Here is a 112,635-nt window from a genome sequence, read left to right on the forward strand (position 1 = left end):
AGGAGGAGGAATGGACATGAGATAGTCTATAAACAACGAGCGCCAGGCCTGTCCACCCCCTGGACCCCAACACCCTTCATACCCTTATGCACATGCATGTTCTTCCAGAAATATACTCTACCGATGTGATACAATTTTACATGCAACCCACACTGCAAACGCACACACACACACACACACACACAGACACACCCCTGTGTGGTTCGGACCCTTGGTATGTGTGAACCCGAAAAGGCTAAGCTGTCTATATCTCAGATTCTTCCTTTGGAAAGAACAGAAACAAACAGAATAAGACTTCTTCATGGGGACTGTGGTGGGGGATTAAATAAGTTGGTGAATGTAACTTGCTTTGCCCTGCACCTGGTACCTGGCAGATTTAATATGCAGGACGTGAAACAGTGTTTGTTTATGTTTAGGGATCGATGGTTGGGAAATCAGCCTCCAATACGCAGGTTCAACTATGGGACTGGGCTTAGTTCATCTCTCAGGGACTTTCCAGAGAATTTTCCAAGGACCATTCAAGCATTCACTTCCTCTCTCATTGGCAAATGAATAACTGAATCATGCTCTGATTGCTACACTAGATTTTGAGAAATAACAAAATTCATCACTTGTTTGACAGAGGGTGGAGTGGAGAAAATGGAGAAGGGATGTGGAGGTGGTCTCTGCAGCTGATTTTCTGGGTGGTCCTGGGTAGATCCCTCCCTTCTTGGAGCTAGAGTTTCCTCAGCCTTGGAAGTTATAATCTCTCCTCAGGAAGAGATTGTGAGAATCCCGTGAGATAATGCATTGAAAGAGCTTAAAATAGTGCCAGGAAAAATAGATCCTCAGCAAATGGCAGTTCTACCTATGATTTTTGAATTCCCAGGACCAGGTTCAAGGACACCTCACCAGAGGTCAGACTTATTTGGGAGAAGGGAGCCACCTAATTTAAGCAAAATATTATGAGATTCAGGATACATTCACTTATTCAATAAATATGCATGTTTCTACTGTAAGGATGCCAACTACTTAGTACACATGTATACAACTTACCTTCACCTACCCACGAGAGACATCAAGAATCAATCATGGAACTTCCTGTTGAATCCAGAAGCAACTTCAGAATCCTCCTCAACACAGAGCACAGACAGCTGCTGCCAACCAATATGATTTCTCATGGATTCCATGTTTACATGTCATCTGAGGTCTAAGATGTATAAGGCAGACTGGCATTGAAGAAGATACAGGCTCTAAAGCAGAGCCTGGTTGTAATAATAAGCCCTTGTAATAATAAGTAGGTCCTAAGGCAGTGTCTCAGTCATGGAGAGCCCTCTTCAAGACAGGATCCATGATACATGGATGCCATCAGGATATGCGTCAGCACTTGAGCCACGGCTGCATGCTTCCTGGGCAGCCCCTATCAAGCACTGTAAATAAGAAAGGGTCTTAGTCCATTTTCTGTTGCTATAATAGAATACCTGAGACCAAGTAATTTATAGAGAAAAAGAGGTTTATTCAACTCATGATTCTGTAAGTTGGAGAGTTCAATCTGGTGAAGGCCACAGTTCAAGGGTTCCACAAGTCCTCTTAATGTGGGACTCTTCTATGAATAACCTCTGCCACTGCTCCCTGTTGGGCTTCTGGATAAGATTTTCTCAGAGCTGCGCTGCAGTCTGCAGCTCTTTCTACCCAGTCTTCCTCCTTCCCTGGCTCCTTTAACAGACCTCAGGTCTGCACCGGGGTCCAGTGGCTCTCTCTTTCTCCCTCTGCCCCATCTCCCCTTCACCATCATGGCCCTTAGCCCATTAATCTCTTGGACATCTCTGCCTCTGCCATCTGTTTCCCAGGGGGCGCGGCAGCCTGAACGCCGAGCTGCAGAAGGCTGGGTGGATGGAAGTGCGGTGGCGACTGTGAGAGTCGGGGTCAGTGAGTGACACGCAAGGGGACGGCGGGACACAGCAGAACTACCCTGGGCCCCACCCTCCCCATCCAGGACTTGACCGCCCTGATTGCAAGTGACAGAAACTCAACTCAACCTCGCTTCCGTGAAAGGGGCTCTAAGGGTCTCCTAAGTGAGACGTGGTGCCAGGTCGCGGTCCCTAGGGCAGGACAAGGGCTCAGCGCAGCAGTCCTAGCTCGAGGACGGAACTTTTTCCTGACACCAAAATGGTAACCCCCGTTGGCCTTGCTTCCGTCACGTGTCCGCTTGTGACCCGATCTCTGTGCCTAGGGTAATGAGGAAATTCTGATCGGCTAGAATAGCTTCTGTGCCCACCCCTGGGTGACCGCACAGGATGGTGTCTCCACCCGGGTCTTCCTGGACCGGGGAGGGGTTCTTCCAGGAAACTAAGGAGGGGCCTGGGTACACAGGCCAGATGCTCCTGCCTCGGCCTCCTTCAGCCTCCCGAGTAGCCCGGGTCATGGACGGTCGGTGCCACCACGCTGGCCAGTGTGGGAGAGAAAAAAGCATGAATCGGAGGGACCCAATGGAGTCCAGGAGGACCCCCCTGAGGGCTTAAGCTGAGACTCAAAGACCGGGAGCATCCACTAGTGACAGACCTGAGGGGCAGTCGGAGGAACAGCACATGCAAAATCCCTGTGGCACCAGAGCATTTCAGAAGAGGCCCCGAGTGACAGGCTCAGGGGTGACAGAGAAGAGCAGGCTGGGCGAGGCCTGCAGACCAGAGAATTCGAATTTTCCCCTTAGAGCCACAAAAAGCCATGGTGAGAGGGAATTAAAGAGGTGGTAATATGATCAGATTACCAGATTAGCCCCCAGCCCTCCCCAAAAAGATTCTTCTAGTTACTGGCTGGAAGAGATAGCAGGAGGGGGCAGGGACACAGGGACTTCTGCCAGCAAGGGACTGCCATAGGGGCTGGAGAGGGTCAGGCTCCCAGTGTATCCGAAGCCAAGAGTCGGGGTTCTAGGAGGATTGGGGGCCGGAGGCCTGGAGGCAGGGGGCACTGAGGGCCAATCAGTGTCCCGACCCACAAGTCCTTAGCCTCTGTCCCTGGGTCCTGCTGTCCCTCTTTTCCTCCCAGTCCAGCCCTTCCTTGTTTCTGTGGGACCAACTCCAGTGACTCATCCAGGACCTGGGCTTCTTGTTCAGCTGTCACTGACCCCTGGTGGCTTTGGGCTCCTGGGGCCTGTAGGTCTCCTCCCTGGTCATCTGGGGAGGGAGTCATAGCCCTGCAGCTGCTGGGGGGGGGGGGAGTCTAGAGGGGAAGGAGCTGGGACCCTGCCAGCCCTGAGCAGCGGCTTCCCTGCTTCTGGTTTTGCTCATCCTCCCCCCCACCCCCACCGGGGAATCCCCTTTTTGCCAGTCCTGAGCGTCTTTCCAGACTCCCTCTCCTTGGGGCCCAAGGTGACCTTCCTCCCTCTGCTTAGCAGCACCTCACCTCTGGTGGGGAGGCAGGGGTCACTGATGGAGTTGTAGAGACCGATATGGTAGCAGCCTCAAGGAGGAAACCAGTGCCCCCTCAAGGTCAAGCCAGAAGCGGTTTCCCAGAGGAAGGGACATTTGCACTGAAATAGAAGGAATGGAAGTTCCCTATGGGGAGAAAGATGGAAAAGTATGTCAAGCCAAAGACTCAGCCCACAGCTCGCCACTGCCATGCGTGAAAAGGGGCCCAGTGCATACAAATGTTTGTTGACCGGCTGAATGTTTGCAGGGAAGATTAAGAAATCTGGTGTGGCTGCATCACAGTTTGCCAACTGGCAGAGCACACACCAGGTTAGGCAAACAGAAGTTTAAAAAGCCTAACATGGAAAGAGTTGTCAACATCTAGAAATTGGGAGGCCTCACCTAAACTCCTCGTCCTCCTTCCAGGCACCACTATCCAGCTCTCCAGAGCCCCTGCCTGGCTCACCGGCCCATCCACACTTCTTCCTGGAGGCTGGGACTTCTGAGTTTTCACCCCTGATCTAGCGCTGCCGCTCCTTTGGGTTCAGGACTATAAACTGTTCACTGGTCTAGGCATACAGCAGGAGCTCAAGTGCTTGTCAAATAGGTGGATGGGTTCCCACAAATTTCTTAATGCTCCTTCCTTTAAAAGGTGAAGTCCCCTTCAGTGTGGCCTGGACTTTGAGACCTGTAAAGATGTGGAGGAAGTAATGGTGTCTGACTCCAGAGTCTAGGTCATTATGGCCTCTACATTGCTGTTTCTTGGATCACTTGCTATGGAGGAAGCCAGCCACCATCTTGTTAGGACACTCAAGCAGCCATGTGGAAACACCCAGGTGGTGAGGACTGGGGCCTCCTGCCATCAGCCAGCATAATTACCTGTCATGTGAGTGAGCCCAGCCCATTTAGAAGTGGATCCTTAGCCCAGCCTAGCCTTGGATGACTGCAGCCCCAGACCACAACTTGACTACAACCTCACAAGAGATCCCGAACTAGAACCACCCAGTGAAGGTGCTTCCAAACACCAGATCCACAGATACTATGGGAAACCATGAGTTTATAGCTATTTCTGGCTCTGAGTTGTGAAATAGTTTGTTAAGTATCAATAGACAACTAACAACAAATGGATAGATGGATGGATGGGTGGAAGGATGGATGGATGCACAGATAAAAGGTGTACTAGGTGGGAGTGGAGGGTCCATGGGGAAAGTTAGGGAAAATCTCAAGTGGGTTTGGTGCCCTGGAGAGCTGGAAGAAGTTTCTAATCCAGGAGTGCCATGGTCACTCTAAGTTTTAGGCTGGTCGCTGAGATAGCCAGGCAGGGGAGGATAGAGTAGATGAGCCTTGAGCCAAAGGGTCAACAAAAACATGGGCCAACCATCCTGGAAGACAGGGTGCCCTGTGTCTCAACCCCAGCTTCCCCCAACAGCAGTCCCCACTGTCCTTCCCACCCCAGGGTCCTCAGCCTGGCAGGGCCTCTGAACAGTGGAGAAGGTCAGGACTCCGGCATTTCTCAGAAGCCTCGTCACCCTCCTCACTCAGAGCCTTCTTTGTCATGGGAGCATTCCTCCCTTAGCTGGTGGGGACTCACAGCAGGGCTGGTGGCCTTCAAGAATCAGAAAGGGGAAGAGAGGAGCTGTGACCCTCTGGAGACCTCAGAGTCCCCAAAGGCATGGTGGCTACCACAGTCACCAACCACCCTCAGGGCTAGGCCCACCCTAAGGCCCACTGTGTCAGCATGGTTTGGATGACGCAGCTCACGTCCTGGAGAAACAGATGCAGAGGGACTGACCCATAGAAGGTTTAATGTCACTCAAAATTGGGTTAAAATGCCATTTCTCATCTATTATGTTCAAAGCCAGACAGCACATGTTAGGGAGGCTCTGGGCACATAGTCACAGTCGTACATTGTGGGTGGCTGCCGTGGTTTGGATCTGGAATGTCTCCCCAAGGCTCATGTGTTAAGGGCTTGGATCCCAACGTGGTGCTGTTAAGACATGGTGGAGCCTTTGGAAGGTGGGCCTAGGCAGAGGTCTTAGGTCTTAAAGTACTCAAAGAGAGTGCTGGGAATCCAGCCCCTTCCTATTTCTCTTTTTTTCACTTCCCCACCATAAGATGAACAGCTTTCCTCTACCACATACTTCCTGTCCTAATGCACTGCCTTGCCACAGGCCCCCAAAGCAACCAAACCCTCTGACTGTGGACTGAAACCAGGAGCCAAAATAAACCTTCTCTCTCTAAGTTGATTATCTCAGGTATTTTGTCACAGTAATGGAAAACTGACCAACACCTGAAGATGCCAGGTGGCCGCAGCCTTTATAAAGGGAACTGGTCCTATCCGATGAAACAATGTGTGCATTTATCTTCTGACCCAGTACTTTTACATCTAGGATATACTACACTGGCAATGTCATTCCACAGTACAAAAAAAAAAAAAAAAAAGAAAAGAACAGCAACAACCACCTCATACACAATGTTATTCATTATCAAGTTCATCAAAGCATTATTTTAATGCCAAAATGTCCATTCATATAAAACTGGATGAAAAAACTAGGATATCATACAAGCGGATGTTAAGCACATGGCCTATATAGAGGGATTTACAACATATATGGTTAAGCAAAAAAATAAAATTAACATATAAAGGATTGTATATAGTATGCCACCTTTCACTTAATAAAAATATTTTAAGAAATTCATTATGGAAAAGATATTCAGAAAGGAAAAAAAAACAGAAACTAATTGAAAATGGTAGCTCTTAGAGACTTGGTGGGAATGCAATGGAGAAAAAAAAGAGAAGGGAATGACATTTCCCTGAATATATTTTTATATGGTCCTGACTTTTTAACCATGTAAATACACGTTAAAAAATAAAATTAAATAAAAAGATAGTAGTGTAAACTCTAAACTTAAAAGAATAGAAAAAAAGATGAACTTAACTATCAAATTAATAACATAATCACACAAAGAAAATAATGAATTCAAGTAACTTTGGCCCTAGGATTCTAGTGCATTGATGTTGTAATTCTGAAATCACTATCTGTGTGTTGTACGATGGAAGGAAGGGATAGACACATCCATGTTTTAGGGATTACAGTTCTTACTATGGGGAAAGGAAGTTAAAAATACGGAAAGGGAGAAGCTGTGTGTCTTTGAATTGTAGTTGGAGAATTTGGCACAAGTAACCAGGGAACAGCAACATCCCCACAGCAGTGAGCACACTTGGCGCCAGATCTTGGTTCCTAAGTGCCATTCTCCACTCAACGAAACCATCATCCCCGGAGAAATGGTAGAGTCCAGCCTCCTGCGTCACAAAGTAAGTGAGCTCAAGGACTGATGTGGCCAAGTCAAGAGGAGCCAAGTCCAAGGGGCTCCCTCTAGCCCCAGTTCTCACAATCTGATCATCAGAAGAAGGGCTTGGGCTCTCTCTGTTTGAGCAAGAGATTACAAACAAGTAAGGAAGTAGGCTGATTCATGAGCTACAGACTAGAGTTGGAGATGGTAGAGTAATAGAGAGATAGATAGGGGTAAATTGATAGATGCATACAAAATATTTATACAGAAGTTAGCATAGACACATGTATTTCTTGCTCAGTGAGCCAAAGGGGGCTCAGAAGTCCCTGGCATCCCAGGAGCAATGAGCACACCAAGTACCCAGATCTTGGTGTCTAATCCCATTCTCCAGTAAGGGAAACCAGGACTCCTTGGGAAAACACCTGGTTCTAGGTCTGAGATAGGAAATATACAAGATGACCCTAGAGCATCCCATAGCATCAAAAGGTTAAAACAGATGTAAGAGCCTCCACAGTGGTGGAGGAATGACAAAGGGACACAGGAAACAGTTGAAAGACCTTCTAATGACCAATGCTGGAAAGATTTGAGCAAGGAAATAAAGCATTATGTTGATAGAAGTAAGTGAGTGAATGAGAACAGACAAATTGCCCATGCAGAAGAACACCCAATAATCCCTGTGGGTACCTTACCCTCAAGGAGAGGGAGCACAATTCCCTGCTCCAAAGTGTGAACTGCACTTAGTGACTTCTTCCCAAAGGCTATAGTGTAGGAAAGGGGGAAAAGAATGACTACTGACAGATACGACTTCAGCCAGGTGATCAGGGTCCATTTCAACAGTGGTAAGTCTTGTGGATAGTATGTATGCTGATATACCGTGCACCGACGGGTACAGAGGCCCTCCACTTTGACCCCTTCTGTCTTGCAAGATGCACAGAAAGGGCCACGGTCTTCTCTGAGGCCACACAGAATATCCATGGTAGAGTCAGGATTTGAATCCATGATCCTGACCTCTAGCCCAGGGATCTAGCCCCAAACTGTGGAATGCTGGGAATGGCAGGTGCCCAGGAGGCTTCTTTCCAGCTTCATCAGAGCTGCTGCTGTAGGGCACTCACTTCACTCACTTCACAGGGAAGCTGGGGTACACTGGGGGCTTGGAGGGATTGTAGAATCTGCCCACATGATCTTGCAGGAGTAGAACTGCAGAAGAATAGTCCCCAAGCCGGTGCCCTGGCACCCGCCTGTAATCCCAGCAGCTCAGGAGGTTGAGGCAGAAGGATCATGAGTTCCAAGCCAGCCTCAGCAAAAGGGAGGCGCTAAGCAACTCAGTGAGACCCTGTCTCTAGTAAAATACAAAATAGGGCTGGGGATGGGGCTCAGTGGTCGAGTGCCCCTGAGTTCAATCCTTAGTACCTCCCCACCCCAATAATAAACTTCTCTTAAAACAAAACAAAACAAAAAAAAGAAAATAGTTCCCAAGCCACCTCCCCCAAAAGCCTCAGTTTAGCCCGCCTTTCTCATTCCCCCCGGGATTCCCAGCACTGATGTCTCCCTCCCAGAATCCTCGGCTTCCAGAACCTCCTTTCCTCTCTATGGCCCCATTTCAGGGACCGGGGACACCCAAGGACATCCCAGACCTCTTCCCTCAGTGTGAAAAAACTGGGCGAGTGCTCCAGTGACGGGAGGGGGCCGGTCACGCTGGCCTCACCCCTCCAGCCAGCTGAGATCCAAGCTGCCCATGAAAGGGCTCCATTGTCCAGGGCAGCTGTGCTTGTTTTTCTTCCTGAACTCAGTCTGCAGCCCTGGTGGGGAGGGGGTGGGGGAGGCGGTCACTTTTCTTCCTGTCCCCACCCTGGAAGTCCTCCAGGACTGTCCCCTAAGGCCCTCAAGTGCTGCTTCTGCTTTCTGGTTTCTTACAAAGCAGGATCTCGGATCTGCAGAGTGGGAAGAGGCTCCAAAGCCAGAGTTCCAGGTGTTGTCACATCAGAGTGACCTGCGGGGGTTCATTGCAGTCACATATTCTGAGCTTCCCTGGGAAGCTCAGAATCCTAAGGGCCAGAACCAGAAATTGCAGTTTTAATAAACATAGCTAGTACATCAGACCCTTGTTTATAAAGACTGAAAAACAACAGGACACAGAGAGGAACGGGGACCTCTTAGGATCACAGGTATGGGTGCTTAGGTGTGGCTGGACCCAGTCTAACCAATGGACTCATTCACTCATTTATCACAACATACACTCAGCACTGACTCTACCAGGCCCTTTGCTAAGGATTTCCCAGAGAGGGGATTTGCTCATAAGATGCTCACAAGAAAGCAAACAAACAAGCCCATTCTTCAAAAGCCCAGCAATAAGTACTGCATTTGAAATGTCCTGGGCAGGAGGCCAGGAATGGGCATATGGAGGAAGTGAGAAACTAGCAGGCAAAGAGGTAGTGGTTAGGCCGGGTGCGGTGGCACACACCTGTAATCCCAGTGGCTTGGGAGGCTGAGGCAAGAGGATCGCAAGTTCAAAGCCAGCTAAGCAACTCAGTGAGACCCTGTCTGTAAATAAAATACAAAATAGGGCTGGGGACGTGGCTCAGTGGTCAAGTATCCTGAGTTCAATCCCTGGTACCCCCACCACCACCAAAATAAGAGGCAATGATGAGGGAAAGCTGCCCAGAGGAGGTGGTGACGCAAGCAGAATTTGAAAGGAGCCATAGGAGTAGACTGCAAAGGAGGAAGGGCCCAGGCAGATGGATCAGCATGAGCTAAGGCTTGAAGGTGAGAAGCAGCGTGCTGTGTGGGCGGCCAAAAGCAGATCTGAGTCTCTGGAGTCCAGTGTTGGAGGCAGGAAGAGGAAAGAAATCCACTCATTTATTATGTCCTCTAACATAATGGAGCCAATTGAGGTGCTGGGCACCATGAACAAAGCAGACCAAGTCTCTGCCGTCTGGACCCTCACATTCTAGTGGGAAAGAGAGAAAAATTCACACTGATAAGCAAACAACTGCATAAGATTCGTGATGAAATGGGTGTCAGGGGTGGGATTAGAGCTGGGTGAGGGGCTGAGGGTTCTCATTTTTTGAAAGGCAGGCAGGGAAGGCTTCTTTGAGAAACGGCCATTAGTAAAGACTTGAAGGAAGTAAAGCAGAATGGAAAAAATCAAGTGAAGGGTGTTCTAGGAAGACTGAGCAGTGTGTGCAAAGGTCCTGCAGGACAAGGGGCAGGAGGCAGGAGGGAGGTTGATGGTCTAATTCAGGAGGAACTTATGGGACATGCTAAGAATTCTTTTCTTTTTCTTCTTCCTCTTGTAAAGTGTAAGAAGCCATCAAAAAGTTTAAGCCAGGGAGGAGCATAGTCAAGTTTAGATTTCAAAGTTGCTCTGACTGCCCTGCAGGAAATGGACAGGGCAGCAACAGAACATCCAGTAAGGAGGCTGCTGTGGTGGCCCAGGCAGGAGGAGATAGTGGGTGGCACTGTGGGCAGAGGGTGGGGGGCGTGGGGGGGATGAGGAGGAGAACACAAAGGCTAAACTCACTATCCAGGAGGCTGGTAGGTGGCAGGGCCACTTCTTAGGTGGAGATGCATGCATGCCCAAGGATGAGCAGAACGGGGGAAAAGATATATTTTGTTTTGAATTCCTGAGTCTGAGGCTTTTCTGAGATCTCCCTGACCAGGGCGATGCTGATCTGGAGCTCTAGAGAGATCTGAGCTGGAGAGAGGAGGTATTGGCAGTATGGGGGACGCCTGAGGAGAGGGCTTGGCCCACTAGGCATTGGAGAGGGCTGTGACTGTTGAGTGGAGAGAGAAGGGGGCTCAGGACAGAACCTCAGACTCCAGAAAGCCCCAGGGTTTAAGGAGGGACTTAAAGCCCACAAGAGAGCCAGAGAAAGAGTTGTCTCCCCCCAAGGAAAGTGAGGAAGAGTCTTTCAAGTGGAACCAAGGAGACTTTAATGGAAGAGGGGCATGCAGTGTTAAGGCTGCTCAGAGACCTGGCAAGTCTAGAACTCAAACAGGCCCACGGAATTCTGACCTACAGTAAACAGAAAGGACTGATGTGGAACTGTCTTCAAAGTTGTGTTAGGTACCTATTCCCAATGACTCCACAGCTCAGCAGCTTAAAGCAGTCATGAACTTTTATGGCGTCTCACGGTTTCTGTGGGTCAGGAATTCAGGAATGGCTTGGCTGGGTGGTTCTGGCTCAGAGTCTCTCATGAGGTTGCAATTAAGACGTTGGCCGGGGCTACAGTCATCTGAACGTTTGATGGGCTAACAGATCTGCTTCCAAGGTGGCTCACTGACATGGCTGATGAACTGGTGCTGGCTGTTGGCAGAAGCCCTCGGTTCCTCCTGGTCTAGACCTCTGCAAGGGGCTGCCTGAGTGTCCACACAGCATGGCCACTGGCTTCCCCCCAGAGCGGATGACCCCAGAGAGAGCAAGGGGTCCACCATAATGTCTTATGGCCTGACCTTGGAAGTCACACGCTATTTCTTCAATATCCTACCAAGATCAGCCCTGTTCACTGTGGGAGGCAGAGATGGCGGGGATCATCTTGCACGCTAGTTTCCACAAAGAAAGTGTAAAAGAAGTCTGCTTGGCAAGGAATGATTTGTGGACATTTTAAAAGACCACCCATCCATGTAACATATGATAACCATTTGCTTGTATTTTCCTAGGACTGTCTTCAGAGTTGTATTAGTTGTGTCTGAAAGGTAATGCTTTTCACTGCTTACATTTTTTGTATCTCTTATGGTTTGGGTATGAGGAGTCCCCCCAAAAAGCTCATGTGTTAATGAAGGAATGTTCAGAGGTGAAATGATTCGATTATGAGAGTTGTAACCTAACCAGTGGATTAATCCATTTGACGGGTGCGTCATTTGAATGGATTACTGGGAGGTGACTATGGTCAGGTAAGGCATGGTTGGAGGAAGTAGGTCACTGGGGGTGCGCTCTTAGGGATTGTATTTTGTTCCTGGGTCCTTCTACTTTCCCCCACCCCCTTTTTTGCTTCCTGGCTGCCATGAACTGACACGTTTCCTCCACCACGCCCTTCCACATGATCTTCCTCACCTTAGGCCTTGGAGTTGGCCAACCATGAACGGAACCTGGGAAACTGTGAGCCAAAATAAACTTTTCCTCCTCTAAATCATATTTTGGTCTCAGCAACAAAAAGCGGACTAACAGTGTCTTTTACATTTTCCCCCTGCTCTGATAAATATATTTTAAATAATGACCAGATGGCCAAAAGGAGTATCCGCCGAGTTGGGAAAGGCTTTCTTTCATTTATTCGAACAACAAATATTTATTGAGCTGCTGCTGTGTGCCAAGTATTGTTTTTGGCACGGGAAATGGTGAAATGGACACAGCAAAGTTCAGCTTCCCTCCTCAGCGGGTTAGTCTGCAAAGGCTGCCGAGAGGCAACGCCGCAGATGTGTTATTTTCTCATAGTACCGAAGTCTAGACTCCAGGGGCAGCAGGGTTGGTCCCTTCTGAAGGCCACAGGGAAGGAGCTGTTCCAGGTCTCCCTCCGTGGCTGGTGGGCAGCCATGTTCATGTCCCCGCGGCCTCTTTCCTGTACACAGGCAGGTCCAGATTTCCAGCTAATAAGGCCCAGTCCTGTTGGCTTAAGGCCCATCCTAATGACCTCTCAACCCAAATGCCTTCGTAAAGGCCATTTCTTCAAATAAGGCCACATTCTGTGTACCTGGTCTGTGTGTGTGTGTGTGGGGGGGGGGACTTAAACATAAATTTGGGTTGAGCAGAGAAATAGAGAGTGACACTGAGGAGGAAATCAAGGGGAGACCTGGAATCAAGGGGCAGTCTGGTCTGACCTCACAATAGAACAACCTGTAAGCTGAGGAGAACCAAAGAAATACTAGAAAGGAAGGGCGAGTCCCCTGGGTGGCATGGCCCTCCTCCTGCACAGGGGCAGCGGACAGGGTTCGGGGTGCTGCATGTGCACGTAGTGGTGGGGAGCTGCTGAGAGCAGGTATCTTGAGGTGTTGGGAGGGAGAAGACCCAGGACTCAGTGGGGGACTCTGGAATCTGAGGGTGGGGCTCCCCGTCGTCTCTCAGCCCCTGGACTCCCTGTCTGGTCCTCCCCAGCCCTGATCTTCTGTCCTTCCTGCTCCTCCCCATCTCTCAGGCCTCTGGGACTCTCCCCCACCCCAGCTGTCCCATCCATCAACATTGCTGTGTTCTCTCTGGCTCCGCCCCTGTGTCCCTGCCTCCATGACCTGGGACCTCAAGCCCGTGGTCAAGGCAATCTTCATCTGGTCAGGGAAGTTCTGGCTCGCACCTAGGATGATATTTGAAATTCCTTAGAAACTGTGCTGTATCTCATCACATCGTTGGATCCAGCCCTGCCTTGTGAAAATCCTCCCGAGATATCCCACAGGTCAGAGAACGGAATCCGGACACTTCAGAGAGGCCACCAGGCCCTGCATGGTCCAGCATCCAAATTACTAAAACAACAACAACAGCAAAAAAAAACTTTACCTTGAATTAATTTTAGATTTCTAAAAGAATGGCAAAGATAGTATGAAGAATTCCAGTGTACTTTCCACCTGTTCCTCGACATGTTAACATATTTATCAAAACTAAGAAATTAATAATGACACATGATATATTACTTCTAGAGTGAATAAAAGGACTGTGGATCTTGTTTTCATTTTTACTGTAGAACATGCCACAGATACAAGACATTCATGTACCATTTGAAGAATGATGATTAATACCCTTGAACACAACAACGTATTTAAGAAACTGAACATTACGGGAGCTGCCACATGGGAACTGAGCGCCCCTTAGCCTTGAGCGATGAGATTGGGGAGACGTGGCAAGCCAGCCCTGGGCTGTGTGTGTGTGAATTGTGAGCATCGAGTGCACAGGGGACTGAACCCATGTTTGGGCCGGCGACATATGTTTTTTTTTTTCCCTCCCTCTGCCTATGATCCCCACACAGCACATGAGATGGGCGTGGCCTTCCTAGGTGTCAGTCAACCTGCTGACAGAGACATCAGGAAGCTACATCAGAAAAACCTGACCCCTTGCCTCATCTGAATGGCTTCTTCCCAATAAAAGGGGTCAGCATGTGCTCCTCGCTCTCTTTCTTGCCTGTCTTGCCCCCCTTATGGGAGCTGCAGCTGGGGAGCGGTCACTGAACCCAAAGAAAAGGTACTTTCTGTGTCTGTGTCTTTTTTTAGTCCCCAAATTCACCTGGAGTGACCCTGACCTGTGTAGTCATGTGATGTGACTGTCACCCTCACCGCTTCCAGAACTACTAGCTTGGAATCCTTTGGGAGGATCTGATCAGATCCTCCCATCCCAAGCATTGTATCTGGGAGTGTTTATTGAGGTAAATGGTAACAACCTGGAGAAGCTAATGCTACTGAAAGAAGCAATTATTACTTATGGTTCCCAGTAGAAGCGGACGGCATTGCCACATGGGGCCACGTGGAAAGGCATGAGGTCAGGCCAGGAAGCAGGAGCAGGAGCCAAGCCCAGAGGTTTGATTGGGGTTTCCATGGGAAAGGCAAGACAGGGCAGAGCAATCCTCCTGGGAATGGCCACTTTAAGTAATTCCAGCAGGTTTGAGGCTGTAGGGGTGGCTCTCTGGTTACCTAGTGCCAGGCTCTGGCATGACACGGGGCAGAACTACTGGCTTGGAATATGAGAGGCAGGTAAAGGGGCTGGTATAGGCTTGGGACTGGTTGGTTGGAAAATGCAAGCCAGGGGCTGGGGGTGTAGCTCAGTGGTACAGCGCTCACCTCACATGTGGAAGGCACTGAGTTCAATCCTCAGCACCACATAAAAATAAAATAAAGGTATTGTATCCATCTACCTAAAAAAAAAGAAAGAAAGAAAAGAAAAAGAAAATGGAAGCCAGGCCACTGATACAGGATAGGGGGAAAAAAAAGATAGGAAACAAAAAGAACAGGAAATGTGACTTTAATCTGAAATTCTGCATGTTTTTTGCAGGCCCATCTATCCCCAAATAAATTCTTCTTCTAGGCTTGTCTCTCCTAAATTTCTGGGAAATCTATAAATCTTAGTGTTGCCATGAATGCATCCACTTATGAAAATTAGCTTGTATAGTATTAATTGGTCCATTAATAAATAGATCAAGCAAAGAGAGATACGAATTTTAAGAAACCAATAATCTAGGGGACTTTCCAATGTTACCTATTGATCAAATAATAGAGACCATGTCAGCCTAAGGATCTTGGAAATGACCAGACACCACACACTGTCTTGTGATTACCAGATAATGTCACCCCTACATGCCTCCCTTGCCCACCCCTCACCAAATTCTCTTTGAAAGAGGAACATAAGAACCCCCAAAGCATCCCTCACTTCTAAGATGATCTTTATTCTCCCCTGAATGTGTCTCTGCTTTTCTAACTTTCCTAAATTCCCATGTCTCTAACTGATGCATCCTTAAATTTATTTCTCAGATGTTTGTCAAGAATCCCACTTGTAGGCAGGCATGCTGCTGCACGCCTGTAATCCCAGCAACTGGGGAGCCAAGGCTGAAGGATGGTAAGTTAGAGGCCAGCCTGTGGTCCCAGTGAGACTCTGTCTCAAAAATAAATAAAATAGAAAGGGCTGAGATGTGGCTCAGTGGGAAAGCACTTCTGGGTTCAATCCCCAATACCAAAGTCCCAGAACCCCACTTATTCTGAGTCAAGGTCCCCCTCTCTGGGAACTTCTCAGAACTTTTCTGGCGGCACTCCCAGACAAGCCCTTTGCTGTCTCTAAAAATTGGCTAACCCCTTCTCCCCAAGCCTCTGCCTCCCATGTCCTTACTGTTCTCTGCAATTTGTGTATTTGCATGTGTATGTGTGCGCGTGTGCGCGCTCACACACACACACACAAAAAAAAGAAAGAAAGAAAAAATCCCCAAACAAAATATTCCATTGCTTTGTCTGTTTTCAAGCTCTATATAGATGGAATTTTCTGAATATACTCCTCTGTGATTTGCCTTTCCTCTCAACAGTCTGCTTTTGGGATGGGTCCACATTGACACAAGCTTACAGCTTCATTCATTTTTGCTTCTGTCTGGTTCATTGTCTGTGTGTTACAATGTATCTATTTTCTACAGCTCATGGATACTGAGTTCCTTCCCCATGAACAGAGCTTCCTGAGTGTTTCTGTGTGATGGCTAATATTCAGTTTCAGGAGCTTCTTTTGGGCCACCTGGGAGTGGAAGCAGGTATATATGTGCACCCTAACCACAATGTAGCATCCATAGCTTTATTGACAAAAAACACAAAATTGTTTTCCAGATTTAACATGCCCATCAGCTCCTCCCAGACTCTTATCTTGCTTCGGAGCTGTTTGGCTTTTAAATTTTTGCATACTCAATGGGTAGGGCTCGGAATGATATCTCATTGGTCTTCACCTGTTCTTCCTTGGCTGACGATGAAGATGAGTGCTTCTCTGCTTCCTTTGTTAGATGCTGCCCTTTGGTTAGTTATGTGTGGCAAATACCCAATTGCAGATTGCAACTTGTGTTTTGCTTCTCTTCCTGGGAGTCTTTTGATGAACAGACATGCTCAACTTGTTCATAGTCAATCTTACCAAATGTTTCTGTTTTAAACTTTTGCTTATCATTTAAGAAAAGCTTTATTATAAAAGACCATTCCATAAAGATGCTCTCCTATATTTTATTTTAAAACTATAAAGTTTTACCACTAACATTTAAATCTCTGATCCATCTGGAATGGAGTTTTAATGTGTGGTATGGCATCAGGAGTCATTTCTATTCTCTTCTATAAGAATAGTTAACTATTCTGGCATGGCTGATTGGAAAGATCATGCTTACCTCCTAAATTTGCAATGCAAATTGTGTGGTGGATGGACTTTGCAGGTAGGCAAGAAGAAAAAAATGTGAGGAAAAAGTCCAGTGAAATAAAGCGATATGCAACTAATTCCCCTGTCTAGAAATCTAATGTGAAAAAAGATCTTGCTCAAAGCTGTTGTTTATAAGAGCCCCAAACCAGAAAGCAAACTAATTGTATATTCAATAGGAAGGAATGGTTTAAATAAATTTTTGTGCCTCCATGCATTGGAATGTTGTAATCTGTAATTATAATACAGAAATCTAAAAAAAAAAAAGTGATAAGTTTTTATGTGGTAACATGGAAATAAATATAGAAAAAAGCAGAACATAGAGCCACACACACGGTACAATCCCCTTGATGTTCACAGACACAGTACGAAGAAGGAAGGGTTTATATTAAACTGTTAGCAGTTTATCTCTGTTTTTGAATTTTCATAATGCTCTCAGACAACCATGACTAAAACACAATTTGCTTTTTCTGTGTTTAGAAAAAAATGATGTTGCATATGCTTATGATTGTACTGTTGGGTCCAACAGCCCATTCCTAAGTCTCTTCTCAAAAGAAATAAAAACTTATGTTCCCACAAAAGCCAGAATGTGAATGTTTATTACAGCTCAGCTCATAGCCAGCCAAAACTCGTGGATGGATAAACAATCTGTGGAGCTGGGTGCAATGGTGCATGCCAGTTATTCCAGTGCCTGGGGAGGCTGAGAGAGGAGTATTGCAAGTTCGAGGCCAGCCTCAGCAATTTAGCAAGGCCCTGTCTCAAAATAAATAGAGGGTTGGGGATGTGGCTCAGTGATTAAGCGCACCTGAGTTCAATCCTCAGTACAAAAAAGAAAAAGAAAAAATCAGTGGTCCATCCATGCAATAAAATGCAGCAAGATTGATAAGATGCAACACCGTGGATAGACTTCCAAGCATTATGCTAAGTGAGAGAGGCCAGACCCCAAACTCAGGACACCCCATGATCCACTTATATCCATTCCGGAAAAGGCCAACTTGTAGGAAAATAAAAACACAAAGCAGGGACTGGGTTTGTGGGAGAGTTGACCTTAAAGAGGCTCAAAGGAACATTTTCCAGGTGAAGGGATTGTTCTACATCTTGATAATGGTGAGGATCAGATGACTACGATGTGAGTTTGTCAAAAGAGAATGAGTGAATTTTTTTGAATGCAAATTACACCTCAGTAAAGATGCAAATCTGAAAGGTTTTGCAAGTAATAATACCTCTGCAAGTTAACATAAATCAACATGTGAAAGCTCGGGAAACTAATGTAGAACATTTAATAATACGGAAAAACATTCACAATATTGTCAAATGAATATCCATGTAGTATATCCATACAGCAGGCATACACACTCATGCGTGCACACGCTGGTAGAAAGGAGTCTTTCTGGGTGAAGGGATTACCACTGATCTTTGTTTTCTTTAGCTGCCTGTGTTTCCTAATTTTCCCATGATGACCACACTCCATCCTGGCTCTCTGGAGCTGTTGGAGTCCAGGGCTGGCTCAGGGAGGCTGGGAGGAGGTGGCCCCTCCACAGCTGGGAAAACATCAACCCCCAGATGAACCCTGGGCCCCATCCTGTCAACATTTTTTTCTCCCTGGGCAGATGAAGCGGAAGTCTGGAGGGATGGGCAGAAGATCAGGCTCAGAGTCCCTTTCAGATGCCTAGGCAGCCTGGCCAGCTCCAAACCTGCGGCTCCCCTTGCTCAGCCCTCCAATGCCCAGGCTCTTGTGAAGGAGTGTGAGGTCAAGAGGGCGCCCGCCAGATGGAATCCCAGGTAATCACATAACGGGGTGATCCTGGGCCAGTGGCCCAACCTCTCTGAGCCTCTGTAAGTTGAGGATAAAGATGGGGCTACCTGTTCCAGGTGCTGCATGTGCATGAGCACAGGAGCAAGGACCTGAGTGCAGTGCCTGTCCTTGTTTATCTGCTCAGCAATTGTTGGGGAGGACTGTAGTGAAGGCCAGCTGGTAGGTGAGGTCGTGGCTCAGTGGTAGAGCACTTGCCTAGCATGCATGAAGCCCTGGGTTTCATCCCCAGCATGAAATAAAAGAAAATCCAGCTGATAAATGTTTGGGGCTTCTGGTGCCATTTCAGTGCAGGTGGTGGTCGCAGGATCATGTTGGCAACAGGTCCACCTTGGCCCCTGGAGCCCTACCTCCACTAGTTTGTTCTGCATGCCAGTGTGGCCAGCTCACAAGGCCATGGCGAACTTGCGGTTTTTCTGTTCCTGCTTATCCGTCTGAGACATATGTATCCCACGGGAATGCCTTGACCTTTTCTGGTCTGATGGACTTATTGTTAAGGGAGGTTTCGGTACCTGACAATAATAGATGTTGAAACTAAATTTCTCCCCCCTCCCTCCTGCTTTTGGGTAGTTTTCCACTTCTGCTGCTTGGGGTATAAAAAAAGGTGTGTTAGCAATAAAGATTATTATTGACTCCTGGATGAAGAACCTTGGTGTCCTGTGTGTCTTTTAACCTCGCCGTCCCTCGCCGGACTCGGCTCCCTTGGCCGGACGCGGCAATTGGAGGCTCCCACCGAGATCCGGAAAGCAGGGGTAAGCGGACGGGGCTCACCTTCTAAGAAAGAAGGGGGAGGATTGGTTTAAAGATATTTTAAAGAGACAGGGTACGTACCATGGGTAACTCAACAGCGAAGGTTCGTCTGGCCAACGAACTGAAAGAGCTGTTGAATACACAAGGAACAGGAATAAAAACTAAGACTGCAACCGAATTCGTTGAAATTATTGCCCAGGCTTGTCCTTGGTTTCTGACAGGAGGATTTCTTAATAATAGTGACTGGGACCTGGTGAGGCATGACCTTCAGAAATTATTGAGGGACCGGGGCTCGGACAGTGTCCCAGTTGCCACCTTTTCCTTATGGAGGTTGGTAAAGGATGCTTTATTAACAGATAAAGTAAAGATCAAGGATCAGCTTGCTGAATGTGAACAGGCCCTTAATCAGGTGCAGGAAGAGCAAATGGCAGAATCCTTAAAGGATGAGGGTCCTCTTGAGGACTCGGGCTCAGGGGGTAGGAAACGCCTCCAGATTTCTAAGCCCAAAAAGGATCCTGAGGACCTCAGTTCTCTCTCTGAGGAAGAGGAGGGATTAGAAAGGGAGATAGAGGAACTAGAACATCGCCTTAAAAGGGCAAATGTGAGGGTGCCTGGGGCCCCCTCAATTGCCGCACCTCCTCCCTATAATCCTGATTGGAATGAGGACGCCCCTACTAGACGGGCGGGGGTCCACTGGGGTTCTAGAGCGGCTCAGGTTTTTCCAATGATTGAAAACGCCGATGCTGATGGACAGCCAGCCAGAGCCCATGTCCCCCTAGCCTTCAAGGACATAAAACAGCTTAAGGAGGCGGTCATTAATTATGGACCTCATGCCCCTTTCACATTGACCCTCTTCGAGTCTTTCTCAGCCAGTCAACTGATACCTAATGATTGGCAGCAACTTTGCAGGGCTGTGTTATCTGGAGGGGATTTCTTATTGTGGAAAAGTGAATATCATGAAAGGTGCCGCGAGCTGGCTCAGATTAACCTGAATGCGGGCCATCAACGGCGAAATGCTGAAATGTTGACAGGAACTGGGCAATATGCCACCATAGGCCAACAAATTAATTACGACCCAGGTGTTTATGCTCAAATAGCCTCAGCTGCAGTTCATGCCTGGAAAGCCCTGCCCATTTCTAAGACTGAAACAAAAATTTCCAAGATCTCTCAAGGGCCCTCTGAACCTTATTCGGACTTTATAGCCCACCTAATGCAGGCTGCTGGAAAAATATTCCCTAATCTAGAACAGGCTATGCCACTTATTAGACAACTGGCATATGAACACGCTAACACTTACTGCCAAAATGCTATTAAGTCCTCCCGGGCCAAAAGTATAGATGACATGATTCAAGCATGCAAAGATATAGATGGGCCTCATATTACTGGTCAGGTTTTGGCTGCTGCCCTTAAGACTGGAATGCAAAAAGCTGATAACAGGGGAACCCGCTCTAAGGGGTGTTTTAAGTGTGGGAAAGAGGGACATATAAAGAGAAACTGCCCGGAAAGGAGCGAGGGTGCTGGCAGAGGGATGCCTGGAATTTGTCCTAGATGTCATAAAGGAAATCATTGGAGCAGTGAGTGCAGGTCAAAATTTGACATCCAGGGTAACCCAATACCGTCGGGAAACGGGAGCAGAGGCCCGCCCCGGGCCCCGGAAGCCAAAGTGTACGGGGCAATACAGGGACAGAACAGTGCCCCAGGGAGTGGGCGTCTCCGCCGCCTCCCACTGACCAACCCCTTTCTATCTGGGAACTCCCCAGGGGAACACCAGGAAGCGCAGGACTGGACCTCAGTTCCACCTCCCGAGCGGTATTAACTCCCCAAATGGGACCTCAGACGCTGCCTACTGGGGTTTTTGGACCCCTGCCAGAGAGGACGGTAAGACTAGTGTTGGGACGAGGTAACGCAACTCAGTGGGGCTTGAAGAGTCTTACGGGGGTTGTTGATGCTAATTATCAGGGAGAGATAAAAATAATAGTAGAAGCTACCCAAGGAATTGTTATTCTTCCCCCCGGGAGCGTATAGCTCAATTGCTGCTGCTACCCTTAGCTTCCATTCCTGGGCACGCCCTCCGTGGGTCCCAGGGCGACAGCAGCTTTGGCTTCACTGGAACTCCCCAGGCCTTTTGGGTAGCTCATTTGGATTCGCGTCCCAACCTGACCATTGAGATACAGGACAAGGCTTTCAAGGGAATACTAGATACGGGGGCGGATGTCTCTGTCATTTCTGAAAAACAATGGCCACCTGCCTGGCCCCTCCAGAGTCCCTCGGCCATATTACAGGGGATAGGACAGACCCGACCAAAAAGAGAGATGGCGAAGGACATAGTGGCCATTTCCAGCCCTATGTGGTGACTGGACTCCCCACGAACCTTTGGGGGAGGGACTTACTTCATCAAATGGGGGCTATTCTCACTACCCAGACTTTGAAAGGAAATAATGACTTTGTTAATGATACAATGCTAGACATGGGATGGATCCCCAGAAGGGGACTAGGAAAGAGACATGAGGGCAGAATATCACCCGTGGATCGAGCGGAACAGGTTACCCAGCAGGGAAGAGACCGGAGAGGACTGGGAAATTTATCCTAGGGGCCACTGAAGTGCGGCCGCCTCCACTGTCCATTACTTGGTTATCAGATGACCCTGTGTGGGTAGAACAGTGGCCCTTATCAAGGACAAATTACAGGCCGCTTCCCTATTAGTTCAAGACCAGCTTAAGTTAGGACACGTGGTGCCCTCCACCTCCCCTTGGAATACCCCTATTTTTGTTATACAAAAGGGGTCTGGGAAGTGGAGGCTTCTTCAGGACCTACGGGCTATTAATAAAACTATGCAACCCATGGGACCCTTACAGCCAGGGCTACCCTTTCCTACTGCGATCCCAAAAGATTGGCACCTTATTGTCATAGATTTAAAAGATTGTTTCTTCTCTATCCCCTTAGACCCAAGAGACCAAAAGCGTTTCGCTTTTTCCTTGCCTTCAACAAACTTTAGGGAACCTTACCAATGGTATGAATGGACCGTCCTACCTCAAGGGATGACTAATAGTCCTACAATGTGCCAATATTTTATAGCTGAGGTTTTACGACCCTTTCGACAGCAGTTCCCACAGCTCTGCCTCATTCATTATATGGATGACATCTTACTGGCAGGGCCCAAGAAAGAAAGGCTTCTTCAATCTTATGAAGTCCTCCAATCCCTTCTAAAAGGGGCAGGGCTGGTCATAGTGCCCGAAAAGGTCCAGTTTCAACACCCTTACAATTATTTGGGATACATCATTAATAACAGGAATCTTTCCCCAGAGACCCCAGTTCCAGATAAATCAGCTCAAAACTTTACATCAGTGGCAGACATTCCTCGGAGAAATACAGTGGCTGCGCCTGTCCTTTCATATTCCAACTGGAGAGCTCAAACCCCTGTATGACCTCTTGCGAGGAGATCCTTCTCCTATGTCATGTAGAGTACCTACACCAGAAGCCTTACGAGCACTGAGGCTAATAGAAGAGGCTCTGCAGGACATGCAGATTACGCAGATAGATTATTCTCTGCCCTTGTCATTTATAGTTCTACCTTCTAAAATTACTCCCACTGGAGTGTTCTGGCAAACGGGTCCCATTTATTGGGTCCACTTGCCGGCTTCTAACCCCCGGGTACTGACTCCCTTTTATGAGCTAGTTATTAACTTAATTTGGAAGGCTAAATATTTGGGTGATGCATTGTTTGGAAAAACCTTTGACATACTTATTCAACCTTACACTCAAGATATGATACACAAGTTACAACAAGAACATGACCTTTGGTGTCTTTTCCTGTGCAGCTTCAAGGGTCAGATTGATAATCACTTCCCAACATAGACTTTTGGAGGGCTTTAAAAGGTGTCCCATTATCTTCCCAAAGATTATGAAAGGGGAACCTATTCCAAAGGCCCAAACTGTATATACAGATGGGGCCAAAAATGGATTTGCTGTCATTTTTGATGGATCTCAAATTCTCCGACAACCTGTGTCAGGTCAGTCGGCCCAAAAGGCGGAAGTTGAAGCTTTAATCATAGCTATCAAAGTCTATAGTTCTATTCCTCTTAATGTATATACTGACAGCTTGTATGTAGCCAATCTGGCTCTAGTCATAGAAACAGCATCATATATTGGAAAGCAATCAACCATCACAGAACAACTACAGGTAGTTCAGCTTCTCATTTGGGCTAGATGAGATCCTTTAAACATCGGCCACATCTGAAGCCATTCAGTGCTCCCTGGACCTTTGTCAGAGGGCAACGCAAAAGCAGACGCTGCTACTCATGCTGTCGGCCTTTCCTGTGTGACGACCGAATATGATAAGGCCTTACAATTCCATAACAAATTTCATTTAAATGCACAGTCTTTACGCTTCCACACAGGATGTTCATGAGACCAAGCTTTACAGATTGTCTCATTATGTCCATCCTGTGTACCATTTATTCATTCTCCTTCCCTTGGGGTTAATCCAAGAGGACTACAACCTAATGATGTCTGGCAAACTGATGTTACACACTTCCCTAGCTTTGGTAAGTTCTCCTTTATACATGTTTCCACTGACACGTATTCTGGCTTCATTTTTGCCACCTTACATACTGGAGAGAAGGCTAAGGACGTTATCAGTCATCTTCTAAAAGCCTTTTCCTCCATGGGCACCCCACGATGCCTCAAAACCGATAATGGTCCCGCATATGTAAGCCAGGCGGTTCAACGGTTTTGCACCCAATGGGAAATTAATCATAAGACTGGAATCCCTTATAATCCACAGGGACAAGCTATCGTGGAACGAGCCCATCAACATTTAAAAACTTATTTACAAAAAACAAAAGAGGGGGAGATATACCGGAATTGTCAGGGACCACAAGCACTTCTAAGCATAACCTTATTTACTTTAAATTTTTTACTCACTGACACTGGAGGGCGCAGGGCTGCACAACGCCACTTTTCCCCTCCCACTGTACAAGATGCTCAAATAAGGTGGAAAGATTTATCCACCGGAAAGTGGCAACCCCCGGCTCCACTCTTAGCTAGAGTGAGGGGAGCTGTATGTGTTTTTCCCCCAGGAACTGAGAAGCCCATTTGGATCCCGGAGCGCTGCACCAGACCGGTGAATGAAAATTCAAGACAAAATGAAGTTCCCAAGATGGCTGATCCTGCCGTTGTTGTTCTCACCCCTTCAAGTGAGTGCCGAGACACACCTCATGAGCTGGACCCCTCTTGTGGCATTCCTTCTGGACAGGTTTGCTGAAGGAGGGCTTGACCCCCCACCTGGGAATATTCATGAATATCTTTTTGGAGCCCCTTGTGAGTGTAAGGGAGGGCCCCGGCACTCGGCCCCCTCTGGTTATATCCAGAGCATTGATTGTGGGACTAAAGTAGCCTACATGGCGGCTGAACTCAATGAAAACATCGGAGGATTTAAACAACCAAAATGGGTATGTGTTAATAAGCCCGGACTTGTTGTCCCTAATCCGACCGAGACTCTTGGAAGCTGTTCCGCCACTTGTCATTACACCCCGGCAATGCACATCTCCTGTTATACATCGGCCTCAATTTGTGTTAATAATCAAGGAAAACAGTATTTTGAGGCCATCCTAACTAACACCCGTGGAGAATGGGGGACCACTTATAATTATATTCCTTTTCTTGGTGACCGGGGAGGGGAAGGCATCACGACTCGGTTAACGGAGGCGGGATGTGAGGGCGTCGTGGGTAAACCTTCCTGCTGGCCCATGCAGGCCCCTATCGGAATCTCTGACGGAGGGGGACCCACTGATGCTATTAAACACCTTCAGGTGATTAAGCTTTTAAAGCCGGAGATCCCTAAGCCTACATACCACCCCTTGATATTGCCCAAATCCCAGTTTCCTGATTTAGATGCCAATACATTAGATATCCTAGAAACCACCTTTTCTTTACTTAACAGTTCCAACCCTACCCTTGCTGGTGATTGCTGGCTCTGCATGACGGCAGGTGCAGTCATGCCATTGGCGGTTCCCATCAATTATACCATTGATGATGACAACACATGTCAATCTGGGCTGCCCTTTAAGGTGCAGCCTCTAGGTGGTTTTATGTCATGCCTTCTAGGCATGATGCAAAATAATACCTATGATGTTGATGTTGGAGTCTCTTCCTTTGGAAACTGCTCATTAGTAAAGAATTACTCCTCACCTACTCCGCCCATTTGTCCCCCTAATGGTACAGTTTTTATGTGTGGTGGAAATTTAGCTTTTCCCAGGCTCCCAGCAAATTGGACTGGTGGTTGCGTTCTGGCATTACTGCTTCCTGATATCACGATTATCTCAGGAGATGAACCCCTACCCATTCCTAGCCTAGACATCTTAGTTAGAAGACACAAGAGAGCTGTGCAGGCCTTACCACTCCTTGTTGGCCTTGGAATAACAGCTGCTGTGGGTACAGGCACGGCAGGATTGGGTACGGCTATACATTCTTACCGCCGCCTATCTCAACAGCTTATAGATGATGTGCAAACCCTGTCGGGAACCATTAAAGACTTACAAGACCAGATAGACTCCCTAGCAGAAGTAGTTCTTCAGAACAGGCGGGGTTTAGACTTGCTTACTGCCAATCAAGGGGGAATTTGTTTAGCCCTTGGGGAGAGGTGCTGTTTTTATGCTAACAAATCTGGCATAGTTCGCACAAAAATTAAACAACTCCAAGAAGACCTAGAAAAAAGGAGGAGGGAATTATTTGAGAACCCTCTCTGGACTGGACTTAATGGATTTTTGCCTTATCTTCTTCCCTTATTGGGACCATTGTTAGGCCTCCTTCTAGTAGTGGCAATAGGACCCTGCATTGTAAATAAGATAGTACAATTCATTAAGGATCAAATTAATATCTTAGCCTCTAAGCCGATACAGGTTCACTATCAACGCTTGAAGATGGATGATCGCCTCTCTGAGATATACTTCAGACCTATCCGAAGATGAGTGTCCTCCTTAAAAGAAGAACTCCTGCCATATCTTTTCTCTATGCATACCTCTCCCTCTTGCCTTCCTGTATTAGGATCTTTGCTGTCTAATCTCTCGGTCCAATCACATCTGCCATTCGGCGGTGACGGTCATGGGTCCCGTGGGTGGAGACGGTTAAGCGTTTACCGCAATAATGTCTTGATAGGTCATAACACCTTGAGCTGATCTTGTAGTACCCAGTGACGGGCAACTTTCACGCTTGCTGTGCGACCTAAGCCAGGGAATCGGGGCCTTCCCAGAGACGGGTAAGCATCGCAAGGGCTGTGAACGACCTAAGACAGGGGCTACTTGATTCCCACTGGCATGCAAAAAACAAAAGAGGGGGACTTGTTGGCAACAGGTCCACCTTGGCCCCTGGAGCCCTACCTCCACTAGTTTGTTCTGCATGCCAGTGTGGCCAGCTCACAAGGCCATGGCGAACTTGCGGTTTTTCTGTTCCTGCTTATCCGTCTGAGACATATGTATCCCACGGGAATGCCTTGACCTTTTCTGGTCTGATGGACTTATTGTTAAGGGAGGTTTCGGTACCTGACAATAATAGATGTTGAAACTAAATTTCTCCCCCCTCCCTCCTGCTTTTGGGTAGTTTTCCACTTCTGCTGCTTGGGGTATAAAAAAAGGTGTGTTAGCAATAAAGATTATTATTGACTCCTGGATGAAGAACCTTGGTGTCCTGTGTGTCTTTTAACCTCGCCGTCCCTCGCCGGACTCGGCTCCCTTGGCCGGACGCGGCAGGATCACAGTTCTGACACCCCCAAAATAATTTTTAAACGACTTAAGTGCTTTACAATTGTTTGCTTGTTTTCTGGCACTGAGAATTGAACCCAGGGGTGCTTCACCGCTGAGCCACATCCTCAGTCCTTTTTATTTTGACACAGAGCTTCACTAAGTTACTGAGGCTGGCTTTGAACTTGTGACCCTCCTGCCTCAGCCTTCCAAGTTGCTGGGATTGCAGGCCACGCCACCGAGGCTGGCTTTACTTGTGCTTTTGCGCTTTCTGAAGGGAACAGGCACAGTCTCTGGAAATGCTTCCTAATGCTTCCTTCTCATTGGCCACTTCTCTCAACTACTGCCACTCTGAGGGACTCCCTTCTCCACACTCCTTTCAGTCACTCAAGTGGTGCTTTGCTGTTGTCATTGCTGCTGTGTGGTTTTTTAAAAAGACGGTTGCTATGTTATCCAGGCTGGCCTCAAACTTGCAATCTTCCTACCTCAGTGGTGGAGAAAACTATAGGTTTGTGGCACCGTGCCCAGCAAGTAGTGTTTATTGAGCATCTACTATGAGCCAGCATCTGGTTTAGGGTCCTAGAATAGATCGGGGGGAAAAACAAGTTGAGAACTTGACTCCATGGAAATTACAGAGCAACCCCCCTCAGAGCTGGCCCCAGGTCCTTGGCCTTTCTCTTCTCTCCCCTACTCTGCCTCCTTCTGTTTTCTTAGAACCCAAGGAAACTCTGCAGCTCCCTCCTCAGGGCGGCAGGGAGGAAGGAGCTGAGTGGCAAAGCCAGGCCCTCTCCATCGGGCAGGCTCAAGAGAGGCTGGGCTCAAGAGAAGGGTCCCACTCCCAGTGGAGGGCACCAGCCCAGCGGGAGCTCAGAGATCTGGTCTCACTTTGCAGGTCATGTTAGATTGACAGCATCTTCTGGACACAGAGCCCCACAGCAGTTCACAACTGGGGATGTGCGCAGCACAGGACAAGGTACACAACAGGCTCTTGGTGGACCACAAGAGCCTGTTGTGGGCTGATCCCTGATGAGGCCTGGATGATGTGGACACAGGGTGGGGGCTAGGGTGGCATTCACCAGCCCAACTAGGGTCTCCTCTTGAAAGTCACAGGGACCTCATGGGCACAGTGCTCTATCCCTTCTGATGTCCTCTCCTGCCTCTCTCCCACCCCATCAGGTACCTCTGAGTCCCATGAGATGGGCAGTGGGTGCAGCAGGAGAAGACCAGGGTTTTGGCTTGTCCTCAGCTCCACCCCTGAGTACCTACCAGGCCTCCATGACCACCCTGACCCTCAGTGTCTTCATCTGAAACATGCAAGTGTTGGCCTCTTCCTTGGTGGGGATATTCTGCTTGGAATCCTACTGTAAATACTCATACGCTCTTTTCCTTCAGGAAGGACACTTCCACCTTCAGACTATTAATTAGGCACCTGGAAACAGACCCTGGGACGCTGTTATTTGTGGTTCTCATTACTGTGGTCGCCTCAATTAATCAAGCCACATATGCCTGCTCTTGTACACCACACAAAAATGTACCGACATTGTAGCAACCAGGCTTCCTAACTGCAAGCAACCGAAAGCCACTGTGGCGGTTTTGAGCAGAAAGGAAATTTATCAAAAAGCTCTCATTTAATTTATGGAATCACAGGAAATTCTCCTCTCCCTAAAAGGCAGGGTGAACCTTATTAAAATTAGTTGAGAAGCACACTTAGCACGGTGCTTTGCAGTAAGTGCTCAATAAATGTTCTAATAATCATACAAGCACATCTTACCATGTGACACCTTTACCCGAAACCCTTTTATAGCTCCAGGTGTCCACCAGAGCAATCGTGGCCTCTGGGCTCTAACCTCCGTGGGTGGGGTGGGTAGAGGCTCTGAATCTGAACAGCATCCACGGGCCCACAGGGTTGGCTGCAGCCCAGCGCACTCCGCCCCTTTGGGCCCTAGGAACTTGAAACCGCTGCTCTGATTGGCTGGCTCCCAGGACCTTGGTTGGGTCCTGTTCTCTGGTAGGCAGGAGGTGAAAGGTGCCCTTCCTCCCTGTTCTTCTCTGTGTACCACCTGCCCAGTCACCTGAGCCCAGCTTGCTCTCTCTTTCCCTCTCTCCCTCCACCCAGGTCCGCCCTTGCTGGGGTTTCTTGGGGTGAGGGGGTGGGGGGGCAAGCAGAGGTGAAATGTTTGCTTTAAAATTAAAATCAACTTCCAGATAACTGCTTTTCTGTATCCTGCACTTCCTCAGGCTGAGAAGGGAAACTGCCCCGGGGCCAGGCCAAGGGAGCTGCAGCATCCACACAGGTGCAGCTTCTTCTGTAGGAGCCACCAGTGGGGAGCCAGCCAGCTGCTGCTCCCCCAAACCGCAGAAAACTCATTTCTCATTTTGGTATCATCTTAGGCGGGCTGGCCCCCAGATCCGTCCAGGCAGGTTCCCTGGCCCCGGCACAGCTGCCAGCCACATCAGCCCTTGGTTTTCTGTGGGTTCAGTCCCCCAGGTAGAGTGGGGAGCAGCAGTAGGGAACTGGCGGGGCAGGTTTTGGACATTCTCCTCCTGGGTCCCTCTAGCCAAACTCTGTCAAATGCCATGAGACATGTTCCTGGGCTCCTCGTTTCAAAAATCTAGAAGCTGGGTACTTAAAAAAAAAAAAAAAAGAAAATCATAAAATTTACTGCGACTATTTTTCAATCAGTGCTTTGAAAATCTAAGTCTTCTCTGGGAAGAACTTCACACTTAAAAAACTCTGGGGCATTACTGACCTCCAGGACCAAGGCCAAAGCATGGCCCTGTGAACCAGTCCCCGCCTCCTCCTGGCTGGCAATCTCACTGCAGCCACCTGGGATGTCCAGCTGCGGTGTCTTTGCTTGAGAGTTCCCTCCACTGACCCTGCCCTTCTCCCGTGCATGTCCTAGGCCACCCTGGGGAGGCCCTAGCTCAGAGGCAGCTCCTGCTGGCCGCAGAGGTCCATGGCCTCTGGAAGTCTCCAGATCCTCAACCATCCATCTTGCACACAGCAGTCAAACAGAATTTTCCAGAACTTCACATCTGCTTACACTCTTCCTCCAGGCCCTGCCCAGCAGCCAGCTCAATGGGATTTTCCATCAAGCATCTGTTTGGCTTAGTCAGACCCTCCCCCAGGACTCTGGCCATTGGATGGTGACAGACCTTTGAGCCACAAGTTTCTGGGAATGAGGACCGGCAGTGTAGACAGGGGGAGCATTGCTGGGCCCCCCTTCCTTTCTCCTGGGTAGGAGGATCTTTCTGGGTGGTGGAGGGGTAGAGTTTGCCAACTTCCTGACCTGGAAGCTTCCCAACATGAACATAGCATTGTTCCTCAGGATCCTCCAGGGGGGATTGATTCCAGGACCCCCCACAGATGCCAAAATCTTCAGGTGCTCATTTCCCTCATATAAAATGTAACAGTGTTTGCTTATAATCTATGTGCATCCTCCTGCATACTTTAATCTCTTGATTACTTATAATACCAAATACAATGTAACTCTATGTAAATAGTTGTAAACAGTACTGTTTAGGAAACTGTGAAGAGAAAAAAATACTATGTTCAGTAGATAGGAAGCCATCGTTGCCTGCCTACCTAGACATGGGGGTGACAATATTTGGACAGTGAGGGTTGAAAGAGGCTGTGGGTGTGGGGGATATGCAAAATGGGAGAGGCTGCAGCAGGGCACCCCGATCCATCTTTGGGTGGGTTCAGCATGGTGCTCAATGTGGGGCAAATTCAAATTCTGGTTTTGGGAACTTTCTGAAATTTTGTTTCCAAATATTTTTGACCTGAAGTTGGTTGAATTCACAAATACAGAAGCTGAGACTGCGGAGCCCTGACCAAGGTCAGTCACCTGAGCCACCGAGGCAGGTTCCCACCCATCCCCATCCCCTGTATACACTGTGTGGGAAGAGCCGGAGTTCCTGGGCAGGAAGGGAGAAGAGAGCTGGGTCTCATCAGCATGTGTTCAGTGCCAGCCTGGTCACACTGACCCCTCAGTGGACCCACTGAAGCTGGCACAATCATCCCAACCTCACAGATGGGGACACCAAGGGAGTGGCTCTTCCTAGTGACTTCACATTCAGAGGGACGGTGACAAGGCTCCTGAGCTCAAGGTTATTCCTCTAAATTGGTGCTTCTTGAGAGATGGCACCAACTGGGAGAACCCCAAGCCCTCTTCTCCACCTTCTCATCGGAAAACTGGGGTGTGGGGCTTAGATCTGAAAATGTGCATGGTGAGGGGGGACTGGTAATTGAACTCAGGGGCACTTGGCCACTGAGCCACATCCAAGCCCTATTTTGTATTTTATTTAGAGACAGGGTCTCTCTGAGTTGCTTAGTGCCTTGCTTTTGCTGAGGCTGGTTTTGAACTCCCGATTCTCCTGCCTCAGCCTCCCAAGTATCTGGGATGACAAGCTTGCGCCACTACACCTGGCTGAAAATGTGCATTTTGGTACACTCCTGTGTGACTCTACTTTGGTTGCAATAGGAGAGCAGATGGGTGGCCTATTCAGGAAGCACTTGTCCCTTGCCACAGTAAGGGGTGCTCATGTGGGGCTGCAGAGAGAAGTCCGAGGCAGATATCTGTGGCTAGACCATGCCAGCACTGGAGCAGCAGAGAGGCCAGGCTGGCTGATCCTCAAGTAATCCTGAAAAAAATGCTTGAATACCTACATCTATATACATATGGGTTCATACGCATGTATGTGTGACGATGAGACAGTGTAATAAAATATCAGTAACTGAACCATCTGAGTGAAGTCTATGTAGACATTTTTTTGTACTATTTTTGGACCCAGGATATCTACTTTCAGGGTGAGGATTTAAAGAGAATGTCAGGGCTGGGGCTGGGGCTCAGTGTGAGTACACTTGCCTGGCATGTGTGAGGCACTGGGTTCGATTCTCAGCACCGCATATTAATAAATAAAATAAAGGTCTACCGACAACTAAAAAAAATAATAAAATAAACAAAATAAAAGTATTAAAAAAGTAAATAAATAAAATAAAAAGAATGTCAGCCGAGGGCTGGGCTTGGTTCCTGGTATGGATTAAACCCTTCCAAGATGGTGGCTGCTTCTCATTTATGGATGAGGACCTGGAGCCCCCAGAGAGGAGCCAAGAACGGGCCAAGTACAAACAGCCTCATGGAGGTGAGACCAGGGCTCAGCCCCAGGCTCTTCCCTGCCTGGGTCCCCAGCCTGGGCTCATACTGCACAGGGCAGAACCAGCAGGAGCTCACGGTGGGTCAAGTCCTGGGCTCTTGAGGCTCTGTGTGCACAGGCCTCTTTCCCAGTGTGGCTCCTGTGCTCACTCTGGTGTCAGAGGACAGGGACACTCGGCTACTACCTGCCTATTGCTTTCTCCCTTCTTCCTCCCTGTTTGGAGGAGGCCGGGCCTGCAGGGTGAGCCAGCACCCGACACAGGCAAGCTCCTGGGTGTCCAGAGAAGCAGCAGAAGACCCCTGCCTCCCCACCAACAAGGCACAGAGGCGGCCACTCGGGGGCCTTGCCTGGCCTCTCCCTGGAAGCCGTGAGCCTCCAACACCCACGGTCTGGAATCTGCGCCCTGAGTTCTGACCCCTCTTTCCTCTGTCCTCTGTGGAATGTTCTTTTGAACCACTCAAGTACTGAAGCAATGACAACGATGATAATGCAAAGACAGTGACGAGGATCACCTGTTCCCACCTTCCCCTCTTGGAGGCTGGTGTCCTCCTGGACCAGGGGACCTAAGGGCCCTTTTGGGAGAGCAGAATCCGGGGAGGAGGCTCTTCGCATGACCAGGTAGGGGAGTCCCTTCTGAAGAGTTTATCTCCAGAGTACAATGTCTGGTGGTGTTTTAGGTACGTGCTGTGTGCCTCTTGGGGACTGAAGAAATAAGAAGCAGGTAGAAAGAGACCTAAGGGAAAGATGAGGAAATAAGACCTTTTCCCCCACATTTTTTTTTACTGATGCCTTATAGTTGCACATACTAAGGGGGTTTGTTGCTACATGTTCGTACATGCACACAGCAGAACAACATAAACTGGCCAAAATCACTCCCCTACATCTTCTCCCTCCCTCCCTCCCCTCCTGCCTTCCCCTTCTGCTGATCTCCCTTTGATTTTTAGGAAATCCACCCCCACCTTTCTTTTCCTTTTTCCTCTCCAGCTTCCGCATATGAGAAAGAACATATGACCCTTGACCTCCTGAGTTTGACTTATTTCGCTTAACATAATGGTCTCTAGTTCCATCCATTTTCCTGCAAATACCATGATTTCATTTTTATTCATAGCTGAAAAAAAACCACTGTATACACAGACCACATTGTCTTTATCCATTCATCCATTGATGGACACCTAGGCTAGTTCCATAGCTTGGCTACTGTGAATTGTGCTGCTATAAACATGGGCGTGCATGTGTCACTGTAGTAAGATGACTTCAATTCTTCAGGATAAATACAGAGAAGTGGTAGAGCTGAGTCGTAGGGTGGTTCCATGCCTAGTCTTTTGAGGAGCCTCCATACTGATTTCCATAATGGTTGTACTAATTTGCAGACCCACCAACAGTATAAAACGATTCCTTTTTCTCCACGTTCTCTCCAGCATTTATTATTTGTATTCTTGATGACTGCCATTCTGACTGGTATAAAATGAAATCTCAGTATATTTTGACTTGCATTTCCCTAATCGCTAATGGTGTGGAACATTTTTTCCACTTTTTTCTGTATTTGCTGGCCCTTTGTATTTCTTCTTTTGAGAAGAGTCTTTAATTTGTTTGCCCACTTAATAATTGGGTTATTTGATTTTGTAGTGGTTTTTTTTTTTTTTTTGAGTTCTTTATTTATTCCAGATACTAATCCTCTGTCAATAGGGCAACTAGAAAGATTTTCTCCCATTCTGTGGGTTCTCTCTTCACATTTCTAATTGTTTCCTTTGCTGTGCAGAAGGGTTTAACTGGATACCATCCCATTTATTAACTCTTGGCATTTTTTCCTGAGCTTTGGGCATCTCATTGAAGAAGTCGCTGCCTGTGTCTACATGCTAGAGGGTTGACCCTATGCTTTCTTCTAGGAGTTGCCTGGCTTCTGGTCTAATTCCTAGGTCTTTGATCCATTTTGAGTTGGGTTTTGTGCAGGGTGAGATAAGGGTCTAGGAAATACCATTTTAATGGAGAAGTTCTACATACATTTCCAGCCCTGTCACTCCCTAAGCCTGGCTCCCTTTCCAGGTCTGGGAAATCTGTACATCTACCTATGTGCTGTTAATTAACATCCCCCATAAATAGATTAAGTAAAGAGAGATACAACATGTTGAGAAGCTCATAACGAGGGGACTTTCCAGAACCATCTACTAATCAGATAATGGAGACCACTTCAGCCTGAGGATCCTGAGATTGGCCAGACCCCACAACGTGTCTTGAGACCACCAGACTGATGTCATTCCTACATCCATCCTATACCCACCCCTCACCGGGTTTCCTTTAAAAGAAGAGTCAGGAACCCCAAGAAGCATCTCCTACTCTCCAATGGCCATGTCCCCCCTTGAAAGTGTAACTGCTTTCCTAAGGAAACCCCTCTCTGTGGCTCTGCCCGGAGCACGCTAGAATTATCTTTGTCACATACGTTGGGAACCCTGCAGCTCCTGAGCCAAGCTCTCTCTTCTCCCCGGGAACTCCTCAGACACTTCTCTGGAGACACCTCTTCACCCATGATGAGTCCAGATCCCTGTGAGGCCTGTTCCTCTCCCTACTTCACCCCAAGGATCCACCCCATCCCTCCTGCCCCTGCCTCCTCAACCCTGGGTCACAGAAGTGCCCAAGACATGCCCACAACAAGGCAGGTTTCAGAGGACTGGGTCCCAGGAGGTTGGTGGAGGGAAAGGCTGGAGAGTCAAGGGGCCCAGACAGAGGGAGAGGCCTGAGGCCTCCACAGGCCACAGGGATGGCCTCACAGAAAAGCTGAGCATGCAGGTCTGTGGAAGCAGACCTCATCTAAGCATGGAGCATGGGGACAAGGGAGAAAACGGAAGTTCAGCAAGGGTCAGCCGCAAGCTCAAAGGCACCCAGCAAGCAGGAGGCAGAAGTGAGGCTTGAGCCCAGGATGGTAAGTCCCACCACCACATCCTTAGCTGCTCTGCTACGCTGCCAGGGTCCGCTGAAGACAGGAGATGGCTGCTTCTCCTCCATCACCAAGTGGAGGGTTCACCGGGCAACACAAGCCATGGATTCCCTCTATCTCTGCACTGATTAGCCCAACCCCAGAGGCCTGAGGACGGGAGCTCACTGCAGTGCCTTGGAGTGCTTCCTGGAGGCCTGGGCCTCGCTCCCCACCCAGCTCCTGACCAAGGTTGAACCCTGATGATCAACTGCGCACCTGTCAGTGCAAATTGGTTCACACCTGTTATCTCACTTTACTGTAGGAACAACCCCATCCATGGGCAGTTTCCCCATCTTGAAATGGGCACTGGACCAGAAGGGGCAAGGAACTGGACCAGTCTCATCCAGGGAGCAGAAAACATGACTGGGGCCAAGAACCCAGGTCTACCCGACTCTCACCCCAATTTTAGCAAAAGGCAACAGAATAAGGACAGAGAGCAGGGGAGTGGACAGAAACAGCCCTGGACCAGTCAGCTGTTGACCACCCCATCCATGAGTTCCTGCTGAGACAACCAACTCTTAGTTGAGCTGGGATGGCTGGAGAGAGTTTGAGGGGATGGTGGAACTATTTTATATCCTAATTGTGGTCCCGGTTACATATATCTATACAGGTGTTAAAATCTATAGGACTAAAATGTGGAATGAATTTGACAAAATCATGCTAAGTGCATAAATAAATATGCCACAGTGAATTCTACCTTTATGTATATCTATAAATCACCAATCAAAAATAAATAGAGAGGCTGGACAGTGGCACACCACTGTAATCCCAGGGACTTGGGAGGCTGAGGCAGGAGGATTGCAAGTTCAAGGCTAAGGCTCAGCAACTGAGCTAGGCCTTAAGCAACTTAGTGAGACCCTGTCTCAAATCAGTCAGTAAGTAAGAGCTAGGGGTGAAACTCAGTGGAGAAGTCCTCTGGGTCCAATCCCCAGTGCAAAAACTAATAAAAAATTAAATTAGTTAGTTAAATAAGTGAAAAGAAGACCAGTAGAGCAGAGGAAGGAGAATAGGGGGAAGGAGGAGGGAAGGGAAAGGAGGGGGATAGAGGACTGAAATGGAGTAAATGAAATTCCATACACATATGATTTTGTCAAAATGAACCCAACTATTATATATAACTATAATACACTAATAAACTTAAAGGATCAAAAAAGAATGAAGCAAATATGGCATAATGTTAAGATTTTACAAATGTAGATATTTTATTCTTATCTAGATGTTTTATTTTTTTTTAAAGAGAGAGAGAGAGAATTTTTTAATTTTTTTTTTCTTTAGTTTTCGGTGGACACAACATCTTTGTTTGTATATGGTGCTGAGGATTGAACCCGGGCCGCATGCATGCCAGGCGAGCGCGCTACCGCTTGAGCCACATCCCCAGCCCCTTATCTAGATGTTTTAAATAGTTTATAGTAAGTTTCAAAAAGAACCAAAAAGGAAGAGGAGAAGGAGACTTAGGAAGAAGCGGTTTAGGTATGATAGTACCTCTGCAGCCATCTTGTAACCAAGAAAGAAGCCAATGAGAGGGCCAATCTGAGCCCCTGGGAAGGCAGAGCAGAGATGGAGAGATGAACTGGTGGAGTCAGTTAGGTGCTGCGTCAAGAGAGTCTCAAACCTCCCCTCCCTCGAGACAGACTTCTCTGAGATAATAAATGTGCTCATTATAGAAGCTGACGTGAGCTGGATTCTGTTGCCTGGGTTGAAGACTGAGACAGGATACAGGGTCAGATCTGGAGCAGTGAGGCGTCTCCTTGGCCAGGGCAACGCTGAGAAAGGGGACTGGAAAGGAGGGTCACTGAGGGACTTGATAGGTTTCATGGGCATGGGCAATGGGGAAGCCAGTGGAGGTGGCTTGTTCAGAATCGGTTTAAGACCCTAATGTTATAGCCACGAAAGTCATCATCCTGGGATTTCATCTTAATGCTCTTTTCCTGACTGACACCTTCACCGATTCGATATCTGCTGGGCCCTGGGGATGGGGGGTGGCACTCAGGGACTTTGGACAGTTAAGAACTGGAGAGGTTCAAAAGTGAGAGATTATGTTTCAAAAACCTATTTTATGACAAGTCACCATCTTTCTGCTCTGGTTGCTACTTGGAACGATTGTCCTTGTACAAATGCAGGCCCAGGTTGTTTGCAGGAAGGTAGAACTGGGATGGGACCCAGGGTGACAAGTGCCCCTGGCGATGGCCCCAAGGTAGGGGGGTAGGAGTTTTGGCTCCCTGAAAATCAGAGTGACCATGACAGCGACTTAATCACTCCGTGCCTTAGTTTCCTCCTCTCTGAAAGGAGGAACTGTCCCCCTATCCCTCAGTTGCTGTAAGCCCTGGAGACAGTGCAGGCCAACGCCTGGCGCACAAGCCCCGGGCCTCCAGGTGGACGGAGCTGGGAGGGAAACCCAGGTAGAACCACTGGAAGAAGAAAAAGAAAAGCACCCCTCCCGAGGTCTCTCGTCCTGGGCTCAGAAGGGTTCATTAGACTTTCATAAAATCAGAGTCGGAGAGACGGGGCGCGGGGGGCTGCTGGGGACCCAGCGGGACAGACACCGGAGACCGCGCGCTGCCCTGGGGGATCCCGCCCACCCAGCCCGGAGCTGCAGCCCTGCGAGGGCGGGGAGCTGGGGCGGGGCGCGGAGTGTCTGCCCGGATCCCTCGACCCCCTCGACCCCCACGGGCTGCGCGACTCAGGCTGGTGCCCGGTGCCACCGGGTTTGGCTCCCAACCCTGCCGAGCCGCGTGTCCACGGGAAGAACTCCTCCCCCTGCGAAGCCCGGGTTCTGCAGCTGTCCGCGGGGTGAAGGATGGAAAGCAGGGGTGAGGAAGCAACCGAATGCTGAAAGCCCGGGAGAAGCCACCTGTTCGTTGATCAAAAGAAACTTTCCGAAAGTGACCGGCGCGATCCTATGTTTGATTGTTAGAAAGACAAACAAACACAATCATCTGTGTATGCTTTCCAAAAAGAAAAGGGAGGGCGAGAGAACACGATTCTGCTTGCTTCTTTATTGGGGGGAGCGGAAATACTGGGGATTGAGCTGAGGGGCGCTCCACCACTGAGCCACATTCCCAGCCCTATTTTGTATTTTGTATTTTTTTTTTTTTTTAAGACTCACTGAATTGCTCAGCGCTTGGCTTTTGCTGAGGCTTTGAACTCGCGATCCTCCTGCCTCAGCCTCTGAGCCTCTGGGATTACCACCACGCCCAGCTGCTGCTTGCTTCTTGAAGATGGGATTCCATGTAATTTTTATTCTCTTGATCGTTCTTAAATTTTGGCCAAAGAACATGGATGACTTGAAGTCAGAGTAACATTAATAGCTGGCATTTGGCTGTTTATGATAATACCATGCTGAATGTATTATCCTGGTTTAAAGCTCATTCATTCTCTCTTCCTAGTGATCTAGAGTGGGAAGGCACTACTATGCCCCTCAGAAGAGGAAACTGAGGTTCAGAGTGGGCTAATGGGCTTGCCTATAGTCAGATTGCCAGGGAGTGGCAGAGTTCTGATTTAAAACCACAGTCAAGAAACTAATCCAAAAAAAATGAGCATTTAATCATTACCATTACAGCTTCTGAGGACACCAAGCACCAAAGAATCTGTTTTCTTCAATGTTTTAGTATGAAAAATACCCAAGAAATTGAAAGTAGAAAGAAAAATATTATGAACTCTAACGTACCCACCACCCGGCTTCGAGGAAGTCCTTAAATGTGGGAATTTGGTTGGGGGCTCAGAGCAGGGGATGGCGGGGGTCAGGGAGGAGAACCACCCAGATCTCCCAGACCCCCTTTCACACACACACAAGCACACACGCACCCGCGCACCCGCACCGCAGGCTCTCAGATTCCACTTGCGGCAGACTCAGTGGGGCACTGCAGCTGCCCTCCCTCTCTCCACCTCCAACCAGCTCCTTCCTCCTTGCTACCGACTTGCATTTCTCCGGCCGCCTCCTCTGTAGGTCTCTGGTTCTCCTCCAAGGCCTTGACATTTTGCCAGCCCTGGAGGACAAAGGAGGAATGGCCAGGGGCCCTGACAGTATGCCACAGTGGGCAATCCTGGTAGTGCTGACCACCATGGGCACAGCTGTGACAGCGGCCACCAACCCTGGCCTTCTGACCAGGATCTCCCAGAAGGGCCTGGACTACGGTAATTGGATGCCCTCCTTTCCTCCTCTCCCACCCCTGAGGAGTCCTTCCTGAGTACTTCCTGGTCCTCACCATTCTGCAGGGTAGGCCTCTCACCCTTGTTTAACCTGCAAAGAAACCGTGGCAAAGTGAGTTGCCGGAGACCCCAGGCCTGGGAAGGGGCAGGGCTGGGACTGAAACACTGGTCTAGAAGGTTCCAAGTCTAGTGCCCAAGCCCCTGAGTGTGCACAATCCCCTCCCTGACCCCACCCCAACTCAGGTTTCTAGGACCTTCCTCCTTTCCAAAGTCCATTTGCCTCTATTTGCTGAGAAGACTGGAGAGGTGTGTGGACAGGGTCCCTCCTTAGTGGTCTCCACAGTGCAGGGGCTGGCAGCCATGTTGGGCCCAACATGTCTGGGTGACCCTGAGAGGATTCCTGCAGGCCATTCATCCAGGGCCAGAAGGAGGAGAGAATAGAGTGAATGCCCTGCTCTGACGTGGGCTGGGAGCTTTGTCCATGCAGTCTCATTTATCCTCACTTCCACCGTGGGTGGGACTTGTTGTTATTTATCAATGTTTACAGGCCAACAAACCTGAGAGTCAGAGCCACGCGAGAAGCAGGCAGCCTGGTTTTGTCTAATGCCCCAGCCTGGGGCTGCTCCATGCTGCCTCCCATTGGCAAAGAGATGAACTGCAGGTGTGAGGGGGATCCCCAGTACCAGAGAAATCAGAGCAAGGGGAACACAGGTCCTCACCAGTTGTTGTACCACTGAGGAATGACAGGACAGGACCTCAGCCCAGGCAAGCCATCTCCAAGTCCCAGGGTGCCAACGGAGGCCCCACGTGAGCTAGGAGGAAGGAGGGTGGCCCTGTGCATCCCAGAGCTGGGGCGCTCCTGAAGGCTTCCGGGGAGCAGAGGCTCACCTGAGGGTATCAAAACCAGAAGTCCTTGTGCTCGGTCAGTTTCCCCTTCTACTCATGCTCCATGTGAGTTTTCTGAAATGCAGCAAATCTGATCATGTAGAGTCCTGCTCCCCCTTTCAGTGGCTCCCTAGGGTCTTCAGAAGCCACCCTGACCCTCTGGCCTGCATCTGAGAGCCTTCAAGGCCTTGGCTCCTGTGAACTTACAGACTGTGGCCACCCCATATTTTCTTTCCCTTCTGGGCTGTGACCACATATGCATTGCTTAATTCGGAGCCCCAAGAAGGCTTACCCCAGGGCTCTGTGACTAGAAGGGCTGAGTTCAAGTCCTGTCTTCTCTACTTGTCAGGCGTGTGGTCTTGAACAGAGCTCATACCTTCCTGAGCCTCCGCTTCCTCATCTATGAAATGGGAGCAGGGACAGGACTTCTTCTCCTGGGAGTGTTTCAGATGCAATAGCTCAATACGTGTGCACAGCCCAGAGTGCCTGGTACAGAGAAGAGCTTGAACACTGCGCGTTGTTGTTGTTATGGCCAAACTGGCTCTTGAGAAACAAAGGCCTGGGTAGCAAGCCTCCCTCGCCCCATCCCCTCAGGCAGCGTGTTTGTGTTAATCAGTTCTTCTCCGCTCTTAGCCACATAACAACAGATGGCAGAACCCCTACCTTGGGGCATTTATTTATCCAACAAATATTAAGTGCCAGGCCCTGTGGTAAATGTAGGAGATGCGTTAATAAATAAAATTGACATTTCCGCTAACCTGGGGGCGGGGCTTACATCTAGCACGGGAACAAGACATGAATCAGAGTCACATGAATAAATGTGTGATTACAAATGGTAATGGGGTCTCTGAAGGAGTATCATGGCATTGTGACTATGATAATGGGGAGGGGGTGTTTCTCTCTTCCACTGGGTCATAGAAGATTCTGGAAGGAAGCAATGATTGAGCTGACTAGAAGTTGGCCAGGTGAATATGGGAGAAAAAGTGTCCACGACAGCAGGAAAGGCATGTGCAAAGAGCCTGTGGAGAGAATCAGAAAGCCAGAGTCCCAGGGTCCCTAAGAGCAGAGTGCAGACCAAGGCATGGAGCGGCTGTGTACTGAATGCTGATGGCCCCCACCAGTTGCCTGGGGTGACATTGAGACCAGAGGCCAGCAAACTATAGCCTATGGGACAAATGTAGCCTGTTACAGATTTCCATCTGTCCTATGATCCAAAAATGGTTTTTATGTTTTTAAACAGTTGAAAAAGTCAAATAAGATATCACCTTAGGGGCCGGGTTGTGGCTCAGTGGCAGAGCACTTGCCTAGCAGGTGTGAGGCACGGGGTTTGATCCCCAGCACCACATAAAAATAAATGAAATAAAAGTATTAAAGGTATTGTGTGAATCTACAACTAAAAAAAAGAGAGAGAATAATATCTCACATTTTGTGTGCTCTGGTTTGGATATGAGGTGTCCCCCAAAAGCTCATGTGTGAGACAATGCAGGGACATTCAGATTGCAAAGGTTGTAACCTAATCAGTGGCTTAATCCTCAAGTATGGATTAACTGGGTGGTCACTGAAGGAGGTAGGGTGTGGCTGGAGGAGGTGGGTCACCGGGGGCCTGCCCTTGAGGTTTGTATTTTGTCCCTGGTGAGCACCACTCTCTCTGCTTCCTAGTGGCCATGTCCTGAGCGGCTTTCCTCCACCACACCCTGCCCTCCTGAGGTCCTGCCTTACCTCTGGCTGAGGGCAATGCAGTCGGCTGTCTGTGAACTGAGACCTCTAAAATCATGAGCCCCAAATACACTTTTCCTCCTCTAAATTTGTTCTCACCAGGTCTTTTGGTCACATTGGCAAACAAGCCCACTCTAGCGATGTGAAAATTGTATGAGATGCAAATTCCAGTATCCATAAGTAAAATCTGGGAGCAGAATCACATTTATTCATTTAGATACTGTCTGTGGCTGCGTCTGCTCAGTGACATTAGAGTGGCATAACTGTAACAGAGACAGTATGAACCACAAAGCTGAAACTATCCACTAACTGGCCCTTTGTAGAAAACCATCATGGACGCCTGCTCTAGACCCTTCCAGTCCTGCTGTCCTTGCTATGCTCAGGGACCAAGGGTCCAGAGCCGCCCTGATCTACCACTCCGGTTCCCAAGCTGTGCCTCTGACTGTGCCCACCCTGTTCTCTCCCCTCAGCCTGCCAGAAGGGAGTAGCCATGCTACAGAAGGAGCTGGAAAAGATCAAGATTCCTGACTTCTCTGGAAACTTTAAGATCCAACACTTGGGGAAAGGGTATTACAGCTTCTACAGGTGAGGCTTGTCCACGCCTAGCCCTCACTAGGCAGGACTCTCCTGGGGCCACCACTGCCACAAGCTCCTCAACTCCTGGAGTCTGGGATCCCAAAGCCAGTGTTGACACCATTCCCAACAGGATGCCATCCCCCCTCCCCAAGCCAATTCTGGAGGAAGCTGCAAAAGCTGCCTTTCTGGAACTCTCTGCAACTCCCAGGGGATATGTAGTAAACCCTAAAACTCTCTGTCAGGTCCATGTATTAGAATTTGGGGGAGTTTCAAAGACAAAAAGTCTAATCTTGCCAGGTGTGGTGGCGCACACCTGTAACCCAGAGGTTTGGGAGGCTGAGGCAGGAAGATCAAGAGTTGAAAGCCAGCCTCAGCAACTTAGCAAGGCCCTAAGCAAGTCAGCAAGACCCTGTCTCTAAATAAAATATTTTTTAAAAAGGGCTGGGGCTGAGGCTCAGTGGTTGAGTGCCTGAGTTCAATCCCTGGTACAAAAAAACAAAAAAACAACAACAACAAAAAAAAACTGATCTCAAATGACCCAAACCAGAAGTTAGGAACTCATATGATTGCAAAGTCTCTGGTCTTATCTGACACTTCAGGTTCGGCTTGAGCCAGGCTCAAATGTCACAGGACCCTGTTTCTCTCTTGCCATCTCAGCGCAGCATCATGTTCTCAGAGAGGACTAATTCTGGGGCACAGTGCCCTCTCCAGAGACAAGGTAGCCCCCAGTAACTCTCACTTGACCGCCTCAGCACTCTCAGTCCCTGAAGAACAGGGCCTTCTCTGAGAACTCAAGCAAAACCCCAAGGCTCGTTCTGATTGGCCTGTCTTAGGTCATGTACTTGCCCCTGAACCAATCGCTGTGGCCAGGGGAACAGACTCCACTCATTGGCTAAGCTTAAGTTACAAGCTCCACCTCCTGAATGTGGACATCAACTCTCTTCCGAGAGGCAGGGAACAGCTATGGGAGGAGGTCCCCCAAAGCAGAATGAGGCAGTTCTGTTATCACCAGAGGCTGGGGATAGTGACAGAAGACGTTGTCTACAGTGTTACACACCCCATTCATTCAATGAATAGTTTGAGCACCTACTGTGTGTCTCACACATGTCACCTGGCCAACCTCAAATCAAGAGCAGGCTCTGGGGCTATGGTGGAGACCACACATTCTACCCTTTACAGAGACACATAGTCAGTAGCTTAACATTTGGTGTCTTCATTGATAGACACACACACACACACACACACACACACCGCACAACAGAGGTGGCTGTGCCATTTTACAAATGAGGACACTAACTAAGGCTCAGGGTAACTACATGATAGACCCAGGTTCACACAACAGGACATTATAGACTGAGAGTCACATGCAGGTGTGTCTTGCCTCTGAAGCCCAAGCCACTCCTGTGCCCAGGTATCCCCAAGACTGTTCTCAGAGCTCATGGCTCCTTCTGGAACGGGTGGGGTGAAGGGCTTTGCTGCGTCCCCAGACAGGCACCCAGGAAGCTGACTGAACTTTTTTCCTTTGCAGCATGACCATCCTCGGATTCCAGCTTCCCAGTCCCCAGATAAGACTGGAGCCCCAGGTGGGCCTCAGACTCTCCATCAGCAAAGCCAATGTGAAGATCAGTGGGAAGTGGAAGGGAAAAAAGAATTTCTTGTGCGTCTTGCACCTGGGGTTTGTTGGGTGCACTCTGAGTGATTTGGGAAGGGATGAGATCCAGGGGGCAGGCAATGCCGTACTTTTGCCCAAATTACTATTTGTAGCCACAGAGTTCCTCTGCGGGAAGTTCTCACCTAAGATGATTTAACATAACGCTCCGTGGAAAGCTGAGCATTTGTCTATCTCAACGTGGAACACAGCGAGGCCCCTGGTCCTGTGGCTCAGAGTGGGAAGCCAAATGGGGCTTTTCATTCATCAGCTAGCTAATGCCCTGTAACAAAACATTCCAAGGCCAGTGGCTTAAAAAAATCATGCATCTGTGCACTAACTGGCGCTTGGCTGATCCAGGCAGGCCCTCTGAAGGCCTAGGCTGTGAAATGGCCCACAGTCACTTCTATTCATATCTCATTGGCCAAAGCATGTCACCTGGCCAACCTCAAATCAAGAGCAAGAAAACATACTGATCCCCACCACCTGACACACAGGAGCCTGCCCGATAGTCATTATGGCCCAGACCAAATGATCACTTCGAGGACATGTCCCTTCTGGGGAACCTGAGGAGGAAATGCAAGAGAAGCCACACCAGGTGAAGGGAGGACTGGTGGGTCTGCCACTCCCCTCCAGAACAGTTACCCAGTTCTTGGCCCCCCGGCTCTTTTGCATCTCTCATTTCACATATTGATTAAAATAATAATAATAATAATAATAATAATGCATCACACAAGCATTGACAGATAAGTGCACTCTTATCTAAAATCCATTCCATCCCTGAGGGAGGAGTTATTGGCCTCATTCATTCATTAATGGGGGCAGTAATTGCCTGAAGTCGGTGGCTGCAAACACTCAGAATTTTAGTGACAAAACTGAGACACATACTCTAGTGTCCGACTGCTAGAACACACCTCCAGGGCCCTCCCCACTCCAGGCCTGGTCCAGAGGCCTGGGAGGGTGAGCCACTCGGAAGGTGAAGCAGACACTGTTCCTGCCTCAAGGTCCAGGGTCTGGATGAGAAAATAGAAGCTCAGAGAAGTTAAGAGACCTGCCCAAAGTCACACAGCAAGGGCAGTGGCTGAGGGATCTGCCAGGCAGACACGGGGTCCAGAAGTTGGGTTAGAATCCTGACTACTGCTCAGAGCTATGTGACCTTGGGCAAGGTGCCTCCTCTCTGTGCCCTGTCCACTCTGCCTTGGAGTGTGGATACCAGGGAAGCCCACCTCCAACCCTGGTGTGCGTGTAAGTATGGAGGGGGAAAAACACCCTCTTCAAGCTGCTTCTCTGTTTCCCTTCAGCTCAGCCAGTGGCAAGTTTGACCTGAGCATAGAAGGCGTCTCCATTTCAGCTTTTCTGAACCTGGGCAGTGACCCCACCTCCGGCCACATCACGGTGGCCTGCTCCAGCTGCGGCAGCCACATCAGCAACACCCGCCTGCGCATCTGGGGCAGCACCATGGGGTAGGGCTTCCTGGGGCTCGGCTGGGAGGGGGGACGGGAGGAGAGCCGTCCCCTCCATCCCCGAGTCTAGGAAACACACCTCCAGGGCCCTCCCCACTCCAGGTTGGTCCAGAGGCCTGGGAGGGTGGGTCACAGGGAAGGTGAAGCAGACACTGTCCCTGCCTCAAGGCTACAGGCCCTTCCCACGCCCCGGGCCTATGCCGAGCCCCTTCTGTCTGTGCTGAAGGACCTGGCCCCAAGTGTGTGGGCACAGTGCATCGTCCATTCCACAGATATCTACTGAGAATCAGGGGTGCACCAGACCCTGACGGCACACAAGGAAACAGGGGTGCCTCATCAAAACTTGGTAACACGGAGCATCCAGTGGAGGCTTCCTGTGGGCCAGGCGCTGTTGTGGCACCTACTGTATTCAGTCAGTGCACACAGTGACTTGATGATGTGGGTCGATTATTACCCCATTTTCGGGGGGGGGGGGCGGAACCAAGGCACAGAAAGAATGGGAAGTGGCCTACTTCTGCAGCTTGTCAGTGTTCAATTCAGGACTCTCTGTCCCAGACTCAGCCACACAGCCCTGATCTCTTAATGTTCCCAGTTCAATGGAGGAGACAAACATTAATCACACCATTGCATTCATGAATGGCTCACCTGTAATTATAAAAGGAGATAAAAACTAAGAAGAAGAGTACAACACGCAGTGAACACAGAACAGGAAGAACAGACTCAGAACCCGGCTGGCTGGTTCTTCTGGATGAAATGACAGTTGAATTGAGATAAAAAGGATTAAGTAGGAGTTAATTAGGCAGATGTTAGGGATGGAGGGCGGGTGTTTTAAGCAGTGGTGAGAACAGCATGTGCAAAGGTACTGGGATGGGAGGAAGTATAGGTCACAGAGGATAGGGCAGACCAGTGTGCAGAGTAGTGGGGCAGTGGTGAGGAAGGGGACTGAGATGGGGGCAGGGGCCTGGCTGTGCAGCTACCAAGGAACTAACCCCATAGCAGATTACTACAAACAGGGGGAGACATGTCCAATGGGGGGTGCTCAATAGGTGCCTGGGCTGAGGGTGCCAAGGCCTGTTTGGAGGAGGGGGAAGACTTCCCAGGTGAGGCACCTCCTGAGTCCAGCTCAGGGACACCTGGAAGCCACACATGTGTCCCTACGTGTCAACCCCTAGGTGGCTGATTCAACTCTTCCATAAGAAAATCGAGTCATCTCTTCGAAACACCTTGAACAGCAAGGTAGGAGGGGCCGGAGAGGGAGGCCCTGGGAGCCACACACCTCTTGTCACTAGAGTCTGAGGCAGGAGACAGGACTCCAGGGTCCCGCAGAGCAGGTCTGGCCTCTGACTCCCCAGAGCAGACAGAGAGGTGATGGAGAGAAGCTGATTAAGGAGCGTGAGAGCCCGTGTCACATCAGGGTCCTGGGGGCGCTGACGGGAGCTGGGGGTTTAACTAGTGGGTTTAACCAGAGGGCTGCAGGAGGACGCAAGCCTGGTCACAGTGTGTTCTGGTGGGTCATGGTCACTTCTAGTGCTGTGAGGTGGCTCCAGGGAAGCCTTTTGTCACTTGAGGGGACAGTTTCCACTTGCTGCTCAGGATGCATCTGTCAGACCTGCAATATTGGAAGGGGACCATTCATTTCCGTGTTTTTTATTTTTATTTTTATTTTTCATTTGTTGTTTTTAGCTACCCATGACAGTAGCGTGCATTTTGACATGGTACACAAGCACAGAGCCGAACTCCCATGCCTGTGGTTGTCGCCGGTGTGGGGTTGCCGGGGTCGTGCGTTCCCACATGAACATGGGAGAGTTCGGTCCCAGTGGCTCCACTGCCTTTCCTACCCGCTTCCCTTCATTCCCTTTTGTCTGATCCAATGAACTTCTGTTCTCCCCCTCAGCCCGCCCCCCTTGTTGTGTGTGAGCCTCCGTGTGTCACAGAGGACATTCGGCCTTTGGATTTGGGGGACTGGCTTATTCCACTTGGCACTGCAGTCTCCAGTCCCACCCGTGGACAATTCCTTTCCCGTGGGACAGTTGCTCCTGCCTGGCCTGGGGCAGGGGGTGGGGGGACAGTCCATCCTAGGAATGAGCCCCCTGGCTCCGCCGGGGTGGGCAGCTGCTGGAGACTTTGACACAGGTGGCTGCAAATCCTGCCTCAGTCTCAAGCGGGATGAGCCCAGCCTGGTGCATGTAGGGCTGGCAGTCACTGTGGTCCCAGTTTAAGTGACGGACGTGGCTACAGGCAGAGATGAGGAGCAGGCACCTGGCCTGAAGTTTGGAGGCTCCATTCTAGGGTCTGGAGGGGAGGCAGGACACCATGGCAGAAGAGGGTGGCGGAAGGAAGAGCTCTCGTGGTGGTGAGGAGCAGAGAGACTCCACTGGCCAGATGCAAATATATACCCCAAGCCACGACCCCAGCTCCCACCCCCTCGGCCACACCTTCCACTCCAGCTACCAATCAGCTGATCCCAGTCAAGGGATTGAGTCACTGATTGGCTAAGACTCCACCCCAATCGTTTCTCCTCCAAACCTTCTTGCATTCTCTCACAGGTGAGCTTCTGGGGGACACTTCACAGCCAAACCCTAACAGTCCTCAAGAGCGTGTCCCCGAGACTAGTTCCTCTAGCCACGCCCCGCTTGCCTACCGTTACCACGCAGCAGTCCCTTCAAATTATTAGTCTAGCCAATGGATTAATCCACGGATGGGGTTACAGTTCTCATCATTGCCTAAAAGCTTCACCTTTAAACCTTCCTGAATTTGGGGACCATGCTTTCAACACGTGAGCTTTTCAGGGCATATTCCAGATACAAATCATAACACTACCTCGTGTTTTTGTGTCTTCACCACCTCATTCCATGAAGAATCTGAGACCATAAAAACAGACGCAAGAAAAACAAGACAGCCATCAACAAAGAACCCCACCTTACAACATAGAAAACCTAAAATTCATCAGGGAAGGGCCACACCAGGGAAACCGAATGCAGGTCACACGACTGTATACAGTTGTTATTTCTAAGCTGCCTGCTGAACTCTGAGCTTCCTGGTGCACAGAAAGGAGAAAGGGAAACTTGATTAGCAACATGATTTTCAGGAGGACATTCATGTGGTGTCTAGAAGCGCGGCCTTTGAGAAGGAATTAGGATTAAATGAGGACTTGAGAGTGGGGCCCTCATGATGAAACAGTGGCTTTATAAGAAGAGGTGGAGGGACCTCAGCTAGAATGCTGGCTCTATCTGGGAATGTGAAGCCCCCCACCATGTTAGGATGCAGCAAGAAGGTCCTCCCTGGTGGGCTCCCCAGGCAGGGCCCAGTGCGACACCCTTGGTCTTCACAGCCTCCAGAACTGGGATTTAAATAACCTTCTATCTATCTATCTATCTATCTATCTATCTAAATTACCTGGTCTCAGGTGTTTTGCTACAGCACAGAAAATGAACCAAGACAGCATGTCTCTGCACCACTGTGTCCAAAGAGCATTTCCCACTACAGTTTCCTTCCTTGGTTCTCCCTAGATCTGCAAGTTTGTGGCCAATTCTGTGTCCACCAAGCTGCAAGCTTATGTCAAGAATTTTCCAGGTGAGAACTGGGTGGAGACTGAGGATAGAAAGGAATATAAAGGGGAGGGGGAGGGAGGCAGAGTGGGTGTGACAGGCCTGGTCCTGAATGGGAAGGGACAGAGCTAATTTCAATCTGCAGTGGCACTGAGCCAGGTCCTTGATGTGAGATGGAACAGCCCATTCTCCCAGCCCAGCAGGGGCCAAAAGGCCAGATACCCCAGTTTGCCTCCCCACCCCAGTACTGAGGATTGAACCCAGGGGTGCTCTACCACTGAGCCACATCCCTTGTCCCTTTCTATTTTTTTACTTTGAGACAGGGTCTTGCTAAGTTACTGAGGCTGGCCTCAAAGTTCTGAGCCTCCTGCCTCACCCTCCCGAGTCACTGGGATCACAGGTGTGCACCACTGCTCCCAGGTAGATACCCCAGCTTTCTGAGGCCACAGTTAAGTAACTGGCCTGAAATCTGACACTGGTCACTTTTTCTGGACCTCGGTTTCTACAGCCTTAAAATGGGGACAGACCTGTGGCAAGCTGCCGAGAGCAGCGGCAGGCAGGGGACCTCCTCTGGTGAGTGTTCACCACATTACAGACACTCAGCCTCCCCGCCCCCACCCCCAGCCGGGCACTACTCTCTCCACTTCCCATGAGGAAACAGGAAACGGAGGTTCAGACAGGAGCACAGACTTGTTCAAGGTCACAAAGCCTTTACGGTTGCAGAATCCCTGTCTGGAGCTCGTCCTCTGTGCTCCAGCGGCCACCAGGGCTGCCTCCCCGCGGAGCCTGCAGGTGATCAGTCAAGATGCTTTTCCTTCTGCCAAGGCCCACATTGGCATGCTCAGAGCAGGAGCAGATCGAGATCTGGCCTGACGCAGGATCAGGTTCAGGTTGGAGCCCAGCTCCTTCAGTCTCCCACAGAGTCCCCCAGGATACCCCGGATCTCTAAGCCTCAGTGTCTTCCCTGGTTGGGCAGGAAGGGCAAAAGGAGGGGCTGGTGTTTATTTAAGTTCTCATTGATGTCAGAGAGACCCTGCAGACCCAAGCTTTGCTGATACACATCCCTCCTGGAGTCTGCACCTGTGATGGACAGGGCCAGGGGCAGGCACCTGCTCACCTGTTCCTCCAGCACCTGAAGGGACGGGTACCACCCCCATGTTACAAATGACCCAAAGTGGCTCAGAGAAGCTCAAGGACTTGTTCAAGGTCACGCAGAGTCCATTCACAACTATGTCTCTCCCCTCACCCTGTAGGGCATCTTTTGTTAGTTTGTTGAGTCACTCATCCTGGGGCTGTTGGAAGAAGGGCATGGGACGGTTCTGTGAATGTGGGGTGAGGGTTCACTTCCTTTAAGGGGAGTCAGGGAGGCCTCTCTGGAGGAGGGGAGTGGAGGTGGCACCTCAGTCTTGATCCAGGCTTAGGGGACACTGCCCCTGCTTCCCAGCTGGGAGCCAGCTCATGGTCCATCCTCTCTCCTCTAGTGACCACCCAAATAGATGCTGTGGCTGGGATTGACTACCGTCTGGTGGCACCTCCGATAACCACAGCTGAGAACCTGGACGGGCAACTGAAGGTGAGGCTGACCCCAAGAGTCACATCCAGTCACACTTCAACCTCGGTCCCCACCCTGGAGCCCCCGTAATCCTTGGATAGCAATCTCCCACAGACTCACCCCGCTTCCTGTCCTCCTCCCTCTCTCTCCATGCTCCCCTGCCACCCGCCTCTGGCAGGCAGGTCTCCTGCTCTTTCAGACACACTCTGCCTACCCCCAGGGCCTTTGCACTTGAGGGTCCCTCTGCTGGGGGTGCTCCCCCACCTCAGGAATCCACACAAGTCTCCCCTGCTTCCTTTCTGTCTTTGTTCAAATAGCCGCCCCCCTCTGCTTCTCCCACACAGTGCTTTCTCTCAGCAGAGCTGATTACTAGCGTGTACACACACATGCACACGCGCACACGCGCGCACACTACGACCAGAGACAAGGGGCTGAGACTACTTTGTTCATTACTGTATGTGCAGCACCTAGAACCTGCTTGGCACTAGTAGGAGCTCAGTCATATCTGTTGGGTGGACGGATGAATGGAGTCCCATTTGGGGTACTTCCCTTGGTGCGCCACCCACAATCAGACACACTCAGCTCTCGCTCCCACCCCAGGGTCTCTGTCCTAGCTTTCCCTCTGCCTGAGCCCCTGCTCCTCACAATGCCATCTACCTGCCCTGGCTGCTGCCTCCACTCCAGCGGGTCTCTGCTTAGCTGTGGCTCCCAGAGCAGCTGTCCCCACCACCCAGCTGGCTGGGTCTCACCCCCTGAAACTCACTCTGGACGGCTTGAGCTCCGTCAGTCCTTCCGTGACTGGTGATTTGCTCCCTTGTTTACATTTGGCGAAAACGTATTTGATGTAAAAAAAAAAAAAATTGAGGAACTGTAGAGAGATGGAGAAACGGAGCTAAATAAACAGGAAGGGAGGAAGGAAGGGAAGGAGGGGAAGGGAATGGATGGAGAGGTGAAGAGAAAGGGGGTGGAGATCACCCAAACCCTGCAACCCAGAGCCAGCACTATCAATGCACAAGTGCAGACGTCCCACTGCAGGTGTAAACCAAGGCATGGGAAAATGCATGCACACGCCCAGGCACAGAAACACGAAGACACACATATAGAAACAGAAATGCACACACATACGTGTTTGCACAAGTCATGGTATACACACTGCTTTCCAGAGCATCAGAACAGAAATGTACAAAGGGGACAGCTTCCCACACCATCTTTTTTTTTTTTTTTTTTGGTCCTGGGGATTGAACCCAGGGGTGCTTTACCACTGAGCCATATCTCCAGCCCTTTTTATTTTTTTATTTTGAGACAGGGTCTCACTAAATTGCTGAGACTGGCTTTGAACTTGCAAACCTCCTGCCTCAGCCTCCTGAGCCGCTGGGATGACAGGCGTGCACCATGCCCAGCTCCATGAAATGTCCTTTTATAGGCTGTTCCGTCTTCCAGTGGACAGCGTGGGATAAGGTGTGTGGACAGTGGCCCCCACCTGCGACATCTGGACTCTTTGCATTTTTTCCCCACAAACCTAACCAGTTCTTACCCACACTGGCCTTTTTGCCTGTCGCTCAGTATACCACCACCGGAAGGATGAGTTTCGCAAGAGAATCATGCACGAGGTGGCTGAGTGTGGGGGATACGGAAGACCCAAGCCCAAGTCTCAAATCTGCCTCCCTGAGGACCGGGGGGTGGGCATATTTATGGGCTGGGTGCAGGGGAAGACCACCAGAGGTTAACTAAGGGCAGGTCCTGCAGGTGACCTCTAGGAAAGCAGGGAAGGGCAGGTGAAGCCCAGCCAGGGGCTGGGGAGGGAGGTGAGCGGGAGTTGTTCAGGTTTTGCCTGGACTTTCAGTCCTCCGCTGTGTCTCTGCCCATTCTCAAATGCTTCCTAACGGTGGAGCTGCTGGCGCAGGCTGCATGCTTAAAACACACACGGGTAAGCGATGAGATGGAGGTAAAAGGCCAAAACGACTTGTAATGACCCCAGTGAATGGGAAAGGCTGTTTACTTCCTGGGCTCCTGTGGGGGTGTCAGCCGCCTCGGTCCTGGGTTCTAGGTTCTAGGCACCCACACTCAGGTCTTGCTGAGGACCACCCTGCTTGCGTTTCTCACCTAACAGTAACTGTGGGAGATAGCTCCTGGCAGAACACAGGTCTCTCTTCTTCTTTTTTTTTTATTAGCTTTATTTTCTTCATTTTTCTTTACGTGGTGCTGAGGATTGAACCCAGGGCTACACAGGGGCTAGGCAAGTGCTCTGCCACTGAGCTACAACGCAGCCCGTTCTTATTATTTTTAAGAGTCCTGTCGTATCCCATAGTAGGGGCACTGTGGCCACTCATTTTCAACGATGGCACTTTTAAAGGCGCAGAGAATGGTACAGTCCCAGGTATGCACCACCCAGATTGGAAAAAATGTGACATTTTGTCCTATTTGATTTTTTTTTCTTTTAATTGTGGAAATAACTTCCCAGGCCCCTGTGGCCACCCCCTGCCAACCCCGCCCACCTGCCTCTGCACCCCTCACCCGGGGACCCGTGCTGACAGTGGCACGTCTATTTCTGGCCAGTGTTTCTATACTTTCATCAACCTTTACATTTTACATAGCTAGTCTCCTACCCTATGGATCCTTCTATAATTTGCTTTTCAAAGCTCAACATTATTTCTCGAGCTAAATAAACAATCTACTTTTGTAACCTGTGATCAAATGGCTCTGTAGAAATAGACACGGGTCCCCAGCCACATAGGAGCCCTCTCACAAAAATGGAGCAGGGTCAGCTTAAAATGCACACAGCACTCCAACTGGTGTAGCTCTTTTCAAATTCCCTAACAGGAAACAAGCAGAGCCTCTCTGTTCTCCTGATGGGCTCTGCGGGGCTCCGTGGGGGTGGATCCAAGAGCGCGTGCACTGGACCCTGAGAGCCTGGGTTCAATTCCTGAGCTCTGGGAACCTGGGCCAGTAACTTCACCTCCCTGTGCCTCCATGTCCCCTCCCATACGATGAGCAGAACTGCACCCTCCACAATTGACATGCTCCTGGAAATCAGCCCCACGAGGAGTCTGCTGCTGTGGTTAGTTTTCTGGTCATTGCTTTTCCTCGGTCTGGGCGGGGTCCTCAGCCCATCTTCCCGTGGGCTGGAGATGCTGACTTAGACCTTCTGCAAGATTCCTGAGGCTTACCCTGTCCCTCCACCTCCAGGGGGAGTTTTTCAGCCAGGCACACCGCAGCCCACCTCCCTTCACCCCGCCGGCAATGGCATTCCCCGAAGACCACGACCGCATGGTGTACCTGGGCATCTCCGACTACTTCTTCAATACGGCCGGGCTCGTGTACCAAGAGGCTGGAGCCCTGAAGCTCACCCTCCAGGACCACATGGTAAGACTGAGCGGAGCGCATGCAGGAGCCACACCTTCTGGACTTGAAGCTTTGCTCACCCGACCTGAGTTAGATTGCTGGTTCTAGTCCTCTACAGCTGGGTGACTCTAGGGCGGTCACTCAACCTTTCTGAAGCTAAGTTTTGTCATCAATAATAGCACCCTCCTCCCTAGAGCGTCATGAGAGTTAAATGAGATATGATGCCTCAGAGGCACCCGCCCAGGGCAGGTGATGAGAAAGGAATCCTGAGCACCTGGAGGGTCAGAGGCTAACCCAGTCTCAGCCTCACTTCTGCACAACCCTCCTCCTCTTCATTGTCTCTGTCACAATGGCTGAGTCTAACTCACGGCTCAGGTCACCTCTCTATATGTGAGGAAATGACCCTCCTTTCCAGGGTCTAGGGACAGCCTGACCCCAACCTGGCCACCCCCCAGTGGGGCTCCTCGGGCTGCTCCTGCCCCAGACATCAGATTCCGGATGCCAGAGGCACGTGAGCTCCCACGTGCTCACTGTGGACACTAATGGAGACCACCCACGTGGGGACCCCAAAGGCTGAATGTTCACAGCAGAGAGTCCACCCCAACACTTGTTCAAAGGTGGGTGGGGAGGGGATCTTGGCGAGGACAGGGAAGCCCTGCGCTGTGGTTGGCATGGGGCAGCTGACTCAAGGGGGTGCCCCACGTCCTCGGTTGGGCCAAAGATTGAGGCTTCTCAGGGGCAAGAAGTGAGGGACCTAGCAGTCACTGGCCACATCTATCAACCTGGCCAATGGCTGCTGAGGCTGTAGGTCACGGTGCTATTATCACCTATGGTCTGGGCTTTGTGCTTTGGCATAGCCACTCTCCCCACACCCCACCTGTAACAGAATCCCTGAGGACCGTTTCTCCTCTCTCCCTATAGATGCCCAATGGATCCAAATTCCTACTGACAACCAAGTCCCTTGGAAACGTCCTTCCTCAGGTATGAAGGGCTCGCTCTCCTGCCCTCCGCTCCCGAGGTAGCCTGGGCTCCTGGAGAGGCTGAGGCCCCTCAAGACCCAGAGGCAACCCCACTGAGGGCAGAGGCAGCTTCGTGCAGCCCCTCTGGGTCAGAGACAGGCACCCGGCTCCCCATGGCTGAGGCTGGGTGGGGGGACAGGGGACTCAGCCACTGTACAGATGCTCACTGCGTGCCCAGCTGTGCCCAGCAAATCAGACCATGTGCTTGCCCACGGCAGCTCCCCACCCTGTGGGGAGAGAGATGATGAGAAACGAGACAGGCTGTGACAAGTGACACCCAGGGGGCTGAGGTGGCTTGGGTGAAGGTGGCCACGGCAGAACTCTGAACAAGCCCACTCAGGCTGCTGGGACAAAACACCCGGCACCGGGTGGCTTCTAGAGCAGAGCTCTGCTTCACTGCGGCGGAGACAGAAGGTGGAGATTTTATGCCTGGCGATGTGGCTGCTGTACTTGGGTGGCCTTTCTTCAGGGCGCGCGTAGGGGTGGATGGAGAGCTCTGGGGTCTCTTCTGATAAGGGCACTAATTCCGTGAGCCCGGGGCCACGCACGTGCCTTCATTTAGCAAAACTCCCTTCCTTACAGGCCGTGTCTCCAAATACAGCCACACCCGGGGTCAGCGCTCTAACACTTGAGTTTAGGGAAAGGGGACACAAACTTTCCACTGTAACAATCTCTCTACTACTAGTCAGCTTTTTGTCACTGTCACTGAAATACCTGAAAGACAACTTGGAGGAGGCTGATATTTGTATTGGCTCATGGTTTTGGGTTTCAGTCCATGGTCAGCTGGCCCCAAGGCAGAACATCATGGCGGAAAGGTGAGAGAGGGAGGGAGAGGAGGAAGGGGCTAAGACAAGGGCAACCTCCATGACCTACTTCCTCCAACTAGGTCTCACCCCCCAGCAGTCCATCCAGTTATCTGTGGATTGATCCACCAAATGGATTAATCCACTGATGAGGTCTGAGCCCTCACTAATCAATGCCTGAACTGAACCTGGCTGCCTTTGGGAATCACACTTTCAACACAAGAGCTTTGGGGGGACATTCAAGATCCAAACCCTAACATGGCAGCATCTCAAGAAATTTATATAGAGGAAAGTACTGGTGTTGGGGGGGACGTTTAGCCGGTAGAGGTCCTGGGAGAATTGTCTTGATGTGGTCTTTGCATTATAGTTGTAGTAGTAGTAGTAGTACTGGGGATTGAACCCAGGGGCGCTTTACTACTGAGCAACATCCTCAGCCTTTTTTTTTTTTTTTTTGAGACAGTTGCTGAGGCTGGCCTTGAACTTGAGATTCTCCTGCCTCAGCCTCCCAAGTTGCTGAGATTTCAGGCATGTGCCACTGAGCCCAGCAACAGTTACATTAGTTTTACTCAGTCTGGGCTCACCTGGGGAAGAACAGGAAGCTAGCGGAGAGCAGGGAGGGTCTCCAAGACCCTCCTTATTTCTTCTGGAAGCCGCTAATGCTCTCTGAGGAGGTGACATTTGAACTCAGACCTGAAGGAAGAGAAAGAGCCAGAATAGGGAAGAATGATGGACAAGCATCCAGTGAGAGGGAACAGAGAATGCAAGAGTGCTTGTTGCATTGGAGGAGTGGACAGAGTTCCATGTGCCCAGCAATGGAGGACAGGAACAGAGGGGTGTGGAGGGAGGTCAGCCAGGTGCCAGTGCCAGACCACATGGTTATTTGAATTTATTCTAAGAGACATGGGAAGACACTGGAGGTGCTTATGCCATGGAAGGGCAAGATAGAATTTAGGAACATGTGTGTGAAATGTAAACCTTTTTTGTTGATTGTCCCTACTGGGCGCTGCAGGTGGCCAAGATGTTCCCCAACATGAAGGTGCAGCTCCAGGTCTCCGTCTCGACCCCACCACAGCTGAACATGCAGCCCACAGGCCTTACCCTCACCCCGAAGCTGGAGGTCCAGGCCTTTGTGATCCTCCCCAACTCCTCCCTGGCCCCCCTCTTCCTGCTCAGCATGGTAAGCTGCTCCAGGTGAGGGCAGAGGGCAGCTCTGTTCTTGGAGTCAGGGGACCGAGTATGAATCCCACCTGGATTCCAGCCTGGGTAGTGTGACTCCAGAGCCTCAGACCAGAGCCACTGTCCCCGTCCACTCCTGGCTCCCACCTGCGTCCGTTCACCCGGCACCCACTGAGTCTTTGCTTTTGCAACCACCCAAGCTGTCATTCAAATATGTCTGCTGACTCCGATTCATTCACTCACGTCTGTGGCCATTTAATCAGGCATCTGTGCATTGTTTTCACCCATTCATTCATTTATTTACTCAGTTATTCATTCATTCAATTATTCATTACATTGCTGGTCAATTGTTCGTTGGCGGTGCCACCTTCACCGACCACACCTTTGTAGCATCTGTGATCTGTCCGTGTGCTCGTCCATCTTCCGTTCATTCCTGTCTCCGCACCGTGCGTTCCTTGCTTTCCCCTCCATTTGCGGATTTGCTTGGTCCTCCATGTTCAGGATCTCATTCCCTCGCTGGTTTGCACTTTTATTCACTTGCTACCTTCTTGCTCCACCGACACTTGGGAGGGTGGGTTCCTACAATGCCCAAGGGCTGCTTTATAGCTGGTGTGGCCTCCGGGATGGGTCCAGATTCTCTCCCCATCCGTGGGGGCTGGGCACTTAGAGGCACTTTGCAGATAAAATGGGTTCTCAGGGGGTCGTCAAGCTCAGAGTCTGTGAATCCGTGAATGAGCGCTGTGAGACCCAGAGCTGGCCTGGACTCCAGCCCCCAGGTCTGTCTCACACGGTCCCTCCCAGAGTGGCTGGGAAGTTCTAAACTGCTTCCAGAGCTGGGGAGAGGATGGATGCTGGCTGATGGTCCCGGAGTAATCCACACCACGGAGCACAAGCAGACCTCCCTGCTCCTTGGGGACCAGCCACGCAGGCTGCTCTGCAGAGCCTTCGAGGAGCTGAGCCCTCTCCGCCATCCTGGGGGCTTGCAGAGCCCCAGGCCCCGGGCTCAGGCTCATCATCCTGGGTTGTTGCTTTGCAGACGGCGAGTGCTGCCTTGGAGGTCGGTGCCAGGTCCAACAGGCTTGTTGGAGAGCTGCAGGTGGACAGGTGAGTGGGGACAGGAGGGCCAGGCTGCCCATCCCTTCCTGGGGCCAATGGAGAGCAGTGACCTTACCAGGTACCAAGCACATGTCCTTGCCTCTGTTCCTCCCTCATGTGGGCCATGGACACAATCTGCCCGTTTGCAGACAGTGACGTACTCAGAGATGTCACATGTCGTAGGATGACCAACCGCTTGAGTTTGCCAAGGAAATATCCCAGCTCTAGCACTGAAGTCTTACATCCTAGGACACCTGTCCATCCCAGGCTGGCACATGGAGGGGCGGGCGGTGCCCTCTGAGGCCCATGCCACAGTGAACCACAACAGTGCCCAGCGCCCCCTGACCCTGGCCTTTCTTGGCACTGGGAAATCCCACTTCAGCTTGTTGCCCCGTCCCTGGGATTTCAACACCCAGCCCCTGCTGGCTGGGTGACAGTCCAGACCCACATGGGAGCCACGTGACAGTCACATGACTGGGTGTGAATCCTAGCACTAGAGGTTGTGGGCAGAGCTCTGACGGGAGGCTGCTGGCATTTGTAGGGCAAGCTCCAAACTCTCCCCACTTCCTCTTCCTGGCTGTACCATGGGCCTGCTAAGTATTCCTGGCCAACACTATCACCGTGAGGAGCTATTAATATGGGGGGAAGTGCCTGGAGCACTTCATAGGATATAATAGGTGCTCAATTAACAGAAGGGTCTGAGAAAGAGACACATAAAAAGATACGGAGAAAGCAAACCAGAGAAAGAGGGAGAAATTCAGAGAGAGGGACAGAGAGACACAAAGGAGGAAGGAAGGAAGGAAGGAAAGGCCTGGAGAGAAAGAGGGACAGATGGAAAAGCACGTTAAGGGGAGCCACAGACAGACATGGAGGGAGGGAGGTGGGAGAGATGGGGCCATGTGCCCACCTGATGGTGGGTCCCTGGCGCAGCGTCTGCCTCCTCACCCTTCTGTTGGGAATGAGCCTTGACCCACATTCCCGCCTGTCTCCACCTCCTCTCCAGCGCAGAGCTGTCCTTCTTAACCTTGCGCTCAGCCCCTGAGGTCTACATGCTGTTCATTTCTCCTGGTATCATTTTGACAAGTGTTACTGCTTTGGAAACATGTGGATTTAATTTGCCTCGAAACACCCACAGGCCTCTCTAGCTGAGCAGACGGAGAGGCCACAGCTGGGTGGAGCGGAGACTCTGGGAAATGGGCGGGGCTGGGGTCTGTGGGAGAATCCCTGGAGTGTGGATCCCTGCTGCCCAGCCACAGGGAACACAAGCAAAATCTTCGACCCTTTTTTGTTTCCCTGGGGTTTGAACCCGGGGCCTCTAGACCGTGAGCTACATCCCCAGCCCTTTCTATTTTTATTTTGAGATGGGATCTTGCTAAGTTGCTAAGTCTGGCCTCAAACTTTTAATCTTCCTGCTTCAGCCTCCCAAGTCACTGGGATCATGGGAGTGTGTCACTGAGGCCAGCAAGTTTTTAAAATTTGAAGGGTGTTAGACACAACAGGGATTTGGCCCCCAAGAGACTTTTTGGAAATCCTGCTTTGCTAATTGTTAGCTGTGTGGCCTTGGGCAGGTTGCTTGGCCTCTCTGAGTGCCAGTTTTCTGATCTGTAAGATGGCAGCATGGCCTTTGCCTTTTGGAATGGGACAGGAATTCAGTGGGGAACAGCATTCAACATAGTAGGTTCCGTAAGGAGTCCTGGATCTCCCTTTTTCTCTGTGATCACAGTAAAAAAATGCTGTGCAGGCTATCAAGGGCAGGGGACCAGAAAGTCCTAGACTTTCAGGCCAGAGGGGACGCAGGTGTTCAAATGCTGTGCTTGGCTCTGCTGTCCCCTGTGCTGGCTTCACGTCCTACAGGCTGTCACCAAGTGCAGCTTCCTGTCTGGCTGTAGAAAAGAGCAGCTGACGCCCAGTATTTCTAGCGGTCTTGAGACCAAGCCTTGCTGGGCCACCAGGGGTCCCAGGCCCATCCTTGAAGCTGTGACTGCAGCAGGGGACCACGCCCTGTGGCCAGCGTACCCAGGGGCCAGGTGGGGTCAGCAGCCCCCGCTCTGCAGGGAACGTGCGCCTCTCCCAAAGGAGGACACAGCGGCTGCGCGGGAAGGTGGGGGGGACACTAGGTGGGAAGCCAGGTGGCCTCAGCCAGCGGCCCTCCCCCACCTGGGCGCCCACTACTGGCTACTGGTGGCCTCACTGTCCCCTCCCTCCTCACAGGCTGATCCTGAAACTGAAGCGCTCCAACATCGGCCCCTTCCAGGTGAGTCTGAGGCCTGGGCCACTCCCCTGCCCTGACCTGGGGTGGGGGGCTCACAGGCTCCTTCCTGGCCTCACTGAGGGGCCACTGGTTCATTTGCATAGAATGCAGAGGAATTAATGGTGTGGAAACTTGGCAGAGGGTGGTTGAAATAGAGTCCTTGCTCCAGCTTCCAAACCCGGAGGCCGTGGGCAAGTCCCAGGCCTTTCCTCAGCCCCAGACTTTCCTGGCCTGAGTGAGTGTGTTGAGGCTTAAATGGGGCTAAATACACACAGTCGGTACCCACCCCCCCCAAAAAAAAACTGCTCCACAAATATTTGTTGGACAGATTAATTACTTTATTGGGCACCTACTACGTGCCCAATAAAGTAATTATGGCGATGTGCTGAGCCTTATGCAGCAGTGAGGAGACAGGGCAGCAGGGAACGAAGATTCCATCACCATCAAAGCCATGAAAACCCGAATGGGGGGAGGACAGTGAGGAGGAGAGCAAGTGTGAGAGGTGTGATCAGGACGCGTAGGTGTGTCTAGACTCCTGGCTGAGCAGCGGTGGGTAGCAGAGTCACATGCCGAGGCGAGAAGGGGCAGGTAGAGGGGACAGTATCTCCTCAGCCCAACTGGATGGTTACTTCCTGGGAAACACTGGTCACCAACAAGTAGAGCCGCCCAGAGGCCTTCACTGGGGCACTGGGAACCAGCTACCCATATTAAGAAGGCACTCAAATGCCACCTGTGTCACATGTGAAGCCCTGGGGTGGATTTTGTCCAGGGTCTTGCCACGAGGCCTGGATTCCCTGCAGGGCTCTGGTTGAACCCTTCATTGCTTTGGTGAGCATCTCGTTAGGTCCCTGAGATGCCCCCTGAGGTCCCCATCACAAAGCCTTGGAAGCCACCTAGCCCAGGAGTCAGACCTTGGCAATCCCCTCTCCAAATCTGATCAAAATCCAGCCAGCCATTTCCATCCCGAAAGGTCACATCCAGCCTGAGAGCAACCCCAGAGTGCTTCCATGGAGTGCCGGGCCCCCGCTCCTGGGGAGCGAGACTGAGTCAGGAATCGGCTTCTGCTTCTGCAGAAAATCAAAATGTGAATTTCCCAGAACTCAGATGAAGGAGGACACCACATTTGTGAGCCCAGGGAATTACAGCCCGGGAAAGGAAACTCAATTGTTGCAAAAACAAAAACATACACATTTACAAGTTGTAAATGTCACCTCTGTGGTCAGTCATCTTGATGACTTCATATTGGTTTTGAATTTTTTTTATTACTGCCAAAGCAAAAAAAAAAAAAAAAAAAATATCCACTATAGAGCATTCAGAACCTGCAAGTTTACCAAACATGGAAAATAAAAGTCATTCATATTTCCCCCACTTAATTCATAATTTGGAATATATCCTCCCTGACCTGTTGCTCTGCCTATTTAATTAAAAAAAATGACATGATATGACAGGGCCTAGTGACGCATGCCTGTAATCCCAGCTACTCAGGAGGCTGAGGCAGGAGGATCACAAGTTCAAGACTAGCCTCATCAACTTAGTAAGACCCTGAATCAAAAATTAAAAGGGCCTGGAGATGTGGCTCAGTGGTTAAGCACCCCTAGGTTCAATCCCCAGTACCCCAAAGAGAAAATATGGCATTATGTGGGCTGAGTATATAGCTCAGTAGTGACAGAGCACTTGCCTAACGTGTGAGGCCCTGGATTCAATCCCCAGGTCCAAAAGGAAAAAAGTTTTTAAAGGTATCCTGTGATTTCTGTAACAGCCTTTCCCCCACTTAAACATAGAGTGAGCATATCTCTGTGCTGATTATCATGTTTCTTTAACAATTTCTTGCATCAATGTACCATTCATTTCTCTCAAGTGACTCCCCTATTGTTGGACATGTAGATTGCTCTCAATTTATGGTTGGAGTTACTTTTTTCACTTTGGTTAGCATCTTTGCTAGATCATGTGCCTGGGATGAACACCTTGGAGGCACCTTTGCTGGCTGCAAAGGCCCACAGGTTTTTAAGGCTTTTGATGAACTGGACCAAATAGCCCTTAAAAAGGGTGATTCCATTTGTTCTCTAGCCTGCATGACTCTTTTTAAAGCAAAGGTTTGCTGGTGTCCTTTGTCATCATCTCTGTGGGGTTGAAGATGATGCACCTTACAATTTAGAATAGGTTCTTGCACCTGGAAGCTCAGAACAGAAGAGATCATGTGGCTTCTGTCAGGCTGCTGCTTTCCTTGCTGGGAGCTGCTGAGGCTCCTGGGTGGGGTGCAGGGTGCTGGGGGGCTGCTGCCCTGACCCCGTGGGCCTTTCTCCTGGTGTCCAGGTGGAGTTGCTGCAGACTGTCATGGACTACGTAGTACACACTGTGCTGCTGCCCAGGGTCAACGGTAAGAAGCTTTGGAGAAATGGTCGGCTTTTAGTCCTAGGGAAAGAGGGTGGAGTTGATGGTCTAGGGGACACCTCCTGCCTGGCCCAGCTGTGAGGCCACATGAACTTCAAATGGCATCTGACCTAGAAAGGGGTGGAACCCCAAAGTTCCTGTATGTCAGCTGGTACTTCAGTCGGTCCTTCCAACGTCCTAGTGAGATGGGGATCGCGAGTATCTCTAGGTTTCACAGGAGGAAGTGAAAGAGCAGAATGGTTGAGTGGCCTAGGTCGGGTCACAGAGCAGGTGAGAGAAGGAACTTGGGTCTGATCCCAGCTCGGAAGCCAGAGGCTGCCATCTTTCTCCAACTCTGGGAGAAAGGCTGGAGTCTCCTGCTAACCTCTTGAAAGGTCACACTCACCAAGCTGTAAGAACTCCAGGAGACCTGCCCCTCGCCTTTGAGAGCCAGGGGCAACGGGACCAGTGGAGGGCCACTCACATGTGACCTGGGTATCTGGAAACTATAAACAAGGCCGACCAAATATCACACGGAGTAAGATCTGGCCTCCTACCTTGACACACGTAGCTGCATAGTGACCTGGGGGACGGACTGGGATTTAGAATTCTCCTGGAGGTACAGGGAGAGCCTTCCCGGCCACCGCCCATCTCCAGCTCCCAGTTTAGCAGTGAGGGCCGCGCGCACATGCGCACAGACACCCCTAATCCCAGGTCCCCGCCCTGCCCACACCACTGCGAGCTACTGCCCCCTGGCGCACACCAGTGGCCCTGCACTCCCGGGAGGACGGAGGTGGACACCCACATGGGTCCTAGGAGGTGCCTTGAGGCCCATGGAGGACAAGATGGTGGGGACACGCCCATGCCAGCCCCTCCCTCGAGCCGGCACCCCGGCCTCCTCTTTCCTCCCCTGGCCCTCACCATGTGTCACAGAGAAGCTGAAGACAGCCTTCCCCCTCCCCATGCCTGCCCGGGTCCAGCTCTACAACCTGCTGCTTCAGTCCCACCAGGTAAGTCCCCCAAGTGTCCCGAGGCCACCTGTCCCATAGCAACAGCTTATCGTTGGCGCGAAGCATCCTTGGTGCCATGCCAAGCCCTCACAACCCTGGCATGGGGGTAGGCATGGTGGGGTGGGAAGTGGGGTCAGCGCCTGGCAGATTGAGGGGCAGCCGAGGAGGCCCCTGCTGGCTCCTGCCCAGCCTGCCCTCCACCCGTCCCGGGTGCCTGGTCTCTGGACCCCTCTGCTCCTGGCTCCCCAGCTCTCCGAGTCTCCTGTGTGTTCCCAGCCCCCTCCCCTGCGTGCTGGAGATCTCCCCACCGTTGGCTTTCCCTGGTCACTCAGAGTTCCTCACCTCACCTGCCACCTCTGGACCACCCAGCACCCGGCCACTCCCCAGCCTCCTTAGTTTCCCCCAACTCCTGCCTCTGGCACTTGCCATCTGCCCCACCCTCCACCCTCAGGCCCCTTCCACAACACACCCCAACAGAGCTGTTATCTCCGAACAAAGCTGTCACCCAGTGTCATGTTCCTGACAACATGTGGCCCTCCCGGGAAGCCCCCACATCACCCAGCTCCTCAATCCTATACCCCCCCACCCTCCGTGTCCAGTCAGTCAACCCCCAATTCTTTAGAGCAAGGAGCTGCTGGGCCTGAGGGACTGGGGGAGACTAACCCAGAGAGTGGAGGAGGGGTTCCTCCCCGATCCCCATGTTTTACCAAGTTCATCGTTTTTTTAAAAAGACCCCTTGGTGCAATTTAATTTCTTCACTTCTGAAAGTTCTGAGTGAAGGGCATGAAGGAGCAGAGAGAAGTGGTTTTGCAGCCTTGATTGGAACAGGGACTCCCTGGAGCTGCCATGAGGCAGGGATGACAAATGAAGGCTCCCAAACAGCCTGGGGGTCTCCGCCAGAGAAGGAAACAGCTGCCAGGGAGGCGGCCGGCACATCCCCAGGCTGCCAGCTGCTGATGCGAGACCCAGCACCAGACCCCAGTGCCCCCTGGCTTCCATGGTTCTGGCAGCAGACAGGCCCCGCGTGGCTCTCCCCAGCCCGACAGGCAGGCTTCCAAAGCCTCCCTCTTACAAACGCAGCCACCCCCAAACTCACTTCCAGCTGCTGACAACACTCCGTCTCTCCCCAGAATTTCCTGCAGTTCGGAGCCGACGTTAACCTTGTGTGAGGTCATCGGGGGTACAGCGGGGTAGGGGCCATGGCCCGGGCCACCTTGCTCCAGGGAATCCTAGCTAGATCTTGATTGAGAGCCCCTTGCAAATTTCTCCGAACTCAGATCCAGAAATGATTTAAACATGGGGAGCCTGATCATTGGAAAAGAGCGGGGTGCGTATTTCAAGGTTTCTGGGCACCTGTCAACGTCGTCTTCACAATGTATCCTCCAGGAATCGCGTTTTGATTGTAACTGTAATATTTCTCTTTGGGTTCCCCCCCCCAAAAAAAAAAAGGCAAAACAAACATCTGTTTTTTCTGTGATTTTGTGTGTTGGTACTATGTTTTTTGGTTTTTGGTTTTTTTTTTAAAGTTCATTCATTCATTCACTGTCTATAACCAGCATGGCCTGTAACGCCAATGTACAGCTCAGATACAATTGCCTCTTCATTTCCACGACTAATATCTTGAGTCCCCCGCCATGTTTACATGAGCAGAAAGTCCCCTGCACCCCAAGTGTTCTTGGGGTTCTTAGTCCAAAGGGAAGGCGCTTCCCCAGGCCAGCCCATTGAGCTGTTGTTCCTGCTATTGCCATAAGGTGCCGCTGTTTAATGATGATCTTGCACAGCTTATTCCTGTGTAGCCAACGCTGGGATGCTGGTTCCTGTCATCACCACACGGTGTCGCTGTTGAACAGCTGTCCTGCACAGCCCGGCTTCCCGTAGTGCCTTTGGGCTCCAGCCCAAAGTGATGGCTCCCTTGGTCCAAGCCCTTCTGCCCTGTCATGGTGCCCACTATGGAACACTGGGCCTGGGAAGACAGGCCATCCTTGGGTGCATTTCCCCACAACTCTCCCGACCTGACATGGAAGCCAGATCACCAGCCCAGACTGCTTTGGGCCTGTGGTGGATGTCCTGGTATGTGGGGGGGTGGCATTTCCTGCCATGGGACACCAGTGGGATCATCCCAGCCATTAGATGGACTTCCTGCCAGTCCAGCAGTCCTGGGAGGCCTCTCTGAGCTGGGGATGTTTGATCTGAAACTAGAACCTGCAAGAATACCCCTAATGGGTATCTGCTTCAGCAGGTGGGGGGGCGTGGAGGAAGACACCACCAAATTGAGATACCAAAATGGTACTCTTGTGCCATCTGGAAGCTTTGGAAGGATACAAATGGAAAGGAGCTGGTGCTAATTAGGAACCTGATCTGTTATTCGGACTTCAGCCGGGCTGGCGGTGGGGAGGATGGAGAGGTGCCTTTGTACCAAAGAAAAGCAGATGAAAGGTATGTTAACACACATAGGTCAGTTATCATCCGTTTTTGCTGAATGGAGTTGAGGCTCTAGGGCCACGCGGGAAGGAGGACTATTGACCAAACACTCATGGGAGCCAGCACATCTTCCCAGGGGGGACTTGCTCGGTCCTCTTAAATTGAATCATTCTCCCCACATCAACAAGTGGCAAGTGGCAAGGCTGGGATTCTTATCCCTTTGCCATCAGAGCCCATGCTCTCTTCACTCCTCATGGATGTCAAAATCCTGTCTCTTCAGGGGTTTGGTGTGTTTAAGGCAGGACTTCTGTGTTCAGTTGCATAGGTTGTACACTATAAAAAGGCACCAGTCTCGGGAAGCAAAATTCCCTCTCCTTTGTCCGCCAAGAGGGTCCCCCTGTTTCTATTTGCCAAAGGCTGGTGTAGGCCCTGCACAGGACCAGGAGAGCAGCCAGCGAAGCCGGAAGAGAGCAAAGGGAAGCAGACTTGGGATGAGTCTGGGAGGCCATGATGACTCTGAGTTTTGTCCCCAAAGATAGGGGAAGGCATCAGATCTTTGAGCACAAGAATGACACAATCCGATTCCCATTTTTGAAAGCCCCCTCTGGCTGCTGTGGAAAGAATAGCTGCAAGGTACAGAGACACGACTCAGCTGCCTCCCCCATCCCAACTCCCTCCTGTGAATCTCTTGAAGGTAGTTGGAGCTCTCCTGCACCTCCCTTCTGCTTTCTGGAGCACATGGGCAGCTCTTGCCCCACTCTTTATACAACAAATGCAATTAGATCTTGGATCCGATGACTGGGGAGTGGAACATGCTCTCCCGCGGGAACCTCTCTCCCGTGGCAGGTTTGGATTGTGGCACGTACCCCCATGTGCCCCAGGGGATCTTCCAAGCGGCCCCCAATCCCACGATTAGAGCAGCTTCTCCTTCAGGCCCATCACTGCCTGCTCCACGTGCCTGCTAATGGGCACCAGGTTTCTTTGGGGGTGTTGACGGGGTTCTAAAGTTAGATGGTAGGGTTGGTTTTGCAACTCTGTGAACACACCAAAAGCCCCTGGACACTTTAAATGAGAGAATGTTATGGCATCTAAAATGTATGTCAATAAAGTTGCAAAAAAATAAAAAATAAAATAAAATGCTTCTAAAAGTGTCCACCCGGGATTGCCTGGAAGCTCATGGTCACAGCAGCTTCCTGATGAGCAAGCATCGCCCTCTTGCGGTTCCTTTTGGAAGTGCTGACTTATCAAATGTGAGGGGAGGTGCCCTCTAGTGGGAGGGAAGGGGAGAGCTCACCAGGACACTGACCCCAGGTTTGCCATGTTGCTGGACTCCATTAGTGGCGGTGATCAGCCCTGTCCTGCTTCCATCTCTTCGGGTTAATTATCCCATTTAATCCTCATGACAACCTCCAAGGGTAGACAGGGTGGCTGTCTTTCTCCAGAAGAGTCCATAGAGAGGTCACATGGCCTGCCCAGTGGCTCAGTTCAGTGTTCCAAATTCCAGTGATGGAGTCACTTGGACCTGGCTTCAAACATCAGCCCCAACAGGCTGCATGACCTACGTGAGCTCCTTTCCTCCTCTGCAAAGGAAAGAGAAAATCTCAGCCTCAGATTTTGGAGTGGGGGGCGATGTTGGTACACGCTATCGTCCCAGTTAACATATACCAACATGCTAAGGCTGAGGAAGGATCATGAGCCCAGGAGTTCAAGCAATATAGCAAGACCCCCACCTCAAAATAAAAATGAAATAAACTCTTGCCCTCCTCTTTGGCAAGAGGTCACAGGAAGAATCACTGGTTCAGATGACAAGCTCGCAACTCAGTCATGAAGAGTGTGAGCTGTGTTCCCAGAATCGTCACTTGCAAACCCCAGCTCTGCCGTTTCGTGCTGTGTGACCTTGGGCAGTTCATTTGATTCTCTGGTCTTCGATTTTCTCAGCTGTAGAGCAAGCAGGAGAATAGTGCCGACTGTTATGAGAAATCAAATGCATGGGAAATCTGTGGGACAGGAGTTGACAGGGATGATCTGAGTTAGCTCTAAATATTCATAAGCCCCATTCTTCTCACCATACTCTACCGATGATATCTGGCTTGTCACAACTGTATTCCCAAAGCCTGCCACATAAATATGAATTTTTAAAGTGACCTAGGAGTTAGCCAGGCACAGTGACACTCGCCTGTAATCCCAGAGGCTCAGGAAGCTGAGGCAGGAGGATTGAAAGATCCAGGCCAGTCTGGACAACGTAGGGAGAGCCTGTTATTTATTTATAAAAAATAAAAAGGGCAGGGGATGCAGCTCAGTGGGAAAGCACCCCCGGGTTCAATGCCCAGTGCTGTAAATACAAACAAAACAGTGACCTAGGAGTTGATTCCACATGGGTGTGACCCAAAGCCTCTGTCAGGGACCCAGATATGCCCAGCGCTATCTGCCTGGACCAGCCTGGGTCGGGAATCAGGGCCCCACTGGTTATAGGACTGCTCTTCCTCACAGTTCAGTAACAATTTCTTCTTGCTGAGAAATTTCCATTTTAACAGAAGCTCCTTCGGGACCCCAAAGCCATCAGAATTCAGTAAAATGAACCTAGTGCTGTGATTTCAGATGCTGCCAATTTCAGGGACAAAGAGCGGAAGGAGGAGGGAAGGAGCCTCGGGTTCCTTAACTTCTTTCTGGCGTGAGGGGCTGTGGATCTGGGGGGCCAGCCCTGCTCGTGGGGTCTCCTAGCATCTCAGGTAGATGTCCACAACTTGCAAACCTTGCTGGATTACCACTGGCGTTACTATTTATATTTTGCAAATCTACATGCCTCAAGGTCCCGAGCAGGTGCCTGCATGTGAGCTTGTGTGCGAGTGTAGATCTGCAGAGTCAAACCCCTAACCCCGAAGCACCATGCAGCGATCCATGCCGCGGGTCTTCCTAGGATTATCATCTTCCAGCAAGAGCCCGTGTTCTCAGGAGTGTGGGCCCCATCTTAGAAAAGTGCATTGAACTTGAAGCAGGGTTACAGAATCGCCGGGCTAGGAGGGAACCTGCTGCCGTGTCGTCCCCAGTTCTAGAAGCAGCATCGGGCACACTAGAAATGCAGGCACCCTGTGAGTCAGAATTTGCATTTAAATAAGATCTCTGGGGGATTTGCTGGCACATCATAGTTCCCCAGTCATAGTTCTAGTCCCCAGCCCTTATTTGTACTGGGGGGACCAGGAGGAGTTGTCCCCAGGTCCCAGGGCCTGGCAGGAGCAGAGCCCTGAGAGGCATCCAGGCCTGCTTGTTCCCAGGCCTTGACATTGACTCGCCCTCCCTGACCTGCCCTTCCCTCCCGCCTCAGCAAAACCTCCATGTGACCTTCCAGCTCCAGCCAGCGCCACCCTCTCCATGAAGCTGCCTCAGGGGCCCCAGGACCCTGGCAGGACACAGAGAGCTGTGTGTTCTGATCCTGTCTTCAGCAGTCTACTGTCCCCGTGGGACTTTGGAAAAGAATTCCAAGCTGTCCCCGAGAGGAAGACACCTGCTGCCAAAGATCCCTAAGCCTGTCAATCAGAGTCCAGGCAGGAAACCCAAACCCAGCTCCAAGACTGGCTGGGGTTTGCATGAAGGGCTGATTGCAGAGCTGGGGACATGCGCAGTAAAGAAACCTAGCAGGACAAGCACCCAGGCTCACAGCAGCCAGGGGTCAGCAGCCACCCAGTGAAGGCAGGTGCCATGGGCCAGGGGTATGGGTGGGGCGGACACACAGCTGCACAGCTCTTTCCAGGACTCATCCAAGAGGAGTGATCAGAGAAGGTGCCCTGGCCTCTGGCCTCTTGTCATGCTGCCCTCTGGCTAAGCCCAACTATAGATGAGGAAACTGAGTCACAGAGGGCCCAAGGACACCCACGAGGGGAGTCAGAATTGCAAACTAGGCCATGGGCACCAGAGTCCATCAAGTTAAACATCAAGTTCATTCGTTCCCTCAACAATCACCTACTGTGTGCTGCTCAGCGTTCCGGGCACTGCGGGTTCCAAATTCTGGATTTTCACCCAACACTTTTGCAGTCAGAAGAAACTAACCACCATCCTTGGCAAAAGAGCGCCCTTCCTCCTGGCCACAGGAGGCGTTTCTGTTGATGCCACGGGCCATTCTTATTTATTTATTTGAATTTTTTCTTTTTTGGTGTTTCACTTTCCTTTTTCCTTTTTATTGGCATGTAACCATCTATGACAGTGAGATTTGATGTTCCATGTTTGTGCATCCACACAATGTAACTATAATTTGGTCAGTTTCATCCTGTTGAAATTTATTTCATTTATTTGGTGCTGGGTAGAACCCAGGGCTACCTTACCACTGAGGTACGTCCCCAGCCCTTTTTGTCATTCAGTTTTGAAATGGGGTCTCATTAAGTGGCTGAGACTGGCCTTGAGCGTGAGATCTTCCTGCCTCAGCCTCCTGAGTCCCTGGGATGACGGGCGCAGGCCACGGTGCCTGGCATGACAGCTGTCCCTTTTGCAGACATGGATGGACAGCCTGGTAAAGGAAAGGACCCGGGCTTTGACCAGCACTGGGGTCATGCTGCTCCCCGGGGCCTCTGCTGGGTCCTGGGTCACCAGCCATGGTCAGGCCCTGCGGGGGTGGAGGCCTGGCCTGGGCCTCAGGGGACATGGCGGGCAGCACTAAGTTCCGAAGGTCACAGCTGTGGGAAAGTCCCAGCTCTGTAAGTGGCCTTCATCTAGGGACATCCTCAAACTGCCAGGAAGGACAGTGACATTCCCACAAAGTCCCTACCCTCCAGGGGTCCTCTCTCGTACTCTCCCAGCTAGAAGGGCCCACGGAGCCACCTGCTCTGTCCAGACATTTGACATGGGAGAGCTGAGCCCCAAGGAGGAAGCCCTCTGCAGCCACACAGGGTCGTGGGACGGGGCTGGGCAGGGTGGCTTTCCCCCGTAGGCTGAGGTCCAGGGAGCAGGGCCCCGAGGCACACTGGGGCACACCTGAGCCCTTTCCTGCTCCCAGGCCTCTGTCCTTGTGGGTCGGGAACAGCTCCTCCAAGGCCAGCTCCTCCTCATCCTCAGGGACTCACTCTGCATGGGCCCCACCCAGAGAGGCCCTCCCTAACCACCATCTTGGAGTGGCATCCTGCAGCCCTGGGCTCAAGTCCCTGCTGATGACCGTAGCCTGCAGGACTTCACCCTCAGAGCCTCCCTTTCTTCATCTGAAAATGAGACTAGAATCCCCACTTAGCAGGCTGCAGGAGAGATGAGAGGTGTGTGAGGCTTAACCTGCACACAGTAGGTGCTCAATGAGCATCCACGTCCTTCTGGCTCCTGCTGACGGGGTGCAGAAGGCTCAGTCTAGGAGCAACCAGGCTGGTGGGATGGGGGTCAGGGAACAAAGGCCTCCACAAACCTCAGCCCCAGAGACAGAGGAGCAAGAGGCCCAGGTAGCTCCTTGTGCAGAACACGGAAAGTTCTGATCCTGACCCCACGGCCTTCTGTGAGCCACTGGGAAGCCACTCTGTGACTCCACCACATTCAATCTCAGACAGACACAAAGGCCTCCCAATCACAGGAAGAGGACAGACACCTCCCCTTTGGATGAAAGGAGTGTCAGAGAATTTGTGTGTGTGTGTGTGTGTGTATATATATATATTAGTTGTAGATGGACACAATATCTTTATTTATTCATTGTTATGTGGTACTGAGATTCGAACCCAGTGCCTCATGCATGCAAGGCAAGTGATTTACCACTGAGCTACAACCCCAGCCCCTGTGAGCATACTTCTAAGTGACCTCAATTACTAAAAGGCAGAAAGGGGTTAACACTCTGCTGGAAAAAGTGTAAAGGATTCTGGGACCTTTCTCTAACCCAAGGACACATGGGGGTAGTCACGGAAGACTTCCTGGTGGCAGAGGCAGAACAAAACTCACAAATATAGAGAATGCTAGGGCAAAACTCCAAAAATCAAATATAATCCCCAGGATACATTTTGTTTTCCAAAATAAAATCTCATTATCTTTACTTATTGCAAATGCAATATATGCTCAGCAAAAAGAGTTTTTAAATATCCATGATCTTACCCACCCAACCTCTCCTAGCTCCTCCCAGACTGATTTTGATCAAAGACACAGACCCTTACTATCTGGTGCCATTGGAAACTGTTGGCTCAGGAACTTCTTTCCTTATCAAGACATGCATTTATTTCTGCAGCCCCACTTTAAATGGCTGGCTCATAATTCACATAACCGAAGTCCCTTTCCTGGACACCTCAGGTTGTGTCTCACTCCCCCTGCCTATTGTCCCAACACTAGGCACCTAGTGCAGTGACCTGTTAGCACCTGACTTCATTATGTACCGAGGGACGAGTTCAAAGGCGGGATCGCTGGGTCAGAGGGCACACGGCTGTTTAAAGAGGTTTTTTGTTGGTGGTGATTTTTGTGGGCTGGGGATTCAATGTTTAAAGATTTGCCAAGTTGCATTCCGGCACGTAGCACACCGTGAGCTCCAAAAGCCTGTGCCCAGACAGGAAGCTCCCAGCGATTTTGAGTGAGCAGAGAGGCCCTCTGAGCCTTGGTCTCCGGGCCAGTACCTCCCAGCTTTCCCAGCGGACCTCTTAGGAGAGGGGCTGGGGACAGACAGGACCTCTGATGACGTGGAGTCCTGTGGGGGGGGGGGTGAGGCAGGGTCACCACTTGGGACCAGCCCATGCCTGCTTCGAAGCCCGAGCAGCAATAGCAGACGTCTAAGTGTGACCGTGACCACAACGCTCCCACGGTGTCGCAACAGGTTCCAGTCCCTGTGCCTCCCTTTCCCGCTTGCACAAGTCCGCCCTCCCTCCGGAACCGCCCCTGGCCCTCTGGCCTTGGCTACTTAAGAGAGCCAGGCCCAGCCCACCTGTGACAGTCCCAGCTGACTCTGCTGAGAATCCAGGATGGGGGCCTTGGCCAGGGCCCTGCTGGCCGCACTGCTCGGGATCCTGCTCACACCTGCCCCAGGGGCTCTGGGCACCAACCCGGGCCTGGTGGCCAGGATCACTGACAAAGGCCTGGAGTATGGTAAGAAGCTGCCTGGTGGCCGGAGCCAGTGCACCCGACACCAGCCTGCCCTGGGCCCAGACTGCTCTGCCCCCCAGGTCGGGGGTCGGGGGAGGCCCTTCCCCGAGGTCAGGCAGCTCTGGCTGGGATTCTGGCCTGGCCACCTGCCAGCTCTGTGACTTGGGCACATTACTTATATTAGCTGGGTTCCCCACCAGCAGTTGGGAACAAGATTTGTCAGATGGCAGTTACCTGTCGAGACTGGGGGCAGGGCTCCATGCAGCACTGGGTGGTGGTTGCTGGGCCTGTTTTATACTTAGCGATACCTTAAAGATGGGGCTTATTCAGGTAGTTTACGAATATTATTTCCTGATTTTAAAGAACAGGTAAAAGTAAGATTATTGTTTTAAAAGATGCTAAACAAAGCCTTGGAGTTACCCTGTATTTATACACCCCAACATATGGAATGTAGGGACGCCCCAAGGGTTTCTTTGTTACTTGGCACAGAGGAACTCCATAACCCGGAACTGTGACTAGTACTAAGAAGTTCATGTTTCTCCCCGGGGCAAGTGGGAGCCACTGAAGAGTTTAGAGCAGGGGAGGGAAGCAGGCAGACCAAGCCACTTCTTTTTTTTTTTTTTTCCCTGTCCGCAGCGGCCAGAGAGGGGCTGGTGACCTTGCAGAAGAAGCTACGTGAGACCAAACTGCCTGACTTCTTCGGGGACTTCAGGATCAAGCATGTGGGCCGTGGGCACTATGAGTTTCACAGGTGATGCTCTTCCTTCTCTGGAGCTCCTGGGTGGCTAAGGAGGTCTCTGGAGAGGGAGGGAGACAGAACCCCAGGCTTGGACTGGGGGGGAAACCTCTTTGGGGCACACAATGGATAATTCTTCAGGGAGTTCCGAAGGAGAGGACTTAACACGCCAAATATTAAAGAAAACCTACTGGCTGTGTGACCTCAGCCTCACTTTCCTTATCTGCAAAATGGGTCGATGCGGCTTCCCCCCTTAGAGTGATAATCCAGGATCCAATAGCCCAGAAGGGAAACTAGACAAACGTTAAAAACCGTAGCCCAACTCCTACTGCTGCGTTTCCTAGATGGGGGCTGGTGTCGGGGTGGAGCCTTCCCAGGGTCAGCAGGCAGGAGCAGCTTGTGCTTGAGAAGAGGCGCGAAGGGCTTTTTGAAAGATGCTCCGTGGAGGGAGGGTGGTCGGACTGACTGCTTCATTCCTTTCTTCGTTCTTAAGTTTGTCGGCAAACATTTATTGAGCTCCTATTATGTGCCAGGCAAGGAAGATGCATTTGACCATTCTTCCCCAAGGATGGCCTCTTTCCAATCCTCAGTTGGGTCTCACCTCAGTTTGATTCCCCCGCCTGGGTGGGTTGAGGGAGGGGGTGTTGGGGAAGGAGCTGCAAGCCCAGGGGTATGTCTATGGGCCCCACCCCAGACAATACCCTGGACCCTGAGATCCCTGAGGTCTAATCCTGACTGTGAGTAATGGCGTCTCTCCCTCTGGGTTCTAGTTCGTCCTCTGTGGGGGAGAATAAAATCTGTGTCTGCCCCTGAATGACAGAGGAGGGTGCTTGGCATGGTCGCACACTCCGTGCCTGGCACAGGCAGGTGCTCAGGAGATGGGAACCAGGTGTTTGCTGAAAGCAGGTCCCACTGGTGGGAGTCCCCTGGGGCAGGGAGGGAGCAAGTCCCTAGTGGGGCGGGGTCCAGGCCCAGCACTGACACCGCCCTCTGTGTCTCTCCCTGCAGCCTGGACATCCCCAGCTGTGAGCTGAGCGGCTCTGCTCTGAAGCCCCTGGCTGGCAGGGGCCTGAGTCTAACCATCTCCGACTCCTCCGTCCAGGTCCAGGGCAGGTGGAAGGTGCGCATGTCCTTCCTGTAAGTTGGCTCTGCGCCCAGGTCCTCGGGCACTCCCCTGGCCCTTCATCCGTTCTCGAATCCAAAATGTTCCTGGTTCATCAAAGGCCACAGAATGGACAGAGGGAGCCCACGCCCCAGAGTAGACAGGGGTTCAAACCCTGGCACTTGGAGGCTTGGACTCTGTCTCCTAAAGGGGCCAGGCCTGCCCTCTGGGGCCACGTGAACTTCCCACCGAAGACCCCCAGACCCCCGAGGCAAGACCTCTAGGTGCAGCTTTATCTGGGGGTGTGTTCTAAGCCAACGTCCACAGAGCGGAGGAGGGAAGCCTGGCGGGGAAGGAAGTGGGCCTGGTCAGGGGGTGTGTGATTGGGAAGGCAGCGGGTGGGGAGCCGCAGACACGCCCCCAGTTACCCCAGCTCAGCCGCTTTACCCCATCTTCCTGTGCCGTTAGGCAAGGCCATCTTCAGGGCCACTGACCCTTCCACACTTTGAACAGTTCTCTGACCTCAAAGAAGCTTGGACAGAAGGTATATTGGCCACCAAGGGTCCAGGAGAGCAGCCAGCGGGGCCCGCATAGAACCTTCTCAGTCCAGGAGCCTGGAAGTCCTAGATCAAGGAGTGGGCAGGCCTGTTCCTGAGGCCTCCCTCCTGGGCTTGCAGATGGCACCTGCTGTCAGGGTCCTCATGGTCTTCCCTCTGACCTCGAAGCCTGGGTCTTGATCTCCTCTTATGAGGACCCCAGTCAGACCGGAGTAGAGCCCGGCCAGGGGCCTCTTAGCACAAACATCTCTCTCACCAAATACACTCACATTCCGGGGTACTGGGGTTCAGGACCTCCACGTGTGAATTTGGGAAGGACACAATTCGGGCCATAGCAGAAGAGCTGGCCATTCTCAGCCAGGTGACCTTGAGGAAAAACCTCCCTGCCTTTCAACAGTTACTCTACGTTCCCCTGCCTCCAGCCCCAGGGAACCCCCAAGCTGCATGCTGTCTCCGGGAGTCTCCCTATTCCTTCAGCATATTTTTGAGGCTCACCCACAGCATAGCTTGTACTAGGCTTTGTTTTGGGGTTTTTTTTTGTGGGGGGGTTATGATGAATGTGGTTCCATTACAGGATTAGCCCCAGGTTGCTAAAGGCGGCAGAGCGTGGATACCCACAACTTACTCAACCCGTTGCTACTCATGGACCCTTGGGTTGTCCCTTCATTTCTTGTCATTACCCATGATGCTTTGAAAGTGAGCTGCCCCTCTCATCCATCTGGGCAGGAAGAGCCACAAGATCAGGCTTAGAAGGGAAATTGCCAAAGAATAGGTGTGTCCGAATTAGGATCCATCCTGCTGGGTGTCTCGGAAAAGTGGTGCCCAGGTGCCCTCCCAACCCCAGCGGGAGACATCAGACAGACATCTGCAGGGTCTGTCTCCCATGTCTTCACGGCACTAGGTAGTAAGACTTCATTTTTGGTCTCATAGGTGAACCCTGGCCTCGTTGTTATGTTCATTTGCTTATTTGACATTGAACTTGCTATTCGTCTCTTTGATTATTTACAATTTCTTTTCAGTTGTCTCATCCTTTCCTTATTAACTTGTTCTTTGTCTATTAAGGAAATCAGCTCTTGACTGTCCCATGATACGATTTTTTTTTTTACTTTGTATATTGCATTTTTTATTCACTGAAGTTCTAATTTTCCATGCCTGTGAGTTTGTCGGTCATTTCCTTTATGGTTCAGTAGAACTGGATCACGATAGAAATCTCTGTGTCCGTCCCTGACTATAAATACTGGCCCCGGGCTTTCTTCCAGATCTTCTACTTGTTAAATCTTTTTTGTTTATTATTCAATCTTAAATCTGTGCTCAGCTCCACTGATTTGGAGGGAAAAAATCGAGCTTTCTCTTTCCTCTCCAAATGGTGGCAGATCTTGGCCTGCAAAACAGCCATGGCTCCTCTCGTCTCTTCCAGGAAGATGGACGGCCACTTCAACGTGCATGTCAAGGGCATCACCATCTCCGTCACACTGCTCTTGGGCATCGAGGACTCGGGAAGGCCCACAGTCACCACCTCCAGCTGCAACAGTCACATCCGTGATCTGGATGTGGACATCTCAGGAGATCTGAGGTAAGTCACCATCGGGACGCTGCCAGCTGGACCCCTGGTTACGGCTCACGCCCCATCCAGCCCCCAGCCCAGCCCTAAGAATGGAGAACCTCCAGGTGGGAGGCTCACCCAGCACGGGGAATAATGCAGGGGCTTCCTGTTGCAAAGAACCGATGCAGATTCGAGCCAGGAGTGCTCTTGTGTGGTTTCCACGAACAACAACAACAACATAATTTAGGGAACTGTCAAGCAAATGAAATCTGGCTGTTGGTGGATACTGAGGCTCTTGGCTAAAGAGGAGCATAAAAAATACCCAAGTCCACGGTCCAGGCATTTCTTCTCTCAGAGTCTCAGTTCACTTGCTCAGAATATTGTGGATTCTTGAGACCACCCCCTGCCCACCCACAATGCCACCAACCCCTGCCCACCCACACTGCCACCAGCCACTGAACTTGATCATGGCACACCTTGTAGCTAGAAAGCCAGATGCAGGGAGCCAGGAGGGGTGTGCCAGGACTCTGGGGCTCAGCAGGGCACAAGATGGGCAGGGCCTGGCTCCCCTGCCCCTGCTGCCCACTGACCAGTTGTGCACTGTGCTCTCCTGCCAGGTGGCTGCTGAAACTCTTCCATGACCAGATCGAGTCCAAGTTTCGAACAATGTTGGAAACCAAGGTAAGCAGGTCAAGGCCACCAGATGCCTGCGGAGCCAGGCCAGGGCCATGGGTGTCCTCACAGGGCTCTGGCCCCAGTTGGGGCCACGGGGCCTTGTTTGGACATGCATGGGCCCATGGTCTGAGGGAGAACAAATGACTCATCCTAGTCCCAGAGCTGATATGTGATAGAGCTGGGACGACACGCAGGTCTCTGAATTCCAAGTCCATTTGGTTAGGCCGAAAATGGTGACATGCTTGGCCAAGGGAGAATCGGAGAGGTAGGAGCAAGCAGACCCCAGCCGTTCCCCCTGCTTGGCCTTGCTCACTGCCCCACACTGTCCTGCAGTCCCCAAAGTCAAGAAGGAAGTCAACACAGTGCGGAGGAGACCAGGCAGGTCTCTTCAGAGAGCACTTAAACCAGGAAGAAAACGGACCAGCCCTTGAGCACTTGTCCTGTAGGGGAGGCAGAGACACCAGGTCAGATTTTTTTTGTTAAAACAATTATGTGAGTGGGGCTCAGTGGCACACACCTGTGATCCCAGCTGCTCTGCAGGCTGAGGCAGGAGGATCAAGAGTTCGAGGCCAGCCTGGGCCACTTAGCAAGACCCTGTCTCAAAATAAAATTTAAAAATGGCAAGGGATATAATTCAGTGGTAAAGCACCTCTGGGTTCAATGGGCTCAATCTCTAATACTGAAGAAAAAAAAAAGAGTTCACTTCGGATTTCATTAATTTTCAGTTCCTCCAAACACTTTCACCTTAAAATCCCATTTCTGAGGTACTGCACACCAGAGCTATGCCTAAAACACAGCTTAGAGAAGGAGAAAAGATGAAGGAGGAAAGGGGAACACACACACACACACACACACACACACACACACCCTGCTGCAGGTCTAACCTCTGGTTTGGCTTTGAGCAGCCCCTAGTGGTTGAATCAGAAATGGCAGGCAGACCCCACACTGTGATATTTCTTTTCTAGTTCTGGGCTTGTGGGGTCTTAGTGCCAGCCTCCTACTTAGGCCCCTGTTGCCATATTACTAACTTACACTTCCCAGTTGATGATGGTTATAATAATTAGAAATAATATTATACAACAATAGTAATATGTTATGATTAATTATAATAGTTATCACAATAATAAGTAATATAATATTTTTTGTAAATGAAAACAAGGAATGTGAAATATGTTATTGTATAAATATTTGCATTTATAAAATAATGGCTGCTGTTTCTTGTTCCTGTGTTTTAGCCATGAACTAAACACTTGGGACATGCAGCCTCCTGGATCTTGACCTCATTTTTTTTTTTTTCGTGCAGTACTGGGGAGTGAACCCAGGGGCACTTTACCAGTGAGTTATACTACTAGTCCCTTTTTTATTTTTCATTTTGAGACCAGATCTTGCTAAATCACTGAGGCTGGCCTTGAACTTGCGACCCTCCTGCCTCAGCCTCCTGAGTCACTGGGAATAGAGGCAGGCACCACAACACCCAACTTTGACCTCCCCTTCTGAAGTCATGACACTTTACACATTTGACAGAGGAGGCTCTGAGAGGTGGAGTAACTTGCCAGGTGATATCTGGCTCCCGGGAGGCTAGGCTAGGATCTCCCTGGGATGTGGAACCCGCTATGCCAAAGGCTTTATAGGGGCTTGGGGGTCGGAAAGCTGGGGATCTCCCTGAGGGTCCTTAGAAACCTCCTCCCAGGAGCCTGGTTTGGACCATGCTGATTCCTCCCTCGGGGTGGGGCCTGGTTTCTGAACCAGCAGAGGCAAGAAGCATAGGAACTCTGTGTGATGCACACTCACGGCCACCTTCTCTCACCCCATCCCTGGGAAGCACTTGTGCTCATCGGATCCTGTGGGTGAGGACCCCAAAGCAAAGGGATTGAAGTAGAATTTGAACCCGAGCTTGTTCAGTGCTGCTCCCTCAACCACCCGCACCCTGCCTCCCCAGGAACCCCTCCTGTGCACATGGGACAGAGGCCCCCCATGCCTCTCCTCTTCAATCCTTCAGGTTCCTGAAGGAGGGGGACACCCCAGCCCAGGGTTTGGGGGGACAGTCTGATGGAAGGCTGTCCAAGGTGAACAAGGAAAGACCCATCCCAGGTGAGGCCTGGTTCCCAGCAGTCCTGCAGGAACCCACCCCACCACCCCTTTCTCTGCTTTCTGGCAGCTCCTCCCTGGGTAACCTCCTTCTCCAGAAACGGGGGCAGTTGCAAAGGGAAGTTAGGATTTACCCTCACACCTGGCTTAGTGACACACACCTATAATCCCAGCAACTAGGGAGGCTGAGGCAGGAGGATCACAAGTTCGAGGCCAGCCTCAGCAACTCAATGAGATCCTTCCTCAAAATAAAAAAACAAAAAGGTCTAGAGATCAGTGGTAAAGTGCCCCTGGGTTCAATCCCTAGTACAAAAAAAAACAAACAACCCTACATTACCTCATTATCTATACATTTATGTGCAGGGCCATTTTAGCTGCTCTCTAGATCTGCTACTAAATTCTGATTTCTCAGAGGCCAGAGCCTCCCAAGGGGGGGAAAAATATCCTCAATAAGGGAGTTTCCGGCAGCATCTCCAGCCCGTGCCCTCCCATCACTCAGATGTCTTTCATTGGGCACAGGCCTTAAAAAGTCCAGCTGGGCCCTCTGGAGTCCCCAAGGACCTGCATTATTTTTTTATCATTCATCTTTCCTCAGTGCCTGGCGCATGATCAGCATTTTTTTAATATTTGCAGAGTGAATGATCGCTGTGCAAACTCGTGAAACAATGTTTCCAAAGCCATGAGAACAGGGGACCACAGCTAGAAACACTCAGGCTGCTTCTACCCAATTTTATTTATTTATTTTTTATTTTTCAGATTTGCAGTATGATTGATAAATCAGTGACCTCCGACCTACAGCCTTATCTCCAAACTCTGCCAGGTAGGGCACCTCACCCGCCCCTGAGACTCTATTCCTGCTCATTTTTATAAAAGCACATGGGTACATCATAAAACCTTAAGTAGGACAGAAGTATAAAAAGTAACAAAAATCTCTTTTTCTCCCCAACTTACCTTCCAAGAGATTATATATATATATATATATATATATTTGCATGTACAAATATAAATATACATAAGCATATGAACGTGCATTTATATGTTTCCTTTTTGTTCATGAAAATGTGTAAGTGCATCCTTATGAATCTGTATCTGCTACTGTATACTGAATACACTTTGTTCTCTACCCTAGTTCTTTTTAAATTTATGTATTTTGGAGAGCCTTCTCTATCAGTATACATAAATTGAAATTGCTTTTTAAAACTTTTTTTGTTATTGGGGAAGGATACCAGGGATGGAACCCAGGGGCACTTAACGACTAAGCTACATCCTTAGACCTTTTTAAAAATTTTTTATTAATAAAAATGAGCAGGGCCTCACTGAGTTGCTAAGTTGCTGAGGCTGGCTTTGAACTCACGGTCCTCCCATCTCAGCCTCCCAAGCCACTGGGATTACAGGTGTGCACCATTGCACCTGGCTCTTTTGAAAACTTTAATGGTAGTATATGCATAGAAAAGGGTGTTCTATTCTGTAAGTGTGCAGCTTACAAAATTTGCACATGCTGAGCACTCAGGCATCCAGTTCCCAGACAGAACACAGCTGGTCTTCCAGAGCCCCTCCACGTCCCCTTCATTTACTACCCAGCCCACAAGGGTAAGCACTATCCCACCTTCTACCTGCAAAGAATAGTTCTGCACTCAGGGCAGGAATGGAATCATACCATGTTTTGAGTCTTTTTCCAAATCTTTCTTTGCTCATCTTTCAGTCTGAGGTCAGGCCACCAGGAGGCCATCCCTTCATTCATTCATCCACTCTGATGTGATGCCATGGGGAACCGCTGTTTTAGACGATTGTTAGTTGTATTGCTACAAACGGTCTAGTACATTTGTGTGTCTTTGGGTACATGCCTCGGAGTGAAATTGCAGGCCACTGTGGTGTGTGTAGGTTCAGCATTATAAGATCCTGCTAAAGAATTTTCTGGACTTTTCCATTTTTTATTGTTTTTAATAGCTGTGTAGTACTCCATCCTGTGGCTGTGCCCTGATTTAAAGATCCCAGAAAATGGACATTTGGGGTTCTTCCATCCATTACCAGTACCAGCAGGGCTGCAGGGGCACCCAGGATATGCCTCTCTGCCCACATGGAGGTGTATCTGCAGAATAATTGGCTCCATGAAGAGACCCCAAATCCCAGGTGCAATGTGAATTTTGGAGGGTCGGCCAGCCAAGCGTCTGAGATGTTCTCTGGTGCTGTGGCCCCAGGTCCTCATGCAGTACTTGTTGACACCCTCTTCCCTGAGGCCCAGGATGCACAGTGACCTGAGAAGGGAACATTCATTCCCCCAGGGCTTTGGAGGGGAGCCTCTGGGCCTCTGGACCTGCTCAGCCTTCCTGGTTGTGTAGCTCAGCATGAAGCTCCAGGGCCGGGCTGGGCTCCTCCTGGGACACTGTGTCGGCCCTGGGCTGAGCCTCACACCCTCACCATGGCTGAGCCACCAGAGAGACAAGACCCACTTGTCGTCTTTAGGAAGAGGTTGTGTGCCCCAAGCTGGGTGGAAGGGCAGGGACCCTGGAGAAAGTCACAGAGCGGGCCGGAGCCCTCGCCCTTTCCCCATCAGTCAAAGGCCACGGCTGGCCCCTAATGCTGCCCCTCTTGGGTTCACAGTCATCGCAGAGATTGACAGCTTCGCAGGGGTCGACTACAGTTTAACGGAGGCCCCTCGGGCAACCGCCAACATGCTGGATATCATGTTTAAGGTGAGGGCCTTGGAGCAGGGCCCTGGGTGAGTCCAACCCCAATGAAGTTTGCCTGGGTATCGGCCCGGTCCTGGGCCACCTTCCTCCTACCTTCAAATCTGTCTCCTCTCCCCACTGCGGGGAGGCAGGGCAATATGGAGCGGTGGCGAGTGTTCCCAGGGCTAGGAGACTCCCAGGTGCCTCACCATCCTTAGGTCCTAATGAGTCCTCTCCTCCTTCTTCCCCTCCTTTCCCTTCCTGCCCTGCAGAAGGGGTGGCTCAGAGCTGGTCCCAGGAGGGCCGTGCACTACGTCCTGTGGGGTCATAAACCAAAGCTCCTGGGGGACCCCACATTGGCCCCGAGGAACGCGTCGCAGTGGGGCAGTGTCAGCACCGTCTCGTGCTGGTGGTTCTCTGGCCCCCACGTCCAGTGCTCCCACGTCCCTGGGTTTGGGAAGTCCAGTTGGAACCTCTCTCTCTCTCTCTCCCCAGGGTGAAATTTTCCATCTTGATCAGCGCTCTGAAGTTCCCTTCCTTGCCCCGGCCATCAGCGTTCCTGAGGACCACGACCGAATGCTCTACTTTGCCGTCTCTAATTATGTCTTCAACACCGCCAGCCGGGTGTACTACCAAGCAGGGTACCTGAACTTCTCCATCACAGATGACATGGTGAGGACGGTGACAGAAACACGTTCTCCGGTGACAATGTAACTTATTCTTCCTTTCTTTTTTCCTTTCTGCCCCTATTTACATCAGTAAAACAGTAAGTTATATAACTAAAAGATCGAAGCCAGGAAAAAAAAAAAGTAAGTTAGCACAAGTTCCCTGTATTACTTTGGCTGCCAAGAAGCTCTAATCCAAAGTTCTTTCTCCCTTATAACAACTAGAGAAGACTTTGCAGTCTATCTACTACTTTTCTCTTAGTCTAGACCTGTTCTAGTTTATATTTTTTCTCATCTTGATGATGCATGGAGGTTTATTAAAAACATGTTTGTGAATGAAGCAGAACAATAGATACCCTGATAAAGACATAAGGTTACACAGAAAATGAAATAAAGACCAAGTGAAACATAAAGCACAATTAGGAAGATACTGTGCCCATTCATTGATTTTTTTTAATCACAAATCTACGAGCTTCCTTGTAGCCAAAGTGAAAAGGGTACATGATTTAGTGATCTAAGTCTTCCTGATACCTCTAAAACAACTGCCTCCAATGGGGCTTTGTATAAGGGAGACTCAGTTTTATAGTGAATCATATCTTTTTTTTCTGGGACTCAGAAGGCTGTTCCTTGCAGCAGTTTATAAAAGTTAGAGATCTCATGAATGTCAGGGTGATGGGAAAAAGCACAGTGTGCTACAACTTGGATGATTCAGTTTACCCTGTTGTACAGGGGGACTGTCTGCTGAATGGATGGAGCGATTTAGTCCTCGGGATGATTCCTCATAGCTTTGACCCTCTGTGGTCATGTCTCATTTGCCCTCCCCACCATTTCCTGGAGCACTTACTATGTGCTCTGCCCTCCCAGGGGCCCAAAGGCCGGGGTGACTATAATGCCTATTTTTCAGAAGAAGACATCAAAGCTCCCCAAATTTCTCTGTCTCTTTGCTGCAGATCCCACCTGACTCCATCATCAGACTAACCACCAAGTCCTTCCGTGCCTTCCTCCCCCTGGTAAGGGTCCCTTGGCCCTCTGTGGGTACGTGCTGAGCCTACTAGACTTCCAAGGTTTCTCTTCAAAACCTGCACCTCCCTCTCAGCTTGGCCGAGATTCAGAAGGTTGGGGAGCTGCAGGCTTCAGGGCTCTTGCCAGAGCCCAAGTGACAGGCCTGAGGCCCATGTCTCCTGGGGCCATGCAGATTGTCCAGTCTGATTTTGGTTCTACCTAAGAACCCAAGGAGTGCTGGTGTGTTCTATAAAGGGTACCCTAATTAGCAACGCCTAACAACTCTAGAGGGCTTACTTGGGGTCAGGGATGTTTGTGGCACTTTAAAAATTATTTTTTGAATGAGAAATGAATTCTCATGATTCAACATTCAAGAGATACTATAGAGTGAAAAAGTCTCCCAACCACCTCTGTCCCTTGGCACCCAGGTCTCATCTTGAGTTTACTAAGAGGGTCAGATGTGTATCTCCTTCTTCAATATCCTATGTATACAACATTAAATGTGTGCTTCTTTTTCTCCATTATTTTTACACAGAGGGGGCCTACAGAGCCTGCCATTCTGTACCAACCTCAGCCCTATGTGACTGTACTCTGCACCCCTATTTTCTTCTCTTGACATAATCTTCTAATTCTGCCCCCCAGATAGGCAAGCTGTACCCCAACATGAACTTGGAGCTCCAGGGAGCCCTGCTCCGGGCCCCACTCCTGACCTTCAGCCCTGGGAATCTCTCCTTGGCCCCCCAGCTGGGAATCGATGCCTTTGTGCTCCTGCCTAACTCTCTCAAGCAGTTTGTCTTCCGGCTCGGTGTGGTAAGGTTCTGAGTCTTTGCAAATGCTGCTCCTGTTTCCTGAATGCTTGTCCCCCATTCACCATCTGGCTAATTCCTCCAGGTCTCAGTGTACTTCCCCAGAGAGGTCTATCTTGTTGGTGCTAACCCCACTCTATCTTACCTTTTGCCATTTTTTTCTTGTAGCACCCCATTATTTTTATTCACAATGTTTATTATCAAGGTATTTATATATTTATTTGCATATATATTTGTTTCACGTACGTGTAGGAAGGTTTGGGGGCCTTCCTCCTATTTGCTTTGCTCTGTAGCTGTAGCTGACACCTAAAGACTACATTTCCCAGGGGCCCTTGCACTTTGACGTCTAGTTATATCAGCCAATGGGAGACAGGATCAGGAGAACGGAGGGCGGGAGGAAGAATCAAGCCAGAGTTTATTTTCCCCCTCTCTTTGCCTTGGGCGGAACCTGCAGGGACTATCCTCAGGGTGGTGGCTCTACGAATCCCAGCTCCACACTCTCTCCCTCTAGTCTGGGGTGGAGGTAGCCTCCTGGCTTGCTTATCTCTGAGCAGCCTCACCAACACATTTCAGCCTTTTGCCATTCCACACTTGTATAGCCACTGCTTTGCATTAAATTCTTTCTACATGAAACATTGAGAGAGTTTTTTTCTTTTGTGATGGACCCCGTCTAATAGAGAAGGGGTTCTGAGTTCTTTGAGGACCCTGCTCACCAGACAGAGAACTTGGCTCTCTTGTTTCAGGTTTGAAACTCAACAAGTCAGATCTCTGCAAGGGGGTAATTCCTCTCAGGGGGTCCGTCTGCAAACTGAGGGTGTTGTTATTGCTGTGAAAATTGTTCTTGTTGTTCATATATCTTAAGATCAAATGTAATTTATTATTATTGTGACCACAGCTGACTCATAGCAGGGAGGTAGCTGGTAATGATCCTTTTTAGAGCTCTCCAGGGATACACATGCTAAGCCTTCTTGGTAGTCTACTCAAGGTTTAACGGCTGCCATGGTCAGCAATTTTAAGTAAAAATATTCAAGTCCAAGTCCAAACATTTATTGAGCACCTACCATGTGCCCCTGGGGTCTACGGTCAGTCTATGGGCAGGTTTCCTGCTTGGACTCCCTGAGCTGTTGGTTGAAGGTAATACTGGCTCTGGTCACTGTTCTGACAACTGCCATCATTTAGAACTGGTTTCTTCCCTGGCTTTTCTAGACCACTAATATATCCGCCACGTTGGCCTTCAATACCAGCAAGATCACTGGGCTCCTGACCCCAGGAAGGTAAATCAGCCTCCTCCTGCCCACAGGGATGCTCAGCCGGGCTCCCTCTGACACCTTAGCTGCTCCTCTGTGGCTGGGAGTAGGGGGTGTGGGGGGTGATTCTCTCCTGTCAATGTTGGGGAACCATTTGGGAAGGAAATTTAAATTTTATTCCAATTGGCCTAATTCCTTTGTTGTGCTGAGCCTGCCCCCCCACCACCCATACATTTCAAATTTCTAAATGATTTACTTTAGGAATTTAGAAATCCAAATGATTTTTTTTCTTAATGAATAGACGTCAGTTGTATTAATTTCCTGAGCTGATAAAGATCGAGCTCTTTCCCTCCACCCCACCTCCCTCTGTCTTCCCGGTATTGTTGTGTCATTGTTTTTTAGATACTTAATTACCTTTTCACCCCCCATCCTCAGCCAGTGCCTCCTCCTCTCTGGGACCCCCGTATTGCCTAGGTTCCCATGGGCACGACGCCTATATCTATGAATCTTCTCTGATTTGTTACAGGGTACAAGTGGAACTGAAAGAATCCAAACTTGGATTCTTCAATGTAAGTTATTAATGTTTTTTATTTAATGACATGGTTAGGATACTAAGCAATTGCTGTGGCACCTTTCATTGGAAATAGAAAAAGAGAAGAGCAGATCTCTGCCCTAGGGAAGCATTGAACTTCTCAAGAAGACAAGACATAGCAACAGGAATGGGTTACATCCCAATATAAGATAATAAATAATTAAGCTATCTGTTGGACATAATTACTTTCATTGCAAGGGAAAGAAAGCCACCTGTATTAAGCACAGAAGAATAACCCATAGGGTCATGTTACTAAAAAACAAATCACAACAATAACAATGAAAACCCAAGGCAGGAGGTTTCAGGCATAGATGGATCCAGGTGCTCAAATTAGTGACCACTTCATCCCTGCTGTCCTTCCCCCACTTTCCCTAAGCACTTACAAAGTGGAAGCAAACACAGACTGGGGAGGGATGTTGCTCCTGGGGTCCCAAGAATGACTCCTTTCAGAGAATTAAGGGTGAGGTAATGATACCCTGGCTGTGTATATACACACACCATGTTAAAATGTCCTATGAAGTGAAGCATTCACATGTAAAGACACAGAGTCATCCTAATGTGTTCAGAAAAAAAAGTATAAAGAGCAACAACCGTCACCCCAGATCAATTTAGATTCAAATCCAGACCCTGCTGTCCAGTTTCTAAGTCACTTTCATTCTGTGGGCCTCAATTTCCTTATCTGTGAAATGGGGAGGTTAATAGGAACTTCCTGGGGGTTCTTGTGAAGACTGAATCAGATACTTATAAAGCTCTGAGCCCTGTTCCTGGCGTATAGTGAGTGTGTCAAAGTGGTGTGTCCTAATTTTTGTAGAGAAGCCCAGTTTGGGTTTACTTAATTTTTAAAAATTACACAAGTAATTCAGGAAGATATTCTTGCTTTTTTTTAAAAAAAAAGTTAAATACTAAAGATAATGCTTGGTGCTCTTCCTATGCACAGTGACGCACAGCCTCTCAAATTTTTTCTATTTGATTGCTTACCTATAAATGTGCGTCTCAAAATGGTTATAACTTGCAAAACAGCAGCAAGATGTAGGCATTCATCTGCAAACTGCGTTTTTCAAACTTTTCGCCCTGTGGGCAACCACAGCCACCCCTGGGTGGCTGTGAGACTGTGTACTGGGGGCCCCTGGCCCGCGGGGTCACGGTGTACCTCTCCTGTTCTCCACCAGGTGGAGATGATGGAGGCGCTGCTCAACTACTACATCCGGGAGACTCTCTACCCCAAGGTCAATGGTAAGAATCCAGACCCATTTTTCCCAAGTGGATAGTGGACAGTGCTTGGAGCGGAAAGAGAGTTGGACTTGGAGTTGGGAACCAGGGCTCCCCCTGGGGGCTGCGTGACCTTGGAAAGTCTCTCGTCTGGGCTTCAGTGGGATGTTGATGCTGGCGACAGCCCCTCCAGGCTCTGTTGGGGCTGGAGCTGCGACATCTCCTTGGTGCTCCTCCTGAGGGAGCAGGAAGTGCCCCTCCCCTCCTTCGGTGAAGATTGAGGACCAACTTGGTCCTCAAGTTCATAGATGAGGGCACCAGGTAGGGCACCAGGCAGGCACATTTCCCAGTCAGTCACCCACGTCCATAGTAAAAATAAATAAAGCACAAAGTCCCAAACCCTGATTCCCTGAGATATCACTCTATTTGGCTGCAACATAAAGCAGGATGGGTGGAGGGCAGAGAGTAGTTACCACTTGCTCTACCTGCTACCCCAAACCTGCTACTTCTTCCAGAGGGCTCCATGACTATCGGCTTAGGTTCCCCTGCCAGCCTTCCGAAGTTCAAATCCCAGTTCTGCCACTTCCTAGCTGTGTGACCTAGAACAAGTTACTGGATCACTCTGTGCCACGGTTTCCTTATGTGTGAAATGGAAATAATAATCATATCTACCTCATAGTCCTAAGTGGGAATACTTAGTATTGTGTATAGAATTTGCAGAGAGTGGCCTGGGGTTGTGGCTCAGAGGTAGAGTGCTCGCCTAGCATGCATGAGGCACAGGGTTCTATCCTCAGCACCACATAAAAATAAAATAAATGTATTGTCTTCATCTACAACTAAAAATATATATTAAAAAAAAGAATTGCAGAGAGCAAAATTCTTCCATTAAAAAAATGTCTATCACTGTTATCTGTTAACTCATTCTTTTGATATTGTCCTTGCCTGCAGATAAGCTGGCTGAAGGCTTCCCCCTCCCTCTGCCAAGGCATATTCAGCTCCATGACCTCCTTCTCCAGATTCACAAGGTCAGTGGGTTCAAGGGGGCTCTGAGGACTTGGGGGTGGAAGTTGGTTAGCCCGCCAAATTTGGAGACCATAACTCAGTGGAATCCAGCCCGGACCTGCGTGCTCCAGGATCTTTCAGTGTGTCATGAGGCCATCCATGTGTCCTTTAGAAGTGGCCTCTCTGCCGGAGCAGGAGACATTTGATGAAGCCTGGGTTTCCACTTTGAAAATACTGCAAGTTTTAGACTTAGCAACAGTCAGGGTCTGAAGGCCATGGGTAAATTGTAATGCATTCCTTTTTATTTGTTTGTATATTTTGTGGTACTGGGGATTGAACCCAGGGGCACTTTACCCCCAAGTTGCAGCCCCAGCTTTTATTATTTATTTATTTTTAATTTTTGAGATAGGATCTTGCGAGATTGCCCGGGCTGGCCTAGAACTTGAAATCTTCCTGTCTCAGCCTCCCAAGTTGCTGGGATTACAGTATGCGCCACCATGCCCAGCTAATTCCATCTTAATTCTTAAGTGAAAGAGCTGTATTATAAATATGTATTTGGTGTGTCCCCCATTTTAAACCTATAACTTTTTTTTTTTTTTTTTTGGTGGTGGTGGTGCTGGGGAATCCAACTCAGGACCTCTGCATGCTGGGAAAGGTCTCTGAAACTGAGCCACATCCCCAGCCCACCTTGTGAACATTTTTAAAAACATTTTAAAATTTTTCCATAAGGCCATTGCTCCACCACAAACACAGTTTGGATTTTGGTGTGCGTCTCTCCAGTCCTTCACCTCCGCCGAGGCTTTTCTTAAAGTTTTTGTCTGTTTTGGACACCTGTATTGCTAACACTCATATCTGCCTTTAATTCATTATTTATTTTAACTTAACGTCACCCCTTAGGTATGTTCTATGATCAAACCTAGTTTTCAGCTCCTGCTGATAAACAGCTGTGTATAATCTCACCCTGAAGATGGACCATAATTGATTTAACTATTTTAATACCAAGAATTAAGCCTGATTTTTTCACTATCCAGGCCAGGAATCTAAGGGTCCATGAATCCACCCAGATTTCAGGCCATCTCTCTAGAACAGCACTTCCAGGGTGAGAGGACTCCACTGGCCGACATGTGGGCGTCACGGGACTTAGAGACATGCTGCATTGGTGCTTGGTCCATGGTCAACGTCCCCAAAATAATAGCTATTAAAGGGAATGAAGGTCAGGGGTGGCTGGGAATGCGGAAACGCTGGCCAGCTATTGTATTTGTAAAACAAATGTTCAGAGCCCTTTTGAATCTCAGGATACTTAACACCCAACCAATGTTGAGTGTCCACAAGTGAAATTTAGATCATTGCTCAAAACAAAGTCAGAGTGACCATTCACACAGTTGGTCTCATTTATCTCTTCTATAAAATGGGGTGTAACCCAGGCCTTCCTGGGTAGAGGCCAATGTTTGGCATGTGGGAAGTGATTAGAGGATTTGTTATATATTATCATTGAAATCCTGAGGTCACCTGTGTTCATTTTCCCAGCCACCCAAGGCAGGAGTTGGATCACTCTGGAAAGAATTAAACTTTGCCTTGAGTTCTGAGTCCCCACCCCTCTGACTGATTTAAGAGCAGGAGAGTAAATCCCAGCAGCTCACAATTTTGTGTTCTCCACCAAAGAGAAAAAAAAAAATTTAGGTGACACAAAGGACATTTATGAGACCTTCCAGGAGTACACAGCTTGGGAAATGACAGGCAGATCGCTACTTGGAGAAGTTAGCTGGCAAACGCAGTGCTTTATGGAGACCTTGGGGAGCCAGGCACTCCTGCGATTTATGCAGTGACCTGGTTTCTGGCAGAGCCGGTGTTTCCCGCGCCAGGGGCCCTCTTTATGTAGCAGGTGCATCTTTTTGGAGTAGAAGATGCTCCTTACCAGCCCAGGCCCGCCTTGTTTCCCTCTAGGACTTCCTGTTCTTGGGTGCCAATGTCCAGTATATGAGAGTTTGAGGACAAGAAGGAAGATGGTCTCAGAGGCCACAGCTGGACCCGCCAGGCGCATTTCCAGATGTGCAGCACATCTCCGGAGATTCCTGAAGGACGAGGACATTTCCATTCTCAGCTCTGGGGGTCCCTGCCCCCCGCTTCCTCTTTGCCAGGTGCTCCAACACCCTCTGACTCCAGACGACTTTCTCCTCTGGGTGGACCACCCTCCCCCACTGACCTGTGGTGACTTTAAGAGCAGACATTGCTGGGCGAGGTGGCACACACCTGTAATCCCAGCAGCTCGGGAGGCTGAGGCAGGAGGATCTCAAGTTCAAAGCCAGACTCAGCAAAAGCTAGGTGCAAGCAACTCAGTGAGACCCTGTCTCTAAATAAAATACAAAAGAGGGCTGGGGGTGTGGCTCAGTGGTCGAGTGCCCCTGAGTTCATTCCCCGGTACCCCCCCAAAAAAGAGGAGCAGGCACTGTTTTTTGTACCCCAACTGATCCCCGTATCTAGTGGAACGCTAGCACTTTGTAAGTCCTCAATAAATATTTATTGAGTGGTTTGATGAAGACGTTCTGACGGGGATTACCTCACTGCTCACCGTGTTCTGGCTCCAGGGGTCTTTGGCTGCTCAGCCCCAGTGTGGTATCCACAGCTAGACCTCGGAAACGCTCCCCTTTCTCAGAGGCCACTGCTGGACAGGCGTCAATAGGAGAGCAAGGGACTCTGCACAGCACTCGGCCCAGACCCTGGTGCTGGTGTCCCTCACTCAGGTCCTTGCCCCATGTCAGTCCAGAGGCCCGTTTCAACAGCCGCTCACCTGCTTGCTTCTGGCCTGCTGCAGACGCCGAGCCCGAGGGTCTCCCAGAGCAGCAGAAGCTCAGTCTCCTGCCCTGTCCCCACGGAGGCTAGTGTGAGGAGGAAATGGATCCGAAAGGGTTTTGGTTCAACCCAAATAAAAAGCTCATTCCACTGTGTTTATGAGCCCCAAGCCTGGGGGAGGGGGGGGCCATGATTTCTAATTACTGAACAATGAGCCTTTGATCAGACTTCATAAAAAGTCATTTCCAAGTTATGTAGTTAGACCCCCGGGGTCTGGGAGTCAGAAGGCTGGTTTGATATTCTTTTATTATTGTGTTAATGAGCAGATGGAAGGAGCTGCTGGCTAGAAGATAATTCACAGGGAATAGACCCATTTACCCTGTGTGTGACAGAGAAGCGTTCCAAGATGGGACCATGATGTGCTGTCACATCTGGTGGCTGGGTACCCTGGGCTTTGTCTCCTCCCTCCTCCTTGCTCTTGTTTATTTGTCCACCACCATCCTCGTCCCTGTGGTAGCTGGTGAAGGGCTCAGGCTCCCTCCGGTCCCCGTCCTGTGGCCCTGGGCAGGTCGCTTGTCCTTCATGGTCCTGATCTCCATGACCAGAGTTAACTTCACCAAGGGTCTTCTGCCCTCCAGATCCTTCAGTCCTCAAACCGTTGGCCTTCGACCCTGAGTGTGAGGCCAGTGACACTTGAGATCTGCTCATGGTGGCCTGGTCACGGGCTGGAGGTCCCCCACTCCTATATCCAGCTGCCTGTCCTCAGCTCTGCTCTTGTGAGTGCTGCAAACCCTGCATTGCCCAGGTGTCGAGTGGCATGGACGTCCAGGACCCATGCAGGCTAGTAATCCAGGGTGGGGCTTATTAAAGGGCATTAGATAGAGCTACGTGGCAGGGGGGTGGAGATGGTCATGAGCTAATCAGATGCAGACCACCCAGGACATGAAAGTTCATTTTTCCATTAGTCCTCCTCATGTTGTTTTTTTTTTTTAAATGATGGTCATTTCTACATATCTATGGCTTCACTTACCTGAGGATCACAAATATTCAGAAAAAAACTGAACTGAACATGTATAGACTTAATTTTCTCATCATTGTTCTCTGAACAATACAACTATTTTTTTAAATATTTTAAGTGGTTGATAGACCTTTATTTATTTATTTATATGTGGTGCTGAGGATCAAACTCAGTGCCTCACACATGCCAGGCAAGTGCTCTACCACTGAGCCCCAGCCCCAGCCCTACAATATAACTATTTATATGGCCTTTCCATTGTGGTCAGGTATGATAAGGAATCTTGAAATGACTTAAAGCCTAGACGAAGATATGTGTAGGTTCCCATGCAAATACATCATTTTACGTGAGGGACTTGAGTATTGTCAGATTTTGGTATCTGCAAGGGGCCCTGGAACCCATCTCTCATAGGTACTGGGGATGGTTATTCTGTCACACACCTGAGTCAACACATGCTCATAAGTTTCCTTTGTCCTATTTGAGATCATGACACTTACTTAATGTTTGATTATGTGCTTGGGAAATGCCTTCTAGACCAGTGCTTCAATGTGCCTAGGAATCCCACAAGAACCTTATTGAGAATTCAGACTCTGGTGCAGTAGGTCTGGGCTGGGGCTGAGAATTGGCATTCCTCAGCTCTCCCACATGATGCTAATGCTGCTGGCCTTCAATCCAGATGTGAGAGGAGGGTAAGGTAACTCTATGGGAGTCAGGATCTTCTCCTTGCTCTCTACTCCCCTGAACCGTGCCCGGCCCGTAGCAGTGCACAGTCAATATTTACCACATCATCACCCATCAGACTTGGCCCACTTCTCCATCTGGCCCATCTGACACTGTGTGGGTCGTGGGTGCCTGACATTCCTAGTGTCAGGATCCCAGGGAGGAAAACTGTCTGGGGGGAAAAAAAAAAAAGCCAAGTAGAAAAAGTGGCCCAGCCAACCTGTTGAGATTAAGGGGCGGCTTTGCCAATAATAGGGCAAAGACAAATCTCCCAATCAGAATTCTAACAATTTGTGCAAATATCCCCCTCAAGGAGAGGCAGAGCATTGACTCCCCACCCTTAGGTAATGGCCTGTTCCACAGAGTGGAGTGATAGGAGGCGGAGAGTAAATTTATCATAGAGAAACCTGGCACGTAGCCAGGTGGTCAAGGTCCGCCTCTTCAAAGACAAGTCATGTTGGTAGTCTGTCTTAGTCAGTGCTGGCTGCTATAACAATCACCATAGACTGGCTGGCTACAGCAACAGATGTCTCTTTTTCTCAATTTGGGAGGCTAGAAGGCTAGGGTCAGGCTCTGGTGAGGGCCCTCTTCCAGGTTGCAGATGCTGGCTTCCCACTGCAGCCTCTCCTGGGGGAGATGAGAGAGGAGGACGCCAGCTCTCTGCGGTCTCAGCTTATGAGAGCATGAAACCCATCATGAGGGCTCCACCCTCCTAAGCTAATCACCTCCACAGGCCCCGCCCCCTTATACCCTGGCATTGGGGATTAATTGGGGGTGGGGTGGGGCGGGACACAAGCATCCAGTCCCTAACAGTATGTATCCTTGATGTGATGAAATGACAATGGCACTCTAGTCTTTTCCAAAGTCCCTAATGAAGAACACCAAACACACATTAAGTGACATTCTATAAAACTGCCTGGCCTGTTTGCAAAACTGTCAAGGTCATCGAAAACAAGGATGGAGCCAGGCTTGGTGGTTCACACCTGTAATCCCAGCAGCTTGGGAGGCTGAGGCAGGAGGATCGCAAGTTCAAAGCCAGCCTCAGCAATTTAGTGAGGTCTTGAATAACTTGAAGGGGGCTGGGGATGTGGCTCAGTGGTTGAGTGCCCCTGAGTTCAATCCCTGGTACCAAAAAAGAAAGAAAACAAGGACAGAATGAGAAATTGTCACAACACAGATGAGAACTAAATCTAATGTGGTGTCCTAGATGTGACCCTGAAAAACAAAAAGGACATTAGGGAGAAAACAATAAAATCTGAATAAAGTACAGAATCTAGTTAAAATAATATATCACTGTGGAGTCGTTAGTTATAACAAGTGTAATAATAATACAAGATGCTAACAGTAGGGGAATCTAGGGCCAGGATACCTGAGGACTTCGTACTGTCTTTAAAAATCTAAAACCATATAAAAATTATTTTGAAAAAAAAACTAAAACTAATTTTTAGTTTAACTCCAAAACTATTAAATCTTTTTTTTGCCAATCTAAAACTATTCTAAAGTTACATATTTAATTTCAAAAATATTGGAAACTTTTTTCCACCAAAAAGTTTATATGATCAGAAGTCACCAATTGTCAGTGGAGGAAATTGTGGTCCCGAGAAAGGTCATCAGCTCAGTCCCCCACTGATGGCTTTGGCTGGGGTCACTTTGAACTCGGGAACCAATAGCATCTGCAGAACCAGATTTCAACCACCTTTCAGACCCCATTTGTATGACAGATTCAGGGAAGTTCGGGGCTTCCTGCCCTGGTGTCTCTTCCCGAAGCAGGTAGTTCTCAGGGGAATGTGTCCGACACATTCATAGGCAGCTGGTGTTCCTCAGCCTAAGACTCTGAAGGCTGTGATAGGAAAGTTCCATGTCAGGGAAACATGCCCAACACAGACCCCTCATGCAATAAGGTAGCACAGAGCTGGCCCCAGGCTCCTGTCCCTGCACGCCCCTCCCGTGCTTCCTGGCTTCTCCCACACTCCTCTCTGTTCCAGAATTTGGGTCTGTGACGCCCACATCCCTCGGGCTTGGAACCTGGGCCTGGACGCTCTTCTCTTTCCCGAGCAACATTGGCCTCCGAGGCTTTGAACACCATCTCTGGTTGTAGTATGTTTCTGATCCAGGCTGAGAGAAGAGATTCTGAGATGCCACCTGTCCCTTGACAGCAGCACGCTTGACGACCCCCTTGGGCTTACTGGATTCAGGAGGCTGCACCAGGCTGGTTGCTGAGGGACAGGTAAAGGCATCCTGAGGATTTCTCCCAGAGCCGGGGGCATCAATTTCCCCCACAACATATCCACCTGGGCCTGCTTCTCCCAGCCCGCTGAGGAACGCTGGTAGTAAAACAGCAGAACAGACGGCTGCTTTATGGGCCAGAAGAAAGTGATTTCCCACCTGGGGCCAGTAAAGAATCCAAGGCTCCATTCTGTCCTTTCCCTCCGAGAAGGTTTTTCCTCCTGTCTCAAGTGATCTCATGGGGCCATTAGCTTAGACACAGCAGCAGAAATGCCAGGGACAGGTGGGCTATCTTAAAAGGATGCTCTCTCATCCCATCCACAAAGGAGGTAGGCCCAGAGCCATCGCCCGCATCCCCCAGACCCAATCAAGCCCAGCTTTCTTTCGGTGCCACTCGCCCAGCCCCAGCTATCTCTCCAGGACCTGTGATTCCGCAGAGAGTAGTTCCTAAGAACTGCTCCCGCTTGGTATCCTCTTAAGAGTGAAATGGCCAAATTAAAAAGCTCAGACAAAACTGGTGTTATGAAAATGTGGAGTAACTGGAGAACCTGCCCCCTGCTGGTGGCAGCGGGTCTCAGATGGTGCAGGCTGCTCTAACAATTTGCCAGAGACGGGACAGCTTAAAAGACAACATGTATCTCGCAGTTCCAGAGGCTGGGGAGCTCAAGATGCAGGTGACAGCAGACTTGGTGTCTGATGAGAATGCTCTTCTGGATGCCAGATGGCCATCGTATCCTCCCAGGGTGGAGAGCCGAGAGGGAGGAAGTGACCTCGAGGTGTCTCTGCTTATAAGGCCACTAATCCCATTATGAAGACTCTACCCTTGAGACCTGATCTCCGGATGTCATCACATTGGGGTTTAGGGTTCCAACAGGTGAGTCGGGGAGTGCATTCAGTCCACAGCAAAGTGCAAATAGGTACAGCCCCTGGAAGACCATTTAGAAGTTGAAGTTGAACACGCATGTGCCCCGGGACCCAGCAACCCCGCTCCTTAGCACAGCCTCAACAGAAATGCCTACATTTGTTCATCGAAGGACATGTGCCGCCTGTTCCTAACACACTTTTCGTGGCAGCCCCAGGTTGGAAACAAGCCCCGATCCCCAGTAGTGAGCAAACTATAAGGTGCACACATGGGACTGGAACACCAACGGGCATCAATGAGCCGCAACCCCCTGCAGCCCCCTGGACGGTCTCACCAACAGAAGGCTGAGCGAAAGAAGCCAGCCACCGGGAGGGACGCTGCTGTGTGAGTCCCCAAGGCCAACTCATAACCACACAAAGACAAGTCATGGAAGCCAAAGTCAGGAGAGCGGTCGGGCCTGGGGATGAGTGGAACAGTCGTGAGGAAAGGACAGAAGGGGCTCTGGGACTGTGGCGACCCTCCGTTCCTCCATCTGTGCACCAGCTACGACGGGGAGCTCACTTATAGTTCTTTTGCTTATTTAGGATCACAATAAACAAAAGTCTAATTTTCAGATTTATTCTTCCAAATATACCAGTCGCTCAGCTGCTGAGGCTGGCCTCAAACTTGTGATCCTCCCTACCTCACCCCACCTCAACCATCATTTGGACTTTGTAAGAGCAGAAATAAACCTCTGTCATATTTAGCCACTGAGATTTGGGGATTAATCTATTACAGGGCTAATGTTGGCTTTAACTGATACAGAAGGTAGGTAGCGGTGGCAAGGTATGAGCCTGCTGAAAGACTGAAATGTAATAAGGTATGTAAATTGCTACATCTGTAGAAGATGCTCAATAAATGGGAGCTATTATTATTTGAAACGCATCAGGCTTCTCTGCTGCCCCGACCGAGACCTCCTAACTTGCCATATTCAGTTAACTCTTCCTTTATCCCAGCAAGGAAACAGGCATCAATCTACACCACAAATGACCAAATAATCTCTCCTTGCTCAGAATCCCACTAAAGCTTTCTATTACACTATAGTTCATTAGCAACTGATGGCTCTGTGTTGTGAATTGCTGTTTAAATACTAATCTCCTGAGTTTCGTGTCTAACCTTCCTAAGTAGATCATAATTGCCTTGAGGGCAGGAAATCAACTGGCTATGTCTGTGTCACCCACGGCTCATCGCAGTACGAAGCCGGCATGTCATCTGTAGCTGGTGATTTGAAGTCTTGTCACTGGGGCTTTCCCAGCCCTGCACTGCCCTAGCCCTGACCACAGGGCTCCTCCAGGTCATCACCTCCTGTCCCCGCCTCTGCTCTGGCCACGCATGCTCCATTCCCCAGGTCCTTCACGTTCCCGTTATTCCTGTTGGGATCAGGGAGCCCCTGACCAGAGGTGGTGCCCCTCACTCTTTCTGGGGCTCTCAGCTGTCTCCTGGGGCTGTGGGAGGCTCTCAGGAGGCAGATGAGCCAGGATAGATGTGAAGTCAGGTGGGGGAAGCCCCGGCCAGCAGGGAACAAGCAGACGGACTCCAAGGGCCTGCATTTGGGAGTAGGAGGCCAGGCAAGGTGAGGTGACCTCTGTCAGAGGCAATATTTTGGTGAATTCCCCTGACGCGTCCCACGTCAGGAGAGCCTGGGCCTGGCTGAGATCACACAGAGTGAGGGTAGAACCCAGTGGTTCCAATGGCAAAGGTTCTTTCAGGTCCAGCCATCCATGATTTGTTGCTCCTTACTGTCGTCCCAAAAGGATATGCTGAAGTCCTAACCCCTAGGATCTCAGAATGTGACTTAATTCAGAAACAGGGTCTTTCTTTTGGGGGGAAGGGTAAGTATGGGGGATTGAACTCAGGGACACTCGGCCACTGAGCCACACCCCAGCCCCATTTTGTATTTGGAGAAAGAGTCTCACTGTGTGGCTTAGCATCTTGCTTTTGCTGAGGCTGGCTTTGAGCTCTCAATCCTCCTGCCTCAGCCTCCCGAGCCGCTGGGATTACAGGCGTGCACCACCACACCAGGCAGAAATATGAGATAACCAAGTAAAGGTGAAGTCACTAGAGTGGCCCCTAATCCAACTTGATTTGTGTCCTTATGTAAGGGGACATTTGGACATAGAAGAGGTGATGTAAGGCCAAGCTATAAGGATGGAGGCAGAGAAGGGACGGATGTGGCCACAATTCAAGGGACGCTCAAGGCCACCAGTGGCTAGGGAAGGCCAGGAGGGATTCTACCCAGGTCTCAGAAGAAGGGTGACCTGCGACCCCCGGATCCCTGACTTCTGGCCTCCAGGGCGCAGAGGTAAAATTTGTTGTTTTAAGCCACTCCTACGGCAGCCCTAGGATGCAAAGTCACTGTCCTTCTCCATTACTGGGCACTGATGGCCACCTCTCAAGAGCAGGAGGGTTCCAGCTGACACAAAGTGGCCAGTGGGTTTTCCGGTAGCCGTGCAAAAGTCAACCTCTCACGGAGCTCCCACGGTGACTGCAGCTTCTCCAAACACCTTTCACTCGGAAAACCATCGGAAGGGGTCCCTGGGTGGTGGGCTCCCAGGTTGCCAAGCACTGCTCTTGTGGGGAATGTTCCAGTCTGCTCAGTTCCCCCCAGACTCTCTCTGTCTGCCCCGGTGAGTCTCAGAAGCACTGAAGCAGAGAATCAGGTGGAGGCGGCGGCTGATGCTGGGTGTTCAATGGTGTGGACGAGTTCTTTTACAGCCTTTAGAACCTCAGTTTCCCTGAACCCTGTGCCCACGGGAAGGAGAAGAGAACGTTCACTCACTCCACAAATTTTATTTTGAGTGTGCGCTAGAGGCCAGGTGCAATTGTGGGTGCTGATATAGCCCCATGTACTTGGGATATATCAGTAAACAAATCAGATGCCTCTAGACTCCCCATTTTGAAAAGCTTATATTCTAGTCGGGGAGACTCAGGCAATGAAACAAATGTAAGTTAAACAGATGGTAGGGGAAAAGATGATAGTGGTTATGGGAGAAAACAGAACAGGGTCATAGTCCAATCTGTAGGACTCCGTTACACAGCTGGCCTCCGATTTAGCCTTTCACAATGACGTAGAGGGTTTCTGTGCCTTTGGTCCCAGCCCCATCATTCCCTGAGTGCTTCTTCACTCTTCACAATCATGAGAGCCAGGCTCATCTCCGGCCTCACCCACACCCTGGAATTAACCACTTCCCTAGCAACTCTAGTTCCTTGTGTTGAAAGAATGGTATTTAGAAACCAAGAGCTGGTCACTAGACATTAAGAGGTGCCCATTGTTCCCGGGGTGTCATTGCCTGGGGGCCTTCTGAGAGGAGAACTAGGAAACTCACACAGATAGACCAACAAGCCAGCTCATTTCTATTTTTATCCATACGCACACACAGACACACACACACACACACCACGGGTTCATTTCAATATTCTTATTCTAGTCCAACACAACACAGTGTACATTCTCGTTCTTTCCTTATTTTGAGGCGCCTCCTTTTCTTCCGACAGAAACCTGGCTTTTATTATCTACAAGATATTTTCTTAATTGTTCAATCCTTATATATACATAATACTAAACAGCATAATATTTTTGCACAATTCTTGTTGTTGGTAGCCTTACACTATCCAGTCAAAACGCTGATGCTGTTGTCCAAAGTTACTTAGATGGGTGTTTTGGATTTTTTTTTTTTAACTAGGGATTGAACCCAGGGCTGTGCAAGCACTCCACCACAGAGCTAACTCCCCAGACCTTTTTATTTTATTTCGAGACATGGTCTGCTAAGTTGCCCAGGCTGGCTTTGAATTCATGATCATCTTGCCTCAGCCTCCTGAGTAGCTGGGATGACAGACCTGGGCCACCACACCTGGCAGGTGAGTCCCTGTACCCCCACACCTTCCAGCGGGGTGAGTGTATTCACTTGTAACTCAAGTCCATTTGCTTCCCTTGCAAATGGAGCTAAGGTTTCTCCCACACATCCTGGTCGGTTTCCTTCCGGGCTTACAGTGCTGGCGGTTGAACCCGGGGCCTTGTACCTGCCAGGCAAGGGCTTGGCCACTGAGCTGCACGCCCAGCCCTCCCTTATTGCTGTGTGGTTTATGCTTGATGTGCTTTGGAATTATTTTATAGCATTAAAAGAAACAATGAAGTCCTCTTAAATAAATCCCTCACTAATTCCAACAGTTTCCAGCTAATCCAGAGAATTATTAGTCTGTTTAGCTTTGCTATTTCTTCTTGAGTTAATTTTGGTAATTTCTGGGGTTGTGTGTGTATGTGTGTGTGTGTGTGTGTGTGTGTGGTGCTGGGGATTGAACCCAGGGCCTTGGGCATACAAGGCAAACACTCGACCAACTGAGCTATATCGCCAGCCTTGGTAGTTTGTGATTTTTAAGTTTGCTTTGGTTAAATCATCCTGCTTTTCAAGGGAATGTGTACTGAATTGTGTTAAATATGCTTTATACTTCTTTTTCTTCCATTTATCTTTGTGCCCTATGATATCATGCAGCAGTTAAAAAGAACAAAGTCATGTGATTCTACAACATGTACAATCAGAAAACTGAAAAATTATACCCCATTTACATATGATATATCAAAGTGCATAAATGCATTCTACTGTCATGTATAACTAATTAAGACAAATAAAAAATTAAAATAAAAAAGAACAAAGTAGATCTGTATATGCTAAAAGTGAAAGAGCGATAAGACATAATGAAAAGAAAGCAAATTTCAGAAAAATAGAGCATCCGTTTTTAAAATAAAATTTTATAAGTTTTGGAGTTTGAATCTCATTTTTAGATAGGAAATGGATGTAAAAAGACCTGAAAAGATCCCCACTAAATCTCAGTGATAGCAGTGACATCCTTGGACTTCAGCCAGAGGATCCCTGCCTTGCCCTTGGGTGCTGGAAGGCCTACTCCAGCCGCCCTCCGGAGCCCCTCACCCCAAAAACCAAAGGGACATGCCTGACCCTCCTTGCAGACCAGGCTTCAGGTGCCCGGGACCCAGAAATTCTTTCCAGGTCCTGTGCGGACCTCACTCCAGGTGTGTCCTCTGGCAGGTGGAGTACAGCACTGTTGTGACCAGGCTCAACCAGTGAGCAACGGGCATCTGTTGGAGGAACTCGTAGGTGCAGGTTGGAGTCTCCATATACATATGCATGAGGCCCTCGCGGTGTAGACAGAGCTGGGCACCAGAAGGGTAGGCAGGCCTCGCTGCCATGTTCTGGCAAGGAACTCTACAAAGTCAAGAGCCCTGAATCCAAACCCAGTTTCCCAGGTCATTATATTTGTTCCATTGTGCACAGAAGGCCGACTTTGTTTAAAAGCAGCAGAAGAGACTACCACCCACAAGCCAAGGAAAGAGGCCTCAAAAGAAAGCCAACTTGCCAAGAACTTCATTTTGGACTTCCAATCTCCAGAACCCTGAGAAAACAAATGCCTCCTGCGCACAGCACCCTGCCTGTAATGTTTTGTTGTAGCAGCCATAGCAAACTAATACAGAGCACTTCAACTTTTTGCTCTATTTTTTCTTCTTTGACTTTTGTTTCTAATCTACATGTATCCATGCATTATTTATGTAATTAAAAAAATACATATTCAAATGTCCTCTTATCATGCTGATTTTCCTGGTCTCATTCCTAATTGTGCTTTCTCTGTGGGTGTGTGTGTGTGTGTTTCACCCCTTAATTAGGCTATTATATTATGGGTTTTCTCTCCCCCACAATGAATCAGCTCTTCAATTTATCAATCCTATCTTTGTATCTTTGTTTTGTTTTCTGATTCATTCATTTCCATTTGTCTTCATTCTTTCTTCTTTTCTTAGATTGATTTTATCGCTCATTTTATGTCTTCCTGAGTTGAATGCTTGATTCATTTATCTTTGTTTCTCTTTTTCAGAAATAGCAATGATTAAGATTAAATTTTCCTTTCTACAACTATAATGCACCAATAAAAAAAAAGTGGGGAAAAAGAATTAAATTTTCCTTTCAATATGGTCTTAGCTGTATCTTGTCACTTTTGATACTTTGTGAGTGTGCACGTGCATGCCTGTGCGTGTTTTTTTTCTCAATCTGGTTTTAAAATTTCCTGTTCTCAAAGGAAGCTGAAGAGTGAATTTCAGATGTGGCACGTGGTCGAGGGTCTGTGATTGAACAGCGTTCCTCCTCCATGCCCTTCTGCCAAGATGTTGTACCCAACCGTGGGCCCAGAGCAATGCAGTTGGTCAACCGTGGACTAAATGAACCAGAGAGGGCAACTGTGTGGAAAGTTCCATAATCAGCAGGTTCCATCAGCACAGCACACACAATGAACCACAGCCAGGCCCTCTCCAACCAAGTCTGGGTGTCAGCCCTGGGCTGAGAGAATGTTGCCGAGGGGTCTCCATTTCAGCTCTGAGAGTCATGGCTGATCCTGTATGGGGTCTTCAGAGTTCTCTCCTGGCAGTCTCTCCTTACTGCACACCCTGCTCCAGCTAAGAAGTCTTTATATCAACTTTCCCTCTTCAAATGAACCAGGTGGAGCGTGGCGGGAGGAGGTGGGTCGCTGGGGGCGTGCCCCAAGAGGAATCACCATTCCTCTGGCCCCTTCCCCACTTCCCTCTCTCTGCTTCCTGGCCACCATGTCCTGAGCAGCTGTCCTCCTCCATGCCCTTCTGCCTTGATGTTCTACCGACTTTGGGCCCAGAGCAATGCAGTCAGTCAACCATGGACTGAACCTCTGAAACCCTGGGCCAAAATCAACTCTCCCTCCTCAAAGTGGTTCCAGTCAGGTATTTTGGTCACAGCTATGAAGAGCCAACACACCTGGCCAGCACTGCTGTTTGACATCTCCTTTGCGTTGTTGGCCAGGACTGGCCACAAGGGCTCGGTGGCTTTTTGGCTGGGTGTGTGGCCACTCCAGCCAATCCCAGTCTCTGTTAACAAGGACGAAGGGGAGACCAAATCTTGTACAGGCAACTGGCAGTGTCAGTGTCTGCCTCAATAGCCATAGATATTGATAAGGTCACCTTCCAGAGCTTCGGGCAAGCTTGCTGGAGACAAGTTCGACAAGTATGCTTTGTTCTGTGGCGGACATCCAAAGGCTGAATGTCCCACCTTGGCCCCCTGTTGCCAGCCTTTTGAAGGTCCCCAGTCCCTCCAAGCTTAGCCTCCCTGACCACTGCAGCCCACCCTGTACAGGGAGACTGGCCCAGGGTCTGTCCATGCTATGCTCCCTGGCCGTCCACCAGACCCCACAAGTGGGGACAGACATCCTCCGTTCTCCCAGGGCGGCCTGCAGGGCAGGCATTGCTACTCCCCACCCCTGCTCCAAGGCAAGCAAGCTGCAGCCAAGATGGAAACAGGAGGTGGTGGCAGTGACTGACCGTGTGACTCTGGGTTGGTGACTTCCTCTATAACCATTCCCTTCCCAGGACTTACTGTGAGCCATAAATGAGACCAGGAATGGGAGGCACGGGCCGCAGTGTCTGGCCCACCAAGGGTTCCCGGGAGTGCCACTTGTAGGCATCCGGAAGGCTATCCTGTTAGCAGGTCCTGGGTCACTTGGAAAAGTGGGGAGGGATCTGCCTTGAGAAGTGGATCAACTCGGGCTCAGGAACCCTCCCAGGAGTCCTAACCTCTGAGAGGTCCCAGGGCATCCCGAGAAGTCACCCAGAAGGGACAGAAGAGGAGCGGGGTGAAACCCCCTTTTCAGGAAAGCAGAGGGAAAGGGAGACTGAGCTGAGCTGTCGACTTGGCTGAGCTGCCAAGAGCTCGGAGCAGGTCCTTGCATTCACAGAAGCTCCGCCGCCACCTCCCTCCAGACTTGGGAAGCGGCAGTGAAAGAGCAGACTGCGGCGCCCTCTGCTGGCCGTGCCTTGGTATGCTCCGGCTGGAGGAGCCAGCAGTTACAGGGTCACCTAGGCTGGGGGACAACCCCGCAGGTTCCCGGGTGTACTTTCCCAGGCACTCACGGGGATCTGGGGGACCCGAATTTCATCGCGTCCCTCAGGGTAGTCTCATGCAAGTGGCCCAGTGCCTTCTCACTCTTCCCATCCTGGGACCCTATTTTAAGGTTGTCAACAAAAATGTCCTCAGGATGTGAAGCGCTAAGCAGGTGCTGGAGGCAGGTACTCCTCCCCTGAACCCCCGAACCCGACTCTCCAATCATAAGAAAACACAGGAGAGGAATATTCTACGCCACGACTGGCCTGTACCCTGAAAAAAAAATTGTCAAGGTCATGGACACAAAAGCCTGGAATTTAATGACTCAAGGGGACCAAAGAGATGGGACAAAAGAAGGCTCAAGGTGATCAGATTTTCTCCTCTTAGGATGTTATGAGATAATCAGGAAAATCTTAATATGGTCTGCTGGTTAGATGATAGTATTGAATTGCGCTTAATGCCATGATTTTGATCCCTGGCCTGTGACCTCGGAGGAGAACGCCCTTGAGAATACACATTGAAGTACTTGAGGGTAAAGAGCCAAGGGATCTGTAATTGACTTGCAAACAATTCAGGGGGACATATGTATCCACCCGTATGCATGTGAATGTCTGTGCAGTCTTGGTTGAGGGTATTCGGGAATTCTTTACTCTATTTTTGCAACTTTTCTAAAAGTCTGAAAGTAGCAAGAAATGACCATTTAAAAGGATTTTTTTCCTCAAGCTTCCTGAAAATAAAAAGTGATATAATGCTTTCGTGAATTCAATAATACCTCATCTTTCCTGGATCACTTAACAAGTACCAGGCACATGCTAATTAGTTTTTACGGTGGATCTTGTCAAATCATCACACTAGTCCTAGGAGGGAGATACTGTTATTACTCTTAATTTTCAGATGAGGAAATCTTCACCTCAGAGAGGTGAAGAGACTTGCCCAAGGTCACATAGCTGAGGTGGGCTCTTTGAATCCATGGTTATAACCAGCATCAGCACAAAGTGTCCACAGTTCACGATGACAGGGTTCTTACTACTGAAAGGACCAGGGTCCATTTCTGCAGCCCACAGATGAACCTCCACAGCCTCCTCCAAACATCCTTGGGCCTTGGTTCTGCTGGGCTCCTTCTGTCACTCCTCCCAGCACGTCTGCTCACGGACCTCATATGTCCCACCCCTATCTCCTCTTCTGTCATAGGCTCTCTTGTCCCTTATAATCCCTCCTCAAGTCGTCTACCTGGAAGGACCCTCTCCCTCCTCTGCAGTCCTATAGCACCATACCTGTCCCCCTCAGGGACTATCCCACTTTCCTCCTAGAATCCCTTTGGCAAAGGTGGAAGAGTGCAGCCGGGGGCCTGACACAAAACCTGGCTCTCCCACTTCCTGGCTGTGTGATCTTGGAAAAGTCACTTTACCTCTCTGATCATCTGAGAAGGAAGAGAGCTATGATAACCCGATTCCTTAGAAAGAGTTGGTGACCAGTTAATAGAGTGCCTTGCCTCCCAGACTCCATAAATGTTAGCTACTATTCTTATGTTCTGTCTTCATTATGACTGGTTTAATTTTTTTTCAGATAAGTTAGTTATGAACATATGTCAATGTTTTATTCCAAGCTTGCCACAGAGCTAAGTCAACAGTTCCCTTTTGTTAAGGAAAAGAGAATGGTTGAAGAATCATTATTACCAAATACAAGACAAAGAACGCCTGATAATCAGCTGAATGTTTGGGTAGCTGATTTCCCTAAAGAGGTTTTTAATCTTGTTAAAGTTTATCAGAAAATTGCTTCAAGCACTTATCAGGAATGCTAATGCCCTCCCAGAAGAAGGCCGTGAATGGCATCAGGAAGGAGAATTCCAACCCAACTGGGCTGGGGACACTCTCTTCTTAATTATTCCCACAATAATAACAGCTGACGTTTCTCGGGTCTTTGCAGTGGGCCCAGCCTGTGGCTGTGACAGGCCTAACCTTGAAGCAGGTCCTGTGTGCATTTCTCTGCGCCTCCCCCAGGTCCCCACTCCCACTTAGGATGCTTGGTTCAACGTAAGTCTATGCCGGAGGCTGATGGAATCGGAGGATGGGGTAGTGTCCATCATGTCCCCGTCTTTGCGGAATGTAAGACACATATCCTTTCCTGCCCCCTGACCATAATAAAAATAAATAGGTTTCTGAGTAGAAAGATTACCCACTGCACCCCCAATTTAGTGGCATATAACATGCAGGTGGGAGAATGTGACTTGGTTAGGTTTTCTGCCCACAAAATAAGGTCCTTGCCAGTTAATGACAAACTACAGAGGCTGGTAGAAGGACCAAAGGCTCATTATCAAGCACGGATGCCTCTCCTTGGACAGAGAGGAAAGAATTGGATCCAAGTTGCTCATTATCGTCCTTGGGGATCAGCTGGACATGGTGCAGCTGTGTGCATGTGGATGGAGTGGGCTGCCGGCTGCAGGGAGAGTTTGGAAGGAGCAGATCGGCCTGCCCCTTGGAAAGAGCAAAATACCACATCAGGATGGGGAGCGCCATCTCCAAGCTGGTTTGGGGTGAGGTCAGTGGTTCTCAAACTGTGGTCCCCTGAGCCGCAGCAGCACCTGAGTTCTTCTTAGAAACAAGTAGGCTGGGTCCCCGCCCCAAATCTGCTGAATCAGAAAGTCTGGGTGCAGCCTGACAATCTTGCTTTCACACCCCTTCTAGATGATTCAAGTGCCAACTCCGTTTCCAATTCAACTGGGTTACATTGAAATGCCTTGTCCACTTTCCTTCTTCTTTCATTTCCCACTAGCGTCTCTGCCTCTACCCTCGCCCACACTTTCTCACCCACAAATCAGCAGCCCCTTCTCAGAGGACCCTGGGATTCAGTCTCAGTGGCCAAGCTGGGTTGTGAGGCCCTTTGATGATCACCAAGGAGAGGGGAAGATGATCAAGGCTGGCAATTGTTGGGAGCAGCCCTGGCTACATGAGCTGGGAGGTGTCTTGATGCCATCTTGGGTCAGGACTCCACGTGCTTCTCAGGCACAAGTGAGAACCAGACAGAGTTTGCAGCCCGTGTTGCCCTGAGGCCAGTCTCAGCTGGTCCTAAGGACTTTTGTAGTGAAATACACAGAAAAAGAACCGCAGCTGGGAGAAGAGGTGAGGAAGTGGCCAGAGGTGACCACAAAGTGGCCTGGAGCGATAGAGATACTCAGGACAGACCTGCAGCAGATAGATGTGTGGGACCACATCAGCGTTTACTGGGGACTTCCTAGAGCTCTGGGCTGACATTCGGTGGCTATTTAAGGAAAGGGTTGTTATGGCCTGAATTAATCAATACAATTAATAAATCATAGATTATAGATTAAAAAATAGTAAGTAGAGCCATAGTGACTCCATCTTTATGCTTCCCATGTGAAAATGTTATATAAGCTGTTTTTTAAAATTATTTCCTTAAAAATTGTTTTTCTGTGCTCCATACATCTGCAAATGTACTTGAGCCCCGGAGGTATAGCCACAGCTGTGCTCGAACCCAGGATGTGGTGTCTGACTCGGCCCTGCTAGCTGCTTTTCTCAGCTCTTGTACCCTGCTTGCTTGCAATTCTCAGATCCCATAGGATGTGGTTTTCTTCCTTAAATACTGGAACCACAGACAGCCTGGCGCGCTTCTGTCAGAAGGCCATTTGGGCATGGCAGAAGCGTCCCTGGCCAGGTAATAAAGCTCTCTAATTTGGTTCAGATTCAGTCTTTGTTTTCTGAGCAGCCTCCCTCTAACAGGGGTGACTGAGGAGAGCCATGACTTTGAACCATGGTCTCTGATTCCCTCTTGGCTGCATTTGCACTGGGAACGTCCTGTACAAAGGCACAGGTCAAGATGGCCCAGTGGCCATGGTGATGCCAGCCCAAGGAAGCTACATGCAAAGGCCCAGAGCTATATCAGTCGGGATCTTGAGCTCAGGCACCAGCTCCCAGGGGTAGAGAATTCTGAGCATAACAAGATGACCCCAACGTCTCGCCCATCCTTCGTCCTTCAGGCTGCCTGCTTTGCTGGAACTTTCCCACAAATAAACTGTTGACGAAATCTACATCACGAATGTGCTGAACTAGCTCTGGTTTGTTCACCCTCCACCAGGAGGTGATGAGCCGGCCGGCCCCAACTTTTTCTCTCTGTGTGTCTGTTTGTCTTTTCTCAATCCTCCATCACCCCTCACCATTTTTTTTCTCTGAATTAATGACCATGGCTGAGAGATGGAGCCATGGCAGGTGACCACAGAGACCTGAGAACTAAGGACACTCTTATTACAAAGAAGATACGCACAGACGCCCTGCTGGCATTTCAGCTAATTAGATCCAGCCTGCTGATGGGGAGCAAAGAGGTCATTTTGGGGCATATACAGATTTCTATGTATGTCTCCCCTCTCTTTCCCTAGCACCAAGGAGAGTCTTACCTTTGCCGATTTGTTTTCTGATACGTGGGTGGAGATAAGGAAGAATGAGGAAGAGCAGCACCTGAGGAATGGGAGGAGAAATATTTGCCAAAGATGCTCAAAGATGGAGGGTGGGACAGCAAAACACTGAGAGGGAAGAGGTCACCGGAGGAGGATCTGGTGGATAGCCCCCTCCAGGGGTCGTTGCTCCCCTTTCTTGCCCAAGGGTCCTGATATGGTTCAGTGGCTCGCCATCTGAAGAGGAGGACCCTTCCCAGCATGATTGTTCATTGGGCTGGGTCCCTGGCGACACTTCCATTATTGGTGCCAATGATCAGGACTCGATGTGTGTTAGTGTCCTGAGTCACACACTGGGTGGTTTCAGCAACAGAAACCTGGGGTCTCAGAGTCTGGGAGGCTAGAAGTCTTAAATCCAGGTGTCAGCAAGCTCAGGTCCTTCCCAGAAGAGAACCCACCCCTTCTTGTCCCTGAGCAAGGTGAGAAACGGGGTCAGCCCTTGCCACTTTGTCAAGGAAAACCTAAAGATCTAAAGACAGGAGGGCAGAGTGGGAGACCGGGCACCTGGTCCTGCTGCCTTCCTGTGCCCCTGAGTTGACCAGCCCCGGAACCTCTTTTTCCAAACTCTGTTATGTTGGATAACAAAGCCCTCCCTGTGCAAGCCACGTCTAGGGTGAGTTTCTGTTATGACAGCTTAGGACACGTCCGCTCTCCACCTGGAGGACGGTAAGGAACCATGAAAAGAGTAAATAAAAGAGAAGCTGCCGGTGAGAGGGACTGGACTGGACTTTCCTTGGCAGTTCTTGAGGCCAGAGCTGAGACGAAACAGGCAGGAGTTACAGGGAAGCGGGAAGAAGCTGGGAATTAGAATTCTGTCAAGAGAAAAGTCTCAGGATGCCCTGGAGCATGGAGCCATTGTTAATAGACAGAGTAGAGAGGGAGCAGGTGCCATGAAACCAACCCAGGGACAGCCCCAACTCTAGCTCTGAGCCGGAAGATTTCATCTGGAAAGGGGCCAGAGATTACAAGGACGGTTTGCACACTCAGTGTGCACTGGGGTTACTCATAATTGCTCCAGGGCAGCTTTCATGTGACTGTCACGGGTCCCGGGAATCTGCCTTTTAAGGTATTCTTCAGGTGATTTCTGTTGAGGTGACTAGAGGGGCACATTCAGAAGCAGGCTTCACAGTATCAGGTCACCCACCATTGAGACGATCAGCAACCACGGAAGGGACAGACGAAGTAACCAGACACCTCCGTAGCAGGACCCGGCACTACAGAGGACAGCCACTACTGAGCTGTCCTTCAAAATGCAGGCCACCATCAAAAGTCACATTGGCCACAGCTTTGGTGGCAGAGAGAAACATGTTTATATTTGCTTTTAAAAGGAAAAAATAAAATTCGCTATCCTATCTTACTATTGTATATTTTTCATATATAAGGAGACAAAGCAGTGAAAGAATACTGGACGGATATATTTCAAAATATTGAAAGTTCTCAACCTCTGAAAAGGAGGAGATGGGAACTTTTATTCCCTTTGTGCTTGTCTATAGCTTTCAGTTTTGCTTCTCCTCCTGTGGACTGGCGGGGAAGAAATCAGATACTCAAGGCTTTGGGCATGTTCCAGTGTCCCTTGCCCGCGTGGTAAATGAGTGTGGGGCATGCGAGTTTCATGACATCTCAAGCAGTAAGCATTTAGGATGCTGGTGGATGTAAGTAAGAGAAAACGGTAATACATTATGGTTTCACAAAACAGCAAGCATCACAGCCAGCATCTCCAGGTTTGGTTCATTCAGTGGCTCCAGGATTCACCAAAGACACAGTTCTTTCTATCTTTCAGTTCAACCATCCTCAACAGGTCAGTTTGTCCTTGACTGGCTCCCCTCAGTGGCCCAGGATGGCTGCCCAGTTCCAGCTATGGCATACTGACAACCTTCAGCAGAAGTGGGGTTATGTCTCTCTATGCAGTTTTTTTTTTTAATAATTTTTTAGTTGTCAATGGACTTCATTTTGTCTATTGATATGTGGTGCTGAGAATCGAACCCGGTGCCTCACTCATGCTAGGCAAATGCTCTAACGCCGAGCCACAATCCCAGCCCTCTGTGCAGCTTTTTATTGTCACTTAGGAAAATTTCTCAGAAGACTTGCCAATCTGTAGATAGAACTGGATCACATAACTTCTTTTAAGTTAGTCACCAAAAAAGAAATGGTGTTACCATCACTGACATGTCATGACTTACTATAATCATATGGGGAGAAAAAAGTGGGCACTGGAATGAAATCCAAGGTTTGCTCACAGGGGAGAGGAGAATGGATGTGTGTCCAGCAGCCGATCAACTCTACTACACAAGATTTCTTTGTTTTTCCCACTGGAGTCTGAGAGAAGAAAAATCAAGATCTTCAATGGATAATTGAAAAACTAAAGAAGGAAGCCAAACTATTTCTAGGAACAAATGAAAATCACAACATAACATATCAAAGTCTGTGGGATTTAGCAAAAGCAGTACTGAGAGTCAAGTTCAGAATAATAAATGCCTAGGTAAAGATGTCTGTGATGGTAATTTTAGAATTATAAAGATGGCAGATTTTATTTTTTTATTTATTTATTTTTTAATTTTAATATTTATTTTTTAGTTTTCGGCGGACACAACATCTTTGTTTGTATGTGGTGCTGAGGATCGAACCCGGGCCGCACGCACGCCAGGCGAGCGCGCTACCGCTTGAGCCACATCCCCAGCCCCGGCAGATTTTATTTTAAGATTTATTTATTTCATTTGGTGTTTTGTAACCAAACCTTATATTACCTTCTACCCTGGGATATGAAAATTTAAAGGTATCTTTAAAAGATAATGAGAGCCTGATCTATTTAAAGGTTACTAATATAAAACATAAAAATATTTTGCCACTTTTTCATGCAAAAGGAAAGTTCAGAGCTCTCATAGCTTTTCTTTGATTCATGTTTTACATGTAATGTCACATTATGTTAGCTAACATTCATATCATCTCAGGAAATAATATATGTAAGCTTTATGAAATAATATCTAAAGAAGGAAGCAAAGATCAACTTCAGAACTAGAACACTTTGCCTAAGATTTGTGAAGAGCCCTGCCTTACCTGAGATAAGGCTCTGCCTCTCACCTTACTGCATGTCAGAATGACTCCAAAGTAGGCCGGACTTTAGTTCATTTAAAGTTGTCTTCAAAAGACTGATTTTATTGTAAAGATTACTGTGATCTCAAACAGGGCATATAATGTATAACTCAGCTAAGGTATAAAATTATGTACAAACTAAATATGTTTTTACTCTTGTTAATTTCACTCTGTTTTCCTTATAACTGTTTTATGTTAATATTTTGCAGAGATATTAAGCCATTATCAATAGACAGATAATAATTAAAAGGGATAAAAATAACTATTAAGTTAGAAACATTAAAGTTAAAACCCAGTACTCTTACTTTAACTGGTAAAACTGGCTTGCTGGATGTTTAAGACCAAGACTTAAAGATTAAGATTAAAATGAAGGGACCAAGAAAACCAATATTTGGCTCTTGTCATCTGAGTCAGCCTGAATCTAGGGAATAGGGGAAGAATTTTGCAACTCCAGGCCACATAGCCTCCCAGTCAGGGAGATTAATGAGACCACTGGAGAACGGAAAGCCGATCAGTGCACATGCTGCAAAAGAGGAGGGTCATTGGAAAGGGGAAACATCCCTGATGCTTCCAAGGGAAGCCACATGGTCAGCAAGATCTTGACCCAGCCTAGTGCAGATGGCACTAGCGGAGCTAAAAGGCTGC

At 49.7% G+C, this 112,635-nt stretch overlaps 2 protein-coding genes and 2 long non-coding RNA genes across 4 annotated transcripts; all 4 read left to right on the forward strand.

Annotated features, from left to right (window-relative positions):
* The first annotated feature begins 18,100 nt into the window (after positions 1-18,100).
* Positions 18,101-28,941, forward strand: LOC131423783 (uncharacterized). Its single transcript, XR_009225835.1, has 3 exons — positions 18,101-18,297; positions 27,707-27,787; positions 27,991-28,941. It is a non-coding gene; the product is annotated as an uncharacterized LOC131423783 (long non-coding RNA).
* A 13,224-nt stretch (positions 28,942-42,165) lies between these two features.
* Positions 42,166-63,635, forward strand: Bpi (bactericidal permeability increasing protein). The gene is made up of 13 exons (XM_046433078.2): positions 42,166-42,277; positions 43,797-43,925; positions 45,218-45,379; positions 46,552-46,615; positions 48,889-48,952; positions 50,409-50,500; positions 53,666-53,842; positions 54,743-54,802; positions 56,653-56,820; positions 57,856-57,923; positions 60,126-60,168; positions 62,479-62,542; positions 63,469-63,635. Exons 1-13 carry the CDS (start codon positions 42,183-42,185, stop codon positions 63,582-63,584), a joined length of 1,302 nt encoding a protein of 433 aa, XP_046289034.2. The 5' UTR covers positions 42,166-42,182; the 3' UTR covers positions 63,585-63,635.
* A 9,180-nt stretch (positions 63,636-72,815) lies between these two features.
* Lbp (lipopolysaccharide binding protein) lies at positions 72,816-91,416 on the forward strand. Its single transcript, XM_046433412.2, has 15 exons — positions 72,816-72,989; positions 73,623-73,737; positions 74,731-74,859; positions 76,799-76,954; positions 77,542-77,605; positions 80,444-80,507; positions 82,289-82,380; positions 82,852-83,028; positions 83,972-84,031; positions 84,666-84,833; positions 86,036-86,103; positions 86,603-86,645; positions 87,838-87,901; positions 88,826-88,902; positions 90,824-91,416. Exons 1-15 carry the CDS (start codon positions 72,866-72,868, stop codon positions 90,866-90,868), a joined length of 1,446 nt encoding a protein of 481 aa, XP_046289368.1. The 5' UTR covers positions 72,816-72,865; the 3' UTR covers positions 90,869-91,416.
* Positions 91,417-93,231: 1,815 nt separating this feature from the next.
* Positions 93,232-97,105, forward strand: LOC124085598 (uncharacterized). Its single transcript, XR_009225778.1, has 2 exons — positions 93,232-96,504; positions 96,704-97,105. It is a non-coding gene; the product is annotated as an uncharacterized LOC124085598 (long non-coding RNA).
* The last annotated feature ends 15,530 nt before the right edge of the window (positions 97,106-112,635 follow it).

This window comes from Marmota monax, unplaced genomic scaffold (genome assembly GCF_021218885.2).
Source record: "Marmota monax isolate L192 unplaced genomic scaffold, Marmota_monax_Labrador192_F-V1.1 WCK01_AAM20220418_F8-fsc00014, whole genome shotgun sequence".
NCBI classification, from domain to species: Eukaryota; Metazoa; Chordata; class Mammalia; order Rodentia; family Sciuridae; genus Marmota; species Marmota monax.

Excerpts from the sequence above, each read along its gene's own strand:
- Bpi (XM_046433078.2), top strand. The coding sequence starts at position 42,183 with ATGCTACAGAAGGAGCTGGAAAAGATCAAGATTCCTGACTTCTCTGGA. Across the intron at positions 57,924-60,125 it reads GGAGAGCTGCAGGTGGACAG|GCTGATCCTGAAACTGAAGC; the intron begins GTGAGTGGGGAC and ends CCCTCCTCACAG. Across the intron at positions 62,543-63,468 it reads GCTGCTGCCCAGGGTCAACG|AGAAGCTGAAGACAGCCTTC; the intron begins GTAAGAAGCTTT and ends CATGTGTCACAG.
- Lbp (XM_046433412.2), top strand. The coding sequence starts at position 72,866 with ATGGGGGCCTTGGCCAGGGCCCTGCTGGCCGCACTGCTCGGGATCCTG. Across the intron at positions 72,990-73,622 it reads TGACAAAGGCCTGGAGTATG|CGGCCAGAGAGGGGCTGGTG; the intron begins GTAAGAAGCTGC and ends CCCTGTCCGCAG. Across the intron at positions 76,955-77,541 it reads GACATCTCAGGAGATCTGAG|GTGGCTGCTGAAACTCTTCC; the intron begins GTAAGTCACCAT and ends CTCTCCTGCCAG.